Source organism: Tauraco erythrolophus, chromosome 1 (genome assembly GCF_009769465.1).
Source record: "Tauraco erythrolophus isolate bTauEry1 chromosome 1, bTauEry1.pri, whole genome shotgun sequence".
NCBI lineage: Eukaryota > Metazoa > Chordata > Aves > Musophagiformes > Musophagidae > Tauraco > Tauraco erythrolophus.
Window position 1 is genome coordinate 7,494,677 of NC_141465.1, and position 143,170 is coordinate 7,637,846.

Genomic DNA, 143,170 nt, shown 5'->3' on the forward strand with positions numbered 1-143,170 from the left:
TTAAATACCATTAAGAAGATTAATGTCGGCCCGCAGAACCACTGAAAAATTAGGGCTGAAAGGGACCTTGAAAGGTCAGACCAGTCCATCCTGCTAACCCAAGGCAGGATCACCTAAACCTCGGACATCCCTGACAGATGTTGCTTAACTTGATCTCAAAGCTCTCCACTCCCCAGGCAGTCTATTCTTTATTATCCCTGTCATTAGAAAGTTTTTCCTAACATCTAAATTGAGTCTTTCCTGCTGTGACTTAAGCCTTCTTTTTTCTTTTTTTTTCCTCTTCTCCATCACAGACAAGGAGCAAAGATTCCTTTTATGTGCTTAAAGACTTGAGTTCTCTCCTCCTTTGGGTTAGAGAATTTCAGTTCTTTCAGGCTTCCCCAGTAGGTAACGGTTTCTTGACTTCTGCTCGTTCTCTCTGCTCTCCGCTGGGCTGGATCCAATTACTCCACATCTCCCCTCAACTTATTTTCCATCACCTCAACACCATGACATAGGTGACTCGCATTCAGCTTTTGATCCTTTTTCTGAAGAATTGCTATTTAACCCATCACTCCCTCCTCTATACTTGGGGAGTTCGTATTTCCGCTCAAGTGTACGACCTTCCACTTATCCTTATTCAACTGCCTCCTGTTTCTTCCACACCATTTCCCCAATTTGCCCACATAGTTTTTAAACCTAATCCTGCCCAACACCACATCTAGAGTTTTATTTCATGCGTAAAATATTACATCCTTACGTTTGCCCTTTATAACAAAAGAAAAAAAACCCTTAAGCCGAACTGAACCAGCAGTGGGGTGAGACCCCACCCAAATCACCTTTCACTTGAAAAAGCAGCTGCCGGCAGCGGGGCCCTGGGGGAGGTCGCCCAAGTAGGTTTGTACCCGCTTCGATGTGTTTCCCAGCTGGCTTCAAGCACGGAACACCGGACACCTTCGACAGCCGCACAGCCTTACCGCAGTCAGGCCTCTCCCGCTCCTCACCTCACCGACAGCCTCCTGCTTGCCGCGCCGGGTGTCCCGGCTGTCCTGGGCCCACAGCTCCCGCTTCCCCCTCGCCTCGCCTCAGCCACCCCCCGCCTCCCCACCGCTGGGCCCATTGTCGCAGCGGGAAACGCGCACCGGGACCTTCCCAGGACCGGGCCTCGGAGCAGCGACGCGGGACAAACCAAAGAGCGAGAACAAACGAGGACGGGACACAGGTATCGCATTCCCTGAGCGGCGACAACCGAGCCCGGAGCCCCTCCGCGCGGACAGCCCCGCGGCGGCGCGGCCCGCGGCTGCCCCCTGCCGGCGCGGGGAGGCGGCAGTTGGCTGCCGCGGGGGGCGGGCCCGGAGCGCGCGGGAGCCGCGGAAAGGGACAGGAAGCGGCGGGAGCCGTGCGCCCGGAGGCCGCCGCGCCCTGCCGGCCGGTGCCGCGGCGAGGCGCGGGGCCGCACCGCCTCCGCACCGAGCTGGGCGAGCCGCCGCGCTCGGCGGGCCGCTCCTCGGGGGCCCCGTGCTGAAGTAAAAGCTGTCTGGGCTCAGCCCCGCCATGCCGCCCGCTGGCGCCAGAGATCGGCGGGCACGGAGCCGGCCCGAGGAGGGAACAAGATGAAAGTAAGCTCACCTAGACACATCTCCCTCCTCTGCTCCCCGTGCCCCAGTCCGAGCTCCTGCCTTTACCAGTAGTAGTAATGAGACTTCTTTTCCCATTTTTCAGTCATGACTCCCTGCTGGGATAGGACCAAAGACTGCAGCTGTGCTTTGAGGCACTACAGGCCGTGTGAAGGGCCCCAGCCGCAGAGCCTGGAGGCAGGCTGCTCTCTGCAGCAGAGGGAGAACACTAGAAGGTCCTTATGTCCAAAGACAAGTTTCAGCCAAACACAACAGTACTAACTAGAGTCAGCTCACTCTGAGCAGGGAATGCTCTGGTCCGTATGATGAGAAGAACCAGCAAGACTAGAAAAGAGGTCAAATCCTGCCCTGTGTTTGCAGAGAAGGCTCTCCTCCAAAAACCATCACCTTTCAGGGGCTCTGAACAGAACAGGTGTTGCACAGTTGCTTCCACAACCCTGGGAAGTGCTGCTCTTGGTGCCTTTAAGGCTTAGTCCCAGACCTGTTCCACATGGGAGTCTCCCACTCTGCACCCTACCTTCAGGCTGCCTGTCTGCTCCACTCTGCACTCCGTGGCTCCCAGGCAAGGCCTAGTCTCCACTCCCTTGGAAGGGCTCTCCTTGGCTCGAGAAAGATGACCAGGCTCTTGTGGCTGTGTTTGAACAGATGTACATTTCTAGTAAGCCCGTCCTCACAAGCTGTCATGACTTGCTGTGGCCAGGAGCAATGGCTGCACACCAGAGTTGAAGAAGGACAAGATGTTGCACCTGTGCAGGGGACAGAGGTTTTACTAGCCCTCTCAGGGTCCAGTGCAACCAGTATAGTAGAAAAGAGTGATGGGAACATGGGTCTTCCTGACAGCTCACTAGATCACAGATAAGCAGGGAAGGTCAGGCTATTCCCTAGCATCCATACAGCCCCCCACCCCTTTGCCTCTTTGTTGTGCAGTGAGGGCATTTCCTCACCCTGTTCGTGGTCACAAGGTAGGAAAAGGGGAAGTCTGTAAAAAGAGCCCATGTGCACCACAGCAGATGTGCAAGAGACAGAACCTAGAACCACCTTTGCTCTCCAGGTAAACTGAAGTCTACCTCAGTGCTATACCAATACCTTCTCTCCATACTGCTGCATTCAGGCTCTTGAAAAAGCATTTTGGGCTTGCACGGTAATCAGAACAGGCTGATCTCAGCTCATTTCTAGCTCTAGCTAAACTTCCTCACTCAGCAAGCATCCAAGAGCACCTCATGCCCCCAGCCCCATGCAGCACCCATCTTGCCAGCAAGCGCAGCTGTGGCTTGGCTGTCATTCCCTGCAGCATGCAAGGAGCCCACCTGCCTGATATGGATGTGCCTCCCAGCAGCACCAGCTATTAGCCCATGCAGGAGAGGACCTGGGCAGGCAGGCTGCACCCCTCCTAATTGACTGAAGGAAGAGGAACACTTGAACTTGCTCCAAAAGGAAGCACAGGCTCCAGCTCCCCCACATTCATTTACTTGCAGAGCTTGCCCAAACCTGCAAGTAGACCTCAGCTTGCAGACAGGCAGTTTAGAGGAAGCAGTTAGGCCAGCACAAGTCAGCTGGAGGTATTGACCCTCTGGCAGTTTGGATGCAGACCTCAGGCTCAGCTTAAACATGTCTTTCTTCCCTTCTCCTATATCTAGAGGAACTGTCCCTTCCCAGCCATTATTTTCTTCAGCATGACTCATTCCAGCTACAAGGCCATTATATCCTTCAATACTGTCTATCCAGACCTTGCAAAACACACCAGGGAAAACTTCATCAGAGCACCTACACCCTTTCCATACAGGCAATTCCTGGGGAGAAACAGACATACTATAAAACATCCCATTTTTTGTTTTAACCACACAAAGAATTTATCAAAACTTTATTTTTCTAGAACATCATATGCTGTAATAGTCCAGTTTAGCTTAGCTTAAGACCAATACAAAGAGCAAGAATCTCTGGAGAATAACCATCTGTCCCTCAGGTGATGATGGCAGTAAGATACACTAGGTACTTCAGTGACATGCACCAGAGAGCTCTGGTGGCAAGGCACGGACAGCACACAGACAAAAGCCAAATCAAAAGCAAGCTTCCTAAGCAAGCAAACTGAGCAGGCTGCCTGACAGACATCGCTGCAGCGTTACGTGCATCAGAGCAGTGAGTTTTAAGTGCTTTTTTAGCAAAATGCACAGTGATGTGATCACATAACTGAGAGCTCCACTGTCCAAGCCTCTCAGGAACAGAGGTTTTAGGTTAAAAATTTCCCTGTAGTCATTACATAGGGCAAAGTCTGCTCAGCAATGCATGCAAACAGTGCCACAGAGCAGTGACAACTGCAGGTGCAAAGGAGGAAATGCTAGAGGCGTGATAGTGCTTCAACATTTATTTTCCCCAAAGACACATAAAAAGAATTAAAACAGTTCTAAAAACCATGAAGCTTCATAATACTTCACCACACATAAATACTGACTATGCTTCCTGCTTAGGCAAACCAGCAGGGAGGTCTTTTCTTCAGTTCTTTATGTCAGTAGGCGCATAAAGTTGTTTCATATACTCCAGGTACAGAACAAGTGACAGGAGAAATGCATGGTAGAGTCATTCCAGTTTGGTTAAAGGCCAGGAAGTTCTCCTGAGAGGGATGCTCTGCTGTTGACTGGAAGCCATGTTCAACAGATACTGCTCACATCGCATACAGATGTCTGCAGTCCGCCAGTCTGCCATCGTCCCTGTGTAACAGCACAGAGGCTGTGCTAGGCAATGAGGTTCCAAAATAATGGGTACACTGGAGTGGAAGAGGGAAAAAGAAAAGCAGCAAAGCTGATCCAGGCTTCTGTTAGAGGGCAAGGTGCCCTTCCACCCTTCCCCCATGCATGATCCAACAAGTGATTCAGCTAAATGCGTGAGCTCAACAGAGCAGTCAGCTCCACTTAGGAAGGCTACTAAGCACTAGGGCAGCTTCATTTACTGACACCTTCTCTCTATTGATGGTACATCAGCCAAAGGGCTAATGGTCATCTCTGGCTGATCCAGACCAAACCACTGCCCCACATAGCTAACTTCAGTCGTGAACACTGCCCCTGATTTTTGGCAACTGAAGTACAAGCCTTTGAACCAGAAACTGCTGTGACTATTTTGGCTACATTAAAGAATGGTTTTAGAGAGATAATGTATGTTTCCAGTCCTAGATATTGCACTTATACCCACAAGGTCTGTCTTTTCCACTCAGAACTGTCAAAAGCTCTTTTTGAAATAGTTCTCTGTCTGAGGCCAAAAAAAAGAAAGGGTGTCTGTATGCGTGTGGAGGGACTGAGAAACCATTTGTGGCATTACTCTTCAGTCAGTTACACTTGAGACCATCAGCGTACTTTACTTCTAGGTATAAAGGGGCTACTCCTGGGTTGTAGTGACAGATCCCCAGCTGCAGGGGACAATATAACGGAGTCTGGAAATTCTCATGCAAATGAAGCTGTTGCCTGGGGTAATATGGACACTTCTGAATCCAAGTCGGAAGCGTGGTTGCTAAAAAGCAAAATGGGTTTCGGGGCACCTACATGTTCTCCCTTTTGGTCATCGAAAACCCACAATACTTCCAGAGAACTGTAGACTATTTAGACCTGTGGTTAAAGCTGTCATTCAGCATAACATTCAGCTGACCAGCATACTACTGCATACTGCTGTCTGCATGTTTGTAGACTTACATATACAAGTAACTGGTAACATCTTTCAAGGTAAAAACAGAATATCCCTGTCCTAGCTTACCCAAAACACTTCCAGTGCTCTATTTCGTGCAGCAACTCTGTGCTCTTCTGCTCTTGAGTAGCTGGATTCTCCTCCCTGGAGAGTCTCAAAAGTTTTAGGAAGTGAAGAGGGAGATGTACACATGTTCTGAAGGGCATGGATATCTAGAATCACAACACAAGTCACCTGAATTGTCAGGGAAACACATCCTCCTTCTTAGAAGGAAAATTTGCATGGCATGCAATTGATTTATTGGTGCACTTAGAAGATAGACATTAATGCAGTGAACTTTCTGACCCTTGTATAAATAGAGCACAGAGTAATCCCAACCACTTTACACAGGATGAAAGAAAGAACCACCACAGTTGTTTTAGCTGAGTATGACAACAGATGTCTGTGGCACCCTGGCTGCTTTTGCACCTTGCAATATTCCCTCTGTTTTCTTAGAAACAAGTTACAAGGCAGATTTGAGGTACCAGTGGAATGAAAGGAAGCTTCCCATGACTGAGTGAGGTGCAGAGAAAACAGAAAATGTAAAAAACCCATATGCTGTTATAAAGACTAGACTTGCCTTGATGCAGCAGTCACGGCAGACAACACTGAGAGAAAAAAGTTCTCAGAATTATCATTTGAGTAAAGCTCAGCAGGTACCAATATTGCAGCTCAGGATGACTTTCCCAAGTCAGTCTTCTGATTGTGGCACAATCACTTGATGGCAAAGTGAGCAAGCTTAGAACTCCTCTGTTCAGTTTGCCAGCCCTACTATTTATCCTGGTTTAAATCTTCTGAAATGTGTCAGCATCCATAGCTTGAAGGCTTTATCTGCAAATGCCCATTACTTTTCACCCAGCACTACCACCAGACAGTTACTCAACTCCCAGTGGTTGTTTACTTGTTGCTTATCATCAATTCAGTGCTTCACCGCTGCTTCAAATGGATTTAAGTGAACCTTAAGGTGCTTGAAGTTCCTCTTTTCCTCTCCCATGAACTCAAAACCTCTGACAATAACTGGATACAAGTAGGTCCAACTCTGTTCCCAGTCACAGGGCCTGGAGTTCACTTTTTCAGTCCCCAATAGAGGATTGTGGCAAAGAGCCTCTCCCAGAACCTGCTCAAGCCCTTGACTGAAGTTAAATCCAAACTTTAAAGCAAAATGCAGAGAATGATCTCAGAGAAACTGAATCTAATACTTGCACAGTAAATTTGATTATTGCCAGCTTAGTACTAAGAGTTAAAATTGAGATACCACTTCAGAGGCAAGTTTTTCCACATCCTCTGCAGCTGTAGACACTTCAGCCTGGCTTGTGCAGTAAGGCTAAACTGAAGGGCTCAGCAACCCGTTCCTACCCACTACTAGAACTGTTTGAATACTGAGTATTTTCAGCACTGTTCTTTCACTCTTTTCTCCCTCCTCATTCAGTCCTTTTGTACCAGCTCACCTGCTACAGAGGTAACAGCTGTAAGGCCACTTAAGAAACATCTGCTTATGGCAGCTGAAACAGATCTGTGGAAAGGAAAGTTACTTGTGAATGCAAATTGGAAATATCCTTGTACCAACAGTATCCACTGCCTGCCAAAGAGCAGGCATGTAAACCAACGTTCTAAAGGCTTTAGATCCAGATACAATACAGAAGTCCAATAAAGGACAGCAAAGGCACAGGAATTAAAAGCTAAAAAGGAAAAAAAAAAAAAAAGAGTCTTACATGTAGGCCAGTGTTTTTATGATGCAGAGGTTTGGGGCAGCTGCCAGACAACAGGAGTTTAAAAAAAGGCTCTTGAGCAAACAATAGTTGTATTGTGCAAGAGTGTAACAGTAGCTTGTTAAGACAGAGGGAAGAAGAGAGACATTCTTTGAGGTAGACTGCAGCAATCCCAAAGAGATTAAGTCAGGGCAAATTTGAATCCAATCCTGAAGCAAAAAATGAGTCATAAGGAAGCTGATGAGTCGCTTGAACTTTATAAAAAAGAACACATTCATACACAGCTGGCAGTCAGAAGTGATATTATCTTGAGAAGTAGAGCTCGAGAAAGATAAAAAGAACACTTCAGCAGCAAGAACACAAAGAGGGTAAGAGAGCCATTTTAGAACAGGCAGAGAGCCGGCAAGTTAAAGCAGGACTGGTAAGTAAGGTGAGAAGAAAACCAGGATTCAGTCTCAGGAGCATCAGACAGATTGTGGAAGTAGCAAAGCTCTGCTAGTAGCACCCTTTGGCTCTGTCTATACTGCTAAATACGTGAGGGCGAGAAGCTGACCCCTAAGCCAAGTAGCACCTACTTCCTCACATCTGTGTTGCAAAGGGCTTGTACTCACCACATCTGCTCGGAGGAGCTGATTGCAACACCCTCTAAAGGGCACTCGGTGAATAAGCCAGCAGTTGAGCAGAGTGGGCAGTGAACAGTCCTGCAGGTCACTCCCTGTCCCCCTCATCTCCCCAACCTTTGTGTCTACCCAGCAAGGTGGTTTGAGTCAGCACAGCTCAAGTGTGAGAGCCTGAGTTAAGAGCCTTTGTTTCACTATTTAGCAGTCCCAAATCTCAATTAACTACTTCGAGATTTCAGAGCTGGCCAACAGTCATGGCAGTCAGCTCTCCTAGTGTGGAAAGAACAGTCAAGAAGTATCAAGCAAAGGCTGGGTTATTTTCTACACAACTTACACAACTTTAGCTTGATTAGAAGCCATTACCAAACAAGTAACAAAAGATTTTTACAGCCTAGGGCCGAACTCAGATCAGCTGTATGAACAGGGCAAGTTGAAGCAGAGAGCACCTCAGCAGTTCAGCACTGAGGGCCATGAAGCCAGCCAGCTTTTGAGAATGCAAGGACAGCACAAAGAGAAGGAGAGGAAACATACCTTTGCTCTTGGAAAGACACCACTACCTCCTTGGAAGACACCTTGCCCTTCCAGCACCATCATTGCATATCTGGTTCCAATAAGCTCAGCAATGGTTGGTGATGACCACTTGGTAGGAAAGGGACAGTCCTATCGAAAGATAGGAGTTAAGCATCAGAGAAAGCTGAAGGAAGCAGTTATTTGGGGAGGTCATCTTCAAAACTGGGTCCTAAAAGCCTCAGGAGCATTTGTTCCCAAAACTCAGTTTTGCCAGTGATAAGAGAACATCAGTTGACTCTGACAATACTAGCAGAGAAACTACTACAGTGGTTGCTGTAGTTTTCAAGCAGCTTCCTGACACCTCATTAGGGAAGCAGGTCCCACGGTCGTCACAGTAGTTAATACCATCTCCAGAGCCAGCCTTTGGGGAAACCTACCCTTTGGTACAGACTGCAGCGCAGATGCACACTGGCGCCTCCGAGCTACAGGATTCCCTTTCCACAGCACAACGCTCTCTTGCGTCCTCTTTCCTGAGACCCACTGGCCCCACACAAATGGCAGCTATGGCCTAGTGGTCAACCAGGAGAGATGGTGCTTCTATCCCCAGATGGGGAGCCCAACCCACCTGCATCCCCCACCACACTGCTGGGCAAAGAGGTCACACAGAGTTATGGTCGGTTTAGAGACTTGCCAGGGCAGGGCAGGGAGCGATGCAGAAGGAAAGGAGGAGGCAAGGGCACAGCAATCTTGTCAGGGCAGAACAGGGCTAGGCCATGATTCAGAGGGCTGCACAGAAGCACAAAAAACCCAGCATTGCACCCACAGCAGTCATTCAGAGCCTGACGACTTCAGTACTGCATACATTTAAAAGTCACTCATGCTGTGCTATCTACGTTTTATCAACCACTTGTTCCCTTTACTGCAGCTTAAAAGATGTTTGTGAACACATCAAAATCTAGAAAGGATAAGGGGAGATGGAGAAAGCAGGACAGTTCCACCACCAACTAGTCTGCTTGAGGAAGCCTTGACAGACACATTCAAGTAATGCAGTGGTATTTTTCTCTTCTTGTATGAGGAACAACTTTATTTCATATCAAACTGGGAAGCCTCCACAAGGACACTACAGCATCCACTCTTCTCTTAAGATGTCTCCAAGGAGAGAATAATATCCCAACTTAAGAACAATATACAATATGGCCTAAGATAAAAAAACAAAGAACAAGCTTACTGCTTGCACGAGGATCAATGTGCAAGCTCTGGTCATTACCAGATGAATCAGACCAGGCTTCCTAGCTGACATGCCAGACTTACATGTTCCTTGCTTTGAAGGCCTCTCTCTAAAGATGTGGACCTTCCTCTGTAAGGAGGCAGCTGCTGTTGGAAACCATTAGGTTTAACGTCTCCTAGTGTGGGTGCACTCATGGGAGGACATGTGCAATTTGCAGCAAGACCTGGATAGGAAGAGAGAGTTTTAGGGTGTAGAAAACCAAGTGGCAGCTTCTAAGTATTCACCCCAAAAGCTGAACGCTCAAGAGCACTACACTGCCTTCTGAAGGCAGCAAGGCTTACATCTCTCCCCACCAGCTCAGATCACAGAGGTTACAGTAATTATGCTTGTCAGTAGGCAGTGATGAGGCTTCATTAACACCATTTAGTTTAATAAAATCAAGTGGTGCACTTCCTACTTGGATATTCAAAACACTCATTTAGCTTTTACTGTGAATTCCAATTAGGCCTTTGGGGACATACTATCATTGTTTTGAAGCTGCAGGAGCTATACAAGCTTCAGTCAATTGCAGAGGAATGATTTTCTAAGGGCATCTCCCCAGACTCATTACTTCGTGTTGGAGCTTCTCCTGTAAATTGTCTTCAGGTGATCATAGAGAAAGTGCATAGTGAGCCCAGTCTAAGGCTTTGGGAACCCAGCAGGCCACTGACTGCACTTTGTCACCTGTTTAGATGTGCAGCTAGAAGTGCACTGACCTGTGCTGTCGCAGGATACTACTGATGACCTGGTCGAGGCAGGCCAGGTGCTGGAAGGCCGCCTGGGAGTGGTTTCCTGTAGATCAGAGGACAGCATGTTCTTAAGATGCATGCAACAGACACCAAGCCCACTCCCTCAGAAGTGCTGCTGCTAAACAAAACCCGGGATACCCAGAAGACCAGAAATGTTCAAGGCTCAGCCAAAAGTGAAGCAGAGAGAGCAATTAGTGTGGTACGTTTAGCAACTTTGTATTCCAAGAGGTAATCGCAACTTAATTCCCCGCTGCAACCAGAAAGCTCCAGCCAAGCTACTGAAATTTCAAATTAATCTCTTCTTTCTCATCCAAGTTCAGTGCAGATAATAGTAGTCCCAAAGTTTCATTTGTTCAGAAACCAACTCCACAAAGTGCTCCCTATACAACTCTCAGAGTACATCGGAACCATTTTCTCAGCTCCAGCTCACATGTAGCAACATCAGAGAACAGTTCAAGAGACTGCGCCCCACTAAGCCAACTCAAACCCAATGCTGTATCTCAACAGCATTTTCTAGCCTCTCTACAAAAGCAGAAAACAAATTTTATTATATTAGTCTCCGTACAAAGGTCCTTCTAGTTTAGAAGAACACGTCAACAACAGGGTTCTCAAATGCTGAACATTCCTACAAGTAGCACAGACTTGTGCAAATATAGCTAAGATTTTCTACTTTTATTCATTCGTATCCGTTTTTCTCAGTTAAGCAACTTCATTTCAAACAGAAATGTTTACAGAAAACAGATTCCTGTTTGCATGCCAGTGCATCTGTGCTAGACATGATGCGTTAGGGCTTAAGTTCTGTTCCACAGAATTTCTGAATATGCCCAGACTGAGTCCCAGAACCAAGCTGTCCAGCTTTTCATGATTAAGCCAGGAGTTAAAAGAACCTAAAGACTCTGTATTATGGTTTATTGAAGGATGGTGCTCCCAAAATTGCTCCACAGATAGAAGAGTGGGAATTCACCAGTGAAGTTGCTTCCTGAAAAGTTTTCCTTCCACAAGCTCACATACCATGCAAAGTGCAAATACATCAATACATCTAGCATCAAACACCTCACTGTGAGATAAGAGTGGGAATAATTCTGGCCCATATTGGCCAAACTCCTATGCATATTAAAACTTCTGCAGGATCTAGTTTTAAGAGGCCAGAGTAGACCTTGCTTCTTTAGGCTGCAGTCATGCCACTAAAAGCAATGTTTAAATATGGTATGAGCTTCTGCAGAGGAAAGTACTTCAGTGAACCTAATAGTATCACATTCGTTCACTTTTGAGAGACAAGACTGCCCACACTAGGATTTGAACCTGACATTCCAGGCCGTGTGTGTGCAGATCTAATGCCTGAAGTGCTTGTGCTTCTCCAGAGACCTCTCAATTAAATCCGTACCTGAACTCCTGGTCCCAGCTGCTGTCTTGTAGCGTTGACAATTTTGCACTCGGTGCCGGTGTCTTGGAGAGTTGAAGAACTATCTCTTGGAGGTTTCAAGGCAATATTTGGCGTCACAAGCACTTCTGCAGGGTAGAGGGGAAACAAAAGACCCCACACACATAGACGAGATAAGATATCATGCTGTGACAAGAAAATAGCAAATTTGATACCTACACATCAGAATTTCAGATTTGGCTAGACTTTGTCTTGGTAGTTACATAATCTTTTCGTTTTAGGTAATGGTCAAAATCCTGTTCTCTCACTTAGTGGACAGACAAATCTGAACATCCATAAAAACAAGGGTACGCTGAAACATCTTTTGAGTCTTAATAAGCCACAAAGATTTTCTAGAAAGAACTATTCTTACGCCATACCACCTTTACTACACAAAATTTGCATTCCTACTTCCATTGCATTACACGTGCTATGGAAAAGATAAGTGGGCCTTCATTCCAAAGGCCACCCATTATTTTTAGTCAACATCGATTTCACTTGCATGCTTGATAGGTCACTTTGTAGCAGGTACCTTTGGGCCTGCTCCTATTTTCCCTTGCTGCTGCTGACTGAAGCTTCTGTGGTTGTTTTATTTCTGCCATGAGCTGTTCATGCTGGCTGGACTCCCATGGCACACACAGCTTCCTCTCCAGCACCTGCAGGCAAAGCATAGCACCTAAAAGAGCCAGTGGATAGAGCAAGGAGACCAGTGGTGACAGAACTATCCTTTCAACAATGGCACTGTTTTACAAGCACCTCTCACACAAGAGGGCACTGGGGTCTGCACAGGAGACACATGAGAGAACCTTTGGATAATGCACAGTAGAATACTTTAGCTACTCTCAAATTTGAAACTGAGAACTCCAGGTGTACTTTCAGGACCACAAAACATTTCAAATGGAAAAGGAAGTAGGGAGATTGATCATTTTTCTACTGTGAAGACATCACCTCCTATTTTCCTAATCCCATGTTTTGGCAGGAGGTTCTGCCCAAAAGTTAAGTATGGTCAATATATTGCCCTCCCAAATCCAAACCAGTAGCTAAGTCATTAGCTCTATATTCCTAGAAACTGTCCTGTCAACTCCAGAATCGTCTTGTTGTGCTATCATTACATGCAGCACCAGGCCACCTACCGGCTTTAGATGAGGCTTGGGAGTAGCTACATCAACTTTGGGGGTCCTGTTTTTTCGCTCGATGATCACCTGAAAGAGCAGGAATTATGCTTAAGCAATAGTTCTTTCTCTACTCCTGCTACACCTTCCCATTCAGTGGCACAGTGAGTGACTTGAGTCAGGATTTAGGAATGGAGGAGGTGGGGAATAAATAACAAAACCAAGTTGGGAAATGTAGAGCAAGGATGTTTACCTACCTGGGTTTTTGGTAGACAGATTTGCCTGTGACAAACTAGAGGCAACCAGAAGCGCTGCACAGCCCCCTTTGAGGCTTGCACAAGCAGCATACAGCCTTCTAGCCCCAGCAGCTCATGGACTGCTCTGAGCAGCCACTGGAAACGTTGTACTCAGATTTTGGCATCAGGAGTGATCCTGACAAGCAGCATGGTCACCTCATATCAATCAGTGAGAACTCAGCTCCAGGAAGGAGAGTAAGTGAATGGGTTAATAAGACTATAACAAGAGCCGTAGGAGCAGGCAGCTGTATGTGTAAGCTGGCAGATATATGACTTCTATGCGTAAGCCCCAGAGACCGGCTTACAGCCCTGCATAAACTAGGAACAAGAGCAAGACAGAACTGCAGGGCAGGTATTCATGTGAGGCAGACTGTCTCCCTCATCAAGCCTTGTGCTTGCTGCATAGGGGAGAACTGACAAAAATGTCAAGTTGCACATCTTTAGCTGCCTTTTTCACTTATTCTTACTTTCAGGCTATGCCATTTACATTCTCTGTGTGTACCATTTCAGAACACGTGGGAGTGCAGGTAGAACAACACTGCAGTTTCCCACACTAGCTGTGTTTTCATTCATTTGCAAATTAGACCGCTGTTTGCTAGAGAAGCTTTAATATAGCTTTGCAGATGGGGAAATCCTTGTTCAAGAGCCTTCACAAAGACCTGAGCAATAGCAGTCTATGCTTTCTTCTAGCATTTCTGACTACTACTCTTCAAACACATTTTTGCTTCTCGTTGACCACAGAAGGAAAAAAAAAAAAAAGAAAGAAAAACGAAATCAAGACTCAGTTTATCCTGCCACCTTGAGTTATGGTTCTGCACTGCACAGTGCGTTGATACACAGTACATGGCAATACAAGTAATTATGGTGTATACTCTCCTTTCTCCTATTATTCATCTATACATCAATCAAGATATCATCTCCAGAGAAGTATCAAAGCCTTATCTGAAGGCTGGAGCCAGTGAAGAAAAGCCACAGTCAATGCACCTTTATAGAGCATTGTTTAGCTGAGGCTTTCAAACCCCCTGTGCTCTAGCAGCACAAACAAGGAGAAAAAAAGGCTGATGTCTAGCGTGGTATGCAAAGTTTTCACTTTTTAAAATATCGCTCTTTATTACGACTAGAGTTGTGTCTCATCTTCTGCCAAGACGTCTGTTTGCACAGCACGCCAATGCCACAAAGCCTTACGCCAATGTTTTAGATCTGCTCATCGCTCCCAGCTCCAGCTGCAGCAAGCAAACAGCATCACAAGCCTTTAGAGACACCCCAGACGTTTCTGTATCTGGTCACCTTCACCAACCATCCACACTGTTGGAAGCCCCTACCACTCCAGTCAGTACAGCAGCTGTCCCTGGAAGGGGCTTTGGTTTTTTTACCTTGACTTCACTCCTGCAGTAGCTTGTGTACACTGCCTGCCTGCTGTACCTCTGCCTGAGGCTGAGTAAAGAACTTGCTCAGAAGTGCTTCCTCACTTGCACACATCCCACAACATCTGGGAAGGCAAGGAAACTAGTAAGAGATGCCAGGCTCAGCTCAAGAAGCCTGGGAGGACACAAGTGTCCAAGTTGGAAAGCATAAGCAGGCAAGGGTCTGTTTCATGAAACTGTTGTGTGCAAGCCACTGTAATTGCTCCAGGGAAGGGAGCAGCTGACCGACCCCTGGATGGGGAAAAAGTTTACCATCCAGCTTCATGAAAGCTTGGCTACCTCTGAATTTAAAAGGTACTGGAAATGAAGCAAGTGGGTGGACAAACAGAGTGATCTAATGTTGAGCTGCAGCTGAGAGGGAGATCCAGACACTTCCAGACTTGGAAATACCTTTGAGAGAGACGGGCTTTTAGAGGAGGTCGCAACAAACACTGCTTAGAAATGAGGTAGAGCAGGTGGTTTCAAAGTTGTCTGTTGACTGCAGTCACTCACCTTCCGAAGAGTGTACCTCTTGCGTTGGATATCATCTAAAAGTAATTCATAGGGAGAGCGGACACATTCTTTCGGAGGCATGTGATGCTGTGGTCGCTCAGTAGCCTTGCGCAGCTTGGCACCATTCTGCAGTTCATGGATAATGTTGGGCCACAGGGATGCCTAGGAGAAACCAGTGAGGGCCAAGTCAACAGCTGGCTAGAACGAACAGAGCAGCATCCCCTCTCCTCTGTGTAACAGGGCATACCTAGCAACTGAAGTCATTCAGAAATACATGTGTCCTTAACACCCCCTGCAACTCACTCACAGATCAGGGCACTGTACCAGAACAGAGAATTGCTCCTCTTTACAGAAGTTAACTTGCAACGAGAAAGCTGGCTCGCCAGGCTCATTCCTGAATTTTGTCATTAACTTTACAAATGTACTTCACTGAAACATGGTTTCTGCTGCCAGGTAGCTAGACCCATTTTCTTGAATACCAACTTACTGCAAGTGCTCCAGGGGCCAGAGTTTTTCATATTATTGGACTCTAGGAAACACTGGGAATGAAATCCCAAATCTTACCATTAAAATCCTCTGAACTTTCAGAAACCAAAGGTTGAAGGGCCCACAAACAAAAGAGGAAGACGAGGGGAAATGGATCTCATACTTTAACCTTCACAGCAGCATATGTTAGCAGTTTCAGCCTGAAGACACAAGCCGATAACTCTGACATCTGTTCATTCTGTTCCTGTATTAATATGTGAGGATGCTCAGGCATGCACTATAACCCAAGAAAAGTTACAGACAGGGAAAAAAAAAAAATCAACTCAATAGCATGTTTGGACAACATTGTAATGGAAGTGCTAAGTCAACAGCTTATCTGGATCCCAACGGCAAATTGAGTAAGAACCAGTGATTGTATTATAAACAAAGAAAGGGAAGCAAAGCATTTTTTAAAACTGCCTCAGAACAAAGCTTCTGACTTAGACTCCTCTTCCTTTTCCACTTACAGCAAGAAGCATCTTCTCTCAACTTATCCCTTCAGATAGCTTGGTATGATATCAGAAGAGTCTCACACAAGCTCTGACTGATGACCGCCTTCAAGGAGACAGGTTTTTTTGTTGGATTGTTTTAGCCTGGCTTTGGTACAGTCATACCTCAACTCCAGAAAATTAGAACTGTTGGAGAGTGACCATATACTAGTGATAACTCCCAGGCTATATTTATTATTGTGTAGGAGAACACACAAAAGTCTCTGGGCAAACCGATCAGTATTAGAGACCTTTGAAACAGCTTATCTTGAGCCATTTGCACTCTCTAGAGTTGTATTTCACATGGTGACAGAACTTGACTCAAAGACACTACCTGAAGAGAGACATCTGTACTGTAATATTACCACATTAGTTTTGGGACAAGCTGGCCATTTCAGAGCAACTTGTACACTGAAAACATTTTTCAGAAGTAGGTGACACCATTATCACTCGTATTTTTCTTTCCCTACTGACTGGATCACTGCAATTGTTCTACTTGGGCCATCCCATGTATTGTCAAACTCCACATAAACTTTCCACACCTGTGTAACACAACACAAGATGCTACAATGCCTCAAACCTACTGCATTCAGTTCAACAGATGAGTGCTAAGACGGCTGTGCTCCTAAGAGGTCTCACAGCTTAGACTGCAATGTGAAGACTGTCTTGTGACATGTACGGATAAACTCTGCTGAAACTGTACAACCCTGCACGCTTTTAAGCTGTGGTCTGTGCTTCTGAAAGCCTGTTTTGCAGCAGTCAACGTGAAAAACCACGGTCCATAAAGAGCATTAGCTGCTCAGCACTGCTCAAGGCATCAGCTCTAATCTGTGGGATCCCAGTCAAGTTGGCATCCTTGTTATTTTAAACTTAAGAATTTGTCAGGGCGATGCAATCAACTGGTGCTTAGGGACTTAGAAACTAAAGGCAGAGGATTTGCAACAGACATCCTGCTTTTGGAATTTGCGTCTACTGAAGGAGCGAGGCCAAATATACTGGCCTTCAGGCCACACAGCAAAGCCCATGCAGTTATTCATGTATTCCCTGCAGAAAAGAGCTATAGCAGTTGATGAGTTTGTGGTTTGAGACAACTTGCCAGTTTATTTTAATAGATCACAAAATTGAGAATATGCCCAAACACACATTTCACAAACATTTTCATACGAATAGTTTGAGCACGCTTCAAAGCAAGTGCTATTTAGACAAAGGGAGTGAGTTCACAAGTCTCTCGGGGCTTGCTGTTTGTCTCCACAGACTCCAGAGCAGTTGTTTATGCTGGGCCAAGCTCCAGCCAGAAGAGCTATTTGTTTCTGATTGAGCCCTGGCTGTGTAGGGCCTTGAAAAGAAGAGAATAAGTTGCTTTCTCTGCCCCAAACACAGTCCAAGGTCTATGGAAGAACAGGAAAGGCAGAAAGTAGAAGCTACATCTTTAACCTCACCCTCCTCCACCCCTTTGACTGGTTGGAGCTGCACAGCCACAAAGATGGCCAGAGCTACTGGCCTTCAATCCCTTACAGCCCTGAACCACAACAGATCCCACATAGTAAGAGTGAACTAGTCTACCCTAGTACTACCACCAACAGAACAATTCTCTAGGAGTTTTCAGTCCAGCTACAAGAAAGGAACAGATTGCTTTTGGCAGGTGTCAGTTACTGCCGAGAGCTGGAGTTTGGGGCTCATTTGCAGGAAGAAACAGCCTTAGTAACTACTTGTGGACACTTATTCCAAAGACTGCCTCCAACTTCATCTTTACAAGTGGTTTGAGTTGAACCACAAAGACACTCTTTGGGTAGAATTAATGCCTACATGAAGTTAACACATGAAATAGCTTAACTTCAAGTTCACCCTCCAGCTTGTTTTGCAGACAAATCTTTAACTACTGAAGGTCTTGAACAATCGAAGAAGTTTTGTTTGTGTTCAAGCTCTACTTTTCATAGAAGAGTCAATGGAAAGCCTCATAGAGCCAAGGTAGACAAAAACCCCAACTCCCCGTAATGAAGGAATTAAATCTCTTACCCAGTATTTTTCCTTCTTCTGAAGGGGCTTTTCCACCAAATCTTCCACATCCATTTTTCTCAGACGCTGAGAAGCAAGCATATGAAGTCATTACCTTGCACTGTTGAGTGATTTCCTCTCTACCCAGTACAAATTACTCATGTTAATCTGAAAAGCTTAGAAGCCCCAAACACCCAAACTTTCAAAAACTACAGTAAATTACTGATACAGTGCAGACAGTAACCTTTCACATCGTGAAAACAGACCTTCAGCTAGGTATTCCATTTCTAGTGTGATAGGAAGGTTACTTTAGAACTAGTTGAGTGTGTGAAGGTGGAGGGAATAGCAGCTAAGAGGCAATCCCAAATGTACCTCTTTGGAAGTCTGGATGATGGTCACAAGCTTCTGAAGTTCCATATATTCAGTAAATAGACTCCTACAGGTCATTTCATAATGGCTAGTAGCCTCAGAAGGCCCAGACAAGTGCTCCTCACAGGCCTGAAAAAAGTGCAGCTATTTATCATAAATCATAGAATCATAGAATGGTTAGGGTTGGAAGGGACCTTAAAGATCATCTAGTTCCAACCCGCCTGCCATGGGCAGAGAAATCCTTCACTAAACCAGGTTGCCCAAAGCCTCATCTAACCTGGCCTTGAACACTTCTGGGGATGGGGCATCCACAACTTCTCTGGGCAACCTGTTCCACTGCCTCACCACCCTCAATGTAAAAAATCTCTTCCTTATATCTAATCTAAATCTCCCCTCTTTCAGCTTAAATCCATTGCCCCTTGTCCCCTTATTTAAAAGGGATATTGAAATGGATGGATAAAGCAAGAGTTAGTTCTCTCAATCCATGGTTAAAAAATCTCTTCATCACAGCCCTTTTGTGTTTTTTTTTCCTATTGCAGATGCAGAGGAATGAAGCAGCAAGATGACCAATCTTATATGTACAATAATGTTAGTAGCTGTGTAATTTACATATCTTGTTCTCCATAAGATGTGCTTTGAAATAAGAACCTGGAAGGGGAAGCCTCCAGTGCAGACCAAGCACAATAAAACACAGCAGGTGGAATCATTTGCCCTGTTCTTTTCCACTCCCCCATATAGACTGAGACACAGGAAGTTTCTCATACCTTTAAATCCTAGTTGAGAGAAAAATATTTGATCTGAGACATTCAAATCCCAGCTCTTGCAGAAACTGAATACTATGGACAAGTGACTTTTTTCAGTATCTATGTATCGAATTTGGAGACTATGTACAGAAGGACTTCATAGACACAGCTGTGTGAGAGCCATGCTCAGTCTTCCTCCTTAATCCTCTTCCATAGGCACTTGCATGCACCTAAGACTGTTTTTCCTTTTCCCTCTGATGGGAAAGCCGTGTGCTCCCTCTATGTTCTCCAACAAGCTACCCAGCTTTTTCCCAGAAATGGTCTTGCCCCTTGGTTAATAGCATTGCTCCATCCACTCCTCTAAAGCAGCTATATTTACTAATTTACTATATTTACTAATATACTAAGTGGGAAGAAGGAAACCTTGATAACATCCTGCAGGGTGACTGCTGGTTTCATTGCCTCGTCATCCAGTTTCAACATGAGGCACAGCAGTTTCTCCAAAGGATGACTCAGTTCTCGCTCCACTTGGCTGTCGATTCCCCAGTCCAGGGCTTCATAGATCACCACTCCCAAGTACTCCAGCAGCTGCAGACAGAGATCAAGGAAGCAGTACAGCACAAAGCATCACGGAGAACTTCACAGCTCTCACTTCCCATCCATGTGTGTACCCTCCACTGCCCCTCGGGGCTGAGCACATCTCTCAAGACGAGAAAGGCCCAACAGGCAGCTAGATGCTCATGGGGTGCCCTGAGGTACTCTATAAACAAGCTGGTTTAAACTTTAAAATGACCTTATCTAACACCTCTAAATTATCTTTTATTAAGGACAAAGACTGTGGGCCACTCTACAACAGGGAGCACCTGTGCACATTGTTTCCCAGTCCCATTGTTTTGCTTGAGTTCAGTCCTAGCATTTTGTTTCATTTTCCAGATTGCAGGGGGCAGAGTCACTCTCTCAGGGCACAGCAAATTTAAGCACCTTGATAGTTTCAACACCTAGACATCTGCATTTCATGAGCTGGCCTTCTACTACAGCAGAATGATATCTGTGCACACACACAAAGGTGAAGATGCAGGCTCACCTTGTCCTCTGACTGCTGAATGCTGCCAACATCTGAAAGGGAAAAAAAGAGAGGAGGAGAAAGATGACTGCGTAGGCATTGATAAACGGCTTTTAGAATCCCTGCCAAGAGAGAGAAACAGGAAGAATTCTTGGTAATAAGGAAGCAAACCCCTCTGACTAAGGTCAGTCCCTCCTGGGGAAAGGAGGACTATATTTAGGGACTCCTGGAAAGCAACACAGGATACTCTTCTTATTTTGAGCATTAGCCTCAAACTACCTGCTGCCGGGTACTTTCTTTGTTCGCTAATGGATATCTAACTGCAAGGAAGGCGCTGGATCTTTCTGCTCATTCTTTATTATCCACTCTTGTCCTTGAAGAGTCAGCCTAGCGCAGCAGCGCAACTAAGCGGTGCATGAGACAAAGCTTGTTACCACTTGCTGGCTACACATAGTGACAAAAAAGGGAAACTGTCAATCATAGATCTGCAGCAAGAGTTACTATAACAAAGGAATCGCACACTGGAAGATGAACAGAGCAGGACATACAATAAAGCCTCAGACTATTTCAAATAACATAAGTGGCAACAAACTTTCATCCCAGCTATTCCCTAGAACCAAATGACTTGCTAGAACACTATTAGAAAAATTAGTAGGCTGTATATCTGTATTAGCGCTCATCTCAGTCCTTTGAAATGAAGCATAGGCAGCAGAACAGCCTCATGACAACATACAGAGAGGTGAGAGGTGGAAAGAAAAAAAGAAAAAAACCCAACCTTTCCTGCTTTGTCCCCACGTTTCAGCCAGTTGTAAGAACAGCCCTTAGCACCCACAACTAGCTATGCTCTTACCAGACTTGTGGTACACCTTGAAGGAAGCAGTACCATCAGCATGGACAAAGATGCTTCCAGGACCTTTTATGAACACAGAATGGAGTGGTGGGTACAGCCCCTGAGCCAACTGCTCCATTTTACGGCAACACTGAAAGCAGATAGCCCAGGCTTGCTCCTCGCTTATAGGATGTTCAAAACACCTCAGAACCTCAGCTAGAGAGACCTTGGCGATCTTCAGCTCACACTGTGGAGACTCCATCTTCACATTTACCTCTCATCTCCACTCTTAGCCTAGGAAGCTTAACACTCCCCTTCCCAGGACAAACAAGTGCTCAGAGCAGCCTTTTATCAGTTCTGCCTCCTGGTTTGCTCTCACGTCTCGTCGCTACAGGTGTGATCATTAATGCCAATTTTGCTCTACCTTTTTAAAGGGACACCACTTTAATCTGTGTTTGTACGAGACTCCTTGAAAGAAAACAGAGTATGTGACAAAATGGAACCTAAACAGAAGATAAGACTGTAAAAACTGTACTTAATTTAACTCTGTTGTTTCTAACAAATATATTAATTGGAATACCAACGTCGGCAGGTAGGAAAAGAGTACATTCAACTTCAGGCAGAGAGGGAAGGAGACAGGAAATAATGTCTTACACTCAGGGAGAAGAACTCATAGAAGACCCCAAAAACTGAATCCATTTGATGTGAAACTATTCTGGGAGCACTAATACATTACAGCGATCAACTCCACAGGGAGCCTGCAGCCACCACAGGCCCCACTCCCACCTGGCCTTGACCTGGGGCTGGGAGCAGCACGTGCAGGGACCAAAGGGCCCAGGTGAGCACCCAGGGCAAGGGCAGCAAGGCCGTTCCTTGTTCAAAACGCTGATACGGATTGCAACTGGCGTGAAGTTACATTACTCAGCTTGTTTTGCACTTTGGGCTCTGGGCATGTGTGTCGGGAGGGAAGAGTAGCACGGATTGTGCCGGGGTCATCCCCTGGAGAACTCCGTTGCTGCCGCAGAGCCTGCAGTGCGTTGCAGAGGGCCTCGACTGCTGCTGCACTGGCTCTGACCGGCCCAGACTCCCGAGGCAGACACTGAGGAACAGCGAGGTTTAAAAAGCGTGAATAACACAATTTATGTTTATTTTATCACTTATGACATTTTGGGAACGCAGCACGTCAGAGTCAAGCCTTGGCGAGGCCTCCAAGCCAGAGTGCCCTGGCGCTACCCAGCCATGCCGTGGGTGCTCGCAGGCAGCACCCACCGCAGCCCGGCGGCTCGCGGCTGGCAGCGTGCTCCGGGCCGCCCCCGGCCCTGACTCCGCCGCAGGCATCAGCCCGGCCCGACAGGGGCTGCCCGCGCCGCCGGCAGCGCTGGGGGCTGCTGGGGCTTCCCTCCAGCGGCTCCGGGGTGCCGGCACCCAGCAGCAGCCGGGCAAGGGGCGCTCCGGGCACTGGGCACCCAGCAGCGAGCCCCAGGGCGGACAGACCCCCCGCGGTCGCTCCGCCCCCCCGACCCAGCGCAGCAGCCCGCTCCCCCACCGGGGAGATTGGTCTGGCCCGCGCCATGCCCCCCCCCGCTCGCTAACATGGTCCCGCCCGGCCCTGCGCGCTCCCGCCCTGCGCAGCGCCGCCCGCCCCGCAGCGGGGAGATGGCGGTGCCCGTGGCGGCGTGGAACCGGCTGGACGTGCCGTGGCCCGCGAGCAGCGCGGCGGTGGCCCTGGCGGCCGAGCACCCCGCAGGTCCCCGGGTCGGGGCGCGGCGCGGGCCCGGGGAGGGCTGCATGGCGGCTTAAGCCGCTCCCGGGCGCCGTGCGGGGCGCTCGGTGGTGGCGGGAAGGGGGGAGCGCTGGGGAACGCGCGGCCGGGCTGGGGCGCGCCGGTGTGGGGGCGGGCGCTGAGGCGCTGTCTCCCGTCCGCAGTGAGGTGGCTGCCGGCGCTGCGGCGGCGGTGCGATGTCGCCGGCAAGCGGCTGTCGGGGCCGGGCCTGGCCGCCGAGGGGCGCGTCCTGCGAGCCGTGCTCTACGTGTACCACAGCAGGCTGCTCCGGCACCGCTCCTTCCTGGCCCTGCAGCAGGTGAGCAGCGGCCCCGGCCCCAGCGGGGCGTCGGGATGCCCGGGGCATCGTGCGAAAAGCGCTTTGGTGCAGTGAACGTCTGTGGTCTGTGAGCCGCTTGCAGTTCAGTCCAGGGAGTTTCCTGGCTCTGTGCAGCCAATGCGATTCCGCTTCCCAGCCCTGCGGAACCAGTAGCCGGTCTGTTACACTCATTCTAAGACCTGAAGTAGGCAGAGTTACATACCTTTGAATACATGAGTACTACAGGGATTTGATCTTCTGGTAATTGTGATAAAGGGGGAGAGGGAGTGATAATCCTAGGCTACTCTTTTAGGCACTTTCTGCTTTAAGATGAAAAGTGAACTCCTTACCAGTTTTTCAGTAAAAGGATTGTCAGTATTTTCAAATAACCATTCTGAACTAGAATGGGAATCATTCTTTCTTTCTTGATTTGTTTATGCATTTTCATTCTTGAAAGCTAATACCAAAGGCCATTGTGTACTGCAGGGGAAGCCGTGCATTACCAATTATCAATAGCCTATTCCAGCCTTTCACTTAATTACATATTTGCAGTAGTGTGATAAAGGGATCTTTTTCGTCACAGTGCAGATACAGGGACATACCAGAACATTCCATCGTGCAAACCTGCAATTTGTGCTGTTAAACTGATAAGGGGAAGGTGTCAATTAATACAGTGACAGTTCTTAGACCAAGACGCTCCTATCTCTCAAAACACCAGTCAAAGGAGTTTTCTTTTTTCTAGGTAGAACAATGCTTGAAACGCCTATGGAAAATGAACTTGGTGGGCTGTATTGAAACTCTGGCAGAGCTGATTCCCAAGTAAGTGTTGTGATCCTGAACGTTCCATTATCTGTTAACTCAGTCTGCAGAGCTGAAGTGGAGAGTGCTAGATCGTAACCATCTCCTTGTACCAACCCAGGAAAAATACTTCTCAAACCCATGCAGAGTGCCTAGTTCCCAGCCAGCCTATGCTGGAAACAGTAGCTCTGAAGGTGTTGGGAGGTTGCAAGCTCATACTGCGTCTACTGGACTGTTGCTGTAAAGCTTTTCTGTATCCTTTTTTCATTATGAAAACACTCTTACCGTTCACTAGCAGCACCTCGTGAGACCACAGCTAGGTCTGCTGCAGGCCATTATTGCTGATGGATTCAACTGTGCATTCATACGTGTAACTTGAAGTTTCTTTGAGAGCCAAACTTGTTATGTTCAAGTTATTATGTAGGAACCTCGGGCTGTTGGCTGGCTACTATTCCGGCCTAGAGCAACCCAAAGTTTGGATACTCATCTCCCAAATTATCCAGGATATTGCCTTCTGAATTGCCTCTAGTTGGTGCGTTCAGCAAGTCTCATTACATGCTGTTTATTTTTTATCCTTAACTGGTGTAATCTTCAGCTTATCTGTTCAACATCTCTGCTCGGAAGAATTCATACTTATGAACACTGTGGCTTCGGGGTTGTTGAGCCGTCTATGGTTTGTGTATTCAGAAGTCTGTCTTGTTTTTTGTCTCGCTGTTTGATGTGCCTGTCAGGGAGAAGGGCTTGTAATTAAGCCTTGCTGCTGAGTGAGCTTTATTCAGCTGGAGGGAGGAGGAGCAGCAGCTGCAGTAGTGGTCCCTCCATCCTTTTGGACCTAATTCTAGCACCTGAAGAGTTGTGTAGATGGAGAGAGACTTCTTACATGCTATTACGAAAGGCTTTTTTCTTGGTTCATAGCAAACTTTCTGTGGCACTCACAAAATCACGGTGTTAATGCCAGCCTGCCACAAACACTAACATCTGGTACTCTTTGCAGCAAGCAGTAAGTCCTGCTTCATGCTGAAATGGAAAGGCTGGTATAAAGTTGTTCTGTAATGCTGCTGAGTTTTCCAGGGAAATTGGTGTTGTGGTCTCTCTCAGTACAAGACAGTAGCTGCTGTCTGTAGCTGAAGAAGTAACAGCGTTGTGTGGAAGAACTCAGTAATACTAATGTTCTGTCTCCCCAGTACACGTAGAGCAGGTGATGGTACAGCGTCAGTGCTAGCGCCATTGTCCTGGGTTGGTACAGGTTGCTTCTGGCGGAAGACCTCATGTCAAATGACTTGGATGTGACCTGGGAACCTGCCGAGTCTCAGGTGTGGCCCTCAGCAAAGGTCTAGGGAAGCAGAGGGGCTCCTGTTTAGGGATTTACTAGTCAAATCACTCCTACGTTCTGATCTTGAACAGTTCCTTAAAGCTCAGCCTAATATTAAGGAAAGCGTGGTGATGGAGTGTAACGAGATAAGCTTGTATTGAGGGGGAAGAGAGAAAGGGCAGCTTGGAATCTCTTCCATCAACTTTTCCGCTTGAGTGGAAGGTACTTGTTCAGTGTGCACAAGGTTTTGCTAGAGGAGACTCCATACCTTTTTGTCTTCTCTCTTCAGGATTCAGTACAGGTGTGTATTGCAGAGCCTCATGTCCCTGTATGGCACGTTGTCGACATCGCTTCATCTGGTATCTGAGACCCAACAGATGCCTTATATCAAGGGGTTTACCTTCCCTTCTGATATCAGTGACTTCCTTGGAGTTAACATTTCTTCTGAGGTGAAGAAACAAAAGGCTAGAATGCTTACAACAAAAAAACCTACCAGCTGGCTGAAAAAGCACTTCCCAACAATGCCAGAGGCAGTGTCAGAGGTTGGGAAAAAGAGAAATGTTGCAACCTGTGTGAGCACTGTGAAAAACTGTAGCATCCCACGGCCCGCAGACATCGGAGAGCCAGTTCCAGTGACCAGAGCCAGCAGAGGTAAAGCCTTGTGCCGCAGTGCTACTGGTTTCTGACATCTTGGAGACTGGCTGCGACTTCTCTCCCACAGAACCAGGCACTTCTACTACCCACAGAGCATGGTTCTAGGGCAAACTCCCCTGTCCTGACCTTGGAAGAGGAGGAGAACGCTGCATGTACCTTTGCCTTTATAAAGCTGGGGATAATGTCAGCATTGTGAGGTTTTTGGGGGGTGTTGTGGTTTTTTTTTTTTTTTTTAAACATGATGTGTCCTGGAGAGAAGCAGGTAATGAATGCAGTACACAGGTCCTGTAAATAGTTTTGTATATAGATTTGTATTTTCCTGTTTCTGCACAGATGGGGCTGAAGGATAGTGAGGGAAGGTAAGAGCACTGTCTGCAGGCCACACGAGAGTAGATAAGGTTGTAAGTACAGGATGTGAGTATCCTGTGCTTGCTGGTTCTGGGCTGTGTTCAAGTCTTCTCCTGCAGTCAGGGCTGTGGCCAGTGACTGCAGGCATCTGGGTGTTTTCGTGAAGCTTTTACCCATTAAGTTCTCCTTTGCAGTCATCTGTAAATCTGTGTGTCCTCTTCATCCCTTGCCAGCTGCCATGCGAGATGAGCGTAGTCTCCTTGAGTTTGCCTGGAAGTGCTGAGTACAGGTGTGAGCCTGCTGAAATGGCAGGAGACCTGAGAGCTCAGCAGGGCAAAGCACTGTGGTGTCTCTGTGCAAAGACTAAAACTGTCTTTACTTTGTAATAGGAACTCTCCTCTCCCTTTGTAGGGAAGCACCTGGGGTTTGATGTGAAGAGCTTACTCAGACCATCCAGACCTCCAACACAAGAGGTTTGTATGGTACGGTTTTACACTTTTTTTTTTTCTTAACTTTAAAGACCCTAACAAACAAAACATGATATCCCTAATGGAAAATGTCCCCTTTCCACGCCTTATTTTTCCTTGTCAGCATGGAAGCTTTGCACTGAAAATCACTAATTTCTGCTTAGGAATATCAGCATTTGTTGGTATGTCAAGTGAAACAGCCAGAGAGCAAGTCAGTAGTAGACAGGAATACAAATTCTAATTATCTGCCTCTTCTTTTTGTGTTCCACAAAACAAGACAGCTCTTCCACTTTCTCCTTAGGAAACAAGTAATGTTAGTTAGTTATGTTCTCACAAAAACCTCAGTGCTTTGCTCCTCTCCAGCAGAGGCATGTCATGTTTTAAAAAGACTATTTCTGTTACTCTTTGTTTCAGGGTACCAGGGTTGCATCAACACCTTTTAAAGCAAAGCCAGCATCACGTATAGCAAAGCTGCAGCACACTGGACCTCTTGTGCAGATGGTCCAAACAGCGGCGTCGTTTGGCGAACTGTCGGAGGCCCTCAGAAAAGCTGTTCTGTGGTGCAAAGGCAAAAAACTGAAGTCAGCAGCTTATTTTCTGCGTAACAAGTTGTTGAAAAGCAACCGGCTGCACCACGTGGAGGCTCAAGGATGCAGGTAATTTCGCATGGGAGTGGGGTTTCTGGATCTGACACTTAATATTATGTATTTTGCTACAGTGTAGAGAAACGCAGTGGTCTAACCTATTCTTTTTGAACTCAGACATGATCACTACTAGTTCAGGTTACTGGATGCTCTGACACAAACATTCTGTTGAGCTTCAGTCATTTGTGAAAGGATTTAAAAGGCTAACAAATGGACAGATACTTAAGAGGGAGGATGAAAATGCAACTTAAATCATGTTTATGTTTAATTGTAACAATTATACGATGCAAGGGGTGTTGTCTTTCTTCAGAATGCCCTGGCTACTATTGTGCTGTTGTATCTTCTTGATGTGACAAGGAAGATGGTAGAGAAGGCTAATAACCAGATCTCTCCAAAGCCCAAATGAAATAACACATAAAGTTATGTTTTGTGTACCTTCCTCCTCTTAAGCTTGAAGAAGAAACTGTGCTGTGTCAAAACATCTGTCCGTAAATACCTCCTGTATGGCTCCAAAAATGCACGCTGGCCAAAGCTGTACCTCAGGGCACGGTTCTGTCAAAGGAGGATCAAATCATCCACGTCCTTGAAGAGAACTCTGAAGACACTTCAGCAAAAACCTTCTGAGCTTTCCGGGCTCTCTGAGAACAGTGCATCGCTCATCCTCCCAGCTTACCAGGATGGGCCTCAAAGTTGGGAAGGACGTTCCAGTGTCAAACTAAGCACATCAGGGACCCCTAAACGGCTGCTGCAGGAAGGAAGCCCTGGCCCTGCATGGAAAGATACTGAGAACATGGATATTGATTCTATTTTTGCAGCAATGGGTGTCTGACCCTGGACTTGCAAGGAGGAAAAGGGTCAAGTCATTCCAAATATTATTTTTTTTTAAGTAAAAGTCTCAGAACCCTAATGGTGTCTTGGTAACTTATAGCCTGAATTCTGCTAAGAAAGTAGCAACTATTTTATTATGTGTTTGTAAAACAGCTTTTTTTAATGTGGAAGGGTGTTCCAAACAGCTGAATAGTCTTCATCCTTTTATCTAGCCTTGTCCAGGAACAGTGACTTTTGAGTTATGCTTATTCGGTGTCCCTTCTCTATCACCTGATGATGAATCCACAGCACAAGTAGTTACCATCTGGGGCGGAAGGCTGCAGCTTATCACTTACTGCTGCTTAGGACAGAAGACTTGCCACCACTTTTCTAAGGAAGTGGTCTTAAACCCTTCCTTCTGTGCTGCCTGTAGAGGGGACAGCCTTGACTTGCAGTATTGTTGCTGTTAAGCATTTGTGATCCTTGTCCTGAATGAGGAGTTAACTGAACCTGCTTGCCTCTGAGCTGCTCCAGAAATAGGTGGAAGCACACCTGTGGCCTGCAATGGTAAACTCCTGACTAGTGAACATGTTTCTCACTGTCCTGAAATCTTTTTAATGTAAGTGCAATTTTTGCTTGCTTGGCAGCATAAGGCACAGCTACTCCAACATGTATTAATGAAAAGATCTTAGAACAAGCAATGGGGTTAGAGCTTTCTGCCAGGCTCTTGCTTGTAACTAAGTCCCAAGAGCAGGATTACCAGGAAATACTGAAGAAAGAAGGTCTCAGAATGAAAAACAGGAATCTGCTTTATTGTAGAGCACCTACCTAACAGGGGTAAGGAAAGGCTGTAAGTAAATCTGGAATAGGTTAACTTCAATTTCCTAGGCTTAACACTGGTAAAAAACAAAAGAGCTGTGCCCATTGGGACAGAAGAAAAAAATAACTTTCCTAGCCAAGTAAGTGCTGAAACCTCTATACTATGCACCTTCAGTGAATTGATCAATATAAGTTTAGTTATGAGGTGTTGGCACAAACTTCAAATGTTTATTCAAAGAGCATAGAACAGAACTTGTAGAGTAGTTTGGCCTCAGAGACTTTATCCAGTTAACCAAGATTCATTTTCTAGGTTTCTTGTCACCAGAATACCCAGTGATAACTGAAATAGTTGTAGATAATCACCCCTTATTAGCCCTCCAGATATCTGATTCAACCACAGTCCTACTTCAAACAGATTTCCTGCCACTCCAAGACTCTTTAGAGCTCTTTTCTCATTTCATAAAATGGTATAAAAATACAGAAGTATACCACATACATCGGGTAACATTTGACTGCTTGAACACTTTTCAGAAAAGGCTGGGAACGAGGGCAGACATCCCAGCAGTGATCTCCATCCTGAATAACCCCTCCACACAACACACACAACATTCTTTCCTTTTGGGCAGCACGTGCCCAAATAATGCCCCGGCGCAGCCTGTGTGCACGATCAGGATCCGTAGTTTGCTTCATCAAAGGCCTTTCTGGCTCGTTTCAGTTCTTCGTTCATAGTTAGGAGGTCTTTAACTCTGGCAAACTTCCGGGGGTCCTTGCGGATTAGAAAGACAATGTCCTCCACCTGTACGCGACCCTGCCGCCCAATCGACATGGCCTTGTGTGTCTGTTAGAGGAAAAGAGGAAAGTCAGCACAGTTATCACAGAAGGTTAGGGATTGGAAGGGACCTCAAAGGATCATCTAGTCCAATCCCCCTGCCGGAGCAGGACCACCTAGATCAGATCACACAAGAACGTGCCCAGGTGGGTTTTGAACATCTCCAGAGAAGGAGACTCCACAACCTCTCTGGGCAGCCTGTTCCAGTGTTCTGTTACCCTTACTGGGAAGAAGTTCTTCCTCATGTTTAAGCGGAACCTCCTATGTTCCAGCTTATATCCATTTCCCCTTGTCCTATCATTGGATGCCACTGAGAAGAGCCTGGGTCCATCCTCATGACAGTCACCCTTTACATGTTTATAAACATTAATGAGGTCCCCCTCAGTCTCCTCCAAGCTAAAGAGACCCAGCTCCCTTAGCCTTTCCTCATAAGGGAGATGCTCCACTCCCTTAATCATCTTTGTGGCCCTGTGCTGGACTCGCTGTTCCTTTGCCTCTTAATGTTTTTTTAAGCTCTCACTTCCACTTTATTTCCTATCATTTTATAATCAAAAAAGTAAGCAAGCAATTGCAAGATCTGGGCACCAACCTAGTTGCAAGAGAACTTCCCAGTAAACCATGGACTGAACTGTCACTCTGCTGTCCTCGCTGCCTGTCATTTACACCCACCACTACATACAGCTAACAGTAACAACATCACAGCCGAAGCCAGGTCACAGGTAGGGCCCTCAGCGTGCAGAATGCTTGAAGATGAACAGTATCACGCAGAGCTTGGCAGTAACGTGTGGTACCCTTATCAGAGGAGAGTTTAGGGCACTTTGATAAGGGAAGGCAAGGCCAACCTTTCAAAAGACAGGGGATCTACAAACAGTAGGAATAACTTTTTTCAAAAAACAAAACGAGCTTTCAAACAGCATCCAAACATCTGGCAGAGTGATGCTTTCAGGTCTCAGAAGCGTGCATTTCTTTTGTAGGGCAGAGCCACATTCCCATCCATGTAAAGACAGTGGGAGAACACAAAAATTCGATAAACTTTCAAAGCTGAGCCTTGTCTTTTCTCAGCTGCACATACAGTGGTGCCGCAGTGAACCTCAAAGTCAGCTGTGTATTTCCTCCCCACCAATACGAATCTGACTGCTACTGAAGGACTTCAGACACTGTTCTAAACCCACATGGAGCAAGATGCATGAATTTTGCCTTTAGCTTTTTCCTGCTGGCATCAGTTTTTGGCCTGGGATAATGCAGTACTTGAGTCAGAGGACTGAGGTCTTAGTGAGACTGTTCTGACGGTGCTGTCTAGATCTGACTTACCATTTCTGTGATAAACTCTATTACCAGGTCCTCAAGAATGTCCACTGATTCTGTGTAAGGGTTCTGGTCATCCCCGAATCCGTACATCATGCATCTTACTGCAGAAAGAAACACCCAGCATGAGGCTCCTTCCCTCCATCGAGTGCTGTCAGCAACACATCTAGTCAGAGCTCCCGTGCACCAGGGCGGCACACTCGTCTGGTGGGCAGGCAGTTCTTGAGCAAACACACGAGCAATAAGCAGGCAGACACCAACAAAAGCCCAGTGCTGTGCACACTGGAAAACACATCTTACAGCCTCTTTAAACACACATTCAGCCTATCGAATACCGAACACTGCCTGGCAGCGTGACTGTTGGCACAAGCAGGTTCAAAGGATGCATCGGCAGTATTTTTTGGGGTCTACAGGACACCTTTCTGCACATCCTGCCAGGGCACAGAGTGAACGCCGCTGTTCTGCTACGGAAAGCGGAGTTTCGGAAATCCATGGCTGCCTCCTCCAGCGCTTCTGCTGGTGGGGAGGTGGGGGCATCGTCCTTAAAAGCCACAGAGAGCCCTGCAGCGAGTGACCGGCAGCACTGGCCGAGGGTCTCCGGCCCGGCTCGACTTACGCTCTTTGGAGAACAGCCTCTTCCTCCTGCCCTGCCCGCCGTCCAGCCCGCCGCCGGCGTCTTCCGCGTCTTCTTCAAACTAGACGGGCACAGCGGAGAAGAGGCCGCCGTCAGCGCTCGGGCCGGTGGGGGGGGACCCCTCCCCTCCCCTTTCCGCTGCCCGCCCCCTCCCACGGGTGGGATGCGCCCCGTCCAGCGGGAACTGCAGTCCCCCCCTCGCTGCTTACCGGCGCGTCCTCCTCCTCGTCAGCCATGGCCGCCACACCGCGCCGGGCGCTTCCGGGTGAGACGGAGGAGCTTCCGCTTCCCCATCCCCATCTCCATCCCCATCTCCCTCCCCCCCCGGCGGCGGCTGCTGTGCTGCGGTACGGCGGGGGGCGGGAGCTGGGGCGGTGCGGCGGGGGCGCCCCGGCCCCGGCCCGCCCCTCCCCTCCCCTCTCCTCCTGCCCGCCCGCGGCTGCGCTACCCGGTGGTGTTTCGGCGGCATCGCGGCTGCCGCGGCCCCGCCGGCGCTCCCGCACGGAGCGGCGGCGGGCGGGACGGCTGGGGCCCCGCGCCGCGCTCGGAGCCCCGTCCCTGCGGAGCGAGCCGGCTGTGCAAAGACTTGCGGGATGTAGGGTGTCCGGCAGGGGCTGTGCTCCCTTCGCACAGAAATCCGGCCGTTTGGTCACAGAGGGCAGGCAGGCTGCTCAGGCATGATCGACCCTCGGTAAACTCACGCTGTCTCCACATCCTTCACGTGCCCAGAAATGCACTCCAAGGGAACTCACCTCATGATTCTTCCAGGGACAGAGGTGAGGATGGCTGAGCCCGCACTTCCCTGGATTGTTCTTTTGGCATCTTTGAAGATGGGTGCAACGTTTGCCTTCTTCTAGTCGTCAGGGGCCTCCACTTTGCAAGGACTCTTGGCCAGCTCTCAGCATCCTCAGATGCAGCCGTTAGGGTACAGCTTTTTACTGCCAGTGTAACTGCAGAAGGGAACAACTTCTGGTTGCTCTTCATGTCCTTGACAAGCCTCAGCTGCAGCTGAGGTTTACCTTTCCTCACACCAGCTCTGCACCCTGGGGAGAGTTTCTAAATGCCTCTTCTGTAGCCTCTCCTTGTTTCCACCTCTTACATGCTGCCTTTTTATGTTGATGCTATGTCATGGGTTCCCAGTGCAGCCAAAACGATCTCCTAATATGCCTGCTTGTGTTCGGAGTAGGAGGATACCCCAGTCTTGCACTCGGAAGATGCTCTCTTTAAAGACTGCCAGCTTTCCTGAGCTCCCTTCCATGGGACCCCATGTGGTCGTTCCATGAGTAAGCTGAAATCCAAGATCTGCTACTCTCTTTCATCACTTCCCTCAGGATCTTCAAGTCTGCTACAGCCAAGTTGATTACCATATCCTCAATGAGTTCTTCCTTTGCAGTGAGTAGCAGAAGCAGCTGTGTGTCAACCATGGCTGGCCCATCCAATACCTGTATCACAAAGCTATTCCTGACACCCCACAGAAATCTTGGCTGCTTGTGTCTCATCATGTTGCCCTTCCAGTAGATGTCAGGGAGGTTCAAATCACCCATGAGAACCAGAGTCTGATACACAGACTTCCTGGAGTTGTTTAAAGAGGGGGCAAGTGTCCATCCACTTTCTTACTCTGGTTGGATGGTCTGTAACACACTCCCACCATGCTGCCACCCTTACTGGCCTCTCCTGTCGTCCCAAAGCTTGTGAAGAAGGCACGCTTATCCTTGTAACGGATCATTTTGGAATAGCTAATGTGAGAGCAACTTCTGCTTTGCCTCTTGTTGGGAGTTGAGTTGTGTCTTGAAGCTGACAGTTCCTGTGCGCTCGTAATGAGTATAAATCTACGTATTCTGCAAATATGAAAAATGGTGGATTTGCTGTATCAATGCTCAAAACCAATTTCAATTTCTGACTTTCATTTTTAGGAAAAATAGCAGCTAGGGTGTCACATGGAAGCCAGTGGGCCTGTTTGTTGTTTTTTTTTTTTTTTTTTTTTTTTTCTGGTACTGAGAAGTTGAAAGATTACATACCACTTTGTATAAGGTTTTATAGAAAAAGAATCTCAAATGAACTCTGGAATTTTCCTTTCAGATCATCTGTGACTTGGAAGAGAACATGCTTTTGCTGATGCCCAGGTCTGTTCCGGAGAAACTGAAGATGAAACTAAGCACTGTAAGGTAAGATATTAGTGCAGTTATAGTAGAGTTGCTTGCCCTGTCAGGAAAAGGCTTCATAGAAGTAAATGTCCTTGTAATCTGTATGAATTCTAAATATTTAGAAACTTTATAGCTCTTAGACCATTGGGAAAAAAAAAGGTGAAAGTAAACTTGTGAACGTGTGGTTTTTTCCTTCCTTTTCTGGTATAGGTATTGGTACATATTCTTACAACATGCTAAGGTTTTAAATATGGCCTAAGTAAATATAGGTAGAAAGGGAGAAAAGGACAGCTTGTTTCATTGCTTGCGTGTGGAACCATTTTAGCTTAGCTGAGACAAAAGACTGGGCTTTATTCTTGTCTCTTCTTTTTTAGCATGATTTGGGTAAGTTCCTCCTCTTTGCTTTATAAAGTGAGCATGGAACATGCATCCATGCTTGGCAGGTGATTTGAATTTGAGCACTGTGCATGAAGAGCATTTGCTTTCTAACATGGTAAATTACTTTAGATCAATAAATTCGAGATTATGCTTTTAATAATACATAACATACAGGAAGGGGAATGGACTTAGTGTTTTTTTCAGTGAAGTAACTGACGGCTCTGAGAGCTGAAGTATGCTAAGGGCAAAAAGCTTGTGAGTGAAACTGTTGGCAGTTGGAAAGAGAAGGAGTTAGATGCTCTTGCTGTTCTTGACAGTGAGGGTGGAAATCCAAAAAAAGAAGATACATTCTCTGAGAAATGAGCTCTGGAATTAAAGAAACTGGAATGGATGTGTAGCCTTTTCAGTTAAGTTTCTGCTTTTCTCAGCTCTCAGTACTTCACAGATTGAAGCACAATTGACTGACCATGACCTAACAACTTGGAAATGGAAGGTAATCCCCACAAGCATGGCAGTTTCCCATGGCCACAACTTTGAAACTAAGTTTAATGCAGAGGATGGAGTTCCACTCTTTCATCAAAAGCAGGACTTAAATCAATGCGAGTGCATTGTGGTGACTTCTGTGTGCTGCTCGCTTCCCACTGGAACTGAGCGTTCAGTGTAGGAGTCTGCAGTGGTATCTGCAGTCCTTGCTGTGGCAATCCCTCACTGTCGGGACCAAACCCAGCTCAGAATGGCTTCTCCTAAGCCAAAGAACAAGTACAATGCGACTCATAAATCCTCTTTTCCTTTCTATATAATACTTGACTCCTTTCAATATCTAAATAAACAATTTTTTTTTTTTCCTGAGGTATGTTTCATGCTGTTAGCCTAAACTAGGTCAAAAAAAGTCAGGGGGGGCAAACAAAAGAAATGGACACAGGTAAGCTGCTCAAGTGTCGTGGTTTTATAATAAAAGGAACTGAGGATCCTGAGCAAAACATGACTCAGGCTTTTTCTTAAAACAAAACAATTTATTAACAGTTGCTTAAACAACGACAAAAGGAAACAAAACCGGTTACTTGAGAGAATAAAGAGTAAACAAGGCCAGATCTTAAAACAACACCTCCCCACCCCTTTTTTTCCTTTCGTTCCTGGCTCTACCTCCTCCCCAGCGGCGCAGGGGGACAGGGAATGGGGGAGTGCAGGTCAGTTCATCCATGTTGTTACTGACGCTCCTTTCTTAAAGGAGGAGGAGTCCTTACACCATTTTTCCCTTGCTCCAGTGGATCCCCTACTCACGAGAAAAATCCACAAACTTCTCTCAGGCTGAGTCCTACCCGCAGGATGCAATCCTTCCCCATCGGATTGCTCCAATGTGGGCTTCACCAGACTCGGATTCTTAGGGAGCTGTTGCCACTCGCTTCAGCATGGGTCGTCCCATGGACTCTAGGTGCCTCACGACCTCGTCGTGCATCCCAAACTCCATTATTAACAGTACCTGGTTGTGCATCCCCTGCTCCACGACCTCTCCTGGGCTCAGGCATCTCTTCCCCAATGTGGGCTTCTCCATGGGCCGCGAGTGGGTCTCTCCCGAGAGAGAGAGAGTCTATCTTGGCTGCAGGGGGGCTGCCTGCCAGCTCACCACTGATTGCAAGGGAAACTCAGCTCCAGCACACCTCCTCCCGCTCCATGTTGACTGACCTGGTGTCCGTGTGGCCGTTTCTCTCAGATCTCAGTCCTCTCTAGGTGAACTCGGCCCGGCGAGCACCCCGGGAGCGAGGCGCTCCCCGAGTTCCCCAAGCGGCTCCGCCGGCGCCATCTTGAGCACATGGCACTGGCTCGGCCCGGGCAGCCGCCGGGCCGGGGCCAGGGAGCAAGGGCAGCGCCCTCCTCCCTTCTCCTTGCTCCTGGGCAAAAGACAAAAAGCCCCTCCCGTCCCTTTGTCCCAACTTAAATAGGGCAATTCGCAGAGGCGCCGATTTGGCTCAACCCCCCGAGGGGGATGGGACTCAGATCTGGTGGTCAGGGAGCAAATCCCCTCCCCTGCCACCAGAACACCCCCCCCCCCCATCAAACTATCACATCAAGTAATGCTCTTTTCAAGTAGGTTATGAGAGAAGGGCCTATGCACCATGCCATTTAACTCGTATGGGTGCTGAAGTGCCCACCTGGAGCTGCAAGGAGAACTGTGTTTCTTTGTAATTTAATAGCTAATGCTTGGACAAGATTTATCCTCATCAGCTTGGACACCTGTCAGTACTTCTTAATGTCTTAAAGAAACTTTAACATTGAAATGCTTTATACTAGAAAAAAAAAGTTTCTTTTTTTTTATGGTACTACTGTTAAGCTGCTTACTGTACTCTTAATATTGTTGGTGAAGTTCTTAGAACTACTCCTTTAGAGTACTAGGTTTAGAACAAATGTCTTAGTTATGCCTTGGGAGTTACATTGGGGAGCTGCCAAGGAGGCAATAGAAGAAATATTTTTCTATTAGAACGGTCTTTAAAAACTGTCCAAAACTATTCCTTTATCCCAAACGTGGTAAACACTTGGACCACCTGAACGCTGGCTGCTATGGGCCCAAGCTGTCAGCAGTACCTCCCGTCAGTGTGCAAACTGTCATCTTGTTTGCCTTATTTACAAATCTACCTGCCAACACTTCCTCGAGGTTTGCAAGCTAACGGTATTGTTCCTTATTTTATTTATTCCATCATCAGTTCCTAGAATTTCTGAAATGTCTCTTGTAATTGGGGGCTGAGTACCAGGTTTCCTACACCTACTTTTTCTGAAGAAAAAGAATCTCTAAATAATCAGTGCAATGTTTTTTACCGTGTTTGAGCACAGTACAGCTGTGGTTCTGAAGTCCTGCTGAATCTACATGGGCCTTGATCTGAGTGCATTTGTTTTGCCCTGTTAAATAACACTTCTGAATTGTACAATAGCTTACATCCTTCATAAATTTTTGTAAGGGGTTAAACTAGTTTTGCTGATATTCGAGAAATACAAGTTTCTTGTGCCTTTGCCAGGTTTTGCTTTAAGAAAAATTTTTATATTAAAGAAATTTTTGCTTGTAAAGAAAAATCCATTATGCCTCCAGTAGGAGGCTCACTCTCCTGGTGTAAGAAATGCCTCGTTATATTAAATTTGAACAAAGATTTTTCTCTAGGAAGCTGTAGAGGAAGAAGGAAAAGGTGCAGCTGAGGTGCAGACACTGGAGAAACAAAAACGTACTGGAGAGTAGAGTCACAGAGTTTTGATGAAGCACTGAAGGATCCCAAGGGATGAATTCAAAAGAAGTGAGTACAGCACCTTTTGGTGTCTGAGTCTAAAGGGCCTTCCCTGAGGGAGCTCGGGGCTGCTGCCATCCCAAGACACCACATTCTGCACTTGCACCAGGGGCAAAGGCAACAGCCCAGCAGTGCTGTACTGGTCACACAAGAACCAGTGGAGAATAGCTTCTTGGGGAACAGCAGTAGCAAAAACAGTGCCAAGATTTATTCCCTGCCTCCCACCTCCCTTACTGCTTATTAGCATAGTATATTCTCCATCATTCTCCATGTTTTTCAAAGAAAATACTGGTTTAAGTAGACATGTCTGTGCAAGTGGTGGATTTATTGTATTGTATAAACTTTATAAACGTGCCACAAGGTGCACAAAGGCCACTGCAGAATATCAGAATACAAAAATGTGAACTACCTTCCCTGAAAAAAAATCAAATCTGCTGTATATTTAACTAAACAGTTGATGATTGCTCAATAATCAGCTTATTGAGCAGAAGTTTTCTGTGTTTGTGTAAGAGATGCTTATAGTAGACTAGGTCTATCTGCAGTAGTTAGAGATCAAGTATTTACCAAGTGCTTGGACAGTGCTAAATTAGTGTTAAAACAAAGCTGTGCACACAAGCTCGATACTGTGGCTAGTTCTTAGGAGCAGATCAAATCACATCAAACAGTATTAAAATCACTTGTGCAGGAAAGGAAGGGCTGCTTACATTACTTTTTGTTGGTGGTGCTTTTAGATACCAACTGGCTGCAAACACATCAGATGAGAACAAAAGGAAGCTGGAGGACTGGTTATACCATATGGTGGAGAGGGTAGCTTCTCGTACAGAGGGCTGTAGAAGTAAATCAGGCCTCTCAGTTTATTAACTAGTCATTTTTATTTTGGGATGTAATGCGAGATCAGTTTGCCTTTTCTTAATTTTGTGCCTTTCTTCATTGCGTGCCCAGTTTGTAGCATGGGACAAAACCCAAAACATATTCCTCCCTCCTTTGCCTCTTCTGTAAATGGTTTCTGGTCTTACTCTGTTTCCAAAACACTTAAGTGGAGAGAGACGTAAGAAGTTGTACACATCTCCCTGGGTTTGTCCCTGACTGCACAGAAAAAGCTACAATTTCTCCACAGAATACAGTATCATGTTATAGCTGGGATAGGCAGATACTAAAGTAATCTCAAGCATGAGTGTAGGATTAGTCAGTGACACAGACTGGGAACATTAGCTGCTGCTAAAATAGTTTCCTCTCTTGCCAGCCAGAAACTTTGATAGTTGAGGCAGCAGTATTTTGCTTCTCATGGGCAGCCACCCCCACTTAATGCAAAATTAATTGCCTGTATTCGACACTTGGCATGTTCTGTTTGGCATCCAAAATTTGTTTTGTACTGTACCAAAGAATTACTACTACATCCTAGTTCTGAATACAGTATGAAAACAATGCTGAGCCCAAGGAACAAGTTTTTAGACAAGAGTGACGGAAGGCAACACAGAAAACCTTCGAAGTGACAGTAAACCAGAGGTCCTTCTGCCTTAGTGCATGTTGCCTCTGTGTAAATGCCTCAGAAAGGCTACATCTGAAATGTCTACCTGCTAAAAAAAAAGCCTCTGCTTTTTAAAATTGCCCAAGAAACCTGTTTAGGTTACTTCATTGATATTAACTGAAATATTGACGTGGTGTCCGGTGCAGGTCCTTATTAAAATGCACTCTACACTATAGTGACTCTAGGGGGCTGTTGCAAGAATAAGGTCAAAATACTGGCTTTGTAGTGCTACGGTTATGGTGACAGGCTAGACCAGACACAGTGGAGGAAGAAAAACACACAGTACTGCTGAAAGACTGGAGAGGATGCACAAGGTGAAATCCTTTTCCTGAGAAGCCTGTACTGTAAACAGCAAGCATGGAAGTGGCAAAGGTTTACGAGGTAATGCTGGGTGCCTGCAGCGTGGCGTGTGCACTGCAAACAATTTAAGACATGAAAAGCCTTTAAAACTGTGATCTCTACTACTTCAGCATGCTGCCAGGCCCACTGCTGATCAACGAGTGGGGAAATGAAGGGGAGAGCTTTTGTGTCGCTGGCCTGAGAAAGTGCGGTTCCCAACACAGAAACACAGCATGTTCCTTAAGGACCTGGGAAGGAAGTCTGCTCGTGTGTCAGACACCTGTTTACCCAAAACATCTTCCCATGAAGGCACTTACATTGTAAGTTCTTAAGTGAAGGAGAGGACTTGATTTTATTTACTACCTTACCTGCCACAGGGGTACTGCTTCTTGGCATGTAATAAATGTGTTTTCTCCTGCAGGTGGCTGAGAAAAACACAAGAGTTATTTCAGTGTTTGAAGCATTTGTGAATGAAGATCTTTTGGCCAATACAGCAGAACCCCCAGATCTGGCTCGAGGTAAAGCTGGTTCTTCAGCATAAGACTGTACCTACTGTTTCTAGTAAAGCTGTAAGAAAATATTATGGCCGGGCTCCATGTGGCTTCCACAAAGGAGACCTCATGGCAGCTGTACACACACAAGGATCATGGGGTCCGATTCACAGTCTGTTGCCATTTCAAAGCACTTTTTATTCTTACAAATGGATTTACCAGACATACTTAATATATTTCAGTAGTCAATAAAAGACCTCCTAGCACTGTAGGGGGTTTGTTCTGAAGAGAGACTAAAACGAGAACAGCACTTTCTTTGACATATACCCATTAACTGTACAGGCATATTTTCAGAGGCTTTTCAGTCAAGGCTGAGGCCTTGAAAATGACAGCTTTGACAAGACTCATGCTTTTAGAAGATTCTGGTTTTAAGATACTAAGAAAATATTATTCCTGAACTGTTCACCTGCACCTGTTCCATCTGTCTGTGATACTACTGCACTTCCTCCTAGGATCAAGCATCCCATGGGCTGGTTTGCTCTGGAGCATTATGGGATTAGAGGTAAAATATTAAGAGAATTACAGGTTTGATCTCTGCTAAGATGTGAAAACTAGAGACCCACATCTTTTCTACTGCATTCCTCACCCCCTCCACTTTTTACATGTATGCTGAAAACAGACCTCACCTCGTGTCTAGTCTGAGAGGTACAAGAAATTCCAGAATGAAACAAACCACTAAAAATACCTCAGAGTGATTCACAAAAAAACTGCCCTTTCTTGAGTTTTAAACACTTAATGTAAGTACCTGGCAACAATTTGGCAATGTTAAGACATGACAAGACTGAGTGCCAGTTTGACACAGGCACTTAATAATAATAATAGCTTTGGTCTAAATTCTCTGGTAACAACTACTGCTATGACTGCTATGACAGTGACAGTCCTTTTTTTGCCTATTCAGTGCCTTGTAACAAGCCAACTTTGTGTGCTCTTAGCCGCTGTGGGACACAGTTCTGCCAGCTGCCACAGTGCCCCTGAAGGGTACGGGACACCAGTATTGTGCCTCAGCTGCCAGGGTAGAGCAGATGCAGGTAACAGACAATATCTTGCATCTCTGGCAATTCATGTGAGAGCAGCTGCAGAACCTTGTGCGCGACTTAAACCAGGGGGTAGGTGCAGCACTGGCTGATGATAAAGTGCAGAAGGAGAGAGTTCTCCTGGGTGTCAGTCATTTATTCCACTCTGCTTCAAGCCAGCAGTGATCAAAAAGCAGATCCCGTTAAAGATGTGTCCTTTCCTTCATCCACCTGGAACAGGGAGAACTCGATGAATGGAAGCAAGGCATGCTATCACGCTGCTCCTGTTGAACACAGGATGCAGAGGAGTTACAAAAGCAGAAAATGCAGGACGTCCTAAAAATACCGTCAGAGACAAAACGTTGGCTATTTCCACTCTAGACCGCCTCAGAGCAGGCAGGTTGCACAGGTGCTAGTTTTTGGCCCCTGCTCCATCAACCTCTGTATCCTTCAATTCCACTGGGCAAGGACAGTTTGCTTAATGTTAGGGCTGTAGTTTTTCTTTTCTAAACTTAAGGCCTTTTAATAATGAGATTAGTTACTAGACTATCTCCAATATCCTAAATATAGCAGATTAGGCATGCAGTGGTAGTGTTTTGAACGTTTAGCTGGAGGGAGAGGAAATGCTGTATTAAAGCTTAGTTTCTCTTTGGAGCTTCTCTTTGCTTTTTTCTCCTTAGCACAATCATGTAGGTTTTATAAAACAGTTTTATAATAACCTGGATTCATTCACAGTGCAAACTTCCTGAATTGATAAATTTATTAAATAAAGCTTATCCTTACAAATATTAATTCATCCAAAAATTTATACACGTTCATCCAAAAATAATTTCTAGTACCTCGAGTTATTTACAACAAAAATCCAGATGTCTGCTTCTGTTACCTTTTGTTCTGGACGAGCTGAGAAGATACAGAGGCAGTCTTTTCAGCTGCCCTCTACAGCAGGCAGGTTTCCAGTCACATGGGCTACAAAACACCTTAGCAAGTGAACTCCCGAAAACTCCTGAGAACTGTGGAAACAAAGGTGTGGCTCTTCAGTGCCAGGTGCACTGAAGGGTCTCGGAGGAACGCGGGCCAACTCAGCCACGGGCTGTATTACGTTACACCTCCCACCGTGCAGTACAGCCTTGCTAAATTAAGCCCACCCTCCATCCTCTGGAGCAGACAGACCGTTTCATGTTGTTTGCCCTACTCCAAATCATCACCTGAAAGGAAATGACAGCAACAGTGAAGAGCTTTACCTGACCAGGAATAACTGAGGAAAGCATCCCTGAGTTTTCTCCTTTACAAACTCCTGGATCTTCAGTACATTCTTTAACAACAGTCCTCTGGAAGCTCGATCGATTTTTGTTAACACCATCTGCATGAATCCAGAAAAGGAGGATTAAAAGAGGCAAAGAAGATTATTTTGCTGCTAGCCTGGAGAGGCCTGGACCATCTTGCAAGGCAGGCTGAAAGCTCTGGGTCATATCTAGAGGGAAAAACAGTTGAATGCAGTTCACCAAAACACTTGCATAGCCTGCAAAGGAATGGACCTTATCAAGCTTCTCAAGCTGAGTACTGAAAAAAAAAGTGTCTCTTTAATAAATCAAGAAAAAAATCCCTTAAATCCCACTTGCCCCCTCAACACATTTTAGGCCTATTTTCTTAACAATAAAGGGGGGGGTGTTACTACTTAGGTAGGACAACTCGCCTAAGCTCAGGTAGAGGGTGCACACCTTTATAGATTATCTGTAGCTTAGAACCAACACAAGAACAAAGCACTACCTACCACATAAGGAATTCCAAACTCTTCCAGCATGTCTATTCCAATATGATCTGTTTTCTGGAGTCCTACGACACCATCAACTAATAGAAAGGTCCTCTTCAAGCTGCCAGAAATACAAGCAACAGTAATCGCCATGCCTGCCCTGCTACTTCCAGACTCATATGCAAGAAAACGTAACACGGGATCTGGGGCCAGGAAGAGCCAAGAAAAGCCATGCATGGGACCTGAGGGTCAGCACGGAGCAGCACCTCAATCCTTCCTCCTGGTCTGATCTGACTAAGCATGAATGAGTGACACCACAGACATTCCCAGGGAAAAGACATCCGAACTAATCAGTACTACCACTGGAGGTCACTACCCCTCCTGAACTTTTTCACTGAATTACGTCATGCTGTATTTAGGTGGCTGGCTTTCCTTGTGCTGTGGTGGTACGGTTGAGTCCCTTACGTGCGCCGTTCCTGCAGATAGGCCTCCACCATCTCCACAAAGTCTTCGGGAGCACGGTAGCCGTATCCTGGCATATCCACCAGAGTAAAGTACTTCCCTACTTTGAAGAAATTCATCTTCTTGGTGTGGCCCTGGGGAGAGGATTTCAGTAAGACAAAGGAAGGGGATGTTTTGAAAAAGTTACTTTAAGCAGTGGACTACGAGATGCCCCACAAAACATCTCTGTATCATGCATACCCTGCCCCCCACCCCAAGAAGGCTGCAAAAACGCTGCTGTTGCTTTAAGCTGCCCAGTCTCCCAGCCTTGTAGCAATCAATCCTGTGTGGCTCTATCCTTAAACCAGACTGAAAATACCTTCCTGGGTGTCTGTACGTGGTTCTTCCCAAAGGGCTTTACATCACATCTGCTCGGCTTGCACAATTCTGCCTGGCACATGTGCCAGCCCTGACTAAGAGCTACACTGGACTCTTTCCACCTTTTCCTGTGCTAGAGCAAGGCCTGCGCTCGCCGTGAGCTGGTGGCCACCATGGCTGGCACGCTCTCCTGCCGCTTCAAGTGCCCCCGGAGCTTGCTTCCCCCGCCCTTCTCAGCCCCGTCCCCTGGGCTGGCACCTGCTTCTCGCCACGAGGGGGGGAATTAAAAACGGCCCTTACCGGAGTTTTTGACACTCTGACCTCCACTTCTGGAGACAGGGAAAACAAGGCCCGGATTAAAGATGATTTCCCCACGTTGCTCCGGCCGATGAAGCACACCTGCGGCAGGAGAGGCGGAGGGAGAGCGTTCGGTGTCTGGACGCCTCTCCGCCACCCCGACCCACGTGTCTGGGCAGCGGTACGCTCCTGCCGCCGTCAGTCCCGGTCGCTTGTCAGCCCTCGGTGCCCTGGGCGCACCAGACCGCCCAGTCGCACGGCGTGGGGGGAGCAGCGACAAAGAAACGATTAAAAAAAGCACCAACCACCGCGCCACGCGCGGCCGCCCCCCCGGGCCGCACAAACGCTGCCCACGCCCGCGGCTCTCCTCGCCAGCAGCCCCGGGCAGCCGCGGGAGCCGCCGGCCCAGCACGGCCACGGGCTCCCGCCGAAGGGCACGGGCGCTGACCTCGGGCAGGGCCGGCGGCGGGGCATGGTCCATGCGCACGGCGGAGCTCACGTAGTCGATGGTGTGGTCGCGGCCGGACCTGAAGAGCGCCTCGGCGCGCTGCAGCGCGGCCAGGCTGGGCTGGAAGAGGCCGAACCGCGCCGTGTCGGTGCCGGGAGCCAGGTAGCGCGCCAGCTTCTGCAGCGGGAACACGACGCCGGTGCGGCGGCTCCGCTCCAGCCGCAGCACCTGGGACAGGGCGGCCAGCGGCGGCGGGGACCACCCCGCCCTGCCGCCCGCCCGCGGCAGCAGCATCCCGGCGGTGCGTCACGACGCGGCCCGGCGCAGGCCCGGCCCGGCCCCGGCAGGCGGCGGGCGGGAGGGCGGAGCGGGGCCCGGGGAAGCGGGAGGGCGGAGCGGGGCCCGGGGAAGCGGGAGGGCGGAGCGGGGCCCGGGGAAGCGGGAGGGCGGAGCGGGGCCGGGCCCGGCCCGGCGCCCCAGGCTGCCCCCGCGCGGCCGCGCCTCGTAAAGCTCCGTCTCCATCAGAGCCCGGGAGAGCAGCAGGTTTTCCCCAGCCTCGGCTTTTTATTTTTTGTTCTTGCTCGTCTCGTGTTCTCTATAGGCTCGAAGCCAACCCACACACTTCGCTCACGCGAAGGGCTCTGTACGCTCAAGCCCTGTGCGGCCATGAAACGGGGCAAAGCAACCGTGTCCTTCAGCGCCCTCCGTGTCTGCTGCAACCATCAGCTTTCCAAGTGCTGCTCTGATGTTGGACCTTACAGCCAGGCAAACCCGAGGGTGCTGGGGAAAGCTGCCTTTTGAGACAGAAATCCATTTTCCTTATGCAGTCACAGTCCTCTGTTCAAAAGTCTGTAAGTCCGAGTGGCTTAATGATGATAATGAATAGATTTAAGGCCAGGAAGGACCACGGCAGGATAGCAGGCTATATCCTACTCTCCTTGTACCGAGCCCAGTTGCAAAGCTATAGGGAGGGAACTTCTGTCCCCTAAGAAAAGCCCAGCCAGCAACTTGCATGTTTCTCAGAGATACCTTGAAATCTTTTGTAATGAGACAAGCTTCTGCTGAAACGGATAAACTTCTTCTCAAGTTTATGCCCAGTGAAAGCAGTTACTGGTGTAAACCTAGGGAAAAAGCCTGTATTTTCTCTTAGTCCTGTAAGTTAAGTCCTCTTAAAAATCTGCTTTGTTCCACAGCAGGACAGCTCAAACACGCATAGCTCAAGACAGACCACAATCACCAGCTGCTAGGTGCATACTTAGAAGAGTGCTCCTAAATAAATCTACAAATGACTTTTATTTGGTTCTAAACCAGTTTGAAATCTACAGAGCAGGCCTCTCTCCTGTCACCCCCAGTGGTGCAAATCACCATAGATAAATGCAGAGAAAAAAAGTAGGAGAATAAACCTTTTAAGAATTACTTCAGGAACATTGCTTTTTTTTTTTTTCTTTTTGTTTTGGTGGTAATGCAGTAACCTAATTTAAGTGAAATCTGTGGTAGTCTAGCAAGAGAAAAACCACTCTGGCCAGAGATGATGCTCATAATCACTCCAGTAGGCAGATTTCCATATTTCTATGCCAAACCGTGACACGTGAAACAGAGGGAGTGCTCTTAGGTATTTTTGTCTCAGTGTCCCACACAGCTCTACCACTGCTGGCAGCAGACTTGCCTATTTGAAATTCCCCTAAGGTAGTTACCCTTACCAAGCACATGTTCCTCAGCACATTGCTCCCAGAAAAGCCAGCCAGAGGCAGGAGGGAAGGCAGCAGAGAAAACTTCAGGAGCTTCTGAGTACTTCTCATTTTAGCAAAGGGCTTGATAAAAAAGAGCATCCAGTAGACCCACATCTAAAACCTGAAGATCAGAACTGTGCATTTCAGTGGAAGTTTTTTCCTGGACTAAACTGCAGTCTAGGTTCTCAGAGGACAGACCGTATGGAGACTGGAAGAGGCAGGTTACTGTGGACAGAGCTGGTAAAATATCAGTATTTAAGCCTGCTTTATATCTCCCTTGAAAGACTCTACTTTCTATTCCATATTTTATCGCCAAACATTAGGCATTTGAACTAAAATTGCCTATGGCTTGTGTCTGTGGCAGTGGATGTCTCTCTTCAGTTATGGGTTATATAGTTCAGATATTAGGGAATGACAACAAAAATAATTTAGTCCACATTAAAAACTCTGACAATCATTGCTTTGGAGTATGAAAGAGGGGTCTATAACCATTGACACTGACCTAAATCCCAAAAAATGGTCAAGAGCGTGGAGCTGGGAGGAAGTAGTGACACCAGTTGTCTGGTCTGGTCTGATCTTGTCTATCGCAGCACCGTGCGACACGTCAAACCATCATTCATTTCAGATACCTTCAGAGAAGAGTAGCTGTGAGACCAGCTGGAAATGGAGTTCTGGGAGAGCAGCAGGGGCTCCTTGAGTGTTTGGGGTCGTTGGTCCAGGTCCTGTGAGCCAAAGCCAAGTGGGCTTTTGAGCGTCATTTCCAAGAAGAGGAACCAAGACCAGAAATTGTCACCAGGAAGCATGCCAGAAAGGTCAGAGCACATGCACCGACCTTTCTGATTTTTTATGATATTAAGAGCACTACTGACTGTGTCCAAATCTGTGCTTTCTCCTAAAAGGCAGCCTATGTTCTTTCCACTTGGAAGGTGGTTTAGGAACTAGAATTAGTAGGATAAACAGTTTTAAAGGCTGAATTACTTGTATAAAGGGCTAAGAAGCTCTGCAATTTCCTCTATGCAAACTATTCTATTTAGAAGTAAAAAAAAAAAGGTGTCTCTTTCCTCCAGAAGGAATTCAAAGCCAGAAATCTTGTAAGGGCTGGACATTCTAAGACAAAAAAAACCAACTAAAAAGTAAAAAAACTCCACCCAAAACTCATTAGTGTGAATGTTCAGATTACAATATTCCCTAATGATCTGGCCCAAAAGCATTTCTGATGCAGGCAAAGTATTAATCTGATCATTTATAAATCCAGTAATAGCTTCAGCAAATGCCTTCCTCTCTGCTTCCAAAAGGAAATTCCGTAGTTCAGGAATTACCAATGCTCCACTTAAATCTTAACCAAAACTTACCACATTAGTACTAGAAAGCAATAAAGAACATCCCTAAAAGTAAAATGAAGTGCTTTGTTTTGAACGGGATATAGTCAATCATTCAAAAAAACGAGATGCAGAGAAAAGCACAGCTGGAGTCAAGGCCCTGACAAAAGAGGGACTGCACAGCAGCAGCACAAAGCCCACAATGCCAAAACTGTGCCCTCCCAGGGGCTGAGCCACAAATAACCATTGAGCAACTACTTAGCAGCATGGTCTGGAACACCCAGGAGGGCAGCTAAAACCAGCATTTGGTACCTCAGTAATGGGGTGGGGGGGAGGATGGGGAGGATGAGGCCGCCTGCACATATAGCACCCCTTACCTGGGCTCTTGCAGAATGGCTAAAAAAGGTATGGTAGCAAGTGAGAAATGACACCAAGGAAACAGGATATCATGCAGTCGTTCGTGGTACTCTACAGCATCAAGTAAGACGGGGTCTCAAAACACAGAAGTCTTCTGAGCTGAGGAGGAAACAATCTAATGCTGAAGGACACTTGAAACAACTCCGGGGCTGTGCCGGAGGTGGACGGAGAACAGCCACATCCAACAGCTCATTTGTTTGGATCAGCTGCCTGGGGCACAACAGTGGGGCTCTTGCCACAACATTACCGTGCTGTCTGGCTCCAGCTGTGGTGTCAGATTGAGAGTTTGGGCTTCCAAAAATAAACACCCATCCGTGCGCCCCCTGCCAAATTGCCCGTGTACAACCTTTCCACTCTTCCGTCATGCGGTAAGTTCCTGTGCTGTGGTCAGTCCGTAATCCAAAGGCTCAAAAACTAAAAGGCTAACTAAAGAAATATGAACGTGATTTTCAGACATCTTCACTATCACAGAGCAAGCAGAATCTTTAGCAAAAAAAACCCCAAACCCAAAAACATGAGGCCTCATCCCAAAGATAGCTGGACTAGGTTATATCACGTGCCGTAGAGAACCGTCCCTTCCATTTACACGGAATTTTCTTGTCTTAGTTTCTAAAATGACCCTAGATCCTTCCAGGTGCCTCGGTGTTAAACCCCAAATGATCAGGACCCTGAAAGCTTCTGATTTGCAGGACTTGGACCATTATTTCTTGCTGCCTCTGCCATTTAGTGCTGAGCTACGTCACCCACAGATTCTATGGCTGAAACTATGGTATGTCTCGCATTGCAGGGATCTAAATATGATCTTTGCGTCTCGGACGTGCCTCTAAACGTGCGAAATGGTTGATGCACTTAACCGCCAAACCACACAGCACTGAAGCAGAAGCTGCATTGACCAAGGTGCAGGCAGCTGTCTGAAATTCACAAAGTGAATTTTGGGAAGCTTCACTGCAGCAACAACAGCCAGTAGAGATGAAGATTTCATTATATTGCTGCTGTTTGGTTTAAGAACTGTGTACAAAGGTTGCATAACTTTCTCTTTGAACTTACCCAGCTTTCCCTGTGAGTCACTAATGGGTTCTATGCCTCTTCTCAGTTAAATGGCACCCACTGTTTGGGGAGGGGGGCGGGAGGCGGCAGGGAGAGACATGGTTGCCTGCCTGCCAGTGATTCCCTCCATTCGTGGATGTCTTGCATCTACTTGACCACAGAACCGAAGCCCTGCCAGGCACATTTCAGCCCAACTATGAAAATACGTAAGTCTGCTGTGTCAGTAGTTGTGGGGGGAGAGTTCTGTTCTTAGAACAGGCAAACAGTCACCAACTCATTTCAGCTTGGTGGCCTCAAAGCTTGGGGAGGCTACCATTTTTCTGATAAAATTAAATTCAGTGCATTAGTTTCCAGGGAGGTTCATCTTATATCTAGGGAAACTGTCTTTGCTGGTATAAAACAGCAGTCTTAATCACACGGGAAGATGGGCAGTAGTAGCTCGGGGAAATGTCTTTAAGGATCTTGTAAAAATTAAGGAACTCTTCCGTCTCTAAACAAAATCCCACAGCTCACTATTGGAATGACCTTCAGTGTTCACTTGTGTATGTATGGGTGGAATATGGTACCAGAACAGTTTGAAAACCAAACAAAACAGTAGTGCAAAAAAAAGCAACTTTGGCCTAACTGTCTGTTGATGTCCTTTTATCAGAGAAACGGAGCTGTAACATAAATCTACAATGTACCTTCCTACCTTCTCTCCCTGCAGGGGAGAAGTGATTGCCGGTGCCTTTTAGAGGAAAGGTCTTAGGCTGTTAGGTATTTGGGGAAGGATGGAGTGAGGAAGAAGAGGAATTTGTTTTAAGAGATTTTTTGGAATATGGTGAGCATCCTTTAAGCAGTAAGCTAAGAATATCCTTCCCCTGATTCCCAATGATAAAATTCTCACTGTGAGATAGAAACCAGACATGAAAAAATGGCACTGCTTAGACTTCGTGCAAGTTCTGCTGTAGAGTTTGTCTTCCTTCAGAAACACTATACAGAAGGCTAATGGTCAGAAAGCAAATACCAATACCATTTCCTCCTCTGTTCACCAATTCTCGGCACAGGAAGCTTTGTGCTAGGAAGGAGAAGAACCACCACCTTTTTGTAGCTGCGCTGGGGCCCTCAGGAGCACAGAAAGAGCAGTGACTCTGGCTGCTGAGGATCACTGGCAGGGAACGATGGGGAGCTCACAGCAAGCTGGATGGCGTGAGGTACCCACAGCACCCACAAATGCAAGACCTACTTGGAAAGTTGTCAGGAGGACCATGTACACCATTGTTCTGCTCACCATCGCTGCCGTCACAGGAGCTACAGGTACTTCTGAGGGTACTTTGGTACCAACTCTCTGTTAAGGGCAGATGAAGAAAAGGCAATGTAACAGAGTGATGTTTACTCAATTTTTCTCTGGGAAAGAAAAAATCTAGGGGAAGGGATCTTTACAAATTGTCGAAGGGGCTTCTTGATGGAAAACCAATAACCTGCAAGCCAAAACAATTCTAGTTGCAACTAGATCTTTTCAGTTGTCAACCAATAAGATGTTGAACTTGGCCTTTTCAGTGATTTGATGAAAACTGGTAATGATTTTCTTGGAGTATGATATTTTTCCATGATAATTAGCAGATTTATTAAAAACATGTTTGATGGAAGGTTTTCTGCTCAATCTGAGCACCCTATCAGGCTTCACTCTTGGGTATCAGTGACTTATCCTGACAAATGAAGTATACTAGGATTTTATGACACTGGATTCAGATGAAAGTTTTCGTAAGACTTAACGGGAAGGTTCTTTCCCCTTTCCAGACTCAGTTAAATACTTAGAAAAGCTAATTCCAAAAACGGGGGATGTGAAAACGGAGCTAAAACCCTTTTCCTCCCTACCCTACAGTAATTTTGCAAATTCTTGTTCGTTCTTGTTAGGACAGGTGAGGCAGGTCACAAGGCAGTGAACTTGAGTCTATCAGGGATCTCTGCATCTAACAGCAAACAGGGATGTGTTTCCTTGCCACTTAAATGTCATACTCCTTTACAATTTCACCTGTCACCACCATAATCAGGGAAATTGGTTCAATATAAGCTTTGGACTGGAGGACAGAAATTGCCGCCTGTGCTTGACCTGATTAGGAGGTCTGCTTATATCCAGCACAAAAGGAGGGTGAATGTCTTCAAACATTCATTCTTTTTGTGCTGTGCTTGGCCGTGATGCTGAGGGAAAAGCAACCTGAGAAACCTCCCCATACAGACGGGCTCTGCTGCTCATTCAGACTCTGCTTCCCAGTCATGTTATTTGTCCACTGTCCTAAGGAGAGAGGACCTTACAGAGGGAGGGAACAAAAACACGGGCCAGTGTATGTGAATAGAGCCATGATTTTGGAGATCTGTTCCTGCCTAAGAAGAGAGACGCAGCGCTTGGGCTGGCACAGACAGGGCCTTACGGTAGCATGCCACTGAGCAGTTATTTCTCTACGAAGCACAAACCAGAACTCCAAGGCTATGAGTGACATCCTCGGGCACCTTCTCACATGTCCTTCTCTTTCTTTCTCTCCTTCAGAGAACACCAGAGTGTCAGTGACAATAGGTAACAGCTTCGTGCTCAACTGCCCTCCCAAATCAATATAATTATAGTAGCATGGAAAATAAGCCCCAAGATTGGAAGCCCCTGCACCTTGGGATACAGAGCTGATCAGAACAAGACAGACAGAACAAACTGCAGTGACAGCATGGACTGGAAATTCAGACCAGATTGGGATCCTGCCCTTGAGATACGGCAAGTGGGAATAGCCCATGAGGGAAATTACACCTGTGAAGTAGTAGCAACAGAAGGCAATTTCCACAAGACGTATCACCTGACCATGCTGGGTAAGGGACTCCTTCCTCAATTTATAGTACTCCAAAGGACCATGTCTGGGCCTAGACATACACAGCTCCTCTCACCATGCTCCAGAGGAAGCATGCAGTGAAAAGAGGAGTTTCTTGCTGGGATAAACTGTCATGCATTTCATTGATAGTAGCTCTGTGTTTCCCTTCTCCTTATTTCCCCAAAATCTTCTCCCTTCTGCTGCCCCCTTTTCCACTGTCTAGTTAGAAACAACAGGTGTGAAGCTGTTTCCAAGGTACCAAAAGAGGATGCTGCATATGCATTTGGTTATCCTGCAAGATCAATCATTAATACACTAATTTAAGAGATCTAAAGCATGTGACAGTAACAGTTCCAAGTGCTGAGATCTCTGTTAAACATGGGATGTTCTTACCCAGACAGTAAGAACGGATCCCTTTCCTCTTACGCTGCCACTCAGATACATTTCAAACCACGTGTATGATGGATGCTTTGGACAAAAGTCTAATTCAGCCCTGTACTTGGGATAATTCCCTACCGCAATGCCCAGGGCAGCCTCCTCTAATGGTTTGTGCTGTGGTAACTCACCCGAATGGGGGAGAGTTGTCCAAAAGGAATAAAGAGACATGGCCTTTGGCTCTCGTGACTTTGGCCCATATCGCTGTAATGGGATGGCACCTCCAACCTTATTCTTCTCTTTTCACTGTGTTCATTTTGGGTAGACAACAAGAACATCCTATCCCAACTGCAGCAAACTAACTCCTTGTATCCTTCCTGACGCTTTGCAGTGCCCCCCAGGCTGACCCTGTACTGTGATGACCACGGGAACCCCATGTGCAAGGCAGCGGCAGGGAAGCCGGCTGCTCAGATCTCGTGGGCCTTAGAGAGCAACTCCAGCCTTCAGGAAGAAGGCCATGACAACGGGACAGTGACTGTTCTCAGCAAGTTCCTGGCATACAGCACCAACGTGACTAATACAACCTGCATTGTGTCCCACCCAGCTGGGAACCAGAGCAAGTCCATAGCCTGTCATCCCTCAGGTAAGCTTCCCTGTGTGCCTTTGGCATTCAAACCCCTGTTTATCCCTCTGTTCACGCACTCAGATGAGCATCAGTGGCACTGGCAGGATTGCAGCAGAACTGTGCAGCTGAGCTGAAGTTTCCAACGAGAAATTTGTCAGGAGGGGGAAGGATAAACAAATGGCTGTCAGAACTGTAGCGTCCTTCATGAAATTCTAGGAAAGGAGATGGATGTAGGGATCTTCTCTTCCACAGATAGGGCTAAACATAAAGGCAGGTTTATTCAGAAGTTGATGACACACAAAGATGTCAATGGTGTGATCACCCAGATCTGTGTATCCAGTGGTACCGTTCCATCTTGCTAATTGTTGGATTACACATAGGTAGTGACAGGAAGACTGAAAGCCATCTTACAGCTTCCAAAGGCTGGCTGGTAGGTGAAGGCTTTAGCTGGTGAAGCTGACATTGCTGGGAAGTTGTGTGCAACCATACGTACTTCACTGAAGTACTTGGTTGGAAGAGAATCAGAGCTGAAATTTCCTGGGATGCACATGCAAGGCCTGCAGCTGGACTATGGGAAGTGGTGGGGAAGAGAATCTAATTAGTGCCCATACAGCAAAAGACTCAGCTCTTCCACCAAGTGCAGAGGGGGACTTCTTCTCAGTTTCTTCTCAGTTCTGCGCCCAGTGCTGTATTCCAGCTACCTTAGGTAATGCTCCAGTGTACAAACACATAAAGAGAGCACTGTCTAGAAGACGCCATCCTGACAGAGGCACAGGGTAAACAAACAGTCTGTGAGACGTACCTAACAGAGCAACTGTTTCTCTTTAGAGAATAGAACCTGGTTTCTCCACTGTGTCATCAGCCTTGCTAGTCTCCTGGGCCTCCTCTTCCTGCTTGCTGTTCTTCATCTGTACGCCTTCTGTGATAACAGGTGTGTTTGGGACATGGTAACACAAACCCCTTTGGCCAACTCTGGGAAGTTTAGAAGGGCTTCTGGTACTGTTTCATGTCATGCACGGTCACCTCCGTCTGTCACAACCATGCCAGTTCAGCACACGTTCAAGGAGGTTTGTCTGAGGTCTGTAACACCACAGCTGGGGCAGAGGGGGAGGGAGTCCGTACATGAGTGTTGGGGACCTTCTTCCTCCTGCCATACTTCTTTCAGAAGCAAGAATATAAAGGGAATGGTTTGTTTTTTTCCACCTGGTTGAGGGATCTCAACAAAGATTGCCAGGCTATGAAGATTAAAGAGGCAGCAAAATATCTTTCTGAGGTAGGAGCCAGACTTTTGGTCCACGTTGTCCTACTCAAAGGATGCAAGGGAAGGCAGGGCCAATGTAGAAATGCAGGAAGTATTGCATGAGAGCAGAACAGGTCTGCTGTTGTAACTGCTCAGGAGTTCTGGCAGCAGCCTGGCCGATGACGCTATCTGAGCTGGCCTCTCTGTCACAAGGTGCAGTTGCTGCCCGGGATTACAGTACAAACATCACAGAGGCAAAACTAACTACCACGTTCAAGTCACTTGAGCTCCGCACTTTGCTGGGGCTCTTGGCAGCTCTCTGGTGCATGGCCAGCTCTGCTCATGGTCACGCGAGATTACAGACATAAAGCCTGCTGTTCTTTTGTTTCTCTGCCAAATAAAGGGGAGGAATTCTGTTCTTACATTCCTAGAGCCCAACATCACATTCCCAAAACTGCCTCATCCTCACACTTACAGTATTAGTGTCTTGTTTCTTAGGACAATGAGAAACCAGTGCAAACCAAGGCATCTTCCAGCTGCAGAGCTGTCTGGGCCTGTTTCTAACTCAACACCTGAGCAGAGATGAAGAAACTCCCAGTATGCCCCAGTCAGCAATGTGAGGTGCAGCAAGGACTCATCAGGACCAAAGCATTCAGGAGAAAGAAGCAAACATCTGCAAGGCAGCTGGTGTAACTGTGCAGAAACACGGCATGCAGGGCAGATCCCACCTGACCCTTGTCAGCAGTGCCTGCCATCATCTCTCTAGTGCAACTGTAGATGCTGTTATCACTCATGCAAGTTGTTGTGATTTAGCCCGGCTGGCAACTAAATGCCACATGGTCACTCACTCGCCCTCCTCCACCCCCAGGGAATGAGGAGGAGAATTAAAGGGGAAAAGGGAAGGAGACGTGTGAGTATAGATAAGAACAATTCAATAATAATACAAATTTGAAAGTAATAATTATAAATAATAATAACAGGATATGAATATATAAAAATAATATACACAAGCAAGTGAAACATAGTATAATCGGTCCCCACTTGATACCAACACTCGTCCTGTCCCAGCAAACAATCCTGAAACAGGTAAGTCCTGACACTGCAATCCTGGACAAGTGAGAGGCCCGAAAAGAGACCGAGAGTGAGAGAACGCCAAGAGACTGGGAGTCCGAGAGAGACCTTGGAAGAACAAGAGCTTCTTCCCAGTCAGCCTTCATCTACATACTGGGCGTGACGCTGCATGATATCGCATACTCCATTGGCCGATTTGGCCCTCAATCTTGAGTCTAAGTTCAAATCATAAGGGGAGTTGTGGACCCTTTGCCGTGCTCCTGCACACTGGCAAGAACACTGGAAGCTGAAGAGTCCTTGATGTCTCTACACCAACTGTAAACATCAGAGCGCTATCAACATTCTTCTCATAACAAATCCCAGACTAGATCCAAACACAGAGCTCTTCTAGCTGCTAAAAATTAAAACTCTGTCCCAGCTGAAACCAGGACACAAGTATCAATCTTTTTATAAAACCAAATCTAGCATATATGCAATAGGAAATTAATTCATGTTGTAAAAAATGTATTTCAAATACTTTGCATCCTAGCGTTTAAGTATCATGTCTTAAAGGATAAAATAAATCAGAAGAAATTTTCTTGCATGCTAACGAGCAGCAACCTTCCCAGGATGATCGCACAGGACTGAAGCTAAATTTGAGCAACTCTCATTCCCACTATAAGAATTTTGAAGTGTTTCAGCAACAGCTACAAAAAAGGGGAAGAGAGAGAATATTGAGCTTAAGCAGTTACTGCTACATGAAGCATAGAAATTATTTCAATCCTGAGATCTAAACCTCATACTCATTTACCTCTCTGCATAATCCAGAGAGCTGCAGCCCACAGAACGCAGCTCTCTAAAATGAATTGCTTTAAACACATCTTACTGGTCCTATCACAAGGGAGCCCTTGAGTTTAATCTTTCGTTTGATGATGTACTGCCACTACTAAGCCTCCAAATATAACGGTGCCTCTTCACCATCTCTGAACTTCTGTTTTGAATGGACGTGCATATTACTATGCACCTGAAATTTCAAAGGAACCACAGGTATTTCAGACCTGCTTCGCTTCTGCATGCTCAGCAGAAATCCACACCTCATTGTTGTTACTGTACAGAAGACTATTTCAAACTGTCATACATCTGGAGACCTTTTCCACTCACTACAGTTGTTCAATTTGCTCAATCTCCGCAATGAGACGTTAATGATAGTCCTGTGAGATCATAGAATCATAGAATGGTTTGGGTTGGAAGGGACCTCAAAGATCATCTAGTTCCAAACACCCTGCCATGGGCAGGGACACCCTCCACTACACCGGGTTGCTCAACGCCTCATCCAGCCTGGCCTTGAACACTTCCAGGGATGGGGCAGCCACAACTTCTCTGGGCAACCTATGCCAGTGCCTCACACCTTCTGAGTGAAGAATTGCTTCCTTATATTAATCTAAACCTACTCTTTTTCAGTTAAAAGCCCCTTGTCCTATCACTACATGCCCTTGTAAAAAATCCCTCTCCAGCTTTCCTGTAGGCCCCTTTAAGTACTGGAAGGTTGCAATAAGATCACCCGGAGCCTTCTCTTTGTCAGGCTGAACAGCCCCAGATGTCAGCTTACGTAAGGGCAGAAGTGGGAAGGTCCACAGGAGCACCCTCGCTAGGCATGTGACCCTGTGTTTGTGTATTTCACCTGCCCAGCTTACAGACCTGAGAGGCCTTTCTACACTTTTCACAACCCTGCCAATCCCAGACTAAGTTTTTTTTTTTTTTCTTTTTTTTTGCCTTTAGCTATTCAAACATTTATTTTGTTTTTTTTGAGTATCGGTTGCACAGATCTGTAGCTCTCAGCCAGCAAGCTGGGCTTAGAATTGGGGCACTCATATGTTACAGAGAAAGTAACCACAGGAGCTAAACTCCGCTGGGTGTTGGGAGCTCTTGTGGGGGGTGGGGGACAAGCCTGCACTGGTGTCCAAACACCTCAGCTGTTCTGAGGGCATCAATGAACCTCAGTCAGATTTGTTGGCTTGCTGTAGTGCCTTGTGCACACAGGTCAGGTGTAAGGCTGACAAGACAGGGTGATGGCCCAGACCTCCAGGGCAGAAGAATACCTGACTAAGGCTGACTTAGACAGCATTGCAAGTGCAGGGAGGCGGAGAAGGTGGAGAGCAGGAACCCCACAGCTGCCACAAAGACAGAATATGGTCTTGATAATTGTTGTTCATGACTGCTTCTGCTAATGAATGACCACATCTAAAGCTTTGTGAGCCTCATTTCACATCTGAGCCAGCTACTGAAGGAGCCAGGGCCAAAACCTCATCTAAGCAGTCAGTAATAAAAAAATAAAGCTTTTCAATCTCAGCACACTAACATATAGAACAGTTCTCTAGTGATACACAGAAAAGGAAACACCATGTCACCACACTCCCTCCCTTGTGCAGCTTTTCTACCGCTATCTTGCTGCCCCCTCACCCTTTCCTGGTGCAGTGGATAAACTGGTGTAAATCACTGCCTGGGGTGGCTTTTGCAGAATGACACCTGCAGGATGCAGACCCTGATCCTGCAGGCACAGTGCCGTGAAGCTGCTCCTTTCACTTTTGCAGACATGGCCCCGTTCTGTCCATCTGTTGTCGCATATGGCTGTTTGGTCACAACAGAGTCTGAACTCTGCTGAGCTCACGAGAATAAACTCAGAGACAAGATCTAGAAGAACAAACAATTCAGAGCTAAAAAAATTTACTGCTAGTTCTTTGTGGTAACCTGACTGCTTTGTCAAAAGGCTGGCGAGCAGAAAACCCACACTGACCTTAGTTGATATTTGCAGCTCTCCCGGTAACCGAGGTTCCACGGTGCGCATCGACCAGCTGCACACAAGTGGTACTCAGCTGAATCGCATCTCTGCGGCGCTAAGCAAGTGCTGAGCACCACACATACACACCTACCTCAAACACACCAGCTTCTCCCCCAGCGGTCTCATTTCATGTTAAGATCATCCTCAAAGCTGCACCTCTGCTTGGCCCTTACTAAGTACATTACAGAAAAAGGGAGTACACAGAGAAGACTCATTCCTTTCCTCTCTCCACAAACTGCAGGCCAAGCCAAAATTTCAGAGATACCAACAAAGATGTGCCCTAGGTTAGCAGCAGCCCACAGTATCAGTGGCATCAGCACTTGTTGAGCTCTACTTACTACGTTTCTTTTCCTTTTCTCCAGATTGTTCAGGTCTCTGGCCAGAAAGAAAAATATCTCACATCCTTTGTTGCAGTTTCCATTCAAATGGCTCAGAGTCTCTGTATCCTCCATCAAGGATAAAAGAGATCAGACTCACAAATCAAAGTCCACAGGGTTCTGTAACCAGCCTTGGTCTATTTACTCTCCAAACCATCATAAATCCTTCTGCAGGAGGGAGGATGAAGCAACCTAAGCTTTCCACAGTCAGAGTTTCAGCCCAGTCTCCTGGGCAGCTACCAGAGCAACAAAGAACGTTTCTTCCTTTCTCTCACTGGACATCCTTCTTCTTACTGGTGTGTTCACCAGGCCATGCCAGAGCAGGTGCATCTTGAAGTGTCTATGGCTTGTAGTTATGTCTGCGCTGCAGCAGGTATATCTCTGAAGATTTTATGGCCCAAGGATAATCCCATGCTGGAGAAGGTACACCTCAAAGCGTCTGTGACTGTGGATAAATCCATACCACAGCAGGTATACCTTGAAGCATCAGTGGCTGTGCATGAGGTCATGCTGGAGCACCTCAAAGTGTATGGTCATGGATAAGTCCACAACACAGCAGGTACACCCCTGGAGGGACTGCAGCCATGGGTAAGAGCATGTTGGAGCAGATATGCTCCTGAAGGGACTGTGGCTGTAGGCAAAGCTATGTTGGAGCAGGTATATCTCTGAAGGTATTTTTACCATGGATAAGGCCATTCTGGAACAGGTGCACCTCAAAGCGACTGTGTGGATAAGTCTATGCTGCAGTAGGAACACCCTTGGAGAGACTGTGGCTCATAGATAAGGCTCCACTTGGAGCAGGTACACCCCTAAGGGACTGCGGTTGGTAGTTAAGTCCAAGCTGGAACAGGTAATGGGAAGATGTTAATCGCGGTGTTAAACCCTATGGTCTGACCCAAGAGAACAGGGGTGAAGATTGTAATGGATATACCTTTAAACTGTTCTAACCCATGATTTGAGTCACATAGGAAGTTCTATAGCAGGAACCACCCGAACCAATGGAGGACGAGCCTTACAAGAAGCAGAGCAAGCGCAGCAGTGACCCTGAACTGGCTTTGGTACCCAGTAACTCCATGCAACACAGCACCTCTCCTCTCCTGAGCAATCACCATAACAGATGGAGCCTAAGTCGGGACTAAATGATCTCAGTCAACATTTTATGGATGTTTATGGACATTTCACAGGGCGTCCTCAACAATCTAAGAGAATGATATCTATCTATGTATATCAAAGGCTGGGAAGAGAGGTGGTTAATGAAAATGTATTGGGTAGTGTGCAACCTGAGCATAATGTAAATAGTAGGCAATAGGAGGTGGAGAATGTGCTGGTTTGGGCTAGGGTAGAGTTAATATATTCGTAGTAGCTGGTATGGGGCTATGTTTGGATTTGTGCTGAAAACACTGTTGATAACACAGGGATGTTTTAGTTATTGTGAGCAGCGCTTACACAGTGTCAAGGCCTTTTTTGTTTCTCTCCATGTCCCACCCAGTGAGTAGGCTGGGGGTGCACCAGAATTTGAGAGGGAGTCACACCCAGGACAGCTGACCCCAACTGACCAAAGCGATTATCCCATCCTATATGGCGTTACGCTCAGCTGTAAAAGCTGAGGGAAGAAGGAAGGAGGGAACATTGTCGGAGCAATGGTGTTTGTCTTCCCAAGTAACCGTTATGTGTGATGGAGCCCTGCTTTCCTGCCTGCTGATGGGAATTAGCAAATTAGTTCCTTATTTTGCTTTGCTTATATGTGCATCTTATGCTTTACCTATTAAACTGTCTTTATCTCAACTGATCAGCTGTAGGGGCTTAGTTGCTGTCTGGGGTTTAAACCATGACAGCAGGAAAAGATTGCTTGCCTTTTTACAGGATATTATTATTATTTTTTTTAAATATACCAGTTTTAAACAATTGTTCTCCTCCTCAAAGAAAAAAAAAATTACCAACCCTCTAGTAGTGCAAAACGTTCTAACAAATTCAGAGACTGACTGCACTAACTTTTCTCCCCCTACTCCATCCCTAAACAAGCACTGACTTTTCTAAGTTTCAGTTCTTCCCCAGCATGCATGCACAACTGAGAGGCTGCAGGCTGACCACAGCCTCATTTTTTTGTCACTTGGTGAGCCTGACCAGAGGATTACATAAAACCCCTCTCACATCCTGTCACTGCAGAATGATCTCAGAGAGACCGCTCCAGCATCACCAGCTGTGTCTCTTCCACATTACCACTATTTCAGTGGTACAAGTCCCTAGTACAAGTTTCCTCATATCCCTACTACTGCTGTTGAGTACGGTGAACAGGAACACTGGGAGACTGAAAGATGCTCTCATGTCACAGAGTGTTGCTGAAGCTTGGTACGAGGTTACAAAACCCATGTTATCCCACTGACAAGCCATCACACCAGCCTGCAGAGCATCCTGCTTTTCTTCTACGTGTTATGATTCATACAGGTGGAAACAGCAAGAGAAACGAAAACATGTTTCTCACAATGACTTCTCATTTCATTTGTATAAACACATTGACAAAGATGCAGAAAGGTGCATCATATTTCTTTCCCCAAATCTGCCTGCTCTAGGTAGAATAAGCCTGGATTACCTCAGAAATGCCTATTCTATGTTCCCCAAATGTCTGTGAAGAAGTAACACGTGCTAACGCACCCAAATTGGCAGAGCATTGGAAAAATAGGTTTGTCCTGCCAGTGTTTTCAGGGTGGCTGGCAAAAGTCCTCACTTTAAGGTAAAACGGGTGGTTCAAACGGAAAAAGGTACTACAGCAGCCAGAGCTGGAGATGAAAGCAAGAGAAATCCCAGTCTCCTCCTTGATCTATAGTTTGTTTTATCAGCAGGATGCATACCATAACAAAACACTGTTGCTCCTTGGCATTTTGTGCCATAAGAAACTGGCCTTAAGTCCCCCCCTACCCACCCCACTGCTAGCAGCTTATTCCTACGTCCCTGACATCCCTATTGCTGACATTGGCACAAGTTTATGCAGCCACTTACCGAATGAAGACAGGGAACTCGGCAGGCAAGAATGAGTCGACTTTGTGGTCTGATTTACCACAAGACTGCCATAAGCCAGGAGGGACCACAGAGGAGGAAAGGATTGGCCAGGGATAGGGCAGGTGAGGGACATCTGTCTTAACAGCAGTGCCTGCTTAGCCCTCTCTTAAGTGCTGATGGTGGTCCAGTGTGAGAGTGAAGTTGTGTTCCAGTTAGAGGTGATACCTTTTATGGTGGGAGAGAAACCATGGAGCAGACTGCAAGGGGAGGATAGAGATACTCAATTTTCAGGGTTCCTCTTATCTAACGATGAATAAACAGGCATTTCTACTTAACGCTGCTCTTCAGTTTCCCCCGTGCTGGCACAATGAGTTTTCTTGCAAAAGCAGATTTAGAGCCCTTGTTACTTTTCTGTCCTGGCCATGTTCAGGCATTGGCCTTTAAAGAAAAGGTCATGAGTTATTAGGGTTTTTTTTTTTGGAAAAGCTGGGGTCATGCCCAGACAGTGCTAACTAACCTGTCAGAACTGGAGTAGAATAGTTCTCTCCAGTTCCCTGACATCTAATGTAAAATTTATCTTCACCCAGCTGTGTGAGAAGAAGTGAAAAACAGAAGGCACAGTCACCATATCTATTTCCCAATGCCTTCCCAGACTGACAGCACCAGGGAAGCTTTGGTGCTGTGAGAGGGATCTCCAGCTCCAACAAGCTAATCGTTCAGGAACAGGCAGGTCAGGGTGAACTGGCACAGCAAACAGCAATGCTGACTACTGAGAGCACAGCAACAAGGTCCCTCCTCCTCAGCTGAGCAAGACAGCCACTCGAGCAGCAAAAACAAGTGTTGGTGGCAAGAGTTTTGTTGGAAGGATTGCATGAGCCTTCATGCTGTTTTGCTGTTGGGCAGCAGCCAAGGCAGACCACCCTTTAGGGCAAGTAGCTTTCAAAGCTGGAGATCAGGACAACATGCACCAATGGCTTCTTAGTTTTGTTGTACCCATGGCCAGGTAGCACACTCACATCAGGAACAGGGTACTAATCAGCAGGCTGAGTGGAAAAATGAAGGAACAAATTCACTGCAGGAGGTAGAATATAATTACATTAGCCTCTGTTCCCCAAGAACTGGAAGTCTTCCAGAAAAACAGGACCAGGCAGGTGGTTGCTCCCCAGATTTCCTTATCATGAGGTCACACAGCAAACTCACAGCAGCGAAAGCATCAAAAATGACCTTTCCTGTCCACTGATGGATAGAAAGAGACAGGAAAGAAGTGAATGTTGTGGTGGTTTCTGTCTTGGGGAGGCATGTGAGAGGGAGATGGCAGGGAACCAGCTTAGGAAAACGCTCAGCTGTGGTTAGGAAAATGACAAACCCAAACTAAGAGGTCTCTGACTACACATAAACTAAGCCTGTTGCTTTTGTGGGTCATTTTGGTGTTTGATGTAAGCTGATATTTTCCCTGTGTTCAGGCACTCATCGAAAGAGATTTTCCTCCAAAAAATATAAAAATACTTTAAATCAAAAGATTTAGGGAAAATCTTTTGTGAGAAGCTCACGATTGGAAGCTACTTAGAGGATGTTCATCCAACTGTGCTTTCTTTCTGACATGTGAGGACTGAGGAGAGGAGGTTGTCTTAGAGCAGACTGCAGATCCAAGTGACCTCTTGGGGCCTCTGCCATTGAGACACAGGCCAAGGCACCGCCATCAAGGACATGCCTTCAACAAGAATACCAGAGTGGGAATCATCCAGAACAAAAGCATTTGTCTGGGGAAGACAAGGAGGACATTTTCAGTGGGGACAATTGTGCACTCCAGAAGTTTAACCTGAGTTTATTTCCATGAGCTTTTTTGATGTTTCACGCTATTGCCTGCGGCACATCCGCTAGTGATAACAGGCTTCAGCAGTGGACTGTGTGACCAAGGTACTCACTAGAGCTGCTCGTGCAGTGGGGAGAGCAGTGAATCTTGTGTACCTTGGGCTTCAAGACTTTTGACATGGTCTCCTACAAGATTCTTATAGACAAACCAAAAAGTATGGGCTAGACAAGTGCACAGTGAGATCAATTTAAAACTGCCCGAACAACTGGTCCCAGCAGGGAGAGATCAATGGCACAAAGGCCAGGTAGAGGCAAGTCTCTAGCTGTGTGCCTCAGTGGCTGTTACCTCTTTGTTAGTGGCCTGACACTGGGACAGGGCACACTCCCAGCAAATTCACAGACATTGCAAAACTGGAAGGGGTGGCTGATACACCAGAGGGTTGTGCTGCCACTCAGGGTGACCTGGACAGGCTGGAGAATTAGGGTGAGGGAAATCTCATGAATTTCAACAAGGGAAAATGCAAAGTCCTGCATCTGGATAGGAATAGCCCCAGGCACCAGTACAAGTTGGGAGCCCACCAGCTGGAAAGTGGCTCTACAGAGGACCTTGGGATCCTGGCAGACGCTGAGCTGACTGTGAGCCAGCAATACACCAAGAGGACAAAGAAGACCAACAACATCCTAGGCTGCATTAGGAAGAACATTGCCAAAAGGTCGAGGGACGTGATCCTTCCTCTTTACTCAGCCCTGGTGAGGCCACATCTGCAGTGCTGTGTCCAGAGTTGAACTCTCTAGTACCGGAGCATCTTTCACATGACGAGAGGCTGAGAGAGCTGGGTCTGTTCAGCCTGGAGAAGAGAAGGCTCAGTGCGGACAAAGGTAATGAGTTCATCCAGGCCTGAGTTATAAAAAGGAGGCAGAAGAGCCAGCAACAATAGATCCAGAGAACAGACAGTTTTCCTTATCTTGTCAAGTTTGACACAGCGTAAGAGCTCTGGATACTACTGATGTGAAGACCTTACATTGTGCATGCACAGAAGCCTGAATCTAAGCGCTATGCTTAACCAGCAAGGGAGGAGAGAAAATTCCACCTGTTATTTTTTAATAGCACTGCTAAGAGGATGCACAGTAGCATTCCATGTTTTCAGAATAAGAACAGCTCCCCAAAAGGACTGAACAGAGTATTTAGGAAAAGGAACACGTGTAAGAAAGGCCTTTATTGCTCATCTCTGTAGCACTTCTCTGGTTCGCTGCAAACAAGGTGCTTTTTACCTTTGATCAGCTGAGGATGCCAATCGCCACTGCCTCTCACAGCAACTGAACATATGCCTTCTGCCATAATTCTCCTTCACCCTTTGGAGCAACTAGCTACAAATGTCTGGAATATTATCTCGTTATCTTCCTTGAAGCACTTAAAACACTACTTGTCACCATGATTTCCAAACAACAACAAAATAAAAGAATCTGCCACCAAACCCCACATATTTAGGAGCTGGATTGTTCCTGTGTTTTGAGGATACTAGCTAAAAAGCAGCTGTGTGCACTGTGGTTTCCACAGCAATGCCTAGTAGTCTGTTGCAATGCTCCAACCTTGCACAAAAACTCAGGGCACCAGATAAAGCAGGTACTCACTCACTTCAAACCCATTCAGGGTTACAACTGAAAACACAGTGCAGAGGAGACCAGACAAGAATCCTGTACCAAAGGCAGAGCTGGGAGTATATTTATGATGGATGTTGAATATCTGAATGCCTCAATTTGCTTCAGCCAAAAAAGCCTTTGAATTAAACATTTGGATTCAACATCTAGAAACCTTTAAGTCTTCCCTGAAGTCTAACAACAATAAAAAGTGCACAGAAAATCCCCACAATTAATTAAGTGCTGTTTTGGCTCAGTTAAAACTCTCATTCCACCCTAAAAGGTAAGTGCCACTACTTGCTTGACACATAAAACGGAGATTAAAGAGCAGATAGTATATTTCAGAACTGTTACCTTGGTTTTGCACACAGCAAACACGTCAGAATGAACATTAGCAAGTCTATGTAGTCTCATGCACCAAGATATGAATAACCAGATTAAAAGTATCAGAAGGCATATCAATAAATGTATTCCCATGAGAATGTATGAGAAACAGCATTTTCAGTCCACATTTGAATCAGAGTAAAGGCTGGAGGTGAAGAGTGGTTCTTGCCCTGCATTCACTGAGATGCTTAATTATTCTGCACGTCTGCTCATGACGTAGCAGGAAAATATTGTATTAATAATTAACATTTGGCATTATGCTGGTGAACGCAGTCCTGAGTGATTTACTGCTCTGTGTTTACAGTCATTCCCATACTGTTCTGAAGAACAGTACAGCCTCTGAGACTTGAGGCAACTGAAATTGCCGTGTAACTCTAGAATCTGGGAGTTTATTTAATCAGATCTTTGCTTTTGTTTCTTCTTCTTCAAACATGAACCCAGATTTTACCTCACCCATATTTGCAGAAATAAATGAAACAATGGCTTGTGTTCTAGAAATCAAGTAAATTTCCCCTAGTTCAATGTATTTTAACTACAATTCTTTGTCTTTTAAAAACATTTTCCTGAAAGAAAAGTATGGGTTTTGTCACAGATCCTCCTGAAGTAGGGATAGTAGATATTTCCTTCATGGCAGAAGAGACCAAACCTGTCCTTTTCAGAGATTGTGTAGGAACAGTCCTCACAGGACTGTTGGAAAACACTTATACTATAACTAACTTTAGCCTTACTGCAGAATTAAAAAGAAAAATAAATGTGTGCCAGCTTTTTTTTTGAATTTGTTTGGCTATGCCTTCCAGCCATTAATGGGCAGTATGCCTTTCACACAGCAAACAGGATCCTTTAACATCCTGTGTTTCTTTAGGTGGCTTTGGTAGGTTATTTATTTGTCAAAAGAACTAGTTTTCAAGCAAAAGTCTTTCAATAGATCTGAGGAAATATACTAGTGACCAGCCATGATGAAGGTTAGCAGGAGCAAACTTTTGTTCCCTAGAAGACTGGACATGGGCAGCTTCTTATTCGTAAATGGACCTTCAAGATTTCTGGACCAAAGCTTTTCTAACAAGTCACACTGCCATTGGGTGAACACATTCTCTCATTCACACCAGCAGAAAGCTTGTCTACAAGCAGCTCAATTTCTGAGATGGGCTGAGCTGAAAGCAGTCATCAGGGGAAGAAAAGTTCTGTATCCCATAAATCTATTGGTCTCCACAAAAGCTTGCTCTATACACTGCCAGAAAGTATCTTGTTAAACTCATACAACCTAAGACTGACTGCAAGCATGGATTTCTGTGCCAGAGTATTTGTGCAGTCCCCATTTCATTTCAATCTTACAGAGCAGGGACGATATGCAAATAAATCATAGGCATGAGAAAGGACTTGATTTCAGACTGCTCTTTTATGGTCACTGTTACTGCTTCATGATAAGCAATCTGTATTATTGAAAGCCACAAAAAGTCTAGACACAGCAAACCACACTGACCCACCTCACGTTCATGCTCACGCTGGTGAATGAGTTTGCACAGTAAAACAGACCTGTCACAATGGAAGGCACTCAACAGATTTGAATCAGCTGAGCTTCGCATGCGCTTTCCAGGACACACCTCGCCAACAAGCATACTTACATTTCCTTCAGCTTTGAGTCCAAGCAACGTGCTACAGCCAGGTGCCAGTGGTAGGCTGGGTCCAAATTTCACAAGTGCCACAGAAAAGCTGCACTGGTGATTCCCTGCCAGTGCCTGCCAGGCTTAGATTGAAGCAGTAACCTTACTGTGCAGCCAGAGCATGAGAGAAAAGGAAGAGCGAGCACCTTTTTTAACAACTCCTTTCCACATGCCCTGCCACAGGTTTCACTCCTCTCAGGGACAAGAAGGCTCAGCATCACACTCTGGACACCACAGGATCACAGGCTAGCTGGAGCTTCTCCACAATTTGCAGATAATCCATTCTTGAACTCCTTTAGAGGAGCAAAGAGAGTAGAACCCAGAGTAGGAGAAGACACTGAGTTCCAACATGGTGTCTGGGTCAAGCAAGTGAGAAACAACCCTGTTAAGCTATCACCAGTGCTTCTAACAAAGGTGCTTCCCCTGCAGTTTTTCTCCTGCAGACCCAGTTTGCCTCAGCTGCAGGCCATCCCAGCGAATGCCCAGCCAGAGCTGGGCAAAATAACAAAGCTCCTCATTAATTCTTTCTGGATAGTCTTTCCCTGTGGTCTGCATACACTGTCACACGTGACTAATTACAGACTGTAAAATTGCACAGATGCTATGCAATGTTTGGGCCTTTCCTTACTTCTTCTGACTGCTTCATTTTCAAGCCTTTAATAATGTCTTTAACAAAACATTTTCTTTGCTTTTTTCCTATCATCTTCTTGATGTAATATGCTAACACTAATGATACAAAGTGAGCAAGAAGTAGGTGGAGCTTCTTGTGAGAAAAGCAGCCATTAGTTCTAACTTTCCATTATCAAAACAGAACGAGATCAGTAAGTTTCAAGTCTTCCTCTGCCACACATGCTTACTTGCAAGACAGCAAATCTGTGACCACAGGTTCTTTATTTTTTACTCAGTGTATCTGTCCATCAGAGGATTATGAAAAACCCACCCACATCTTCTCAGCATGCGAGCTCCCTCTGTTCTACCTATCTCAAGCTAGCAATACCTTGCTAGGTAAGCATCTGTCATGGGTTAGGCTGCTCTGGCAACTGGAACACCCCCCCCAAGTCGTTCACTCACCCTCCCCCACCCCCAGGGATGAGGGAGAGAATTAAAGGATAAATGGGAAACCCGTGGGTTGAGATAAGAATGATTTAATACAGATGATTTAATACACAGGGTAGATGCTCACCACCACCTCTTACCCGCAGCCCGTCTCATCCCGAAGCTGCAATCCCGGACGAACGCGAGGCCCCAAAATAGAGAGGGGCAGAGAGAGAGAGAGAGTACTCCGAGAGTGGGAGTACTGGGAGAGAGAGGAAAAAAGGCAATAGAGCAGAAGCGCAGCAAGCGCAAAGAGCAAAAGCGGCGAAAGAGCCAAAGCGCAAAAGCCCTTCTGTCCGGCTGCCCCTCACTTTTATACTGGGCATGACGCTGCATGATATGGAATACTAATTGGCCAGTTTGGCCTCAATCTTAAGTCCAAGTACAAATCATAAGGAGAGTCGTGGCCCCCTTGTCCCGGCCTTGCTCCCCCCTTGTTGTGCTCCTGCACACTGGCAAGAACACGGCAAGCTGAAAAGTCCTTGAGATCTCAGTGCCAACTACAAACATCAGCTTGCTATCAACATTCTTCTCAGAGCCAGCCTGAGTAAAACCAAAACACGGAGCTCTTCTAACTGCTAAAAAGAAGAGCTAACTCTGTCCCAGCTAAAACCAGGACAGCGCCTCAGTCTCCAGTATCTTTGCTCACACAATAGCACTTTTAATACGCGTGTGATTGTAGTTAGAAAACTACATGCAATTACCTGCCTAAAAGCAAACAGGAAATCTGAAATGAGGTTGATCTTCAGTTACGCTGCAGACAGTGTGGCACCTTAATCCATAGACCTTTCCTCTCACGCAGTATGGCTAATAGAAGCTATAGAGTGACTTCAGGACCTTCTGCGAAGTGGAACTTTTCACTTTGGAAAGGGATTAGATAAAAAGGAAAGGCAAAAAACCTTTAATCTAGAAAGGAACGCCCTGAAACATGAGTAGGAGGAAAAGCCTTTTACTCTGACCTAACTATACTGTGTTTTTCACAAGTAGGCTTTATGCAAGTACTGTGCAGAAGCATGGGTGGGTGCTTGTAGGTGGGACTCATACAGTCAGCTCTTAAGAGTGTGCGACAGTTCACACTATAAGAGTCTGTTTTCTACAATTTACAGTACTGATGAATTTTAAGAGTTTGAGCTGGAATTATCTGTGGTAGAGGTCTGCCTCAGCCTGATATTTTTTTTTTTCTTTTACATTTTAACTTAGATCAATAATTCAATAACATTTTAGTCATATCAGAAAGTGTGAACAATCTTTGACTTGAAAAGCTGTAGCAGTGACATATCTTAGACCAGGTGGTTAATGTTTGGCTGTTTGCCTTCTCTTAGTGATATGCTGCTGAGTCCATAAAGTTGGCCAAATTGCACTGTGCCTATTCACTGAATCTTTTTTTCCAAAGGAACATGCATGAGTTCCAGAGAATGAAAGCACAGGTATATTCCAGTGTTGCTACAAGACTTTATACACAGAAATGAGTGTAGACCCGGACCCTAAGAGTCTTTGCGAGAGCAATTATTTTAAAATGGAAGGATTTCTAAAGACAGGAATTTAGCTGTATAAATTAAAGTTCAAAGCAATTGTAAGCCTAAAAGTAGGAACAAAATAAAACAATGGGCTAGGCCTGCCATTTCAGAAAAGGTAATAGAGTGAGAGTGACATAGCCCTTTGTATAGCTGGACAGAGAACACTTGTTGCATTTGCTAAGTCAGGGTGATTTAGGATTGCAAGATTTGCCATGACAGAAAAACACAATGAGCCTCTAGGATAGAGACGAAAAGTCCAGCAGAAGAGATCTAAAGAAGAAACCTATAACCATGACCATCAATCCAAATCCTAAATACTACTGAAGGAAACTGAAGAGTGACAAAGGAGTATTCCCACTTTAGTCTCTATGCCCCATGTTGTGGAGTAGAAAGAGCTTGCTTTAGAAACTTGCCTAAAAAGTCTGTTTCTTTGTATATCACCTCACCCTAAAAATATAAGGCTGTATACCAGAAAGATCACAAGCACTGGGAAAACAAAGTCCAACATTTGCTGCCCTGTGCGGGTCAGTAGCTGTCTTGATGGTCTGTGGCTCCAAAATCCTTGTACATTTACAATCCATTTACAGAAGTAATCCACATAGAGACGCTTTTCTCAGAAAATGGACCAAAACCAGCAGAGCCAGTGAATGAAGCAGAAAGTCATGCACCGGCCTTTCTGCTTTTTGGCTCTAGCTGCATCAACACCGTTACCAGTGGCAACTACTTCTAGCTAGCCCCATAGTCCAGCCTGTCAGCACACAGTTAGCCATTGACAGGGAAGAGCACTGCACAGGTTCAGTACTGGAATTACCTGTGTCCAAAGGAGAACAGGCTCCATTGTATTAAGTATTTAGTACGTCCCTCAGTGTCTGGAAGGCCTCCAATCGGTCAGTGAGTGGGACCCTCCAGAAGGGAGAACTTGTAAATATGCTTTCTCCAAAGAAATTCTAGTTGTTCTTTCTTCTGGGACATAACTAGATAAAACTATTCTTTGGGAACAAGCAGATGCTATGGATAGGTTTCTTTCCATTTTATTGTCCTATATCACGGGGACACACGAAGCTGCAACCAGTGCTGGGAATTGCCACAGAAACCATCATATGGATGTGTTGGATAAAACCCTTTGTTTTGTTCTTTTGCCCAGTGTGGTCACATGCCCCGACGTACCAAGCTCTTCTCTCATAAGCAGGAGAATGACTAGGTAGATGACTGCATACAGCAGAGGCAGAGGCTGATACAAACCTGTTAGATCCGATTTGAAGGTCTTGATATTCCCTGTCACCCCAACATTTCTCATGCTTTTTCCCTCACAGCCTCTCTCTCGTCAGCAGTACAGCTGGAGAACACAGGCACAAGGCAGATTTCCACCTGATACAGTCACTATTTTGACTGTTAGTTAGAAGAGGCTTCTGCACAGCCATACCCATGTTTATGAAGCATTTTGAAGAAAAGCTAAACCTACTAAGAGGTACCCTAGGCATACAGGTTTACGTGCATGCCTGTGTACACAGTACAGTTTTTAAGCAGTCTAAACCATACAAAGTGTGATGTGTATAGCCATCAGAGCAAAGAAAGCGTTTTCCTTTTGCACTGAGAAGCAGCACAAAAAGCACTTCACAGGACTAAACTGGGGTTGCTATTAGTTCTTTGCGGTAATGTAACTGCATGACTGAAAGCCACAAAGAATTCAGCAGCATAAAGCTCTCTGGCCTGAACAGATATTGTAAATTTACATTAAGATCAAGTTCACACAGTGAAAGTGGTCCTGCTGCAGCTGAAAGTTGCTTGGTTATTAAAATTCTTTTTTTGCACCAGCAGCAGCACAGCCTGTGAGTTCACATGCAGTCACACAGAGGATGCACACCTGGCATTGCCTGGGCACCAGAGGAGCCATTCCCTGGTCACAAGAAAAGTTTATACTTCAACCTACTTGGCCCTCTCTGAGAAGTTACTGGCCGACAGTACTCTGGGCAAAGGGTATACTGTAGATTTTGTGGATATCATTCTTCAGTGTCCTGACTCATGAGACTGTGGGCCTCGTCATGATTTGTGACACTATCAGATAAATTCTTTATGTCAGCAACATCTTCTGAGTACCTGCTGCATTTGATTTCTGCCAGTAGCCTTGTTCTATCTTTTATATCATTCTGTTCACTATTTACAGTTTTCTCTAAATTAGTTAGATGCTGTCTAGACAAACTATAAAAGAAATAGATAGACTTTCCCCTGGAGGTTCAGAAGTTGCCTTCAGTTTTCCCCTACCAAAAGTGTCCAGTCAACAACAAAAACAGTTTACCTGGGAAATGGTGAAGATTTGACTAGACTCCAATGCATTATTACTACTTTATTTCATTATTACTGGACAGTTTGTCCCAGAGGATTACAAAGAAGCTCACCCATGTCACCATAATGTGCAGGATGCCCTCAGAGACACAAACTTTCTGCTGACAAGGCCTTTAGGTCAAAAGTTAAGTTTAATCTGGTATCTAAGCACATCACCCTCTACCACTGAGGTGAGCAAGTGATCATTAGTATTTTAGAGATGGGGAGCAAAGGACAGAAGCACAGATACCCTGTGAGGCCTGGGAATATTTGCCGCATTATAACTGCATAGAAGGGGCAGTAGCAACTTGAAAAATACAAGGTTCTTTCCAGCACAGCTTCTCACTTGGGCAAGGATACAATGGGCAAATAGACCTGATACACCTCAAAGCTCCCTCAGGCTACATGGTGTTGCTTCTGATTATGGTAAATTTTCCAGAGATAGACAGTATGCACTAGAACAGGATTGATACCAGTTCCCAAGCCCAAGAAGAATGTGCCAAGCATCCATCCTCTCTGCCTCATTCCTCATGTTCTCTCCAAGTGTCTGGGAGGCCTCTTCGGACACGAGCCTCAGAACTCCACTCCTGCTAATGCCTGAGCATCTCTTTATTGAAAAAGCATCACCACCACAAATGTAAAAAGACATATTGTTATCATTTGCAGAAGGGTTGGGGGAGGTACTGTACAATTTTAGCATTTTCAGTGCTAAAGGAAGAATGTTTCTTCTCTAGCTCCAGAACAAAGAAAAACTCTCTTTGATATGAAACACAGCCAAGAAGAGACCTCTACTCCATCTGAGCTGTGCTGGGGTTTTCTCAGCCCCAAATCAGCCCTTGAAGGAGAGGTAAGGGCATAAAAAGCACAGGAAGCCCAGCTCTGCAAAGGCAGGGGGTAGAAGGTCTCCAGCTTCAAGGAACCCAATTCCTCCAAAATAACAAGGAGTCACAGCACAGTAGTGAAGACAGCAATGACTCTGGTGCTGACAGTCGTACTGGCCTCCAACTGGAATCTAGGCACAAGCCAGACAGTATGGAAGATCCATCTCGGACAGGCAAGAGCAAGCTTGAATATTGAGCCGCAAAAACCCGTCTTGTACCTTGTGTGAGACCACAAAGTGCAATAGTGTGGATCAGACTGTTCTTGGAAACCATGGCACTGTTACACACCAGGGCCAGGTCTCAGTGCCCAGCCTGTTTCTTTCTAACTTTGTCAGTCATGGCCTTAGACAGATACTGAGAATCATACCAGACACCAGGTCAGAAGCCCAGGTGTTCAAATGAGGTATGGGAAACAGAAGTTGTGGAGGCCAGTTGAGGAAGGATCACATTGCATCATGAAGTGGCATGTAGGCCAACTGTCTATCTCAGTTGACTATGGAGTAAGTTTTGCATTGAGTAAGTTTTGCATTAACCCAATGTATCAGTAGCAGTCACAGTGCAGAACCACTCTTCCAAAGATAAACATGCTCCAGGATAAGTGGATGATACAATAGCAAGAGCTGGCCAGAGACCCAGGTCCTCTGGAACTTCACCATCCTCCTGCTGGCATTTGGACAACAGACTTTAGGGAGGAGAAAAAAAACAACTTATGAGAACTCAGTCTTCACTGGCAAGAACTCCAGCTGCACAGTCCAAGCCACAGACGGCAAAGGCAGGGACTGTGAGAATGAAGAACCACCCACTGTAGGAGAAGATCAGGTTTGAGACCATCTAAAGAACCTGAAGGTGGACAAGTCCATGGGACCTAATGAGGTGCATCTGCAGGTCCTGAGGGAACTGGCAGATGAAGTTGCTAAGCCACTATCCATCATATTTCAGAAGTCGTGGCAATCTGGTGAAGTTCCCAATGACTGGAAAAGGGGAAACATAGCCCCCATCTTTAAAAGGGGAAAAAGAAGACCCAGGGAACTGCAGGCCAGTCAGTCTCACCTCTGTGCCCAGCAAGATCATGGAGCAGATCCTCCTGGAGACTATGCTAAGGCACATGGAAAGTAAGGAGGTGATTGGTGACAGCCAACATGGCTTCACTAAGGGCAAATCCTGCCTGACTAATTTGGTGGCCTTCTATGATGAGGCTACAGCATTGATGGATAGGGGAAGAGCAACTGACATCGTCTACCCTGGACTTATCCGAAGCATTTGATACTGTCCCACACGACATCCTTATCTCCTAAACTGGAAAGACATGGTTTTGATGGATGGGACCACTCGGTGGATAAGGAATGGCTGGAGGGTCGCACTCAAAGAGTTGTGGTCAACGGTTCAATGTCCAAGTGGAGGTCAGTGAAGAGTGGTGTTCCTTAGGGGTCAGTACTGGGGCCAGTGCTATTTAACATCTTTGTTGGAGACATGGACAGTGGGATCGAGTGCACCCTCAGCAAGTTTGCAGATGACACCAAGTTGTGTGGTGTTGTTGACACACTGGAGGGAAGGGAGGCCATCCAGAGGGACTTTGACAGGCTGGAGAAGTGGGCCTGTGAGAACCTCATGAAGTTCCACAAGGCCAAGTGCAAGGTCCTGCACGTGGGTCGGGGCAATCCCAAGCACAAGTACAGGCTGGGCAGAGAATGGATTGAGAGCAGCCCTGAGGAAAAGGACTTGGGAGTGCTGGTTGATGAGAAGCTCAACATGAGCTCGCAATGTGCACTGGCAGCCCAAAAAGCCAACCGTGTCCTGGGCTGCATCCAAAGGAACATGGCCAGCAGGTCAAGGGAGGTGATTCTGCCCCTCTACTCTGCTCTCATGAGACCCCACCTGGAATACTGTGTTCAGCTCTGGAGTCCCCAGCACAAGAAGGACATGGAGCTGCTGGCGCGGGTCCAGAGGAGGGCCACGAAGATGATCTGAGGGCTGAAACACCTCTGCTATGAAGACAGGCTGAGAGAGTTGAGGTTGTTCAGCCTGGAGAAGAGAAGGCTCCCGGGTGATCTTATTGCAGCCTTCCAGTACTTAAAGGGGACCTACAGGAAAGCTGGAGAGGGACTTTTAACAAGGGCGTGAAGTGACAGGACAAGGGGCAATGGATTTAAATTGAAAGAGGGCAGATTTAGATTAGATATAAGGAAGAAATTTTTCACTCAGAGGGTGGTGAGGCACTGGAACAGATTGCCCAGAGAAGTTGTAGATGCCCCATTCCTGGAAGTGTTCAAGGCCAGGGTGGATGAGGCTTTGGGCAACCTGGTGTAGTGGAGGGTTTCCCTGCCCATGTCAGGGGGGTTGGAACTAGATGATCTTTGAGGTCCCTTCCAACCCAAACCATTCTATGACTAACTATCAAACTTATAAAACTTACAACCTATCTTATGAACTAAATAAGCTTGTGAAAACTAAATACCAAATAAATATCACTGAGGACCCAAAGTATATATGCAGTTTTTCTGTAAGTGCTTAAAAAGTAGTTCTAGAGACTACATCCCTTTGCAATGTCTCCTCTGCTCAGTGCTGAAAACATTACGAGTTTTCCCAGACGTGATATTTAAACCCAGATAGATAGCATCACCACTTATTGATGATTTCTGCTCAAAGCACCATTGTATGGGAGCTTTAACATCTCATTCAGACATGTAACTCTAAGAGCTGATGGAATGTTTTCTCTATTATTATCAGTGATTTGCATACTTTTTCTTTAGAATTTAAAAATATGCTAAAGAAATCATGACATAAGAATGTAGTTGAGACCACTGTTTCTCATCATCAGTGAAAGTTTTAGCACCATTAAAAAAGATTTTTATAGTGCTCAGCTTAGCAAGACAGACATAAGGCTATGAGATATCTATCAGGGTTTGCAGACATGCCTTCATCCAAATTGCTCTCCATGATGACATTGCAAACTGAATAACACTACTGGAGTCAGAGTTAGTTTCTACAACAGAGTAAAAGGGCAGAATTCCTACTACAGGAATATGTGCAATAACAAGGAGTTAATAACAAATTGAGCATTCTTGCCAGAATAATTCAGGATGATATTTACATAGCTGATAACATCCTAATAAGTAAAAGAAATATCATCATGCCCCACCAATGCCAGTATAAGACTTAAGCTAAACTAAAGCAAGGGCTCTGCCTTGTTGATCTAGTACAAGGTAGAAATTCCACACTGGCCATAGATCGAACAGCAGTATTCCAGGGCTGAGGAATATCCATGCGTCAGGTGCAGTGACTATCAGAGGTATGACTAAAGTTACTCCCTCACCACTCTTCACCAGAGAAAAAGCAGAGTTGGAAGACTTCCTCTTCCTATAGCCAGTTCAGATCATCAGGCAAGTCCATGGTGGTAAGGCTGATCCAAGGTCATGCTAGGAAGTCAAACGACAAGTCAAAGTCAGGTCTGATGAAGGTAACCAGGGTCAGCCACAGGCCAGCAATCATCAGGCATCTTCACAGCTGCAAGACACATCTGCAGTCAAGCTGTGAAATCAGTGCAGAGCAAGGCAGAGGCATGGCCAGCCCAGAGATCAGCACTCCTACAAGGCAGCTCAAGCAAGAAGCAAGGACCCGCACCTGGGCTTAAATGGGATTCCTGGGACTATGGACAGAGAGCTTGGGTGGAGGCCCAGGTGAGGCCAGTCAGGGCCATTAAGGCTTGTTAGTGCACCCTGACAGTAGGAACCTAACCCCTACAAAGGGCAAACTAGCTGCACAGGGATGAGCTTTATAAGTCTATCCAGAAATGGGTTTCAGTTGCTGGTTACTAGGGTCTTTGTTGCTCCATCTAGACTTACATAGAGTGCAGTCACTCTTGAGGGCTGTAATGTAGATGCAGCTACAGAAATGCAGGAGAGACTAGCTACTCTGAGTCCTGCACCAGTGTAGAAGCCACAAAATGGGTTGCTTCTTGTTGGATTGTAAAACAGCTGCGTGTCACTCATGGCTACCACTCAGCAGAAGAGCCTTGGTTCAAGAGAGCTGTGCTTAAACTGAACATCATGCTAGGGCTTCACATAGGCTTTGTCAGAACCCAGACTTTTTTACACAACCAAAATTGTTTCTGGCTTTAGCTTGTTCATTCCTAGAATAATAATCAGTCTGGAGAGAGCCTATTGTCTCTGTGCAAAAGGAATTCAAAATCTACAAGTTTGAGCAACGGTGCAAAAGGATCTCCTAGCTGGGACAATCTCAGTGATGGGGGACTGTTCAGTGCCAAATCTTCAGCATAAGATTGCAAATGTCCACAATGCAGCTAGTGTAACTATGCAAAAGTCAGCGGTGCCTGCCTAATCTTCACTCCTTGCTATCTGTCTTTCCATCAGTAGGCTGATTTGCCCTTGTTTATTCTTACTGCATGTGGTATTTCCACTCATGCATATGAACTTTTTCCTGTCAAGTAATTTGCTTAACATCTATACATCAGGAGGTTATCTTACATGGCATCAATAGAGTTTATTCGTTTCATGCTTTGCCTGATAGTGTCATCAAAATGCAACATGTATGAGACAGGGAAAGCACAAACAACCCTCCTAAACCAGTGAGTCTCGGCTTTTGCAGGTGGGTAGCCTGTTCCACCAGGAAAAATATTTAGTTATGGAACTGCTTCCTATATGTACCACGTCACAGTAAAACCGTGCCTGTATTCTGTAGAACTGGCCCATTCATATACACTGCACTGAGAGGCAACTACGATCTCAATCCTGTATTTGAAAGCAATGAGTTACATCACAGCTACCAAGGTCCATCTGAGACAATGCTCCTCATAGCAAACTCAGTTCTGCTTGTTTCAGGTCTTATGCTACAGGGTTCAAGCAGCAATTCTTATGATATCTAAATTCTTAAATCTTTAGATTTAATGATAAAATCTCATGAAAATTGTTTTTTTCTTATTTTTCTTATTCTTAAATGTACAGAAGAATGAACTTACCTTTCTCAGACAAGGATGAATCTTCGCAGAAGTCTATAAATGCAGCTGAATGTTAGGATGGGTAAAAAAATTCTAATAAAACTTTTCAATTTAAATATTTTAAAATAAACCTACATATAATGATGACCAATCATTAGGCCATACCTATTCAAGCAATTACACTAAGCAAAAATCACACAGTGGTATATGCTTTCTCCTAAAGTTTCACAGAAAGCGGATCTTTGAAATACTTAACACTCCCCCCTAAATCCCACTCCTTCAAACAAATAAAATATTTTGTTTGGATTGAATAAACTATTTCATTCATCCAATGTATTTCTGAAAGAGGGCGGCATCGTCTAGTTTGACCACAAGGTGGAGATGAAAGGGCAACCAGAATGTTTTTTTTAGTCTTCTGCAGTCAGCTGCTAGTAAAATGCAATTATCCCAACTGCCTAGTCTCATGCACTGGACAATGAGAAAGACAATGACTATCAGAAAAAAAACATGTTTTGAAACAGCTGGGAAAGAGATTAAAAAACATTTTGGTTCACTGTGAATTCTAGCAAAACACGTGGGATATAATGGAGAAAAAGGCACAGTTCTGTCCTCTAGAAGAAATATAAAACTGATCTCTTAGATCTTACCTAGAATAGCTGAAAAGTAGGGTGGAATGTAAGTATGGAATGGGAGAATGATGCAACACAGAAGAGATGTTCCTTCAAAAGTAATTTCTGGTCTTTCAGTATTTCTAGTGAAGTAGGACCTCGTGACGTGTTTATCAGCAGAGAAAACTCAACCAGGGAGAAAAGGTGGCTGGTAACTTTGCAGAAGAATTCTTCTCACAGATGGCACAGATGGCCAACTCTATCAGGTAGAAAGTCCATGCTGAATGTGGATAGCAATGCAGAAATCTTATTTGCTTCAGCTGTCTGAAAGGAAGTTATTTTTAAGATGGTCACATGATTCCAGTTCTCAGCTCATTATTTTTACTTATCAAGACAGTACCTGTGAAAACATTTGAGGTATCCGTAGTGTGCAGAGCCTGGGCTGAACTCCACATTGCAAAGTGTTCTCCATTGCCTTTTCTGTCTGTCCTGATCCTTTGGACTTACATTTAGAGAAATCAAACATTAATATGTGCCAGAAAGCCTCTGTGATTTTAAGGCATTAACTGTATATGCCATTTCATGTCTTCTAGATGGTTTACTGAACCAAGTGTTGGCAGAGAAAAGTTGGGATATTTCAGCTGGTCTAGATAATGACATAAACAATACATGTATCCCAACCCTACCTTGAAAGCAAGCAGAATATTTAATCACAGAAGATTTAATCTGAAGTTGTACTCAGTTTAAGCAGTTATTTGATCACAACAGTCTATTGACCAAGTGATTTTGGGAGAAGAAAAGCTGCTGCACACTCACTGACAAACAGTGCCCAATTCATCAGCAAGGCTGCTGTTGGTATTTATAGCTTATCAGGGTGAACAGTTGCTCTTTCAGAGCTCAAGTTGTAAGTTGCAATCATACCACCGGGCCACAAGGTTCAGAAAGCCATCCCGAAGTGGGAAGCTAGAACGCGTCTGCTCATTACCACCCTTTTGTCTCATCAAAATTCAAGCTGCAGTATTTCCCTGGATTTTAGTGCTGTTTCATTCTACTTTAAGCATTTTCATCCCACTTTCAGCATTTTCATCCCAAAGAGCAGCTACAGCAGTTTCTAAAGAAAGAACAGAAACATGTGAGGCAACGTGTCATTGGTAGGCCCCCAAATTGAGATTTTTTGCGCTTCTGACTCACCGCCTCTTTCTTATTACTGTTCAGACAAGCTTGCCAAGCACTGGAGAGTTGCAAATTTCAAATGTTATCACTTGCATTCACCAATATGTGGTTTAAAAATTCTGACCTGATTGAAACATAAAAAGCCAAATTTTATTGCAACTACCAGAATTTTACCATCATGTTCTTTTCTTCACTTCTTCACTTGAAGTATTCTCAGTATTGCCAAGTTTCAAAATTAAGTGATATTTAGAGTTCTTTTGCCCCACCTTCTGTAATCATATGGGTCTGAGATCTCATACTTTAGCCATTGTTGCTACAGAGTGAAACAGCACAAGCGAATGCATTTCTTTTGCAGTCATGTGATTTGAGGCCAGCAAGTTGAGAAATTATTTTTAAGTCTTCAGGGTTGGCAAGGCTCTATTTTCCAGATAATATAGATGCTGTACCTCCATGCTGTTCGTAGTTGTACATTACTAACTATAGGCTGGTATTTCCCTGTGCCAGACAGGCTTTATTGGTTCTGGTGTAGCAAGTCGAGCTGAATCCCTAATTATATATTAGTATCATAAAAATGAACTGTTTCGGTAGCAAGTCTGCTTACATGGGGGAAAGCCCATGGTTCTCAATTTCCAATACATGCATCCCCATCATAACATAAGCATTGTACGTATATACTATACATAGCCTTGGGAGTTGAGCTTCTCTGTGACAGAAACAGTTTTTACAATTCTCTTACAAAAAGTGGAGGTGACAGAATGAGCCAGTAGCAAAACTGGAAGAGAGATCTTTACTTCTGGCCTCACCAGCTCGTCTCATGCCTTCCTCAGAAAGCTACAAAAACAGCACCATGAAATTAGGAAATCCATCCTATGCATTAAAAACATTGAGACTATCAGGAAAAATCAAGGCTTGATGAATAACTGACCTTTCTGGAGTTGTACTAGAGATTCTTTTGGATTCTGCATATCTTAATTAAACCAATTACAACGGAAACTATTTATACCTAACACAACTGTGATGGATCAGACTTGGCTAACGATCAAATGCCCACCCAGCTGCTCACTTACTACCAGCACCCCTGAGAAGTAGGAGAGGGAGAAAAATAGGAAAGAACAGGAATAAGAAAACTACATGAGTCAAGATTTAAAAAAAGAGATTGCTATCATCTACCCTCAAGGGCAAAACAGACTTGACTTGGGGAAATTAATTTTTCTACCAATTAAAATAGCATTTGATTAGTAGTTTAGTTAGTGGGAAATAAGAAGACAAACATAAACCAATTTATTACTCCCCTTTTCCATGCTCAGCTTCATTCCCCAGCTCCTCTAATGGTCCCCAGAGGACAGGGGGGATGCGGGGTACAGTCAGTACAAAGCAGCTCCTCTCTCCGTTCTCCTCCCTCATACCCTTCCTCTGCTCCACGCGAATCCTCCATGGGCTGACAGTGAAATCTGCTCTGGCACTCGTGCAACACCACTCCTCCTCCTCCTCCTTGGTGTTTCCTCTGATTTCTCACTCTTCTTGTTCCCTCTGTGGTGTTTTCTGCCCTTTCTCAAATATATTTTCTCAGAGGCACCACCAGCTTTGATGATGGGCTCAGCTGTGTCTACAGTGGGTCCACTACACCACTGCCAAACCGTGCCACATAAACCCAGTACATAAATCTACAGAAAAATCCCATTGTGGGGAACTCCTCAAATGCCAAATGTTTTTCACCTGCATCAGGATTTTCCTTTGTTAAATATAAATTGTGTCGTTTTTTCTGAAAGTTAGTGGCACAGGAGTTGATGATATTAGAGGTAAATGCAGCACAGAAGTTATCTGAATAATATGAAATATTTCCAAATCTCCCAAATTCTATCTGGCAGCCCAATCTGGATCTGAGTCACAGCATAGATCGAAGAAAGCCTCCTTTCATGGAAAAACATTTTCTTCAGAAAATAAGATACATGCTACGGGAATAGAGACAACAGATCCTGTTCTCCATTTCAGATTCTAGAAGTTGCTGAAGCTTTTATCAGTATCCTTTGGAAGGAGACACACAGAAATGAGATAAAGGAAAGCATAGTACAGGATCCAGAGATTATGTTCTCATTCAGATTTTTCGTGGCCTTGAGGAAATTTTGAGTTGTATATCCTTCAGTTTAGTCTCCTTTCCCCAGTACAGCTCTCTTTCTTTCACTTTAAAAATTGAGAATAGTGCAGCGTAAAAGCCGAAAGCTGACAACCCATAACTTCCCTTAATCACCTACCGATTAGGTTCTTCACTGCCATACAATTCACTAAGGTGTTAAAGATCAATGGCGGGAGAAGTGAACAGGTATGAATAGAGGGTGTTTCAAATTTCACATGCATTCTGTCCTTCATCTCAGTAGAGGCACTTCCAGTATTCATTCTCTGCGGTGAGATAACCCAGGCTCCAGTAGTGCGCTTTTCTAAGAAGGCAGCTAGTCTTCACCCGACGGAAACAAGGCATGGGAACCATCACTTCCTACAGTAGTTTGTTCCAACGCTTAGTCATGCTCACTGTTAAAAATACATGCCTGATTTATGGTTTGAATTTGACTGGCTGCAGCTTGGTGGGTGTTGCACCTTTTTCACTGAGTGAAAAAGTCCTTTACCTCCTGCACTTTTCCCATGCGCACATATTTGCATGTGGTGATCAGATCACATTTTTAGTCTCCTATATTTCCATTTACTTGTCTGTTTATATGCTGTTACAGATATCTAACCAAAGGCTCAGAGCTTCCCAAAAGGGATTTCTTGATATCATTGAGGAAATGAGTTTGTGCAAATCAAGATAACCTGTCAGTTTATTTCACAGAGGGTGCTTCGAACCTTGAGGCAAAACTGCACTGAAACTAATGAATTTGTCTCCATTTAGCTTGAAAAGTTTGGCCTTTTAAGGACAAGATATAGAATCATAGAATGGTTTGGGTTGGAAGGGACCTCAAAGATCATCTAGTTCCAACCCCCTGCCATGGGCAGGGACACCTTCTCCTAGATCAGGTTGCTCAAAGCCTCATCCAACCTGGCCTTGAACACTTCCAGGGATGAGGCATCCACAACTTCTCTGGGCAACCTGTTCCAGTACTTCACCACCCTCAGAATGAAGAATTGCTTCCTTATATCTAATCTAAACCTACTCTTTTTCAGTTAAAAGCCCCTTGTCCTATCACTACATACCTTTGTAAAAAGTCCCTCTCGAGCTTTCTTGTAGGCCCCCTTTAAGTACTGGAAGACTGCTAGAAGATCTCCCAGGAGCCTTCTCTTCTCCAGGCTGAACAGCCCCAACTCTCTCAGCCTGTCTTCATAGGAGAGGTGCTCCAGCCCTCGTATCATCTTCGTGGCCCTCCTCTGGACCCACTCTAACAGCTCCATGTCCTTCTTATGTTGGGGGCCACAAAGCTGAATGCAGTATTCCAGGTAGGGTCTCACAAGAGCAGAGTAGAGGGGCAGAATCCCCTCCCTCGACCTGCTGGCCATGCTTCTTTTGATGCAGCCCAGGATACGGTTGGCTTTCTGGGCTGCCAGTGCACATTGACAGCTCATGTTGAGCTGCTCATCATCCAACACTCACAAGTCCAGTATATCACTGAATGCTCTTGGTCAATTTGATGGTGGTGAACCTAAAAAGAAAAGCTTTCTTTCCCATTTCTAGTCCCACCGCTCAACCAGATTCCACAAAACTTCACTCAATACTGTTGGGAATACACAGTACAACCATGTCCTGGTTGCAGCTATTAACCGCTAACAGTAAAGCAGTATCACATGGTACATACAATACTGTCTTGGTGCCCTGCTCTGTACACTGTGCCTCTTTTTGTGCTCCACTCAGCATCTCTTGTCTCTCCTTTCATCTCAACACCCCATCTTCTGAAACGGGATGCCTCTCTCTCTCATGTCTTCTCTGCTCCATCAGCGCAAAGGAGGGTGGAGACTCCTATATCTCAGCTGGTGGCACTTGCTCTTTCCAAGCAATGTAGGTGAATAGAGCTGTCATGTCAGTGGGTCATGGGTGGAGGGGAGCGAGAATGGGGTTTTGTCAAGGAAAGGGAATCAGAGAGAAGGAGGGAGCCACAGCAACTTCTACACTACTTGCTTTGGCTGTGAAGATAAGTCCTCTAGGAAGAAGTCCTGCAACCCCCATACCCCACTTGTGAGATCAGATCACTTGGACAATGGGGAAGGCTTAGTAAGACTGCAGGAAAGATGTCTGCCTCCATCTCCTGTCCCCTGAAGTTCCACTTACCTCTGTCCAAAAGTTTTAATACAATGCTGATTTAGGATGGATCCTTGTAGCTTTTTGTTTTATGAAAAGAAAAAACAAACGACTAGTTTCAACTCTCCATGACTACTGTGTTCCTGAAGGATGAATGTCATGGTGGATCTCAGTGTAGTTTATACAGTTTAAGAATGATCTTGAGCTGTGAGATTCCTATGGATGTCTCTGTGGTAAGCTGAACTTCACAGAGAAGACAGGCTAGGCTAATAAACCAGAGGAATGGAGAGAGCTTTCCTCTATAGTGTCCAAAAAGTAGATGCTGCAAATAATAATTTTAAATGGCAAACTTGGGGTGTTGCTAATTCTCTGTGGAAGTATAGCTGTCTTTGGGAAGCCCTTTAGATGCAAGTGCAGAAAAAGACAATGAACCGAGCATATATTTTTATTCAATATTGTGACCTTCCTGCATAAACAGTCTATGATTGACTGAAATGATCTACAGACAGCACCAGCAGCAATACACACACCCACACATCCCGGGCTCATCACTGCAGGCCTTGACTGTGCTTTGGAAAGACTGTAGCTTTTTAAAGTTACAGGAAACATTCAGACCTGGCAACACTTTGAAGTTTCATATCTTTCTCCAAGTGTAGTGGGGAATATGTTTTGCAAAGAAATCCCCCCTCAACTGCAGTCTATCATTTCAGAGTGGCCTTAAAAACCCAGTCATACATTAGCAAATCAGATATTTGAGACTTGAATCATATACTTTCTTTACTTCCTTTTGTTTTTTCTTCAGGTGATGTGAAATGCAGTCTGAATAGAGAAGGAGAGAAACCAGAGTTTTTGAAGAAAGGCAGAAAGATTAGGATTCAAGCTTGGATAGCTAATTATTACTGTTATGACTATGAATTAATTTCTGTTTCCCTTGATCTTCACAATGCAAGAACAGCAGGATGCCTCATCTCACCTCATACCAACTTCAAGGCAAGAAAAGGAAGTAACTTTTCATTTACTGCATAAATGGGCTGTGCACCTCCTTATCATCAGATATTGCTGAAATAAGAAAACAAGCAAGACTTCATAAAACATTAGGTAATCATGAATTGTGGGAACATTGGAAATTAGAAAAATGCAGGCTCAGTACTGAAACAAATGTTAAGCTTTATGTAGTGCCGTTTAAACCAATACCTATCTCCTGAAGTTAAAAGTTTCTTACACCTTTCTGTGAATGATCTGATGCTGGACTTTAATTTCTTCACTAGAAATGTCCATTCTATTACAATCATCTCAGCCTTACTGCTGTTTACTAAGCAAAATAAGACAGAAATAACTGTCCAAACCCCAAATGAAGCAAAAGAATCTCCTGTTTCTGCTTACATGTGTAGCTCTGTTGCAGAAAACGCCCCAAATGACTCTACACACTGCAAATGTTCTCCGTACAACAGCTTCTTTCCACTAATCTCAGTCGATCTATGTCAGGAAGACTATCCCACAGACTCCACATGTTTCCTTACTCCAGCTGCTTCAAGTAATAGAGGAGATATCACATACAGCCTTATTATTCTATGCAGCCACATTGGGGATATAGACACAGCACGACATGCAGGGCAGTGCAGAGATTAGTCCCAACCTAGCTGAGCTAGCTAATTTCCAGGCTACATCATTACAAGAGCTGAAAATGGTGTTCAAATGTAGAACTTCTTCCTTCATATCCTTAGCTTGCCCCCCTTGATTGGGAGATTGCTAGGAAGCATCTCCATTGAAAAAAAATAGCCTCGGATTTTGCTGTCAAGTGGAGATATCCTGTTCACTCCTCAAGCCAAGGATTGCGGCATTTTAAGGAACCAGGAAGTGAAACATCTTCCTATTGTTCAAACAGACCCTTAACAACTACTTATTTTGTGCAACCTCCTGACTGAAGAAAAGAATGGCTGACTCCAATGCTTTGGACCTCCAGCACAGAGGGAAGCTAGGACTTCTCTGGAGGTTCCTGCTCCTTTCCCTCACCAAACATCTGTCTCAGTTCATCCGGTCCTCTGAGTCACTTCCTCCTGACTTATCAGTTGTCGCTCTCAGTGAGCTTCTCCAAGTAAGCCCAGTCTTCTTTGCACAATCTGGAGCAGGGTTCACGGGAAGCCTTGCTGGGAGGTAGGCTAGAACGGAACCACAACGTAATCACAAGGGAAACTCCTAGGCATTGTGGCTTGTGCAGTAGTCAGGGCAGGTGAACATCATGCATTTTAGTGATCTTAAGGCTGATTTCAAGAGAGCCACAACTTTTCATACCAGCAGGAACAGTGTGTGCCTTCTGCACATCTCAGTGATCCCAGAACTAGCTCCAGGTAAGCTGATACGTCATTGCGTTACACTGGGTGGAATCGTTCATTGCCACCAGGTAGCAGTTAGTTGCATGAACAAGTTGCTGTGCCCTGGCTAGGTGCAGTGCTGTGCTGACTTGACTGTACCGCTTCGGTTTCTGAAGCTAGCTCAAAGCCAGCTCAAGGGGCTCTGCACTGTCAGCAACCGCACAGCAGGGACATGGCCTGCAGAAGCAGTTGAGACAGGAATCCAAGGAGCAACGGCAAGCAGAATTTCCGAGTAGGCTGCAGGGGGTGATTAGTACACTTAGCGTCTACACCCACGACACCCCGAGAAGTACTTTGAAATAGAGGTAATATTTTATTTACCTACACATGTATAAACAGTGCCAACAGCTCTGAATTCAAAGTCATGTCCTCCAATTCAGTCTTGCTATTAAATGCAAGCTTCCCTGAAGAGAGAGGCACTCTGGGAATGTGGGCTTCACCTCAGCCTTACCTACCCTCCAGTAGGAGTTGTGTAAAAGAAACCATATTCTCATCAGGACTTTCAGGTGTGTGGGTGTTTCCAGGAATAAACAACACCCAACCACAGAACAACCAGGAAGCGGGTTTATAAGCATACTATGCCACTTTACTGCCATGAAGTTTATAAATTTTATTCATAGCTAGCCTACCTCATGATGCCATTCTGCTAGGGGACTTGCCACACAGTGGGACCAATGGGCTAGGAAATGACCACTGCACACTGCCCTTCATGGCATGCTGACAGCAAGAGCTAAAATTAGAGTCTCGATTGCAACCATTCAGACAATCAAATTTGGGGCAGACCTGTCAATCAATTCCAGGTAGACTGAATGAACTCTGTTAGAGTTAAGAACTGGAAAAGTCGGAGGAGTGAAGTGCATCAGCAAGGTAGATACAGGAGAAGTTTTGCATCTGCCCACACAAGAAGTGATGCTATCCAATACTTCTGCTTTCTCTTCCCATACCCCATATGCAAAATTAATGTATTTTGTTACAGAGTATGCAAATAACACTTAGGAAATTATTTTTCCTTCATTATAAACGTAACGAGTTCTAGGCTTTAAGGCAGGTCATTGAAAGGCAGGAAATTCACTGACAAGTGTGACACACACTGCTACCTCTGAAAGAATTAAAGTGGTTTTAATGCCCTGTACATCAGACAAGGCCACTGTATAGTGTGATCTGGCCTTAATTTCACTTGCTTGCCAAATTGCCAGACAAAACCTTGTATTTCATTGCTGGGGTGAGCACTTACTCAGTGAGTAAAACAGATCTGTCAATACACAGAGAATCATGATACTTTTCCAGAACCATTCCCAGCTTCAGAGACAATTGGATTCACTCATTCATGTGCAGCCTGTTGAGCTATCAGTATGGTCCCAAGATTTTAAGATCTTCAGCTGACATAGGAAGAGAGAACAGAGAGAATTCTCACATGGAGAAAGTCATGGTAGCTCCATGAGAAGTCAACAGAACTCGGCCAGCTTAAAAGTTATACCAGCTGAGGTTCCAGCACTCTGATATTCATGTCATCATTGGAAATGAAATTCCTGGAAAGAATTTAATTTCTGTCTGCACTTTGATAACTAAAATCCAGCTTTACAGCTCCCCTGCTTCTTGTTGAATGACTTATTAGCATGGGATCTGCTGTCAGCAAGGACTTTAAGGCTGAGTAAAACCACTTCAAACAGAGCAGATCACAGACTCTGCCTTAGTCAAATAATACTGATTACATAATGATGATTAACGTAAAACGGGTCTGCAATAACCCACGCTGAAAACACAGGCATAGCCCAGATCTGTGCTCTCAGAACACAGAAGACAGGGAAAGTTTAGCCTCCAGGAAGGCTGTGGTGGCTCTGCACAGCACCTTAAACAATGCTTGAGTTTTCTCTGCTGCGTGTGGGAACACGCCACACTGAAAGAGTGTCTTTAATTGCACCTTGTTGGCAATGTCTTCATCCTCAACTACATCTCAGGCTTCAGCTATCACAATCAGTTTATCCCTTTCCTTCTCCTCCTTTTCATCGAATGCACACTACCTTTCTGACTGATGCAGCCAAACCCTGACAACTTTTCCTCCTCTACATACATTATTCTCCATCTAGGTCATCCTCTGTCCCACTCTGGCCTTTCTCATGGTCAATTCCTCTGTCATGGCTCTCACGTGTAACTGAGAGGACAGGCTCCAGTGACTAAGAAATAAAGTACTCATCACTTCTTGTGGTAAATTTATGTTTCAGTTGTGTCCTGCTAGACTTCTCATATCTCACTTCCCAACTTCTGTTGCCTGTAGCAGAATTTTCACAAGGTAGAGCAGGAACGTCGCAGTACTTCCCAGACTCAATCCTCCTCACATTTCTAGATGTCAGTATGTCACTATGGATGTGACCACAAGATAGCAACAACGTCTAGCTAGCATGAAAGAAACATGAGCTTTCCCAGGCCTGGTGGAATTCTGGAGAATACATATTCCAGGTTATAGTCAGCTTGTGAGCCCTCTATCGAGTAACCCAAAGGAAGAACTATTTTGAGTGGGGCTGTGAGCAACAACAAGCCTTTGAGCATAAAACAGGAAATAGCTCATGTGGTAGCTCTGGAGCCTGTCCAGACAGGACCAGCTGTGCAAAATTTACGCTACACTGCAGCTGGGGAGCATGGTCGCACCTGGAGCCTCTGGCAGAAAACATCAAGAGAAAGCCGAGGTTGACCACTAGTGTTTTGGAGCTGGGGTATCAAGGATCAGAAGCTTACTACGCCCCAACTGAAAAAGGGATACTAGCAACGTATGGGGTGGTTCAAGACACTTCAGAAATTATTGATACAGAAGCACATTTCCTCTTGACACTGCAATTGCCTATGCTACATCCCTCTACACATCACACCACCTGGAGTAAATGATTAGCATTGCTCATGCAGCAGCTCGACTGCAGAACCCAAGGAATCCTGGAAGAGATCAGGAACTGGCCAGAAGGCAGAGATTTTGGAGCATTGCCTGAGGAAGTGGCTCGTGCCCAAGAGGCACAACCCTGTAATGAGTTATCAGAAGATGAAAGGCACTATGCTCTGTTTAGTGACAGATCCTGTCGTGTTGTAGGAAACCATCGCAAGTAGAAAGCTGCTGTGTGGAGTTCCCACGGCAAGTCATTGAAGCTGCTGAAGGAGAAGTTGAGTCAAGTCAGTCTGCAGAAGTGAAAGCCATCCAACTAGCCCTAGAGATTGCTGAATGAGAAAGTGGCCAGTACTCGGTCTCTGGGGGGGGGGGGCTGCAGCAGTGGAAGACCAATTGGCAGCACAGAGGTAAACCCATCTGGGCAGCTGCATTGTGCAAGACATTGCTGCCCAGGTCAAAAACATCTCTCTAAAGGTACATCATGTAGAGGCTCACATGCCCCAAAGCCATGCCACTGAAGACATCGAAACAATGAACAAGTAGATAAGGCTGTCAAAATTGAAGTTGCTCAGGTGGACCCGGACTGGGAGCATAAGTGTGAGCTATCTGTAGCTTGATGGGTCTACAAAACATTGGGACATCTAGGGAGAGATGCAACATATAGATGGGCTTGTGACTGAGGGGGTGGACCTGACCACAGAGGCTATCATACAGGTCACTATGAATGTGAAACATGTGCTTCAGTCAAGGAAAGCCACACTAGTAAAGGGTCCCTGGAATAGGGGCGGTGGCTGGGTTTCCACATGGCAAGGACATGGCAAATTGACTGTTACTGAACCAGTGCCACAAACATGCCAAGGCAGGTGCTACATACTCACCATGGTGGAAACAGCTACTGGTTGGCTACCCTGAAAACCACACCACTGCCTTAAAGACCATTCTGTTTTGCCCACGACGGTAATTGTTCTTATCTTGACCCACGAGTCTTTCGTCATATTTTTGTGCCCCCATCCAGTTGAGGAGGGGGAGTGATAGAGCAGCCTCGGTGGGCACCTGGCAGCCAGCAAAGGTCAACTCACCACACCTTCTCATATGAGCCTCACTTGTTCCTAGAAAACCAGCTTTCAACCAGAAAGTTGCTCCAAAGGATCTTAATTATGTCTTAAATAATATTTGCCTACCAAAAGAACTCAGCAGTCCTAACTTCTCATTCTGAATTAATTCCTATAGGAATGGCAGAGGCCTTTCTTTATGACAACTTAAAGTAGGACTTTTCTTTATTAGAAGATATTTTGCTGTCTTCTAAAATCTCCTCTGTCCCATTGCATCTTTTCATTTTTTTCACATTCGTGCAATCATCAATCCCATATGCCACATGTCTGCACGTTTACACCACCTTAGTTTCCTCTTGTCTTTGCATCAAATTTGAGCACTATTTCTTTTACATTTGAGGCCTCATACTGCATAATGTTGCCTACTTCTCTCTCCAACCTTGTATCTTAATCTCTAATTACATAAACACCTCTTTTCCTCTCTATGCCCTTATCTAAAATATAGCTATAATATCTCTTCACAACCATTACTAATTCGAGCTCAATAGCAAATACTCGGAAAATAAACCAGAGTGTTACTGTGAATAGCATATCGAAAACCTTGGAATAGTGCGGAGCGTCCAAATGTTAAATTGAATTTAAAAAATCAAGTGGGGAAAAAAGACAGAACGCCCTCTCACACAAAACTGCAGTCAATAAGATGATCATGGGACCAAGATGATCCAGCTGAATTTTTGTCTTACCTGCTTTTCTTCGTATGATCATTATCAGTCTTTTTTACTTATTTACATAGGACCTTAATTGACACTCCTCTGCTCCAGTGAACACCAATGCAGACCATTTTTGAACCCAGTCTGATTAAACAAAATTACCAGAACATCAGACTACAGCCATCAGTGCAGCTTGGCAATGTCCAAACATGGTGTGCAGTTCCAGCTCCTGAGCAGTTCAATTTCCTGCTTGACTTCGATCTATTTTCTGTCTTTACCTCTTATGTCTCTGTCCTCAGAGGTAAATATTCTGACTTGTAGCTTGCAACAGCTGAGGCCTTTTCTCTACTGCTGGCCCACAGAACTGTGCTGGGAAGTGCTGTGGCTTAAGAAAGGAAAAGAAACCCCAAAGCTGAAATTACTAGATCAGTGAGGAAGTGGGAAACAGGTACAGTACTATACAAAAAACTTCCACACAACAGTATTCTGAAAAAAAAAAAAGGTTTTCAGTGAAGGACGTGCACCAGCTCAATTTCTTTATTATTTCTGTTGCAAAGTATGCAAATAGACTTTTTTCACCTCAAAACTCAGTTTCTCCCCGCAGGGTCTGGAAAACCTGGTTGTTCAAGATAAGAACTACACTGCCAGTAGCTAAGTATCTACTGAAGGAAGAAATAATTAAAAATGTCACTTACAGAGAAGACTTAAGACTACTTATTTTTTTGATGGAGACGTGAGGAGGAATTTTCTTAGAAGGCAGTGATGAAGAAGTAGGAGTAGTAGTAGGAGTAGTAGCGACAAATATGAAAAGTAAGTATCTCTCTAGCTTCCCAAGACTAAGATCTCCTTTTTGTTATTAAACTCAGCCTTGAATACTCTCCTCTGCTTTTACTCCCTCCGAGCTCTGCTGCAGGGTTTATCTTCACTCATCAGCCTCCTGAGGAGAGCCAATGAACGGAAGGCAGATTTGTTCAATCTGTTTCCTCAGCGTTCGCCTGGGCTCTCAGCACAGGAAGCCTAGTGCTCTGAAAAGTCAGAAGGAGGAACCTCTCCAGCTTGAAGGAGCCAGTCGATCAGGAGCACGCACAGCCTAAAGGAGAGCAGTGGGAAAGGGAGAGAGAAAACACGGACATGGGCTGCTGAGGATGCACTGGCAGGCAAGAAACACTCCCCATGACCACAGCTAGGCTGGCGGAGGGATGGATGGAGTGACGGAGCTGCCTCAGCCATGAAAGCAGGAGCCGACATGAAGATCGCCAGGAAGACTGTCTGTGTTTTTGTGCTGCTCACCATCACCAGGGTCATGAGAAACTACAGGTGAGTCTAACTGGGAGCAATCAGCTGTGGGATGGAAGAAAGGCAAACGTGCGTAGGTACTTTCTTTCCATAAAGCTATTCATCATGCTGTGGCTTTCTTTAATTGCTAAAAATTATGGACCACAATTAAGACATGCTTCCTCAATATCCACTTTTGTTCTTCTTAGTGGTCACAAGGCTGTCAGCCATTATCCCTGTGACTTCCATGTAGGCAATTATTTAATCACCCTTAGTTGGGAATGTATTGTTTGTCACAGGTAGCCTTTTTACTCAAACTTCTAAATCCGCACCATCTGAGAAACTGATCCATTTGACATATTAAAAATATGCCCAGGAAAGTGTTTGTGAACCAGAAGCTTTTCCACGTCGTTTCTGCTGAAGAGAGGCTGCAGATACTCTGAAATAGGGCAGGGATCTCTTGTGTCTTTCTGAGGACTGGTGGAAGATCACCGACACGCTGACAGCAAGAAGCAGTTTCTGGAATGTTGTTCTGATGCTAAATGGCATGGTCAGTATCAAGAGTGAGAAAGGCTTTTGTGCCAAAGACAGTGGTGCTCCTAAGCCTTTCTAACCCCATCTTTTATTGTAGTTGACTTAGCTGTAATATAGTTTTGCTACAGCAATTCATGTCTTTTACATACTGTTCATTTGCATTTCTAGAGCTTGTGCTCTTCCAGACAACATGCAGCAGTCCAGGCACTTGGTAATGGAACTGAGGATTTGGATAGCAGTTCCAGAAACCTAAAATGTCTATAGAGGGAGAAGGCAGATAGGTCTGTGAGATCCAAATCAAACTAGGGACATCTCTGAATAATAAGTAATGTGATTGCGTCCATTCCTGCTATGGGCAGGTAGAACTAAACGGCATGGATACGAGTTATTCCGTTCCACTTGGGCAGAAAATAAAAACGGCTCCTTAGTGATATTTTAAAGCAAAACGGATGCAGTCTTTGTTGTCAGCGAGGGAACACCCATCTAAAATGTGTTTGGCTGATCAAATGAGGGATCCAAAAGGGTCACCTCAGTGCTACCGATTGGAAACAATTGAAATACTTCACAAACATTATTAAATTTTGCATCAATAACCCCGCAACAGGAACACTGGAGGTAAAAACCCTGTCCCTGTTCTGTAGATAAAGAACTATCTCAGAAGAATACTGAGGATGCTCAGGGTCATACAGATGGATTATGGTAGCATCAGAGACAGTTTACATTTTTGAATATAGCTGCTCAAAAAGTAAAGGAGTCATGTTACAAAATGTTGAACAAAATGGGGAGACAAAGGGGAATCCTACTGGCAAAAATTCTTTTAAAAATGGACTTTGCTGGAAATATTAAAAAAATCCAATGCCTAAAAGTGTTTTTTTTTTCACCCAAAAGGTAATTGGATTTTAACTTTTTAGTTTCTTAGTGAATCAATGATATTCCCCTTCAAAGGACACAGAAAAAGATCTTCAGTTAAACTCTCATTTCATGCTTGGCCCTTCCCCTCCCCTCCAAATAAAAAGCAGCCCACATTTGATGGGAAGTTTTTAGCTAACATTGCTCTTAAACTTGTTTCTTTCAGTGTTAGGGTGGCTGTTCTGAGCAAGAGGTAGTGACAAGGACGTTTTTCTTCAGAGATCACAGGCTGTGTCAAGCTGATCCAATGTGTGTGTTCTATCCAGAGAATGAGAGTTGTATGAAGCTCAGAAGGAACTATATTCCCCCTTCTGAAGAGTAGAGCAAGCTACTCTGAACGAAATAAGGACATGCAAAACTGTTGTGTGTAACTAGGGTTTATCTGCATTAGCATCTTACTTAACATTTTCTTAGCATATTGGTTTATGTGGCTTGGTTAGTTTTTAAAACAGCAGACGGGGCAGCTCAGAAGCAAGGCTGAGGTCACTTCACAATTGTCGTGTCTAGATTTGCTCCAAGTAGAGTTGGATAATATGCTACTTAAGCTGCTGGTGCATCATCTGTACTAACAATGCTTCTGCAACAATCCTCATAGTAACAGCAGTGGAAAAGACTCAAAGTATTTTCTGTAACACTTTAAAGACTTCTCTAGTTTAACTAAGAAGACAGGAGACCTCAGGTGGTTGTGTGCATGCTACAAAGGAAAGGGGATAAGGAGGGCAAGATCTTCCACGAGACATTCATGCAATAAATCTCTTTTATTGGATTAACATTTGCAATGCTGGACTATGTAAGTCCTGCATCTGCAGTAGTATCCTGTGACAATAGACAGGACCAAGTGCTTCAGAGGAAGCTGCAAGAAATCCATTGTCAGTAATAAGATGTGATTCTCTATGGTTAGTTCAGTTTCATCAATAGTAAAAATGGAACTCAGTGGCATTGCATCAGTGCTGGAATTAGAGTGTATGAGGAGAATAAAAGTGAAGTAGATTTACAGAGCAACTTGGCTAGAGTTCAAGTTTACCTGCATACATAACTTTCTTGAATCTACTGCTTTCATTTAGTTTATCTCTTTAATATAACTTGTAAATTCTCTTCCATTAGTGTACTAGTGGTTTACTGCCTTCTTACTTTCTCTGTCCTAGTGTGGTTCAGTACTTCTGTCTCTGTTGCCTCCTATTCTAGTTTACTGTGGAATCTCGCTCCAGATAAAAAAAAAATCACAGCCGAAAAAACTATTCTGGTAAACTTACATTTGTCTCCATTTCACTATTTCTTTGCTGCTCCTTTGGGTCTATGTACTGGAATCATTCTCACTTCTTTTACCCTGAAAACACCTGAATCCAAACAGTCTGTTTTTCTTCCCCAAATGCTTAAACCAGAATTCTGTACTGTTAAATTAAGTAAAAATTTTATCAGAAGACATCTAAGTGGCCTTAGTACAATCTTCAAAGCATGTCCTTGTGACATTTTTGCTGTGGTCCAAATGCAATGTCTGAATGTGCCTAGTTTCAAAACCATGGAAACAAGGCAGTTAAATCTTGAAAGTTAACCACATACTCCACGGCTACAAAGCAGATTTTCTTTAATTGGGAATGTACTTGCAGAAGTACACGCTACTTAAAACTCACAATTGTTATATTTTGTATTTAGAGCTACAATCATTCACCAGAAAAAGGTGTAGGAATTTTCTTATGCCGCCTTATCTTTGCATTGAGTAAGAAAACACTAGGAAAAAAGGTACTATGCTAAAGCTAAGCACTAAACAAGGTATGACTGATGCCATCATAATCCAAGAGGAAATGGTTAGTGAACTTCTATACCATTTAAACACACACGAGTCTATCAGGCTGGACGAGATCCACCCAAGGGTACTGAAAGAGCTGGCAGAAGTGCTCACCAGGCCACTTTCCATCATTTATCAGCAGACCTGCCTAACCAGGGAGGTCCCAGTTGACTGGAAGTTAGCAGATGTGATGCCCATCTACAAGAAAGGCCAGAGGAAGGTCCAGGGAACTACAGGCCTGTCAGTCTGACCTTGGTGCCAGGGAAGGTTATGGAGCAGATCATCTTGAGTGCAATCACATGGCACATACAGGACAACCAGGTGATCAGGCCCACTCAGCATGGGTTTATGAAAGGCAGGTCCTGCTTGACCAACCTGATCTCCTTCTATGACACGGCGACCCACTTAGTGGATGAGAGAAAGACTGTGGATGTTGTCTCCCTGGACTTTAGTAAAGCATTTGACACCGTTTCCCACAGCATTCTCCCGGAGAAACTAGCTGCTCATGACATGGATGGGCGTATTCTTTGCTGGGTAAAAAACTAGACGGATGGTGGGCCCAAAGAGTTGTTCCAGGCAAACGGAGTTAATCCAGTTTTGGCCAGTCACAAATGGCGTTCCCCAGGGCTCAGTATTGGGGCCAGTTCTGTTCAATATCTTTATCAATGATCTGGATAAGGGGATCGAGTGCACCCTCAATAAGCTTCCAGACAACATCAAGTTGGGCTGGAGTGTCGATTTGCTCGAGGGTAGGAAGGCTCTGCAGAGGGATCTAGACAGGCTGGATTGATGGGCCGAGGCCAATTGCATGAGGTTCAACAAGGCTGAGTGTTGGGTCCTGCAGCTGGGTCACAACAACCCCAGACAACACTACGGGCTTGGGGAAGAGTGACTGGAAAGCTGCCTGGTGGAAAAGGACCTCGGGGTGTTGGTCGACAGCTAGGTGAATATAAGCCAGCAGTGTGCCCAGGTGGCCAAGAAGGCCAATAGCATCCTGCCCTGTATCAGAAATAGTGTGGCCAACATGACCAGAGAAGTGAGTGTCCCCTGTACTCGGCACTGGTGAGGCTGCACCTCAAATATTGTGTTCAGCGTCGGGCCCTTCACTGCAAGAAGGACACTGAGGTGCTGGAGCATGTCCAGAGAAGGGTCACGAAGCTGGTGAAGGGTCTGGAGCACAAGTCTCATGAGGAGCAGCTGAGGGAACTGGGGTTGTTTAGCCTGGAGAAAAGGAGGCTGAGAGGAGACCTCATTGCTCTCTACGACTACCTGAAAGGAAGTTGTAGTAAGGTGGGTGTTGGTCTCTTCTCCCAGGTAACAAGCAAAAGGACAAGAGGCAATGACCTCAAGTTGCTCCAGGGGAGGTTTAGCTTAGAGGAGGATATTAGGAAAAATTTCTTCACCGAAAGGGTTGTCAAGCATTGGAACAGGCTGCCCAGGGAAGTGGCTGAGTCACCATCCCTGGAGGTATTTAAAAAGCATGTTAGATGCAGTGTTTAGGGACATGGCTTACTGGTGGACTTGGCAGTGCTAATTTAATGGTTGGACTTGATGGTCTTCAACCTAAGATTTTATGATTCTATGTCTGAGATTTTAACCATATAAAAGTGAGGTCATAAGCGTGTTTTCACAGCAGTCCCTATCTGCTCTCTGCAAAGTATGAAAAAGAGAGCATACAACCTACCGTTCACACTCCATGATCTATTTCTGGTTAGAAGAGCAGGAAAATGCCACTTAAGCATAAACAAACAGTACAACTTATTTTATTCTTTTTCTCATGAGGAAGAGAGTAAAAGTCCAAGTTCCGTATGCGGAATAGAATATAAAACATTCTGTATCTGTTTCTATACTGAGCCTTTACACTTTGTTACACACGTGTCACAGTGCTACTCTGAAAGAAATACTACCCAAGCCACTTTGGCATCCAGTGTAAATCCTTTTTCCTTTCATCCATTCCAGCTCATATTCTGTAAGGATTAAGATCTACTTTGCACACAGAAAGTGCTTTATCAAATGTAAAGTTTACAGCCAGACTGATACAGTATATGACAGCTGTTGAGTTCAGTGATTATTTATTATGACTTGAGGATTCGGCCAATGGTATTTGTATGGCAAGCTGGATGGCTCTAACACATTATTTAAACAGCAACTAATTCCTTCATTAAAGAAGTGTACCCATCCTTTTTTTTCTACAAATCATGTTTATATTGAGACATAGCCCATTTACGTGAGGGTAGAAACAAAACCTCAGAAAGGACCCCTACATCACTGCACCAAATTGCCATTTTTTTGCAGGCATTGTATCAAACACTTTTTATAAAAAATCTGAGCACCAAAAAAAAGCAAACACCTTATTGAAAGGCTGGTTCTGATCCTGATTGAGGCAAGAATCTCTATTCTCATTTCCAGCCTAAATTTGTTGGGTTTATTATTACTACATTTTAGGCTGCTGAATTTCAGCACACATCTACCACTCTACTCAAAGTCAACTGGTTCTTTTTGTGTGACTTTTTCATTTTTTATATTAATAATGCTATATTCTTCCTGCTTTCGACAAATTTCCTCACACACTCCTGATACAATGCCAATGCCAGTGAAACCGTTAAACAGAATTACCGTAAAAATCATCTGCTGATAAACATTATTAGCAAGCTACCCTCAACCTGACACCTCCTTCTAACACCACCTTTTGCTTTCTCTCTTTGACCCAGTTCTTTATCCATCATCTTGCTCTCCAGTTGTCCCTCTATTCTTCAGCTTAATTTATGATTTTCAAGAGGACACTGTTATCAAACTGCATTTCTAACTAGGTGAGCTTTAACATCTTTCCTTTGCCTTCAAAATAATCTGTCTTGAACGATTGCTTGAAAGGATACTGCAGAAAGCTAAAGAGAATGAATAGACCATAAAAAAAATAAAAACTAGGAACTGGCAACTGCAAAGTTATATTCCACCTTGAATGTGCAGATTGAAACCTCGAGTTCATTAAGTTCTGTCAGTGTGCTTACCTCGGCAGCATATGAAGTCACTTCCTAATATTAAAGTTTGCAATCTAAAAAACATCCAGACATGCTGCAGACACTTCATACCGGAAAACCAGAGTCTACTATGACAAAGTATATTTTTCTGGCTGTGCTTTAAGGTTGCTATTTCAGCTTGTATGAGACAGCAGGAAAGAGATTTGTACTGCAAGTGACATAGCAATGGTGGCAGAAGAGAAACATGTTAAAGGAGAAGAAAAGAATAGTTTGAGTACGAGAAAGATAGGAAAAAAGCCTAAATAGAATGAAATGGGAATAGGTAATATTTTCAAAGAATAATGACAAATATGGACAAAGGAGTGTGAGTGGGAAACTAGCAATAAATGTGTCTCTCACTGTATACTTGTAAAGAGATGTCCACGCTGAAAAAGCTGTGATCACAACTTCAATAAAAAGAGCCAAGTGAGCTCAGGCCAGCTAGTTCATGTATTTCTATCACGAAAATGAGTCTAAATGCTTGCTACTCACCTGACACACAGGGCTGGTTTTCAGCCTGCACTCTGTCCTGTGCTAATGTGGCTACAATTTCAGAGTCACAAAGCTGCCACATACAAAGCTCCATCAGTACTTCGGCAATACCTGCCCTAGTACAAAGCACTCCTACTTGCTCATCTTTCACTTCATTCCAGACGAGCCTTGCTAAGGGTCACAGGCACTCTGTGGCAGTAGAAGGGGGAAACAGATGAAGAGCTCATCCTGTTGTATCTGGCCTCTTCCAAGCGTCCGGTACTGCCTTTTTGATTACAACTTTCTATGACTCATACAACATATTAATTGCAAGATACAGTTAGTCATTTGCTTGCGGCATGATCACTGTTTCAGTTCATTATATCTCTCAGTTCAATATGTTACAGTCTGCAGTGGTGGGGGCGGGGGGGGGATGCACCAAAATGCTGTGGTAGATCGTTACTCTAAGAAATAAAAACACAATAGCATTACGTCTGAGAAAGTAAAGCAGCCTCTTTACAGTATGAAAAACTCTTGAATAGCTAAATTTGTGAAGAAGCTATCACAGAACTCGAGTATTTTTGGGGCAAGAAGTTAAAACCTGCTATGAAGAATAACAGAGGCTGAAAATCTTTCCTATTTGAAAGCAGTCTAAAGCGCTTTCGGGCTATGTAGCTGACTCTGACATTGCAGTGACTCCCCTGAAAATTTTAGTGGCTTGGCAATAAAATTTTCCTGGTTTTAAAATCTTTCTTCCCCCTTTTATTATGAGAAAGAGTCTGAGAGACAGGAGAAATAGTCGACTAAGTGACACTGCAAAGGTACTGGTGTAACTAGTTATCTACAAGAGCTGTCAAACACACTACATAAACCATGTTAAAAAAAAAAACAAACCAGAGAAAAGTCTTTACCCCAATCTTTTTCAGTTACAGTAACCAGCATGACAACAGTAACCAGCACATTTTTGAAAAACAACTACAAACTCCTCAATGGAGTATGTTTTTTCCTGAGAAAGAATATGTCCATTTTCATACATAAAAGTGGAATCTGTCAGTGCATTGGAACATGCACTCAATGCACTGAAATACAGCTTGAGAACCTCCTCAGATATGGCTTAAAATCTTCTCCAACACTCAAGGAGAGACAACAAGGTAGGGCATAATATTATCAGATGAACTTCAGAGCCTGGAGTCAAATTGGAGGACCACGGTCTAAAGGCCTCCTACCCCGCTCACCTGTCAGATGAGTCTCCAAAGTGAAACCTGCTTGTGATGGATTTGTGCCAGCAATCAAAATAGGATGGTTCAGCTTCAAGCCATACAGAACTCCCAGAACTTGACTCGCCTGTCTTCCACATCAATGTGACAGACAGCACATACTCTTGGGCTCCTGAGGACTGCTCCTTCTGTCTATCAGAAAAAATGATTGCCATTTTCCAGAGTCCACTCATTTGTGAAGAATAAGACTGAAAATGAGAAGCTATTTACAACAAATGTGTAGATATACGATCCTTCATTTCATCTCTCTTGTGTGCAATGAAATAGTTAACAGTGCTGACATTTATCATCCTACGGTTATCACGGCACCGAGATGAGCGTGATAGCTCACACCTCTTCACATTTCTTGTTCTCTGCAGGCCCACAGAGAGCGAGGCCTTGCTGTGCTGGTTATCGCCTTCTCCAGCTCCAGCAAGCTGCCAGTTCAGCTCAGCCATAACACAGGATTTCATTTTGAGAGAAGCAGCAGTGCGATGTACTGGCTTGTTTCCGAGCTTCGTTTGAACAGATAAATGTTGATGTGTGTGGCATATGTGCCCCGATACCTCGGTCACAAACCAATCAGCTATCACAGAGGAAACTTTAGCAACTGACTTTTGGCCATTTTAGAGTATGAAAGCACCATTTCAGAAAACAGTGGCAGAGTGACAGGTCTGAATTAAAACACTTGCAGCACTGAATATTCCTTTTTAACAGAGTGGAATATTCTTGTTCATTTAGTTCTTTTGCAGAGCAGACACGCATCCTTTAGGTTCAGTGAAATTCCCAGAGGAAAGACAAGATTGTGTCTTCCCTCAGGCCTGCTGAATACATACCCAAGACTGCAGGCTAGGGCAGGCAGCATAAGGAGGACAAAGAAAGCAGATAGGGAGACCCTGGAAAAGGGCTTGATTGGAGTAGACCCACAAGAAATCATGGAATTGATGGAAAAAGGAGCTCAGAAAAGGTCATGTGGAATCTGTGCAGCCTGACGAGTCTGGTGGAGTAGGAGAGAGGACTGGGGAAAAGAACGTGTTCTGTAAAGGCACAGAGAGCAGGGAAGATTTCTTTTCAGGCATGTTTTTTTCATGAGTATAGCTAGCGATTCTGAGTTCCCTACAGAGCTCTCAATTTCTAGCATGTTGGTTTATGTTCTAATAAAACATACTTTTAGAGATTAAATGGCTTTTGGTATGCTCATTACAAAGAAAAAGCAGCACGTGTCCAACTTCAGCCCAACATTAGGTCCTATCAGCAGCTCCAAACTGAAGGAAATGCTTTGGCTGATCAGGAAGGATGAAATAGGGATGAGGATAATTTCTACTTACAGAAATGCCTTTGTGCTGGTTGATCCCACAGCTATTTACAGATTAATTCATGAGAATCTATATTTTGGACTGTTTTTAAATAAAGCTAACTCTGTGGTAAAACCCAGCAAGTCTTGACATCTCATTAGACTATATTTTAGATTGAAATAAGTACAGAAAAGTAAATCCTCTTTTGATGAGAAACTGTTATGAAAATGGCTGACATATTATTTAAGATTTGGAAGCTTCTCATCAAGTATTACCCAGGCCTAGTCCTATTTTGCTTGTGAGTGACAAGCTTTTAGCTTACACGGTTCAAAACCTTAAATTACATGCACTTAGTACTGTGCTCTGTGGTAAAACGAAGCAGAGCTCTCTTTTTGCATGTGCTTTCTGGAGAGAATAGCAAGCACGCAGGGAGATTTCTGCACCTCGTGATAATGTGAGTAAGCGTCTATAGAAACGAAAGCACTATAATCACCCACATGGCTGACAAGCAGGGCTAATGAAAAATGCCCAGCAGAACTATCAGCCTGGCTATGCTGGTTTGGGGGCTCAGTCTAGTAGGTATCCACAGCACTCTGCCGTCACAACACGTTTCCATGCCGCGTTGAACTGGAAGAGGATCAAAAAAGGTGCAGGCTCTGTAGTTATGCCTTGCTCCCTTACAATTTTTTTTCTTTCTCTGGCTTCAGCATGAAGACAGACAGAGCTATACACAGCTTTGGGAGAATGCCAACAGGCTAACAGGGTCATAATATAGGATAAAACCTCCTCCTAATAATATATGTCTGTTCTACAAAGATAAAAACGTATTCCCTATTCCACCTTCAGAGGAGGTCTTCAAAGTCATTTCAGAAACACAACTTAACCAACTCTTTCAGGATTTTTTGGAATACACATTCTTCTTCTGTAAATGAAGTCTAAAAATCATGTTTCTAGCAGCACACATGAGAAAAGAAGGAAAGTAAGGAAGAAAGTACACAATTCATATTTACACTAATACCACTTACCTGCACTTTAGCAAGGAACGTGAAAGCAGTTTAATTTTACTATATTTATAAGGCCTCTTTATAGTAGTAGGAAGGTGTACGTAGGGATAGGATAAACAAGAAGTTTTTAACTGACTAATCTACCTTCTGAGGAAAAACTGCCCTGCTAAAAGCCTTCTAAATTAGCAACAAGATACAGGGAAATTCAGAATCCTTCTACAAATTTATCATAAACCTAAAATCGTGCTTAAACATGATTCAGCAGATTTTAAGCTGACTGATGTGGTTTATCATTTGAAGTGAATGGTACCTGATTCATTCAGAGGAGGGTATGACAGAAAGGCATAGCAGAAAGCACCAATTTCACTCCCTCTTTCTTCACAGTATTGCAGCACACAAGTCTTTACCTTGGGGAACTTGTACATTGCAATAGGCTGCTGAGGAGATGCAGAGTTGAGAGACAAGTAAAATGATACTGCTTTAATATGTAAATGAAAGTGTACACAGTTACATATGCACAACATTGCCATTCCTGTGCAACACCTGCAAACATTATCCAAAGAAACGCCAGCCCCAACACGCAGGCTGTGTGAACATTTAGCTTTGCTTCGTGTAGTGGTTTAGCCCAGCCGCCAACTAAACACCACACAGCCACTTGCTCATTCTCCCCACCCCCAGGCAAATGGGAAAGAGGATTAAAGGAGAAAAGGGAAGGAGATTCATGGGTTGAGATAAGAACAATTTAATAATAATAACAATATAACCATAAAAGTAATAATGATATAGTAATATATTTATATAAAAACAATATATACAAACAAGTGATACACAGTATAATTGCTCCCTACTTGGTGACCAACATCTGTCCTGTCCCAGCAAATGATCCCAAAACAGTTAACTCCCAACACCACAATCCTAGATGAGTGAGAGGCCCAAAAAGAGACCGAGAGAGAACATCGAGAGTCCGAGAGAGATCGGGTCTGAGAGAAACCTCGAAAGAGCACAAGCTTCTTCCCAGTCAGCCCTCCTCTATATACTGGGCATGACGTTGCATGATATAGAATACTTCATTGGCCAATTTGGTCCTTAGTTGTAAATCCAAGTTCAAATCATAAGAGGACTTGTTGGTTCTTTGTCCCGGCCATGCTCCCCCCAGGCGTGTTGTGCTTTTGCACCCTGGCAAAAACACGGGAAGCTGAAAGGTCCTTGATGCGCAGGACCTTGATGCGCGTCCTTAAGGGGCGCAGGAGGGCTGGTTGTTACTCAAAAAGGAAATTCTGGAGGCACAGGAGCGAGCTGTCCCTGTGTGCTGGAAATCGAGCCGCCGGGGTAGAAAACCAGCTTGGATGACAAAGGAGATTTGGGAACATCTCAAAAGAAAAAGGGATGTCTATAAGTCTTGGAAGAATGGGCAGGCATCCAGGAATCAATACAGGGAGGAAGTTAGGGCATGTAGGGAGATAATCAGGGAGGCAAAAGCCCAACTGGAACTTAGACTAGCCTGCTCCGTAAGGGACAACAAAAAGTCTTTCTATAAATATATTAATAACAAAAGGAGGGCTAAAGATCACCTCCAGCCCCTACTGGACTCAGGGGGAACGTTAGTCACTAGGTATGAGGACAAGGCTGAGGTCCTTAATGCCTTCTTTGCCTCAGTCTTTAATAATAAGGTCAGTAGTTCCCAGGTGAGCTGGCCTGTGGTGTCTGAGTGCAGGGAGGGAGAGCAAATCGAAGCTCCTGTGATCCAAGAGGAACGGGTCAAGGATCTGCTTCTTCGGCTGGATGCCCACAAGTCTATGGGACCTGATGGTATCCACCCGAGGGTCCTGAGAGAGCTGGCGGATGTCATTGCCAAACCCTTGTCCATTATCTTTGGGCAGTTTTGGCTCACTGGGGAAGTTCCACTGGACTGGAGGCTGGCGGATGTTACCCGCATTTACAAAAAACGGTGGAAGGAGGATCCGGGGAACTACGGGCCTGTCAGTCTGACCTCGGTGACGGGCAAAGTCATGGAACAGGTTATCCTGAGTGCTATTAATGAGCACATACAGGTTAACCGGGTGATCAGGCCCGGTCAACATGGGTTTATGAAAGGCAGGTCTTGCCAATCAAACCTGATCACCTTCTATGACAGGGTGACCCGCCTGGTTGACGAGGGAAGGGCTGTGGATGTAGTTTTCCTTGACCTCAGTAAAGCCTTTGATACAGTCTCTCACAGTGTTCTGCTTGCGAAACTGGTAACTGCTGGCCTGGATAGGCACACCCTCCTTTGGGTTAAAAACTGGCTGGATGGCCGGGCCCAAAGAGTGGTGGTAAATGGGGCTAAATGTGGCTGGAGGCCAGTCACCAGTGGGGTTCCCCAGGGCTCAGTGCTGGGTCCAGTTCTGTTTAACATCTTTATCAATGACCTGGATGAGGGGATTGAATGTACCCTCAGTAAATTTGCGGACGACACCAAGCTGGGAGGCTGTGTCATTCTGCTCGAGGGTAGGGAGGCCCTTCAGAGGGATTTGAACAGACTGGATCGTTGGGCTGAGGCCAATGGCATGAGCTTTAATAAGGCCAAGTGCAGAGTCCTTCACTTGGGGTATAAATACCCCAAGCATCGCTATAGGCTCGGGGAAGAGTGGCTGGAGAGCTGCCTGGCGGAGAAGGACCTGGGGGTGCTGGTTGACTACTGGCTTGATATGAGCCAGCAGTGTGCCCAGGTGGCCAAAAAGGCCAATGGGATACTGGCGTGTATCAAGAATAGTGTGACAAGCAGGAATAGGGAAGTGATCCTACCCCTGTACTCGGCACTGGTGAGGCCGCACCTGGAATATTGTGTCCAGTTTTGGGCCCCTCGCTTTAAGAGAGATATTGAGCTCCTGGAGCGAGTCCAGAGAAGGGCGACTAAACTGGTCAAGGGGCTGGAAAATAAAACTTATGAGGAGCGGCTGAGGGAGATGAGGCTGTTTAGCCTGGAGAAGAGGAGGCTGAGGGGAGACCTGATTACAGCCTACAAATACTTGAGAAGGGATGGTGGGGAGGTAGGGGAAGGGCTCTTTACATTAGTGTTGGGTGATAGAACGAGAGGAAATGGGTATAAGCTGAGTCAGGGCAGATTCAGGTTGGATGTTAGGAAGTATTTCTTCTCTGAAAGGGTTGTCAGCCACTGGAATAGGCTGCCCAGGGAGGTGGTTGAGTCCCCATCCCTGGATGTGTTTAAGAATAGGCTGGATGATCTACTTAGCGATATGGTTTAATGGGGATTAGGGACGGTTGGACTCGATGATCTCTAAGGTCTTTTCCAACCTAGAAATCTATGAATGAATCTATGATGTCTCAACACCAACTACAAACATCAGAGCACTATCAACATTCTTCTCATAACAAATCCCAAACTAGATCCAAAACACAGAGCTCTTCCGGCTGCTAAAAAGAAAAACAAACTCTGTCCCAGCTGAAACCAGGACATTTTCAAATGCGGTCAGCCATACTGATGACATGACTCGGAGCTTTTAGGCTCTTGGCAATGTTAAACCTGGGGAGGAAACACTTTGTCCTCCCATTTTCAGAGACATTCACTGAACTCACGTCCAGAAACCATCATGAGACAGAAGGCTTCTTACAGTTCCTCTCCTGGTAAAATCATCTGAATTTAAACCACACATCTCACATTTTCTTGAAATGCCATTAAGCAGAAAAAACTTATCATTTAAAAACACTTCCAGTGTAATAATGTATCACAGAACACTGCTGACAATTCAATTAAGGAAACAAGCATGTGTGGGGCTGGTGGGTAATCTGTGTATCAGAAAATCATGTGAATAGATAGCATTTTTCTTCTTCAGCTGTGCTTGGAAACATTAGTCAATGAATCCTGGCAGTATTGAGCAGCAGGAAGCTACATATTAATTCCTTTATTTAATAAAAATGGGAATTAGATGGCGCCAGTGAAATACTGTCCTCACCTAATTTTGCTCTTCTACCAGAAAAAAAAACCCAACTTCTCAGAATTACACTCTGTCTTCCTTGTTATACAGGTGGAGTAACTAATACATTACAGCACTGTACAGAGTAGTGTAGTGTGGTGCTGTATTGCAGCTACACCTCCCATCAATATGCAGGAGCTAGCTTTAGGCTTGGAAGTGTCTTCACCCAAAGGATACTTAATCCTCAAAACGAAAAGGCAAAAAACTTCAAAGGAATCTGTAGGTAGTTAAAGTGCAGTGAACTGTGTTCATTTTGCGAGTTGGAATTCATTTCCCAAGAACACAGTTAAACAGAAGGAAAAGTGGTTAAGCTGGAATGGTCCATTCACCTAGATACCAGAAGGTAATGAGATTTCAGACAATATTATTAAGGTAAAACTAACTGCAGTTTTGTTAAAGAGGCTAATAGGAATGAGTTGACTAACAATTTGAAGTTGATGCTCATTAAGACCATTTCTTACAGTGTTGTGAACGTTCAGGAACTGGGCTTCACATTGGGGCAGCCAGCAGAAGTGATTCCGGCTCTGAGTAGAGGATAGAGAAACACAACAAAGTCAGGTCTAGTAACTCTGAGAAAGACTTTGACAAAGGTCTGATTAATCACACAAAACTTAGGTCTTCCAATTCTTTGCATATTCTGGCTGAACTTTCAATTGGTTTAATATTTTTGGAATAATTTGTGAAAAACTCATTTGTCAGTACAAATCAGGCTGGTTAACTTTTGTTGTCCTTCTAGATTAAAGCATGGTTTGAAAGTAGCACTCTGATTTTCTCCTCACACACAGCTCTCTTAGAATGCCACTAAAACCTTTACTGAGCCCAAAGAAAGAGCAACTCAGGGTTCCACCAGAGATACAGAGCACTCAGATCAGTGGTTTACAGTCCCAAAGTTTAATGGTCACCTATGAAAAGAGGAAGTGAGTGAGGTGATAAATGGAGGCTGGCTTGGACTACAGCTATGGGCATTATACTTATTAACTCATTAACTGTTGCACCTAGAAGATTTTGAAAAAGAAATTTTATTTATCTGTAACAGGTCTTCTTCAGGTGGTTATTTATACATACACTTACATCGTGGATTTTTTGGGTTGTTTGCTTTTAATTTCAGCAGAACCCAAAGGACACAAAAGCCCCATTCCCTCACCTACTCTTCATACTGTTTTACAACCTGTGCCTCAGATTCTCGTTTACTCTCAGTCTCAAAAGTGCCTGACAAAGGAGGGTGGGCTGCATACGCAAGTGTAGGCAACACTAACGCACATACAAGCAACTTATCTTGAAGAACAGTTACAGGTGATCTTTCTTTCATCTCTGAGTGCTTGCCCACATGTAGCTTTACTGTGAACAACACCCACCACCGAATACTTTAATAAGGAAAAGGTCCCAATGTGACTAGTTGAAAGAAAGCGAACTGTCCCAAAGGTGGCATCATGGTGAGAGGCTTTAATGGTCAAGGAAATAATGAAATGAATCTCGGGGTTAGAAACTCTACCCCTTGGATGTGTCAGCTGAAGACACAGGCAGACGAGGAGTCCCAAATCTGGCCAATATAAAGAGAGTAAGCATGACTCATGTTCAATATGTGCAAAAAAGAATCAGTTCTGAAAGCTTGTGGAAAAAGAAAACCCAGACAAATTAGTTTCTTGGCTATGAAGAAATTCAGGGACCTGTAAGTAAAAAAAACCCGAACAAACAAACAAACAAAAAATGAAAGGCAATCCTGAGAGTGTAACTTGTCTTGGACAAACACAGCACACAGAGGAGCCACAATAGTGGTCTGGCTCTCTGTCATGGCCAATGTGATAACTTCCAAAAAAGACAAGAGGACTATCCAAGCTTTTCCATACAGACATTTAGCTTCAAGTACATAGCTCATGGATCATGAAAAGATAGAGGAGGTGTCAGAGCTGTATTTTGAATCCAAAAAGAAGAGTCAGTGTCATAGAAAGAAAAAAAAAAAAAAAGAATGTATTTCCAAGTAAATGCAAAATAGAATCCAAGAACAAGACATACTCACTATTAGAGAGAGTCAATATAGTTGATACAACTGGATGAAGTTTGTCTTCTATCTTAGCCTTGCAAGCAAGAAGCACAGGGATACGGGCATATTTTACACCTTCGTAGCTGCGTGCCTGGCACAAAGATGAGATGGACCTACATTCATGTCCTATGGGGACCACTGCAGTAAAAAAACATAGTCACAGCGTGAATGTGTATGTGCACATTGTGAACACTCATAGTGTGAATGTACATGTTCACAAAGATTCAGAAAATGAAGACACCTCTGAGACATAAGGCAAGAACTTTTCCTCCTGTACAAAGGTCCACCATTGCTATTTACCTTGAGGTCATGTCTGGGAGCTGTAGACAAGGCATTTGCCCACAGTGTTTGATTTTATATGAATGCAGAAGTAAAAGTTGTTTACTTCATTGGCAGCGACATTTCCAGAGAAAAGTCATTATCATTTGGCCAAACGCAATAGCGAAATTTCTATCATTTCAGCCTGTAAGTGGCAACTGGAGGATTTGCCAACAGGAAGACACTAGTCAGTGCTGAACCGCTTAAGATAATGGGCAGGAGTGGGGTCTTCCCCCAGTATCTGTGTTATCCACTACGATGAGCCCCAGTGGGAAAATTGCTGATAGAATTGAGAAAGTGAGCTGAGATAGGCCACCAGCTCCATTATTCACAGCTGTAATACAAGATGACAATTTGCAGATGAGCACAGACAGGGCCTTAGAGCAGCATGTAGCAGTGCAGACATTTCTCTGTGAAGCACAGACCAGAATTCAAGGCTATGAGAGACATCCTTGGGCACCTTCTCACATGTCCTTCTCTTTCTTTCTCTCCTTCAGAGAACACCAGAGTGTCAGTGACAATAGGTAACAGCTTCGTGCTCAACTGCCCTCCCAAATCAAATATAACTATGGTAACATGGAAAATAAGCCCCAAGATTGGAAGCCCCTGCACCTTGGGATACAGAGCTGATCAGAACAAGACAGACAGAACAAACTGCAGTGACAGCATGGACTGGAAATTCAGACCAGATTGGGATCCTGCCCTTGAGATACGGCAAGTGGGAATAGCCCATGAGGGAAATTACACCTGTGAAGTAGTAGCAACAGAAGGCAATTTCCACAAGACGTACCACTTGACCATGCTGGGTAAGGGACTCCTTCCTCAATTCACTCCAAAGGATCATGTCTGGGCCTTGAAGCTCCTCTCCACATGCTCCAGGAGAAGCATGCAGTGAAAAGAGGAGTTTCTTGCTGGGATAAACTGTCATGCATTTCATTGATAGTAGCTCTGTGTCTCCCTTCTCCTTATTTCCCCAAAATCTTCTCCCTTCTGCTGCCCCCTTTTCCACTGTCTAGTTAGAAACAACAGGTGTGAAGCTGTTTCCAAGGTACCAAAAGAGGATGCTGCATATGCATTTGGTTATCCCGCAAGATCAATCATTAATACACTAATTTAAGAGAACTACAGCATGTGACAGTAACAGTTCCAAGTGCTGAGATACTCTGTTAAACATGGGATGTTCTTACCCAGACAGTAAGAACGGATCCCTTTCCTCTTACGCTGCCACTCAGATACATTTCAAACCACGTGTATGATGGATGCTTTGGACAAAAGTCTAATTCAGCCCTGTACTTGGGATAATTCCCTACCGCAATGCCCAGGGCAGCCTCCTCTAATGGTTTGTGCTGTGGTAACTCACCCGAATGGGGGAGAGTTGTCCAAAAGGAATAAAGAGACATGGCCTTTGGCTCTCGTGACTTTGGCCCATATCGCTGTAATGGGATGGCACGTCCAACCTTATTCTTCTCTTTTCACTGTGTTCATTTTGGGTAGACAACAAGAACATCCTATCCCAACTGCAGCAAACTAACTCCTTGTATCCTTCCTGACGCTTTGCAGTGCCCCCCAGGCTGACCCTGTACTGTGATGACCACGGGAACCCCATGTGCAAGGCAGCGGCAGGGAAGCCGGCTGCTCAGATCTCGTGGGCCTTAGAGAGCAACTCCAGCCTTCAGGAAGAAGGCCATGACAACGGGACAGTGACTGTTCTCAGCAAGTTCCTGGCATACAGCACCAACGTGACTAATACAACCTGCATTGTGTCCCACCCAGCTGGGAACCAGAGCAAGTCCATAGCCTGTCATTCCTCAGGTAAGCTTCCCTGTGTGCCTTTGGCATTCGAAATCCTAGTTAGCCTCCTGTGCATGCTCTTGTTCCTTCTAGGAAGGAAAATCTATAGAATCTATAGAATCTTTCAGTGAAGTCCTATATAGACAAGAGTACCACCCTCAACTGCTTTTGCCCAGAAACATCACCAGCGTGTTTGTGTTCTAGACACTATTTCCTAAAGGTTTCTTCCCTAACAAGGATATAAAGAAGTGTGGTAGTATTCTTTCGGTAGTGGAAATGTTGCTGGAAACAGAGACAAAGCAGCCATAATCTTAGTGTTAAAATATCACTTGGAAGCAGAACACCAGCAAAATTTTTTTAAGATGCAAATGTAAAGTCTCTTGCTCAGATCATGGTGAGAGAAAGACAACCAACTCTTGTGTGGCCAATAGAAACATATAAATCACTTCATTCTGAGTTGTGAATATCTGACACTGTATGACATTTGGTTTCTGGGTTTTGATTTTTTTGTTGCTTTTGAAAACTACACATGAGTTGCAGTACTGAGATATGCTGAGTCCTTAAGAGGAGCTCAGGTATGGCTTAGTGAAAAAATATCATGAGTGTCTACTATGAGATTCATGAGATCTGCTTTTGTCTCTGACACAGACTCTATTCGTGTTTCTCAGACAAGTTTCATTACTGACTTTCTCTTCTGCTAAAGGGGATTATATTTATTTTATGAGCATGCTGAAAATGTGCGTATGTGCTAAACTGGCTTTAATCTTATGCCGAAATAATAAAGAAACTGAGCAGTAAGAAGATATAACTAAGACTAGCTCTTTGTGTTTAGAGAAGAACGGCTTTATCCTTCATATCTCCATCATTCTTTGTTTCCTGAGTGTTATCACCTTCATGGCTGTCATCTACTGTTTTAAGCTCCACAGAGACAGGTATGTATGATAAGGAAAGACTGCCTAGTGCTCAAAGAAATCTTTAAGCACTGTTTGTGTCTTGAAATCCTATGATTCTGTCAGTCTGTGATGCTATGAATAACTGAATTAAACACAGTAAATATTGTTATACTGCAGACACTGTGTGTTGCACACATCTTCACTGAATAATGCACCTGAGTAAAATATAAACAGGTAGAGGTTGGCAGAGGATCCTCATTGCATTGCCTGCTACGCTAAAGGGGGGCTCTTCATTCTCATAGGAAACTGGGAGAGTAAAGCTGTTCTTCAGATACTGTGATAGTCTGTCAGTGTCTCTCGTTTCAATCAGCAGGTTGGTTCTGCTGCTAAAAAGTTCTATCAAGTGCCAGAGGACTGATCAGTGCTATCCTGCCATATCAACAGAGGCGACAGCAGATTGTATCTGTATTTATGAGAAAGCTCCCTGGGTGAAGCTGGACTCTAGCCCCTTCAGGATTTGCTGTGGGGAAAAAAAAACAGTTCCTAGGAAAAACTACAGAAATAATTTGTGCAGAGAAAGGCTGAACTAGCATCACACCTGTACTAAAAGCCTCAGCTATGTTCCCTCCTTCCTCTGTTCCAAAACTGTTTTTCTCCCAAACTTTCTCCCTCGGAGGTAAATAATTAGTTCAATACAATTTCACTAACCGCAAATTGAACATCCTTCTAGAGGACTTAGGTTTTCATCTTCTGCTTCCACTGTGTGCTTAAGCTCCCACAAACACGAGAAAAGATCTCTAAAAAAAGTCAAGGTGTCATAATTTCAGGACCAAAAGTCAATGAAAGACATGAGAAGGCTTTTTGGCTTTACTCTTGATGATGAGAAAAAGAAATGTTTCATGAGCTTATGATCCAAGAAACTAGGCTGTGATCCAGCCAAATCTAGGATTGAGGAAGGAATTTGCTTTAATATTTGTTTTCTTTTTCACAGACTGTGCCACAAAACCAAACCTCCTGAAACTGCTCCTACCTATTCCCCACAGGTAAGGAGAATGATGCAAATTAGACCATCACCAAATCAGGGATCTTCTGGTAGCTCTGAAAGCATGGTCAGTAAAGGGAAACCATTAGACTTTTATTCTCTCCTTTCAGCAGGTGCTACTGTCTCTCATATGTTTGCTCTTAGCTGTATCTGTGGACAAAACAAAGCCTATCGTCACCATAATTCTGACTAGGAGCAAACATTAGAGGCATGTTCCAACAGCAAGGGCTCAGCATCCACCATCCCTTGTCTTAGCAAGGAGTGAGTTCCACCACATCTCCCTGGTCATATCAGATACATTGGCTACAATTGCTGTACAAACAACACTCGGGAAGGGAGCCAGTATCATGGGCTGGGGAGTATTAAGAAAGCTGTTAGTAAACAAGAAGATTAAACTGCAAAATTAACAGACACAGGGGAAAAAAAGAACATCCATCTTGGCATCCAGAATGATAATGGCAAATTTTGAAAGCCACTCTTTATCTTGTATGGTCAATCCACAATCAAAGAACCAATCATACTCACGACAAAACATTTTACAAAATAATGGAAGGAGTTCTGAGCTGCAAGCTCCAAGGTATTCTTGAATTCCCTATGCCATTACAAGCTTCCTGTGTAGCTGAGCAATTCACTCATCAGCTCTGTGTCTCTATTCTCTGCTACCAAATATAAACAGCAGCATTTCTATGCAGGAAAGATATGTTACATCTATATTGTGATTATCTGTGCACCTACAGCAGACACTAGGCTAAAAGTCTGCCATCAACTTAAAAAGGTGTTTCGGTTTCGATTTCTGAAAAGACTTGGTCAATTCTCATCATTATTATTATTATTCCTCCTGTTCTGCTGCCCCACCTCTCAGCTGTTCCTGACAGATGTGGTTGCATTAACGTAAAATAATGGATTAAGTACCAGTGTTCTTGCTGTCATATCGCACAACTTTCATTAGCGTGTCTGTAGACTGAAATTGTGGACTGATGGAGGAACCAATCATGGTCAAGACTGTAGCATGTTATTTGCTCTTTCTAGACAATTGGACCCTAATACAATTTTTTTCAGGCCAAAGTAAGTAGGGCAGAAGAGAAGGAAAAGGAGACAGGTGAACCAATAGCTCAGCTTTACCCCGTAAATCTTTGACAGAAACAGCAGTACACCTTCTTTGCTAGAAAAATCAATAGATGTTTTTTTCTTGAGCCCAAGTGGAATAAGTATGGGAGCGCTATTTCCCAGTTACATTCTTCAGTCCAGACGAGAGGCTTACAGAGTCTTGCCATCTAAACTACTCCTTGTATTTAGAGTTTTTGGTTTTGTTTTGCTAGGATGACCCAATGGAAGTGGAACCTTATACTACTTATGTGCAGAAGGAAAACATAATCTACAACTCAGTGTCTGATCTGACAGTGGGGCAGAATCTTCCACAAGGACTGTCACCAGCAACGTGAATGATTCCACAACACTGGAAAGGGGGAGAGACACTTTGAAAAAGACTGGTTATAGAAAGAAACGAAACTTCTCAGACGATTTCTTCAGATTTTGGGGCAACATAGCTCACTAGGTCTGTTCAAACACCTGTGCTTGCTGACGAGCCTGTATAGTTCTTTCTTTTCCCCCCTGTTTTGCCTTCTTCCTTGGGAAAGAAAACAGATTTCCTGATATTCCTTGGGATAATGTCACTGACCCCATACCGTAGTTTCTCCTGGAAAAGCTGTTGCAATCAGTCTTCCTTTTGCTGCTCTTACCTTGGAGAGTTTTGTGGGTCACTTCTAGGCATTACTTTGATGCACTTGACACTATGTTGCACATATTTGGGAGATGGGAGGAGTGTAATATCTGAACTAAAACGAAACACTCGTCAATCAACAGCCACTTTTTTCTAATTCACAAATTTCTAACACAGTGGCCTGAGTACTGATCATCACAGAATAGCTCAAATGGTGGAAGATATTGGTAAGGAAGACCTTTAATCCTCCAGTTCTGAAAAGGAAATGAGTGACGAATTTAGAAGGTCATCCACTACGAAAAATATTTCACTAACGTGAATAATTTGTCAGGTTCATATTCGGTATTTCCACTAAATGTGTTCATTCTGTATTTCAGATTATTGTTACGATTACTTTTCCATAAGATTTTCTGAAGTATGGTTTTCCTCTCTTTCTTAAAAGTATTTGCATTAAGATTCTGTAAAAGAATTATGTTACTCAAATCTGGTAAGCTACTTTTAACAGAAACAAACATCAAATAATTCACAAAACGAAACAAGTTCAAATATATCTTCTATAACTGTGCAATAATTTACAAAAATGATAAAACGCTTGTTAATTCTAGCCATATTTCTTTCAACTACCACAACTGAAGATTTTTTTCATTCATATGTCTAGATGTTTTATTGATATTTTTTAAAATATACTTGCAAATTCACTTTTTTCTATATAAATTAGCTTATATATCTTAATGTGTCTCATGTTGAGGTGACTTATTCTCACCTTCTCAAAATATCCTTTGGGAATAAGTCAAATTGTCCTTTATAAACTAGCAGTTTTCAAACTTTTTGGACTGATGCCTTACAAGCTAAAGTATGAGCAGGCTTTACAGTAAGAGTAAAGAAACCCATCTGTAAACCTCTGTTTACTATCTCTTATTTCAGTATTTTGAAAGACTGACTGGGTACCTGGTCTGATGATAGGATCAGAAGAATTAGATTTCTCCTTTAGTCAGTAGAAATATCTTTGCCACACATTGCTAGAGCTTTCCTCTAAGACAGCCTCCCAAGTGCTATGACACAGTGCTTGGAAAACAGACTTCTAAATTGATTGCAGTTCCTAAATGTATTACTCATGTAAACTGATTCAATTGATTATTTATTCTCACTTTAGCAGCTGTGAAACAGCAACTTTTGTCCAGGTGCTCTCTGCATGCAAGCATTTTTTTTGTCCATTTCTGTATGTAATTTTAGAATGGAAGAGATCAAAGCTGAATATCAGCTACAAACAAGTTTTAAAGTAACCTCAGTTTCCAGTGACTTACCAAGGAAGAGAGACAGTTAACTCAGTCATAATCCTCTGAAATTCCCCACTTCAAATAGGTGTAATGCTATCCAATGATCTTTCTTCCCACCCAAAAATAGAGTGCCATCACTTCTTAGACTTTTCTGTGGACTGGAAAGTCATTTATGTTATTCAGTGTCCATGAAGTGGGGTTCATCTTATGAGACAGCAGCTCTTGAAAGTAGATTCTTGCCAGTTTACATGTAACATAGTATATTTACAGAAGTATAATACCTGCTAACCTGCTTTCTAGTTGTAGGGTTATATGATCCTTCACAGGCCTATGACACTGGACTAACTTGTGTATGTTCCAGACCTGGACGTTCCTAAGGAGCTAACTCGATTATTTCCTTTGTCCTCCACTTTCCACATTGCAGCCTGCTATGGGCAGAAAACAGGATTTTAGTTTGTGACTGGGATAAATGAGTTGAGTCTTACATATACACGCACACACAAATGTGCTCTTTGTCCCTAGCAGCACAGAAGGTCTAGAGCAGAAAGTCCCTTCCTGCCCTCCTCTTTCTCCAGCAGGGTACTTCCTTCTTCTCTTTGCAACGTGCTGCTACTGTGCTGCAGTCCTCCATGCAAAAGTGCTGTGTTGACTGTCTCTTAGTGGTCACGCAAGTCTGACCTCTAAACTCCCCAGCAAGTTGCAGAGTCACAGGAAGAAAGTCAGCAGCTTTTCAGCTCCTCCCATAAAGAAATGTTTTGGCTTTAACCACATTTACCAATGCTGTCTCTTGCTGCAACATTTAATTTTGTTAAATTTCCATCTCCCACCTTTACTGCTATATTTTATCTTCAGACACACATTCCAGCCTCTTGACAGTTTGCAGCTGCCATTCCTCCTCTAATCAGGCAGTTAATAATGATGGTTATCTTATGACTACAGAGAGCCCTGAGCACTGAGCTCATGCACAGCAAGTCAGCAGATTCTGTGCTGTTGTGCATCCACAGAGCAGCTGCTCACTGAAGTGCAGTGGGCCACCTTCAGACTGAGGGCCTCTTCTACTGGCACTTGCAGTACTGAAAAACGGATACAAATCCTGAGACTGAACATAGCTTCTGGACACACATCAATTCCTGGGCCTCTCTAACAGGAAGTTATTTCACTGGAGCAAAGTCAAGCCCTTCATCACCCATTACAGCAACATGTAAGATTTCGTTAAGTTGCAAATTTTAGCAGAAAGAACATTATATCATCAGTTCAAACAGCTTTCCTAACAACAGGTTCATTAAACGTGGTGTTTCAGATATTTACCTGTCTCTGCATCCCAACAGGTTTCAGGGCTTAAAACTACAGTCTCCTGCCAGTATCACCTACTCATATTTGTGGTTTACTACTTACAGCCTAGATTGTAATCCTGCAGTCCATCATAGACCTTCTGGTTCAGTGTATTTCTGCTCTGTAGTTCTGCCCTACTTATTTCCAGTTATGAACTAAAATTACTTCAGTATCTTTTATTTTCATCCTACCAGCAATATAAATTTAAGTTTTCATATTAGAGCTGGATGACTTTCACATTGAGCATTGATGTAGCCACCTACTTCTAGATACAGCAGGGACTTCCTCATACAAATCTAGAGGATAAGTATTTCCTTACACAAAAGTAGAGGAGTGTACTGGCAAGGGAATGCTGAAGAAATATTTTCAAAAAACATTTATTAAAAGAAATAATAAAGAAATCTAAAATCCTTATAAGCAGAGTGAAAACTGATTCATATTTAACTGGTAGGGAAAGAAAAGCATGCAATGCATTTAGTCATAACTAGAAAGAAAGCTCAGAAAATACATTTGCACAGAAAGAAGCTACGTGTCAGACCAAAACCTATTCACAGAAAATACTAAGCAAAGAATTTTCACTATTGAATATATTTCACTAGTGAATATGTAAGAAAGGCTTCCGTAGCCTAAGCTGTTCTCGCTCGCATTCACTACTGAGAAATCATTTATCTCTGATGGCTATCTTTGACGCCAGCTATCTTTGACCACTTTAAGTTTAAAAATAATTCGTCTTGTGCTTTTTGTCATTTAACCCAGATAGGACACCCCTTGGTTAGGAAACTGCATAAATATCCAGAAAAGTACCTCATTACTTGTCTTCAATGTCTTTGCTTAACTTCTGCAAAGACACCTATTCAATAAAAATTACATTTTTTAGGGTGTGGGCATACTGGAATTACTGATAATTACCCAGATCACATTGTCTTCTAATTCCCCTATAGATCTCCATCATCTGCCTCTGTCAGCATTGTCCCCCTTCTTGAAACTGTAGGCATTGAGGCAGATACTCTCTTGAGGTTCTGAGTTTGCAAGCACCTTGAATAAAGGAATCCTAATCCAGAACTAGGGCTCTAACACCTTGTGAAAATACAAATAATCCACAAAAATCTGCAAGCTGAGATAGATAGGAAGTTTGTTTGCTAAGTATTATGACTCATATTAGCCAATTTGCTCCAGGAGATACAGCTTGCTTAAAAGCTTCCTCACTGATCAGTACACGTGAATCTCTCCATACAAAAAACGTGAGACTCTCACCTGCTTCTGTCCATGGTTATCACAGATACTAGATGCAGATGCTAATGTTATGCAGCAATATTCTAGCCTGAGTCATCAAACTCATAACACTGCACTTTGCTCTGCTAGTTTTCTTCTTTGTAAGAGCATATTCTATTATACCATCTACCAGTCCCGCTGTTTTTCACATTTATTCTCTGAACTCCAGTCATTGTCATCTAGGTGTTAGTACTGGCTTTACCAGTCAGCCAGCTGCAAAACACTAATACACTAACCAGCCCATAGTGAGGAGATGCACACAGTCAGATCTCTTCCGACTGTCAAGAGGAGTAGCCTTTACATGAAGATGTCAGTACTCAAAGATCTAGAAGCCAGAGACTGTGCCCGCTCGTGGTGCCTGTTGTTATCTTGACATATCCCTGCAGGTTTACTACAACTTGCCAGAGTCAATACACAACAGAAGACCTACACCTTTAGGCTGAAGGCTATTATTCTCTCTTAGAAGCTCTGCTTGTCCAGCTGAAAACACTGGCATTGCACTGATGCTGTAACAACGCTTGACCTTCTAGGATGAGTTAGGGAGAAGTGTTGCTACTATTTTTAAGGGGAAATTTGAAATCGAGGCTGACCTGTAAAATGATTGTAGTAGGATACCTAACAAGATAAGTTCTTTTGATGCCCTATTTCAGCTTCGGTTATCTTGATCTTCAGCTTCCCACAGCTGTTCAGTGAGGCAGAAGCTGATATGTCACTGTGGTAAATTGTGGGAGAGAGAGGAAAAAGGGAGTTAAGAGCATTGCTGCACAAAGTTATAAATTTGTTTATCCTTGATCAAAGACTCTAGGGTTTTTCCCTTCACCTCAAAGCCTCAAATATATATATGTAAATATATTATTTAGCTTAGCATTTTCAGATGATACATCCTGGGAATAAGAAACATTTCAGCTATATCCAAATGAAAATGGTAATTCAGGAACACCTATCTGACCACTAGATGACAGTTTCACCTCACCCTATGAAAAACACTGCTATAGGAGAAGCATTAACTCTCCACGTACTCTCTTAGTAGATTTGGGATTCTAGTGACTCATTTTCTTACACGTGCAGCTTCATTTGTGACAGGATGTTCTCACAAAAAAAAAAGGCATTTTCCCATGCACGACATCGTTGAGCAATAAAGCAAAATCAACGAAAATAACATACTATGCACCAACAAGGTCATTCAGAAATCATTGGAGATATTTTCATGGTATACACAACGCTCAGATGTGCCATGGTAAGTAGGTTCTGAGACTATGGAAAAGAGAATAGGGAAAAGTCAGTGGGATCTCTAGGACTGGGGCAGTAAAAGGCAAAGTGGGAAGATGATGAGGAAGTGATTAATTCAAAGGGCTGCAGTTAGGGGCAGGAGTTCCTCTCCTTTTTCAACACTCTGCCTTCTCAGTGGGAAGGCATGTTCTTTTCCTCTTTATTATAGGAATCAAAATCTATCTTCTACCTGGAGTCCACAGAGCAGCTAATTCCCTCCTGCAGCCCCCATTTTTCCCATACCTCCTGGGCTGCTGTTTCAAGACAGGAAGTAGGTGGGCGTGAGGTCCCAGCAGACAGCCAGCAAAGGATGGATGTTGGGGCTAGTTTGTCCTGCTGCTGGTAGGACCAAACCCACAGATTTGCAGTAAAACCTTAGGGGAAGTCCCATGCCTTCAGTAGAGCCATCCCCTCACTTCCACTGACCCTTGACCTCAGTATGGATAGCAGCAGAACAGAATACCATCTGCTCCAGTGGTTGCTCTATTCAGAAAATTGATCCTTACATTCGAGACAAAATAAACATCTGAAGTCAGCTTTGTCCAAATTTCCTACTCTTCTCCCTTGTATGCCACTCACCTGTAACCCAGAAAATTACACAGCTCTTGACAAGGTGGGATCCTTTTGTGAGATCCATTGACATCTCATGAGAGTTGATATCAAGTTTAATCTCCATCTTAGAACTTAGGGAGAGGAACAGGAAATGGAAGAGAGATCATTGCATACCAGCCCGGTGGGTGAGAGTGATCGAAACTTGATGAAAGATATGATGGAGAAAACATGCAGTTGCCATGCTTTCTGCTTCCATGAAGGACTAAGCCAGGGAGGGGCTTGTAAACTAAAAAGAGTTGATGCTGGCTCTGCCTTTTAAATGTAGAACCTATGTATTATCACTCTCTTATGTGGGGCCTTTCTTTCTTGAGAAAGCCCTATGAAACACAGCCAAGAATTTCTGATCATGGGGAAACACAGGCATACACACTTGTCAGGAATATTTATTTCACCAACCTTTGCCCCTTCCATTCTACCTTTATGACTTTCTCACAGTGAGAACCAGGGACCAAATACTTTTTAGAAGTTTGCATCCCATCACAGTCACACACCTTTATCCCCTTCACATTTCCTGGTGAGTAACAACCTCCCATCCTCAGTTCAACCCACCCATCTCTGCTTTTTTCCTCCCTCTCCACTTCTCTCCAAGCACTCAGACGTCTCAACACTGAAATGCTAATGAAAACGTTGCACACTGCCAAAACAAGGCTCCTGTATCAAGTCACATTACAGACACATCGCAAGGGTCTGAAGATGCGCACACTAGGCTGTATGATGTGAAAAACTGTTTAATTAAACACAAAAAAAACACAGATGATTGGACATGGACTTGTGTCATCCATCATAGAAGAGACCTTGAAGATAGATCATTGAGTCCAGCCGTTAGCCTAGCACTGCCAAGTCCACCCCTAAACCAGTCCCTAAGTGCTGCATCTAACATGCCTTTTCAATACCTCCAGGGATGACAACTCAACCCCTTCCCTGGGCAGCCTGTTCCAATGCTCGACAACCCTTTAGTGAAGAAATTTTTCCTAATGTCCAATCTAAACCTCCCTGGGCACAACTTGAGGCCATTTCCTCTCATCCTGTCACTAGCTACCTGGGAGAAGAGATCAACACCCACCTCATTACAACCTCCTTTCAGGTAGTCGTAGAGAGCAATGAGGTCTCCCCTCAGCCTCCTTTTCTCCAGGCTAAGCAACCCCAGGTCTCTCAGCTGCTCCTCATGAGACTTGTGCTCCAGACCCTTCACCAGCTTCATTGCCCTTCTCTGGACACACTCCAGCACCTCAGTGTCCTTCTTCTAGTGAGGGGCCCAACACTGAACACAGTATTCAAGGTACAGCCTCACCAGTGCCAAGTACAGGGGACAATCACTTCCCTGGTCATGTTGGCCACACTATTTCTGATACAGGGCAGGATGCTATTGGCCTTCTTGGCCACCTGGGCACACTGCTGGCTCATATTCAGCCAGCTATCAATCATCACCTGTTGCTCACCAGCCCAGGCTGCAGCTCCAAGGATGTCATTGCATGTCCCACAGCCAGGAGGAAATGGCCCACCTTTTGTAGGCAGAGTCTAAACCTTAATTAGGAAATTCAATCAATTCAATCCAGCTGGGCAATAGCCACAGTTGCAATAGCCATAATTCCCCCTTTTTGTTTTACCAGTTTTTGTTTTTAAAGGAAGGTGAAGGCTTTACAGTGAGCAGAGACCCAGTCCACTCATTCCAACTCCAGCACACTTCCCTCCCGTGAGAGTATCACATCGGGGCTTGCAGCTTTACCTTCTTTACTGAAGGACTCTCACTTCAGCCCTGGCTCCAGCTTGGGCGTCACGGTCTTCAGGGTCTCTCAGACGTGTCACATCGGGGTCACCAGTTGTTGCTCACCAGCCCAGGCTGCAGCTCCAAAGATGTCATTGCATCTCCCACAACCAGGAGGAAATGATCCACCTGTTGTAGGCAGGGTCTAAACCTTAATTAGGAAATTCAGTCAATTCAATCCAGCTGGACAATCTGGGCAATAGCCACAGTTGCAATACCCATAATCACCCTGAGGTCCTTTTCCGCCACACAACTTTCCAGTCACTCTTCCCCAAGCCTGTAGTGTTGTCTGGGGTTGTTGTGACCCAGTTGCAGGACCCAACACTCAGCCTTGTTGAACCTCATACGATTGGCCTCAGCCCATTGATCCAGCCCAGATCTCTTTGTAGAGCCTTCCTACCCTCAAGCAGATCAACACTCTCACTCATGCTCCTTGAAGTGCAGTTTCAGGAAAGAGAAGGAGGTGGGTGTGAGGTCCCAGCAAAGAATAGGGTCATCTGGGCTAGCTAGTCCTCTTGGTGGTAGGACCAGCATAGATCTGCAGTAGGAATCTTAGGAGAGGTTAGGTGATGGTGGCTTACAGATGAATGACTGCAGGAACATGATTTTTAGGAGTATTTACCACTGACTGCAGTGCAGTGCAGTGCAGCTGCCTCTTTCCAGCTGCAGGACTCCCATTGCAGGAAAGCAACTCAGCACATAGCAGATCTGCTATCAAGCTGAATCTTATGTAGGGGATATCCAAACCAAGAGGATGCTGCAAAGGCAGGAGCTGCCAGTGCCACAGCAGAGCAGCATGGGAGGTGATAAAAAAGTTAGGGTTTTTTAAATAGCTCTCCTTACTTCCTTGATCCACTGAGGTTGATGTAGGTAGGCAGTCATGGCTCCCTGGGCTTAGTATCAATATTTCAAGAGCAGTCCAGAATACTGTAGCAGAATAATAATGATATTGCTTTGCCTGTCAGTAAACACTACTTAGACCAAGATCTGATAGCACTTCACTATTACTTACAAATTTAACCTTTTTAATCCCATATGAATTATCCTCAATACGAATTATCAACAATATTTTAAATAGACAAGAATATGAAGGGAAAGAAGGATTCAGTGATTGGCATGCAATCACCAAGAACCACATTTTACCTATTCAAAAATCAGGACAGATCAACTGTGACGGTTGGGAAAAATAATTATAAAAATTAGCACCCTTTAATTCTCCTTAAAAAAAAGCTAGCAATACTTTGACAGACATAGGCAAATTTCTTCACCTCTAGGAGCCTCACTTTTCCGTTAGGTAAAATAGGGTAACGATATTGATCTGCTTTGTGCAGTGCATGGTCTTCTGATAGATACTGTATAAAAACTAAGTATTACTTTTATCATCAAAGTGCAGGCACCCCTGAGCCTGAACATAGAAAGCTGTGAAAACTGCAAATTTATGTTAGAGTCGCAGAATAGAAAGTGAAAATTGTAACATCAAATTGAAACTGCCAAATTGAGCTTAGATGGGCAAGCTGTCCTTTACCTCCATATTTGCACCATGTCGTAGAAGCGTGTGTAGCATCCTTACAGAGAATAATACTGAGAAATTTAAGGAACAAAATTTCAATGTCATTTGGTATTTGATTTAAGATGTCACCTAGCAGCGAATTAATCACTGCTTTTTGTCTATTCATTAAGTAATGCTTTCTGCAGGACACTGGTTTTCGTTTGCTTGTTTGTTTTCCTGTGGTCTCCTCACTTCACACTGACCAGTGCCCAGCAGTGCTTTAGCTGTACAAGCTGATGAGCTCATGGCCTGAAGCAGAAAGGTTACACAAGACTCAGCTGCTGACACTCCCAAGGCTGAAAATCTACAAACACTGCCACGTGTATGCGGGGGTGGGAGAGTGGATTTTAAAACAGCTAGGAAAAAACTGCAAAAACAATGTATAGCATTGGGACTTCATCCATCATCTGCTTTCATTTACCATTTAAAGCTTTATTGCACCAGTTGAAAGTAAACACTTTTTTTTTCCTTTTCATAATTTATACTGTAACCGCAGAACAGGACACATAAAATCACTTAGATGACCACATAACAGAGAAAGAGAGCTCTAAGGAACTAAAATACCGTAGGATAACTTCCAAGAATTTTTAGATATTATTCCAGGTAGATATATGCCCTCCTTGCTTTACTCCTCACGTCATCAAAAGAAGAAAAAAAATTCTAGAAAGGAACAAGTTACTTTTGGGGGGTAAAGATGAGAGAAACTTTGTAAAAATTTCTATGGTGACTTTTCAGCTTGTAACCAGATTCCATGAGCCTTATTCATCACATAAGGGGGGCAAATCTCAAGTCACATACCGTCCAACATATGATCACTTGATTGCTTTTAATGTAGGAGAATTGTATTTCCCATGCGCTGGCTAAAGATTAAAAGAAAACTATTAGGGTTGGAGGTGGACACCAAAACTTTTTTTGATGCCAGCTTTTTTTTTCCTCTTTTTCAGACTTTCATCCAAAACATGCTTACTTTGGCAGCCGATGCAGAGGGCTGTGAAATCATAAAGAGCCACTGTCCAATTCTTACCTCTGCAAGACAGTAGACCAAATCTAATCCCTGCAAATTGCAGTTGTTTTGATTGAAAGTGTTCTGCCAAACTAGAAACTTTTTTTTTGTTGTTTTTTTTTTGTGGTGTTGTCAGGACCCGGAGGGGCTCAGAAGACAAATTTTTCCCCAGAGCTTTTGAGGTTGTTCTCTTACCTGCTATTTAACAACATAAAAGGGGTGAGGATTGCTGGGAGGGAGGAGGGGGGAAATGACTTAGCTGTTCAAGAACTTGCCTTCAAAAGACAGAATGAATGGCACAAGGGATAACGAGGCCTTGCCTTTACGCTGCTGGCTCAAATCCCAGGTGGATGAAGATTCCTAACTCCTTTGTTATTACCCTTGTTTATTAGTGTAATGTCTAGGAACTAATCAAGATGGACAAAGATTTAGTAATCGCTATACAAACGAGGTGCTGTAGAGAGTCCTTGACCTAAAGGACTTAAAATTTAAGCAGACGCACTAAACATGACAGCACAGGATGTTATCAGAGATGTTTGAAAGCACTTGCAGTTGTGGCAGCATGTTCAGTACACAAATGCTGAGTTACACCTTCCTGGGTCAAAGTTAAGATTTTCAAAAAGAGTGTGAGATACATGAATGTACTGAGAAGCTCACCTTAAATTACTAACTCCGCAAGCTGATACATTCTTCACTAATAGTTTCCACTTCCGTTGCAACATCCTGTAGAAACAAACACTAAGTCTTACTCCGCTGAAGTTAATAGTGCATTTTCCATTTAAGAGCTCAAAGCAACAAAACAACGTAAGTGTTATGAGGACGTTTCTTGGGCAGGCATCAAGGGAGTTAAGTCAAAGGTACATAAGTCTCTCTGTATTCCTACTGTGGAGTGCGGAAAGTAGGCAGCAAATGGAATTTAAGGCACGAAAGACGGGACAGGAATTAACTACAGGTACACAATAACTCAGGATTAGATTGGTAGGACAGAATTCAGGGCCTGACCCATCACCTTGGGCAAGGCTGATCAATAGACTGCATATTGTCGGAAATCTAATCATTGCGGGTACATTGAGACCGAACAGGAAGTTATATGTAAATCTGAGTAGAATAATTCCTGCACTAATAATCCCCCGATCTTTGCGTTCATGAATATCTGCCTTTGAAGTTGTGTTGAGGTACAGGCAGTGATTCAGGGTAGGGAAGACTGCACTGAAGTTACTTGTGTGAGGATAAATAGTGGATTTCAGTTCCAGGGAGGTTTATGGCACTTCTGGCATCATATTCAGATTTTAATACTCTATGAAGTTAAATTTTAGTCGTTACAGTCTGCTAGGTGTTAATAGATGATGCTGTAACGCATGTACAAATTGTATTCCTCCTTGGTCTGCAATATAAAAAACTCCATGTCTCAGTAATGTGAGAATTTGATCTCACAGGAGAATTGAAGGGCAGATTAGATAAAACCTAAAACAAGTAAATAATGTTCTTTGGGGAATCATATCTGGCAGTTTACTAAGGAAATTCAAAAGTATAAATATTTACAATACGAGGTACACAGATTTTTCATAATATTATAGCTGATTCCAATTTGGAATACATGCTGTTTTGATTAAGTTTATTCCATTTTCTTTTGAAATCTGACCCATACTCCACATATAAACTTCATTATTTGCTCACCCTTTCTGTCTCTATCCTTGCTCCGTTACTTTTTCGGGGTTTGTCTTTTATTGGTAATTTCATGTGCTTTTGAATTTTACCGAAAGATTGCCTTGAGAAAAAGCTCTGAATAAAAAAGCAGAATCCTAAGTTGATACTTACAAAACAGATCTGTGCTGTATATATACCGTATGCATTTAAATGTATGTATGTAACATTACTAATATTTAATTGCATTACTGGCAAATTCAGAGATTCTAGTAAAAACCAGGGCAAAAAAGCCTCTTCCTTGGAGAGTTTACAATCTGAATAGTCAAAATAGGCATAGTGTGGAAGAAAATAGCTTCAAGTCTTCATGACAGATGTGTACTTTCAATCCTTTTACCTCATTCCTTTCGTGAATCTCAAAGGGAACTTGCAAATTAAATAACGTAGTAAATTTTATACCCATCAGTAAAAAAAACCCAAAACACCACAACTTGTAATAGGCAGGGCCCAAAGAATGAAGCCATTGTTAGGACAGCATGACACATCTGCTTTAGGAGCTTGCAATAGAATCAAAGAATCATAGAATGGTTAGGGTTGGAAGGGACCTCAAAGATCATCATCACCCAGAGGTGGGTCTGACACGGACAGGGGTGGGTCCAACTTGGAGACAGGGAAGCTTCCAGCAGGTCCTTACAGAGGCTATCCTGTAGCCCTTCCACTGCTGCCAAAACCCCACCACATAAACCCAACACCCTCCCCTTTACAAGGCAGCATTGCAAGTTGCCAGTTCACACACTGAGAATCTGATTCTTCCACTAGAAGATTCTCCTGAATCAAGTGGAGATATTAGTGCCTGGCCATAGGAGAGAAGTGAGACTTTAGTTTTCACTTACCTTTACAGAAGGTAAATGAAAACTCACAAAAATAGGAAGCTTGGGGCATTCTGTCATCTAATGAGGGACACACTGTGACATTCATCGTTGGTTCACTGGAAGCTGTAAACTGACGGCACACGATCAAGTTGCCAAACTACCATCACTATTGGTAACAACTGGACTGATAACATGGTGTATTAAAGTTATGCTCGAGGCAATTGATTAAACAAATACACGGTAGGCAGTACACTCACAGTAGAGAGTGTAGTCACTTCTAGAGTCCCCTTTTCTAATGGGGCAGCACTGCAGAATGTTTCACTCCTACTCCCTGCAATAAAATGATGAAGCCCAGCGCCACTAAAACTGTTGAAAAAACACTTTTTACTAGATTCCCAGAAAAATGCCTAATGCCAGCCACAGGTGTAAGTACATGCCAGAGTCAAAGCCTTACCCAGTCTGATGTACATAAGCCTGATACAGCTACCAAAGAGATGTATGGACAACATCTGCCTTGAAAGCTCAGCCCTCAGAGATTTGAATCAGGCCTGAATTTGATGTCCAAACAGATCATTAAAGTAGCAACAGTTAAAACAGGCATTGGGAAATCAGAAACGTATCCTTGTTCTGGCCTCATCTTATTTGGAAGTAATATAACTGTTTTATTGGACAGATCCCTAGATTGTTGCCAAGGGATTTAAATAAGGTCTTGTTATCCACTGAAGCCTCAGGGGTCCAGGAATACAAGCAAAGTCTTGTGATTCTCTTTTAGATAGGGAGCTACTTTGCTTTCAACAATCTGTCATCCTTCAGGCCAGGCAGCTTCTGCTCCTCAGGGACTATTTAAAAAATGGCTTGCAGAGGAAGGCACAGCCAGGCAACAAAATCCCGTGCTGCAATATGAGCAGCAGTCGAGGTGTGAATTTTAAGTTTAGAGTAGAGATTTGGTAGTCCATATACAGCTTTGCTGGGATGAGGAACAGTATGTATGATGCATAGCACTTTGTGGTGCACTTACACGAGCAAAGCAGCTCCCACTATAGCAGGTTCTTCATCTGTGACTGCAGTCAAAAGGCACTGTGGCAGTAGTGACAGCAGCTAGTGTAACAGTCTTACTCAGTAAATGACATTCTTAGCCACTGTCTCTAGTGGGCCACATTCAGCTGACTTAATAGCATCTGGTTGGAGAGCATTCACAGGACTTCAGAGTGTGTGGGCATAGGACATAGCACATTGCGCCCATCCTGTTTCCGACATTTTGCTATGTTCCTGCAAAAATACTTCATGGGCTGTTTACTCCGTGCCTCACCACAGCAAGGTTAGGAATGACCTCTCCTGTGGCAAGAGAAAGCTACCGTATAGTCATACCACCGGCTTGCAGATTAAAGTCTACAGAAACCTGAATCTGACAAGAAAATGGAAACAACTGGAGAGTCAGGAACATGCAACACATGAACAATGGTTTTGAGAAGGAGAGAGACATATTTAGATCTCAAAACACCCCTTGGGAGCCAAATGGGAACATGGCTCCAAATTTCCTAGCTGGCATGAACCTCTAGGCTGAGCCAAAGCCAATACAGACCTTTGTGTTCTAGGTCAGGTCTTTTGTGTATTCGATACACAGAATATAAAAGGGGGAACAAGCTGGTTGCCTCTGTCCACCGGGGATCCCTAGCTATTGGAGACTTTTTCTTTGGACAGTTTTACCCCGTGCCAATGGGTGGCCCAAGACTAGAGGAACCCAAGAGCAGGGGAGTGGTATGAGTAGTTTAAAACTAACCATAGCTGTGTGTACAAGAGCTCTTTGGACTTCTTCCAGGTACAGTTCAGGCAATCTGGAGACTGTGGGCCAAGCTGTACAATGCAGGCCTGTGGTGGTTTAAGACCTGAGGCACATGAACACGGTGAGGTTCAAAGGGATGCAAGGAGAAAAAAAGCACACAAAGCACAAAGCAGTATCTTTCTGTAGCTGTGAGTTCTAGACCCAAGAGTTACTGCCTTGTCTCAGGGAATAACCTGGAGGCATAATCAGCTCTGATCTGTTTGTTTTCATCTCCTCCTGGGAGCCATTATACGATATTAACAAAATAAATCAATTTTAAATAACTCAGTGTGTAAGCTTACAACAGAGCGGTTGTTTCTGGCATACCTCAGGGACATTGCACAGTCTTCCACCATTATGAATGAATGAATGGGCCTTAGCTGTACTGCAACAGAGTAATTTGTTTTAATAATGTCTGAATATACACTGAGGTAATATTTGTGCTACCCCTAATAGTGTTCTTAGGGCAGAAATTCACATATTAAGGGAACAGCGTTTATTTACATTTAAAGATCAGTTATGGACAGAAAAGAGGCTCTAAAAATGACAGCAGGAGGGTCATATTTACTCTCTCCCTGTGGTTTCAGTTCAGACTCGCCTGGTGCACAAGTCAAAGGTGTTTTCTTTTAAACGACAGTTACAGAAACTTCACATGGGATTTGAAAGACATCTGCTTTTTATCCCCCTGTGCACAGCAGAGAGCTTGCAACTGTATTTAACAGAAGAGCTGGCAGCAAGGAGAGACTCCAGATGCCCAGAATCTCCATAGCCTTTTACAAGTGTCAGTCCTCCTCCTCTTAGAAAAAGAAAATTTTGGTTGTTGGTAAGTGAAATCCACATACATACTAGAAGCACCACAGAAAAAGCACTGTTTCAGGGTGGGAGTGGTTCTTTAGATCTATTTTCAAACATTAATTCCTCCTCTCATCAAACATGACAGAATGCTTAAAAAGGGAAGATTACACCATGGTCTTCAGGAAAGCCTTTCTGGGGAAGACCGGATAGAGACATGTTGGTGCCTTTTAGTAATTTTTGATTCTCCACAATTCTCCAGTATCCTGGAATCAGTATCTCCCCTCAGACCAATACTAAACTGTTCTGAAGGCATTTCCTATGCTGGCTTGTTTCTGCAGAGATTCTACCTGTCTCTTTTTAATTTATAACAGGTCCTCAGAACGTTTAGTTCTAACTCCAAGAACAACTGTTTTTAAAAGAACAGATGAAATCTCATTAACAACATAACACACAAAAATACCTTGCTGTAGGCCAGTACTTGAAGGCCCAAATTCTCCGTTAATAGCCAGCTATTCATAGCCATTTGATAAATGCTAACCTGTATTTAATTCTGGCAGAACATCTTGTTTGGCCACATGGTGCTTCAAATCAAAAAAAGACTAGTTGCTGAGTTTTTATGCAGTATGTATATGTTTTTGGAAGGAATGCTGATGACTGTTTTCTGTTCTCCAGGCTATCTGCTTACTAGACTACATCTTTCTTGATGTAGAGATGCGACGCATTTTTTGTTGGAGCAGCGCACTGCATCATAAAGGTAGGTCTGCTGCTCCTGGATTGCTGCTTCAGCAGTGGTGGAGCTCATGAGAGCGCTACAAAAGCATGATGCTGAAGATAAGGTTGAGATGGAATTTCCAGGCTCAGCATAGCCATCACTTATAGCTGTCTCTCTCTTTCCAAACAACAATATCCCTTCTGGGCAGCAGTTATTGATGTTTGGCTTTGACTCAGAAGCAAATCTTTGCACGCTTTGGAAAGTTTGAATGTAATCATTTGGCTGCCTTGCAGTTATCTCAAGTGAACAAAAATGGTTTTCATCTGTTAGGAACTCCATTCAGCTGAAACATCATTCCTACACTTCACAAACCTTTATGCTTCTCCCTTTAGTGTTTTGTTTTGTCAGATGCAGGATATAGAGTCTTTACAGAAACTGCTTAACAAAGTGAGTACAACCCAAATGCCTGATACTGCTGTAGAACTCAATTTCATTGGGGGTAACAGCCCTGTATTTCATCTATACCTGACACATTCTGTTAAAGCCACCAAGTACCAACAAAAGTTCTTCTTGAGGAAGAAATATAAGTAAGATGAGTAAAGCTCTTTGCTGGGTGTCATTTAGAGACAGAGGGAAATTTTTCAACTTATATCTGTAACAGAAGCTCCATGACAACCCCGGTGATATAGCAGAGTTTAATTAATCCACAGTGACAGGAAGATAAAGGTCCAACAGTGCTTAAAAAAAAAAATATTCACTACTTAAAAAATACAGAAGACTAGAAACCAAGTTTGTTCCTTACAAAAAGAACTTCAGCAATCATTGCTAAGTTATTATAATACCTTAAATTTAGAGTAAACATTATTTACTTCATAAAAGTAACAAAATCATAATAGGAAATCTTATCACAAAACTGTGAGCCTGATTTACACAAAGAACCTTATGTTTACACCCTAATTTACGAGTTTTTTCATGTGCTTACATTTGATCACAAGCCTCAAGCACATTTGTGATTTGGAAGTAAGTCTCTCTGTAAATATTTCCTTATGTTTTAGAAGAAGCTATTGTAAGAGTTACGATATAAAAGGGAAAATTAATGGCTTTTGAATAGTTTTCAACTGCTTTTCATTTCCTTAGATCTGCGCATGGACAAAACCACTATATTTTCATTCAGTAGATTAGCATACAAAGTCCTGGTTTTAAGTTAGGATGGGAAAGAGCTGATTCGTATGTCACTGCTGAAACCTGTCACTAAATTTGCTCCTGTAGAGGTGGTGAAACAGAACCATGTCCGTGAGAGGCATCATCATCCAAATTGCTAAAGAGAGCTTCTGAAGACAAACTCTGACAGTTATTTTCTGTCAAAGACCCAGCTCAATGCCCATGACAGCATTATTTACATTGTTACTCGCTCATTATGTCTCAGACTAAATATTCTTTATTATTGCTGTCTGCTCTGAGATGCGCTCGTTAAAGGTCCTCTGAAGAATTACGGGTGACTATATCTTAAGGCAGCTGTCTGCTAATGTGCAGAGGAAGTACCTGAAAACATATTCAGAAATACAACTATAGGTCAGATGTATTTCTTCTAATGAAGAAGAGCATGGAAGCAGTGAGTAGTGCCAGCCCAAAGGAATCAGTGCTAATTGATGGAGCTTTTTAGTATGCTTTAGTCAAAACAGTATGTACAAGGTCCTATTAAAATAGCAGCTCTGAGTTTGAGAACACTGATAGGTAAAAAATTTCTCCCTTTAATGCAGCTTCTTTGAAACAACTTTATTGTCGTCAGGTCTTCTTTGATAGCAGCAAATTCGAGCTAGGCTTGACTTAAGGATGTGTATCATCTTTCAAAATAAAAGTAAGTTAAGGAGTATAAATATACAGCCTTCAGCTGTTTTTCACACAACTCAGGTGATATTTGTTAGTGTAACATTAGTAAATCAACACTCAGAGTCTGAGCCAAAGATCACTAAAGTAGATTGGAGCCTTTTTGGCTGACTTCAAGGGGCAAATGAGCTATCACTGAGGTTATTTTGTTGCTATTTCAGGCATAAGATATAAAGAGCTGCCTATGACCTTCATAAGCACTTTCAGGATGCTCTTCCGGGAAGAATAGTGAATTCTAGAATACAAAGAGCAACTGGAAACCAACAAAAGAGAAAACAACATCCTTCAGCAGTTCTTACTTTTGTGCGTGAAGAAAAAAATGCTGTGTCATCCAGTGATGGCAGGAAGTGTAGCTGCATCAGAAATGTGTTTCATCGAGTGATGATGGGAAGTGTAGCTACCTGAGACTGCTCGGAACCAGACTGATTTGAGAGAGAATCTGCCCTTTCCTCCCTTCTAAAACTACATATAAATCTATCGTGCTTCTCTGGAAGAAGAGAAGAGTGATAGAACTCATGGTTCACTGCAATCAGTTAGAATATGCCTTTTTCATTTTTTTTTAAGGGCAATCTAATGTATTTTGCACTTTGTGTGCTAAATTACAAGCCTCAGAGTGGACTTTTTTTTTTTTTTTGGCTAAAACTGTCTATGTGGTTTATTTGTTGTTGGCTTTCACAGTCTGCTCTGGTCTGGAAAAATTCAACATGGAGATTCTCCAGCTTAGTTTTCACAGACTGTATATTCTTGTAAATGATTCCCAGGACAAAAGATTTTAGTCCAATGCCATTTATTAAATGGCAGTGGGCTGACTTTTTCCTATCCTTTCTTCCTCCTTGTTTCTTTATGTCGAAGCACATTTCATTTGGCAACAAGCAGGAAATGAGTCACTGTCAGCATTTGAACTATCAGGTACTAATCAGATCCTGGCAACATCCAGTAATTAAAATGCTACAGGTCAGCTCGAGCTACAGAATTCACAACCAGATCCAAAATTTCCCCAGTGTTCAGCTTCACAGGAACTGGAGATTTGCTTTAAGCTTAGCTTGATTCACACAAGGCAAACCCCCATTGTATTTCATGACAATATTTTATGTAGCTGGTGCTCGTTTGTGTGTTAGACAATGAAATATAAGGACTTTGCTGGCTGCAAGGACCAGCAGCCTTGTGCACAAAAGCCAGTGCAAAGTCTCAGAGACAAATGTTGTACTTGGTATTATGCAGAGAATACTTTCGTTCTCTCCCATTTGGTCTCTCTAAATGCATTTAAAGACAAAGCTGACATGATATATCTACAGAAATGCAATAAGACTTAAGCAGATGAGGATGATAATGTACAAAAGTAAAACTCGGTGACAAGGAGTGTCTACAAAGCAAATAAACAGCGAAAAGTTCTGGTTCACAATAAAAAAGAATAAAATGTCTGCTTGAAAAAATACTGAAGATTTCTGGTTTTCTAGTAAATCAGAAATATATTGAAACAGAAAAATAGATGTGTTGTAGAGACAGTGCATTTGTGTATAAAACACCTCTTGCTGTAGGGCTCTGGTTCTGTCTAGGGGCTCAGTATTTCTGAGAGAAATAATAATAGCAATATTAACAATAATATTTCAAAGCACATGCTGTTAGCTAAACTGGAGGCATCCATGTGTAATACTACAGTACAGTCAGGAAACCGCAGAACCAAAATATTAATGTTGAAATGCTGGAGATGAAAGGACAAAAAACACAGGATGAGCACAGAGTCTCTATTAGGAAACACTACTCCGAATATACAAACTTTGGGAGAGGAAATCAAATCTCCCTTAAAACCTGGTTATTTGTAGAAAAGCGACAAAGTAAACTGACATGGTTTTGCCCCTGTGAAGAGTCTGAGGTGCCACATTAGCTCTCTCTTGCTCTTTTTGCAAGAAGAGTTTTCACTCCACATGTGACTGGACTCTTGACTGCTCTGTTTCCTGGTAAGCAAGTTTACACATCTAAACACTCTGCCATTATGAGGTGGAGTATAGTTTCCAATGGCCACTGCTAAAATTACTACTGTATCAATTTCAACAGAGTATTTCTTCGTGGTAATGTACGGGAAGGGATAGGAAAAAGTCCAGCTGGTTTTCAGAAAGATTAGAATTTGCCTCATCAATTTGCATATCTGGATTTGTAAAAGAGTGAAATTAATGGAGCTCTTAAAATCTGCCTTAAAGCTCAACTGAGTCCTTTGGGCAAAGTCACTAAACACAAAGTCATTAAAGCACAAATTATCAAAGTCTGATGACTGAAAAAATAGCAGCTGATAGTAACCTCAAACCACAGGTACCTTAACCACCCAAAGCACGTGTAAATGCAAAGCAATTCGTAAACCTCAAACACATCATCAAAACAGCTTCATTAGGTACTCATTTATATCAAAAGGACATGCATGCTTTTCTATGGATTAGAGTGGGGGGAAAGAGATGTGCAAGTGACAGGAAAGAAAAGAAGAAAAAGTCAAAATATCAGTAGAAGCACTGGTAACCCTGAGAAAAAGTCTAGAAAGGCAGCTTTCACCATGCTGTCACCACACTGAAATGTCAAGAACTGAAAACAAAGAAACACTTTGATTCCTGCTGTGTTTGGGGGAATATGTCCCTGTATTTGCAAACACACAAGACAACATCAAAGATATCTAATCTTTTTTGTGTCATTAGCTAGGATGATGTTCTCTTGAGAGACAGTGAAGTTTCATGACAGTCAAATCTTAGGCATCTAAGATCCATGCAGAAAGCCGGATGTTGTGATATCCCTCTTGCAGGGTTCCACTGAAGATTTTGCTCTTGCAGGTTTCAAAAAACTGGTGCATTAAAGCTCTTAGTCCTTGGAAGAGCTTGGGTACTCAATGAGAGCTGCGGTTCTGCAGGTCTCCACCTTCTGAAACATGGAAATTCTGCAAGATTACAGCTGCAGAGTCAATGGGCTCTTTCAGTGACACACTTGAAAAAGCAGGTCCAGCAGGCTCCAAAGTTTGCATTCAAGATTATTCAAAGATTTGGGAAATATTTGGCTTGTACAATATTAACCCAAAGCCATGCCCTCATCTCTTCGGCAAAACGCATCTCATCATCATCATCATCTCTGTTCTTCATTTCCATGGAACTTCACCAACGCAAACGCAGCTCAAGCTGAGCACCACCAGACATGGTGTCATGGCTGTTGCTGGGCTGGACCATGGCAGTTAAAATTTCTGGGCCACTATACGACATAGTGTACAACCTAACACAGCAAAGATCTTCATTGCTGGACTCAGCTTAGGGTGTCAAGTCAGCTGTTGGAGATGATGATGGAGCAGTTCCAGGGACAGACATCTCCCTCCATTTGCAGAAAGAGCCTTAATGTCTGCACGTGGATTCTCGCAGATCTTGCCATCCACCTCTGACATACCATCACATTGGCACATCAGAACCTTTAAAGAGTAAAGTCAGCTTCTTTTTCATATTCACTCTTTGTTCAGATTCAATGCAGAGAGTGGATTTTTTATTATCGGAGTTACACAGAAGAAACTTAAGACATAAAATGGTGCTCATTTCTGAGATAAACATTTAAGTTTGTTTTTCAGATTATTTTGTAGCTAACCACTTCTAAAAATGTTAAGATATACACAAACACAAAAGGATTAAGGAAGCTTGCTGGGATTTTAATGTGTATATATAGACATTGCCTTGCAAGGGAAAAATATTCATTTTCAGTGGTGTTTGATTGCTGCTATGGTCCCGCTTGCATTGCATTACTGAGCAAATTGGCAGCAAAAATGATTCCACTATCTATCCAGCAACAGAATTAAGGAAACTGAAATGTTACACTGAGACACGGTTCTTCTGTCTGTGGCTTAAAAAGGTGGAGGTCTTATTCAAACCCAGGGTAAACAAACATGTCAGGAAGTCAGATGAGAGACCTCAGAGTCTTTGATATGAAAGAAATAACGAAAATAATCTCCTTGTGCTTAGAAGGGAAAGCAGGGGCCCACGCTTTACAACCCGCTCACTTCAGGCTTTGGGAGGCAACGGACTTTGCAGTAAAGGAATGAACCAATTTCCAGACAAGCTTGCCTTCCTCAGTGGCTGGGGATTGACAATACATCTATATTAACAGTTCTGGGAATTGCAAGTGTGCTGTGAAATGAAATATTTATTATGTTATTGCAAGCACTACATACTTATAAACTGCAAATTTTTATAACTTTTACTGACAAGCCTGTTCTCTACTCCACACAGTACAGGCTCACAAAGTCTGCATGCTTCAAGGGCTACACTTGAAGCTCCAGAAAAGCAGCTTTCTGGCCTGGAGATGGATAAAAGCATTCGTAAGATAATATCAATATTCTTTTCTTATGAACTTGATGCTTGCATGACAGTTCTAAAAATTAAGATCCTATCAGGAAAAATATAGTCTCTCTCTCATTATGTCCTCTTCATCAGTCCCTGCCTGATGTAGAGAAATCTTAACAAGAAGATAAGCTATTAAGAGAGCAATTGTCTGCGTCCACAAACCTCTGCTGGCAAACAATAACTGGAGTCTATTGCTGTGGTGATTTCTATAGTATGACAACAACCGTTCTCTAGGCAGCTCATGGAGATCAGTCCCTGCCATCAACAGATCCCTGGTAACTATCCATGCACCATGTTGGTACGAATAAACAAAGCCGAACGGCGTTTAAGGTCATGGAACGAGACTTCCTCTCTCAGTGATATCAGGACACATAGCATAGAATTAGCTTCAGTAACATGACAACAAACCACTGAAGAGAATGGTCAAATTATTTGGTTATACAGTCAGTGAAAAAGCAACACGTCTCAAAAATGATAGGTCAGAGCAAGTGAAATCTTCCTTAGTGTGCCACAGTGATCCCTATCTCACCCTGCCAAGCCCCTCTCCTACAGGTTTGATATTCACTTTTATCCATTAAGGCTTTTGTTCCTATTACAGTTGGGTCAGAGCCAAACAATTCAGATTACCACTGAATTTCAACCTTTTCCTCTAAGCTCTGGGATGTGAAGACACGGGTCACATATGTTTCTAATCAGTAACAACAAAGCCAGGCATTGGGGATCATCAGGAAAGCACCCAGTGTCCTGTCAGAGAAGAGATTTCTACAGTGCAGCTACCAAAGGCAGTGAGGACAGCTGCCTCAGTCTCATTCCTATGCCTGAGTTGTGTGGTGGCCCTAACCCACCGCTGGTCCTTCTAGAGATGGCACTTGGGTGCTACGCTTCAACAGCAGTGCCCAGCTCACACCTATTAGGCTCAACTGGTTATGGAGAAAGGGCCAGGGAATAAACTTCCAAATCCACTTCCCAGTTCTGTACCTACTTCAGAGCCCTACAAATCTTGGAATTACGAGGCTGGAGAATAATTTGTTTCTCTCACAGTTCACAGTGCAACAGCCTCTTAAGCCAACCCAGAGAGACAGTGAAAGAAATGGTTAGAGCTATGTAGCAAGAGTTGAGATCTCAGCAAACCCTTGAGTTCAAGGTATATGGAAAGCCCAGCTGGTACTTGCAATTCTGAAAGCTGGAATTAAGCATGAGGATTTGGGAGCTAATTGATGACCTCCTGGGGCAATAATCTGCCTTATTTTTATTTGATAAAGTACAGAGCATATTTATACATCTACAGATGTATTTCACTTACTATGACAATAAACCCTTCAGAATTTGCTGTTAAGCACTCTGTGATTTCACAGAAGATGGATGATGAAGTAATAGTGTCTGAAGAGTTCCTGCCCTAAACATCCATACGTTTCATATTCATCAAAGACTGAATTTCTTCAGCACCCCCCTTCATCCTCCACACCACAGTGTCCGCAACTTCTGCTTATCTAGTAAGATTATTTGGAGTGCCTAAATTTGCATTTCATAGGATCAGTTGATTTTTTTCCACCAGCAGCAAGAAAGCATTTACCTCATTAACACCTAATTGTTTGAATGACAAGTTTCTGATAGATTTATCTGACTTCCAGTGAAGCCTGGCCCAAATTGTAAGCAGAGGAGTGCATATATAGTACAAAAGAGAACAGGTAAGTCTGGTGGACATGTCAGTTGTGCAGTTGCGGCTTACATGCTCACAGATAAACTGACTGGGAGACAGGGGAAGGAATTCTTCTCCAAGTCAGATTCATATAGGCATTGAAGATACTCTGGTTTCTTTCCTGCAGACACAGACATGCTTATTTGCCAGAGCTGATTGTGTTCACCAGCATCTGTCTATAGCAAGAGTGTTCAGCAGCAGGATCATTTTAGTCCTCCTATTTACTGACTGCAACTAAGGACAGCTAAACTTTCCAAATATACTAATGCCTGCAGCATAATTAGCCTGAATCTGCCTTTATACTGGCAATTTGAGACAATGGACTTAATTGTGACAGATAAAAGATGAAGCATTTTTTGTGTACTCACCATTGCTGAGTAACAAGCAGCAACTTTGCTACAGAGACTAGCACTGGTCTCTGGAGATCAAAGACGAAAGGTCACTTGTGCTCCATCACATCAAAAGGCCTAAGAGGAGACGCAGCACCAGGAGCTACTCCAGAAACTTGAGCATCCACCCAAATATGTGCTGACTGTAAGCTCTAAGGCTATAAAAAGCATCCTAAGATCTAACCTCTGCCAGTGAGGAAATTTATTTCCAACTGTAACAATGAATTCATTATAGTAATTTGCTTCATCAAAAGACATGCAGCAGGTGGAAATAGGTCAGGACTCAGGGGAAAAGCTCTCAGTAAACAACTGAAGTATTTTTAAGTGAAAAAGCCCACAGTGAGTTGTTTTTCTCTTCCTCCTCTCCCAATCCTGTTTGTCATGATTTGGGCTCACAGGTCATCTCTCAAAAAACTTGAAAAAACCTTTTCTCATGATCTCTTCTGAAATACAGTGAATTCTCTCAGCATAATGCCTGTTTCTTTCATTTCTTGCTAAATAAAAAGAATTTCAAAATTGGAGGCATCTTGCTTTATTTCTACATAACTGAGAAGTTGAGTTTTATTTGATGTGATCTCCAAGTGAAGTGTAGAGGGAAAACAGGATACTGTATCTGGCAGCAAGTATGTGGCAATCATGCAAAATAAACTCTTGATATGTCTGTAATCTCTTTGTTGGCTTATCCCTGATTCAATTTAAGGCTCTGGAAAAAGCCACCAATGTGAAGTGTGAGATGGAACTTATTAGTCATGGCAATTTGCTTCTCATGGGGCGCCGGCCGTCAGAGAGCACGGTGTACTGAAAGAAACAAACCTAGAGATGCAAGTCCTGAGACTCAGTTCTCCTTAGAGTTACCAGTGGGAAGAGAGTTCCAGGTAGTTTTACACATAGAAGCTAGGCATATGAAGGAAAACTTGAGAGAAAGTTTGACTTACAAACTTTTGAGCTTTGGCGTCTGACAAACTTTTTGGCTTTTGACAATCTTTTTGTCTTTTGTTTTCTTGAGCCCTTAGCATGCAACCAAACACAAATATTTGCCTTAAACCCGTTAAATGAGAGGGATGGGAAGGGTGGTTGCACATTGTTAAGGGCACAGCTAAACACAGAGGTACTTCCAGTCTCTCCTCCAGGCATCATTTCTCTTGCACTTTTTTCATATTCTGTTTTAGTTCTCAGGCGACAAGACACTATTCGCTGAGAAAAATGGACTCATCTATGCCTATTTGTATTTTCAAAAACGACATGTTGTCCACTCTGTTCCTCCTACCTCATTCTAGATGGGTGAAAAAACAACCTTGTTTCAGGCGGACAGAACAAATACATGGCAACAAGTGCTCCAGATACTTACATATTCCATTAGTCTTTGGTGGAGGTGACACAAGGGTAGGACATTTGTTAGACACATTAAAACACTACCAAGGCACATGAGGCTTGAAAGAAGCAGCAGGATGAACCAGGACTTCCCTTCTCACTCACATACCCTGACTTTCCCCTAAATCCCATATCATGTGGCATACAGTCTGGCTGCAGGACAGCTTGGCCACCGTGCATTAGTTTAGACCTGCCATGGGTGTGTAAGACGGGAAAAGCAAATGGGACTCTGACTGTTCCTTGGGTGCCACTCTCCTGGTTTGCCTGGCAGAGGAGAGGAGTCAGCAGAGGAATCTGTGAGGAAAAGCAAGGGGGAGTGGTGGGGTGGGGCGGAGAGAAGGAAGGAGCCCACAGAGGGGAATATTGACATTCCCCACCTGCTGGCCCCTCATTGCCCCACTGGGGCTCTTCCACCCTTCCCCTACCTCTTCCTGGCCCCAGCAGCACGAGTGGCAGCCTCCTGGCCCCGGGCTTGCAGCACTTGGGCATCTTTGGCGGCCCCCTGTAGAGTAACACACACGTCCTGAGCAACAGGCTGAGACCTCCCGTGGCGTCGGTATTGCCCTGGTATAGGGCAGAACGAGCTCTCCCAAGGGGCAGGAGGGTCACGGCAGGGTCTAGTGCAATGTGAAGTGGTGGGTTTGCAACAGACATTCGAGGGCGCTTCAAAACAGCTCTGTTTTCTTCACTCCTCAGCTCAGCGCGGTGCACTGCCAGCTCCGGTGTCTGGTAGAGCAACACCGCCCTGCACAGACCGACAAAAATAACCAAGGACACACGTCTTTCTGGTTTTTTTTAACTGCTTTTTGTCTCAAATGAAATGAGGGTGAAACGCCTGGTATTTCGGGGTGTCCTTTGTAAGGTGAAATTGCTAACCATGAAGGTGAAAGCAGCTTGCTTCACACCCACTGGCGGGCCCTTCAACATGAGCCAAGGTCTCCGGGTGGGCTGCGAGGCTGTGCTCATGCCCTCACTCTGCACCTCCTCCTCCAGCGCATACAACTCACCACCTCGGGAGGCATCCGTCTCCCTGTGTGTCAACATGTTTTGGGATGAAAAAAGGCCAAACCAAACTTTATAGGGATTTATTTTTTTATGGTTTCAAGTTATTTAGTGAAAAAGCAAAAAACTTGAAAGGTTTCGTTTAGGTTTGTTGACCATTTTTTTAGCTTCCTCCTTTTTTCGCTCCATTTTCCTTTAAAGGACAGGCAAGTACTTTCTAAAAGAACAGCTCAGTTGGAAAATAAAGGAAGAGGCAGTGAGAAATTTCAAGTTAAATAGAAACAATATTTTTGGCAAATTTTAAGGAAAACACTTCCAAATGTTGACCACTCTTTAAAGTGAATTCTTTTAGCTAATTTCCTTGCTAATGACGCAAGCTGCAGAAACAGATGGACTGAAGATTATACTTGACTGTACCTAGCATCTCTCTAAATTCTTAACCCTCTGTTCCTGTTCCTCCATCCTTTGCCTCAGTTAAAACAGTGCTGAAGGGGATGTCAGGCTAAATTCAGGACTCTGCTGAGAAAGCAACAACAGCCTGTGCAAGAACAGTATGGTGCATAACCAGCATATTTCTTACACAGTTCCTGGCATAAGTAAGAGAGGTAAGGCAAGCCAAAGCAGATTATGGCTAGGAGAGATACAGTACAGACACTAGTCCTCCCAAACTCCGGAGTAGTCCCTGAACAGATATGTAACTTCGCTACAATCTCGAGCAGCCCCTTGGGTATCCTTATATTGAGGGCCACGTAAACTTTGAGGTACTGAAATTGATGGTAGAAGAATCATAGTGGCACAAATCCAGTTTTCATTCCACTCTGTCAGGCTGTTCCTTCTTTGCAGTTTTCTAGTAGGCACAGCAGTGTCAGCCCCAGCATCCCTATCTTCCAAAGTTACTGCAGAGACATTCCACTGCCTCAGTCAGCTCTATTCAACTTAGCATCCCAAAAACCAACAAATAAATGCTATGATAGACTAGTGCAGGCTCACTCCAGTCATCTTTGTTTAAGAAGGAAATAGGCTGGGTTCTCTTGAATGACTTTCCCTGTCCTCGAGTTGTCTCACCACATTTTTGTTCTTCCTGACAGAAAAAAATCACTGACCCATCTGTCAATGCCATCTCTGCTTCAGTGCGCTGCTTTACGCGTTTGTTCACGGAGGGCTGAGTAATGGACCAGTGCCAAAGTCCTAATCAAGAGAAAAGCTACTAGTAGCTACAGCTCCTCAGTATTATACGTGTTTCTGAGTGGGACTGATGTTTTGAGATTTAGTTTTTATTTCTTATTATCCTACTTTGATTTGATTGGTAATAAATTAAATTAATTTTTCCCTATGTCAAGTCTATTTTACCCATGATGGTAATTGGTGAGTGACTGTTGTTCAGAACAGGGGAACTGTGTCGGAGGTGTCACATCCCATAAATTAGTTAAGCTGAGGTAATGTATGTGCCAACACACAGCAATATGTCTGCTAGCGCAACGAATCTGGTAAGCAAATGTCTGAGAGAAACAAGACCACCAATATTTTCAGGCATTTAATCCAGCCAAAACAGAGCTGCACAACTGAGCGGGCCCTTACCCAAATCCCAGTTTATACACGGTTTAGGAAAACACTAAAAACTTGGCATTTTATTTATATTTTAAGGTGAACAAAAAAATATCTGAGAAAAAATATCAAGAAAAAAAATCTGAGACAGGAAGAATGGTCTGGTTCTTAAAATATGTCATTTGCCACTAGGGACTCCTGAGTTTTAATCCACCCCCTCTGCAACCTCAGTAGCACTCTATAGAAAAGTCATTGAATTCTAGTCCAGACAGTGAACTTTGCATGCTGCTGAGCAGATTAGTCATACAAATGTGTTCCTTTCTGTGGGACTACTCATGTGAGTAAGTTATCAATAGGGAGAGGGGGTGCAAATCTAGCCCTCTGTATGGAGTCACATAGAGGGAGAAAAAGCTACCACAAATTTTAATTGGTCTGGCCTCCTTGGAGGAAGAATTATCTACAGTGATGCTAGAAAAAATAGTAAGAAAATTAAAAGACTTTCCTGACGGGAAAATCTGTTGATTGGAACAGAAGTCTTTTAAGTAGCAGAAGCTTTATTGACTGTTTCAAACACAATTAAACTGGACTAAGGAATCGCAGATGCAGGGAATAAAATAGACCCACTTCATCAGGGGCACTGAGTAAATGAGTCAGTAGGGCTCTTCCGTTTGTAGCATCCATTAGGTCTTACTGACTGAGACACCTGAGAAAGAGCATGTTTGCTGGTAATGCAACCAGAGGAATGAACCCCACCAAAAGTCACTTAGAAATGTCATTTCTCTTTTGAGCCATAATTGGAGTGTTGTTTTGGAGCCTTTTGGAACCTCAACTGGAACTAGACGCTCTCAAAGTTTACTTTAGTTAATTAGCAAGGGGAGGTTATATTTTCTGTGCCTGAAGCTCTGTTCCGCTGGACCTCTTCCAGCAACTGACTGTTGTGAGTCAATTCCAAGTTACCAACGTGGTTAACAAACCATTAGTGGCCTGAATTGAAACTGAGCAGGAACAATTTCAGTTCCAGATAAACTTGAACTGGAACGGAGATAAAAAACCAACGTGCTTGATCCCCTGATGTGACACATCCTTGTTGACGCTGCAATTACCTAATCACATGGATTTATCTGAGGGGAAATCTGATGTGAAGCAGTCTTTCTTTAGAAAACCACGTTTTATTCACCAGGTTACCTTTCTGTTACTGCCTGTGGTGGGTTGACCCTGGCTGGATGCTAGGTGCCCACCAAAGCTGCTCTATCACTCCCCTCCTCAGCCGGACAGGGGAGAGAAAATATATAAAAGACTCGTGGGGAGAGATAAGGACAGGGACAGATCACTCACCAATTACCATCATGGGTAAAATAGACTTGACATAGGGAAAAATTA

At 44.2% G+C, this 143,170-nt stretch overlaps 5 protein-coding genes across 6 annotated transcripts; 2 read left to right on the forward strand and 3 right to left on the reverse strand.

The window, feature by feature from the left end:
- Nucleotides 1-4,190: 4,190 nt before the first annotated feature.
- LOC104384203 (protein spire homolog 1-like) lies at nt 4,191-21,197 on the reverse strand. Its single transcript, XM_086622800.1, has 16 exons — nt 20,957-21,197; nt 20,128-20,159; nt 19,467-19,631; nt 18,304-18,429; nt 17,953-18,018; nt 14,924-15,085; nt 12,716-12,801; nt 12,132-12,244; nt 11,564-11,688; nt 10,147-10,246; nt 9,475-9,614; nt 8,185-8,313; nt 6,773-6,837; nt 5,905-5,932; nt 5,355-5,497; nt 4,191-4,377 (listed from the first exon to the last, which is right to left on the reverse strand). The coding sequence occupies exons 1-16, from the start codon at nt 21,195-21,197 to the stop codon at nt 4,191-4,193; spliced, it is 1,908 nt and encodes a 635-aa protein (XP_086478926.1).
- Nucleotides 21,198-22,591: 1,394 nt separating this feature from the next.
- Nucleotides 22,592-28,080, forward strand: RMP64 (ribonuclease MRP subunit p64). The gene is made up of 9 exons (XM_086621047.1): nt 22,592-22,682; nt 22,862-23,016; nt 23,759-23,835; nt 23,936-24,067; nt 24,410-24,487; nt 25,416-25,777; nt 26,540-26,601; nt 27,010-27,251; nt 27,690-28,080. Exons 1-9 carry the CDS (start codon nt 22,592-22,594, stop codon nt 28,066-28,068), a joined length of 1,578 nt encoding a protein of 525 aa, XP_086477173.1. The 3' UTR covers nt 28,069-28,080.
- Nucleotides 28,081-28,837: 757 nt separating this feature from the next.
- Nucleotides 28,838-31,872, reverse strand: TAF13 (TATA-box binding protein associated factor 13). The gene is made up of 4 exons (XM_086621154.1): nt 31,843-31,872; nt 31,616-31,694; nt 31,006-31,103; nt 28,838-29,703 (listed from the first exon to the last, which is right to left on the reverse strand). The coding sequence occupies exons 1-4, from the start codon at nt 31,867-31,869 to the stop codon at nt 29,533-29,535; spliced, it is 375 nt and encodes a 124-aa protein (XP_086477280.1). The 5' UTR covers nt 31,870-31,872; the 3' UTR covers nt 28,838-29,532.
- Nucleotides 31,873-41,064: 9,192 nt separating this feature from the next.
- On the reverse strand, nt 41,065-44,463 carry GTPBP8 (GTP binding protein 8). 2 transcript variants are annotated; one of them, XM_086621448.1, is made up of 7 exons: nt 44,170-44,463; nt 43,725-43,823; nt 43,071-43,201; nt 42,627-42,726; nt 42,097-42,215; nt 41,739-41,865; nt 41,065-41,086 (listed from the first exon to the last, which is right to left on the reverse strand). In XM_086621448.1, the coding sequence occupies exons 1-6, from the start codon at nt 44,461-44,463 to the stop codon at nt 41,781-41,783; spliced, it is 828 nt and encodes a 275-aa protein (XP_086477574.1). In that variant the 3' UTR covers nt 41,065-41,086; nt 41,739-41,780. The 2 variants fall into 2 exon arrangements, with proteins under 2 accessions (XP_086477574.1, XP_086477489.1); XM_086621363.1 differs by lacking the exon at nt 41,065-41,086 and having other exon boundaries at nt 41,685-41,865.
- A 6,915-nt stretch (nt 44,464-51,378) lies between these two features.
- CD200R1 (CD200 receptor 1) lies at nt 51,379-114,333 on the forward strand. Its single transcript, XM_086622812.1, has 7 exons — nt 51,379-51,517; nt 52,283-52,534; nt 108,670-108,978; nt 109,733-109,984; nt 110,796-110,895; nt 111,848-111,899; nt 113,218-114,333. The coding sequence occupies exons 1-7, from the start codon at nt 51,379-51,381 to the stop codon at nt 113,338-113,340; spliced, it is 1,227 nt and encodes a 408-aa protein (XP_086478938.1). The 3' UTR covers nt 113,341-114,333.
- Nucleotides 114,334-143,170: the final 28,837 nt, after the last annotated feature.

Excerpts from the sequence above, each read along its gene's own strand:
- LOC104384203 (XM_086622800.1), bottom strand. The coding sequence starts at position 21,197 with ATGGAGTCTCCACAGTGTGAGCTGAAGATCGCCAAGGTCTCTCTAGCT. Across the intron at positions 19,632-20,127 it reads TTCAGCAGTCAGAGGACAAG|CTGCTGGAGTACTTGGGAGT; the intron begins GTGAGCCTGCAT and ends CTCTGTCTGCAG. Across the intron at positions 4,378-5,354 it reads GAGCACTGGAAGTGTTTTGG|TGTACCCATTATTTTGGAAC; the intron begins GTAAGCTAGGAC and ends CTTCCACTCCAG.
- RMP64 (XM_086621047.1), top strand. The coding sequence starts at position 22,592 with ATGGCGGTGCCCGTGGCGGCGTGGAACCGGCTGGACGTGCCGTGGCCC. Across the intron at positions 23,017-23,758 it reads CCTTCCTGGCCCTGCAGCAG|GTAGAACAATGCTTGAAACG; the intron begins GTGAGCAGCGGC and ends TCTTTTTTCTAG. Across the intron at positions 25,778-26,539 it reads AGTGACCAGAGCCAGCAGAG|GGAAGCACCTGGGGTTTGAT; the intron begins GTAAAGCCTTGT and ends CTCCCTTTGTAG.
- TAF13 (XM_086621154.1), bottom strand. The coding sequence starts at position 31,869 with ATGGCTGACGAGGAGGAGGACGCGCCG. Across the intron at positions 31,104-31,615 it reads GAGGCTGTTCTCCAAAGAGC|TAAGATGCATGATGTACGGA; the intron begins GTAAGTCGAGCC and ends TTCTTTCTGCAG. Across the intron at positions 29,704-31,005 it reads TAGAGTTTATCACAGAAATG|ACACACAAGGCCATGTCGAT; the intron begins GTAAGTCAGATC and ends TTCCTCTAACAG.
- GTPBP8 (XM_086621448.1), bottom strand. The coding sequence starts at position 44,463 with ATGCTGCTGCCGCGGGCGGGCGGCAGGGCGGGGTGGTCCCCGCCGCCG. Across the intron at positions 42,727-43,070 it reads TATCTGCAGGAACGGCGCAC|CTTGAAGAGGACCTTTCTAT; the intron begins GTAAGGGACTCA and ends TATTTCTGGCAG. Across the intron at positions 41,866-42,096 it reads CCTCAGTTATTCCTGGTCAG|TTCTCAGGAGTTTTCGGGAG; the intron begins GTAAAGCTCTTC and ends TTGTTTCCACAG.
- CD200R1 (XM_086622812.1), top strand. The coding sequence starts at position 51,379 with ATGGACTGGAAATTCAGACCAGATTGGGATCCTGCCCTTGAGATACGG. Across the intron at positions 109,985-110,795 it reads CATAGCCTGTCATTCCTCAG|AGAAGAACGGCTTTATCCTT; the intron begins GTAAGCTTCCCT and ends CTTTGTGTTTAG. Across the intron at positions 110,896-111,847 it reads TTTAAGCTCCACAGAGACAG|ACTGTGCCACAAAACCAAAC; the intron begins GTATGTATGATA and ends TCTTTTTCACAG.